The sequence below is a fragment of the Oncorhynchus tshawytscha genome, linkage group LG28 (genome assembly GCF_018296145.1).
Source record: "Oncorhynchus tshawytscha isolate Ot180627B linkage group LG28, Otsh_v2.0, whole genome shotgun sequence".
NCBI classification, from domain to species: Eukaryota; Metazoa; Chordata; class Actinopteri; order Salmoniformes; family Salmonidae; genus Oncorhynchus; species Oncorhynchus tshawytscha.
In genome coordinates, this window is record NC_056456.1 from 17,901,964 (window position 1) to 18,046,142 (window position 144,179).

At 43.1% G+C, this 144,179-nt stretch overlaps 1 protein-coding gene across 1 annotated transcript; it reads left to right on the forward strand.

Annotated features, from left to right (window-relative positions):
* The first annotated feature begins 27,593 nt into the window (after positions 1–27,593).
* On the forward strand, positions 27,594–109,918 carry LOC112226849 (cadherin-2). The gene is made up of 16 exons (XM_024391450.2): positions 27,594–27,882; positions 30,164–30,275; positions 73,393–73,613; positions 82,647–82,826; positions 86,935–87,090; positions 88,182–88,326; positions 88,707–88,879; positions 90,917–91,054; positions 91,888–92,073; positions 92,869–93,122; positions 93,336–93,478; positions 94,387–94,620; positions 96,814–97,047; positions 97,397–97,536; positions 102,135–102,299; positions 108,358–109,918. The coding sequence occupies exons 1-16, from the start codon at positions 27,826–27,828 to the stop codon at positions 108,562–108,564; spliced, it is 2,745 nt and encodes a 914-aa protein (XP_024247218.1). The 5' UTR covers positions 27,594–27,825; the 3' UTR covers positions 108,565–109,918.
* The last annotated feature ends 34,261 nt before the right edge of the window (positions 109,919–144,179 follow it).

The window sequence follows — 144,179 nt, forward strand, 5'->3', positions numbered from 1 at the left end:
TACCAGAAAAATTTGACCCAAGTTAAACAATTTAAAGGCAATGCTACCAAATACTAATTGAGTGTATGTAAACGTCTGACCGACTGGTTACGTGATAAAATAAATAAAAGCTGAAATAAATCATTCTCTCCTGTTATTCTGACATTTCACATTCTTAAAATAAAGTGGTGATCCTAACTGAACTAAGACAGGGAATTTTTCCTAGGATTAAATGTCAGGAATTGTGAAAAACTGAGTTTAAATGCATTTGGCTAAGGTGTATGTAAACTTCCGACTTCAACTGTACATCTTTTGTCTTGCCCATTCACCCTCTGAATGGCAGACACACACAATCCATATCTCAATTGTCTCAAGGCTGAAATATCCTTCAACTTGTCTCCTCCCCTTTATCTGCATTGATTGAAGTGGATTTAACAAGTGACATCTATAAGGGATCATAGCTTTCACCTGGATTCACCTGGTCAGTCCATGTCATGGAAATGCAGGTGTTCTTAATGTTTTGTACACTCAGTTAATCATCCTTAACTTAACCAGAGGTGGGACCAAGTCATTGTAAGTCTCAAGTCTTAGCACTCAAGTCCCAAGTCAAGACAGGGAAGTCCAAGTCAAGTCTCAAGTCCTAAATTTTGAGTTCCGAGTCCTAAACAAGTCATAATGTGCTCTTCACCAAATGTAATACCATTTCTCATTTTTTTCAAGAGTAATAGTGTATTACAATTACGCAAATCATGAATGCTTTCAAAAATATCTAAATATTTAATCCTTTCCAAATAAAACGTTATATTTCCATGGAAATACATGGGTAGCCATGAGAAAGACACACACCCAATAGTGATCGACTATCGAGGATTGCTATGTGGCGCAATCGGGCGATGTAGGCTTGTACACAATTGCCCAACCTTAACACACACATACACCCACTCCCTCTGTGTGGTTACAGTAGGCTAATGTATGTCAATGATTTTAGGAACAGCAGTAACATCACTGCCTAGCCAGTTGTAGCTCAAACTTGGGTGCAATGTTCACGTTCCCGCTCTGACTGACTGTGTGGAGGCTCATTGACTTAACATTACGTTAGCTTACATGATACACTTTAAAGTAATAAAATATATAGCTGCCGGCTATATTAGCCACTACTTACCGTTCTTTGTGCAGCTTCAAATGTCGAACAAATTTGGAAATTGATGCGCCTCCGTCTGCAATTTTCTTCCCGCATGTTTTGCAAGTTGCAATCCGTTTTTTGTTGTTACCGTGTCATCTTTATATCCAAAAATAATAATTTGGGGTATCATTTTTCCAAGGGCTCCATCTGAATTCGCCCGCCGATGTTCCTCTGCACTGCCACGCACAACTTTGTCTCAGCTGTTACAATTTGATTGGCTGCTGTCCGATTCAAACTGTAATCCATTATATGAAGAGTTGATGCATTTTTTAACATTTTTTAATAGCATCATTTTTAATATTTGAGATTGGGGAGGGTATCAAGTCAGGTCGAGTCATAAGGCTCAAGTCCAAGTCAAGTCACGAGTTATTGGTGTTAAAGTCAAAGTCGAGTTGCAAGTCATCATATTTGTGACTCGAGTCCAAGTCATGTGACTCGAATCCACACCTCTGCTAAATACTCTTTTGAAATGATGATTCAAAAGAACATCTTAAAAGCCACATAATGCATGAAACTGCAGTCTAACTTTTGTTCACACAAAACGAAGGGTGAATTAAATCTTAGCTTGATTTAATCTTTTTTTTCTCAATAATATCCCTGGTAAAGTTCTGAGGGGTAGTTAATCCACAATGACTCTGTCAAATGCTCTCCATCAGGTAAGTCACCTCCCGGAATTTGCCGTACCAAATCTAATTACACATGATCTGATATAAAGGATTATTTTATATTGTGGAGGTATTCATATCATGTGTCTGTTTGTTTTAGCAAATCACCAAATTATAAAAAAAATTGAATTAACAATTAATTATAAAAATCTAATTAACATTATGATGATATTGCGCGGGATATACATTTTCATGAAGACTACGGCATTCATTATTTTCGTCTGTGCATCGTATTTTCTAATGGTTATGATGAAACAAAACTCATGTGTCTGATGTGTTTGGTGAACAGAAGAGGCACGCTAATGCACAGAGCCCAGAGCAACTCCATGCGAGGAGGAGTGATGTCTTTTGGCAATCGATGTTAACATGTTACAAATCTTCAGCCTGAGTTTTCACTTCATTTGATCAAATGGGTTGGTGAAGGTTGGTGAATGACAATAAAGCTGTACAGCTGGTTGGAGTGAGAGAGCGGGTGAGAAAGAGAAAGAGAGAGAGAGAGAGAGAGGCGCTGACAGTGCACAAGACACCACTGAGTCTCTGCACGTCCATCTGGCACTTCAGGAACGCTCAAGCAAAAACTCAAAATATTTCTAAGATTTCAAGTAATATTTAAACACAGGTCTGGTTTAAGAGGCCCACATCACAAGATTTCAACAGAACATCATAACAAGGGCCTAAAATAATATTAGAAAGACTCAAAATATTAAATGGAATGTTTCACCTAAATTAATAGGCCCTCTGAGTAATGTGATTTTGTTTAAATACAGAATGGAGCCACGAAGCAGAGGATTTTCATTGTGGTCTCTGTTATTTTATCTGATATCTAATGTGACAAGCCATATGCCTAGGGGAGACTGGATGACAGGGGTTTGGTGCAAGTTCACAGTGGGGAACCTAAGCTTTGACAAACTGAAGAGCTTACAGCCCTTGATCCAATTGTTATTGCATGACTGGGCAGCACATGTACACTGTGTTGGTCTTGAATCATAGCTCATATATTTGTGAATGTGAACATCAAAATAAATCGAGGTGACGTGCATTCCCTAATAATATGACACACACACATCACACATTCTCAGTTTTGTGCACCCAGAGAACCTGACACACTCTGGGACTTACTGGGACTTTCCTATGGGAGACCGGCTTCACAAGTTGACTTGCCCTCTATGAAAGGAGACAAGGGTAAAACTATGACTCCGTCTGTCTGTTCTGAGGCTGAAAACCGACCAGACACCGTGCCAACTGCCAACCTCACCCCACCCCACTCCCCTCCCCTCCACCCCACTCCCCTCCCCTCCACGCCCCCCCTCCCTCTCAAATTTGACTATCTTGACACACTGTGTCTGTGAACAGCCTTGTACGCTGAAACCCTCCCCCTTCTCACTCCCCCTCCCTCTCTCTTTCTCTCCCCCTCTCCACCACGCTGCCACCTTGTTTTCCCTTAGCCGCCTATCTTTCCTGGACTAATGTGAGTCGACATTCTGTCACCAGAAACCTAAACTCAGCCGCTGTACAATATGTCACCACAGTCAGGAATGCATGATATTCACAAGAGCCTCTCTGTCACTATCTATTCTAGTCTTATTTTAAGACTTTTGGGATCTTAGCCTTTCATGCTTCCCCTCCCACAGATGCTAACTCACTCTTGTCTCTCTCCCCTGATCCCTCTTGTCTCTCTCCCCCATCCCAGATTACATGTAATTTATCATTCACTCATTTCGTGAACATGCACTCAACAGGGCAACAAATCGCTCACATTGCCAACCAACTCAGACATGTTTATATTTACTGTAGACTTTTGAGAACATTAGCCAACACTCTGCAAATGTTGAGTACAATTAGCACAATTTTGGATTTTAAAGTGCCATTTCAAACAGTGATATGATGGTAAATGCTTTCCAGTAGACATATTACAAATAGCAGAGAGATATACAATGACAATGGTGCAGAAGCACTGCTAAGAAATAATCAGCCATCTCCTATCAGAACAATTTGGTGCACAATGATGATTTTTCGGAATATTTCTAGATCATTTGGAATGCTCATTCAGATCGTTCAGCAGGCCCTGTTATATTTGAAGAAAACAGTCACCTGGAAACACATTCACCCTGCTGAGTGCACACCTTGTGCTGACGCTCCTTCGCCGAGACACCTTGCAGTGTGCAATCTCACATTCTCTTGACACCGTGAAAAGTCGAGCGAGAGAAGCTTTGTCTCTAGATTTTAAAAAGTTCTAAGGTTACAGCTCAGTCGCACCGTACTTTCATGTTCCCCTTGTTATGCTGATATTAACACATATTTGCAGGCATGTACCATTTTTCAACTAAATCCATTTTCTCCCAGAACTGTAGAGCTATGTGTTTTTTTTTTTATCCAAACGGTGTGGTGAAAGCCTTGTAACGGCACCCACCACCATCAAGAAGACTTGTTTCAGACGTTCAGCCCCTGAGGCAGACCTTGAATGGGAACTTAAATGATGCATTTATGAGAGGTCATTTTGGACTGCGAGTGAAAGTGATTTAATTAGTAAGGTACTAGGCCATTAACATTTGACGCTCTTAACCTGAACCGCCACTCCCTATAACGTCCACAGCATACTTTGTGTGTCAGGAGAAAGATGGGGATTAATGGTGGAAAGAAAGCCTTAGTTGAAGGTTGACGCAACCTTTACATGTGTAAGGTTGAGCAATCAGTCTTCATCTAAGAAAGGCCAATGATCTGTTAACCTACTCAGGTTAGACCTACGTCTAATAATCCATGCCTTTTCCGATCTCTCCTCCAGTGGAAAAACAGTCTGGGTAATGAAGTGAATGGGCAACCTAATTGAGAGTTGACTGGGTCTCTGGGTATGTTAAGAGGTCGGCAATCTGTCTCACTGTACAGAGGCCTTCTCGTTAAATTAACCTAGTCGGCTTGGATTATGACAAATATTAATGACGCATAAAGAACGCGCAGTGAAAAAAACAAAAAACGGGCCAGTGAAATCGATGTGGCTTGGTTTCTGTGGATGGATAATAGTCGTAACCACCTGTAGGTTTCTGCTTCCCACGACGAGGCCCGCCTGGGCTAGCTAGAGTGATTCATGTTTCTATTTTTAGATCATTTCCCCCGCTTTACTTTATTTCTTTTTTTTTCTAATTGAGAGAAGGCAAGGCAGACGGGCAACACTGCCAACAGAAATACTTTGTCAGCAACTTGATTGCATTTACATGGTAGAATGGGTCCAAAGCTGGAGCAAATTAAAGGGTCCTGAGCTGCAGGGCTCAGCAGAAACAACACAGACACTCTGAGAGACACACAGTGTGGTGAGCCTTTAACACCGTCACCATCAATATCATTATTAACTAAGCCCTCATATTATTACCAACAACCTTGATTGTTTAACCTCATCTATTTCCGCTCCTCGTTCTTCCTTTTACCACAGTGATCCTTCGGCCCTATATTTAGCATCAAAGGCCTTAATTGTTTTTCCGGTCTACGTCCATTATTCTCCATTCTATAATTCACCACAGTGCAGACACAAACCTGTTCTTCCATCCTTATTACATGTTGTTTTACAATCGCCAACTGGCGTTCACCTAAACCTTAAGATACTTTTCCTAAACACTTAACACAGCAGCACAGCTACATCACACAACTGGCCAGAGAGTTCATTTTCTGCTCAAAACCACATTTTGTTCATTAGATACCAACTCTACATTTCAAAATGCAAAAAAAAATAAACGTTCTTGGCATACACTAAACACAGCAAACCCGACTCAATGTCTAATCATTCTGTCATAACACTAGCACATGTTTTCTATCCAAGGGGAAAACATAGCACCATGACTTTCAAAATACTTGTTGATGGCATTACAAAAACTGCATTACATTTCATGTATCAGTTCTACCTGCATACAATAGACAATATGAAATCCATTGTTTTTATGATTCAGTTTCATTTTCCTGTCAACCACTCTACATTTTTTGGTTGAGTATCGAATGTGTGCATTTTGGCAACATAATATCAAAAGTGAATGAGTCCTCTTTACATTATAGAATGTACAGTAGAAACAAATAGTAAGTGACAGAATTGCTGCAGTAAAAGCTTTATTAGCAACATTAAATTGCTGCCAGTGATCAACAACACATCCAACATACATGGCCTTTGGTTCAACAACACATCCAACATACATGACCTTTGGTTCAACAACACATCCAACATACATTGCCATTGGTTCAACAACACATCCAACATACATGGCCTTTGGTTCAACAACACATCCAACATACATGGCCATTGGTTCAACAACACATCCAACATACATGGCCATTGGTTCAACAAACATCCAACATACATGGCCATTGGTTCAACAACACATCCAACATACATGGCCATTGGTTCAACAACACATCCAACATATGACCTTTGGCCATTGCCATTGGTTCAACAACACATCCAACATACATGGCCTTTGGTTCAACAACACATCCAACATACATGGCCATTGGTTCAACAACACATCCAACATACATGACCTTTGGTTCAACAACACATCCAACATACATTGCCATTGGTTTTCAACAACACATCCAACATACATGGCCATTGGTTCAAACATCCAACATACATGGCCATTGGTTCAACAACACATCCAACATACATGGCCATTGGTTCAACAACACATCCAACATACATGACCTTTGGTTCAACAACACATCCAACATACATTGCCATTGGTTCAACAACACATCCAACATACATGGCCTTTGGTTCAACAACACATCCAACATACATGGCCATTGGTTCAACAACACATCCAACATACATGACCTTTGGTTCAACAACACATCCAACATACATGACCTTTGGTTCAACAACACATCCAACATACATGGCCATTGGTTCAACAACACATCTAACATACATGACCTTTGGTTCAACAACACATCCAACATACATGGCCATTGGTTCAACAACACATCCAACATACATGGCCTTTGGTTCAACAACACATCCAACATACATGACCTTTGGTTCAACAACACATCCAACATACATGACCTTTGGTTCAACAACACATCCAACATACATGGCCTTCGATTCCAAATATGTAATAATAAACAATTACAGTAAAAAAAGATACAGAAGGGAAAAAACACAAAAATGCACAGTCCTGTTCTAATCTATACCATCTTCAGCATTTGGCCACAGGTTCTCGTCCACATCCCATCTTATGTCGTCTCTCGCTATGCACCTTGGATAGAAATGCTTAGCCTGCCTCATCCACCCCTGGCAGTCTTCAGCTGAGATGTCTCTGCAGCCGTTATCCATTGCATCCAGGAGGGACATTTGGTCATGTGACCGATGATCATACACTTTCCACCTCCAGGCAGAAAAAAATGTCCTCAATGGGGTTGAGGAAAGGTGAGTAGGGGGAGGAAAGGTGAGTAGGGGGAGGAAAGGTGAGTAGGGGGGGGAAAGGAAGGGGGAGGAAAGGTGAGTAGGGGGAGGAAAGGTGAGTAGGGGGGAGGAAAGGCGAGTAGGGGGAGGAAAGGTGAGTAGGGGGGAGGAAAGGTGAGTAGGGGGGTGAGTAGGGGGAGGAAAATTGGAAATCATTCTTGGATGGGCTGCAAACCAGTTTGTGATTCCATGTGAATGGTGGAAGACATTGTCCCATGGAACAAGAAATGTCAGGCAGATGTAGCTGGACCCACCTGCTGGACCAGTGGTAGGGAAAGTCTGGACCTGCAGGGACCAAACCAACACTTGAGACTGCAGCCAGGCATTGTGATAGTTGGACCTCCTAGCTGACCGGCACATCAACAGTGGACCCTTTTCCATTGCATTGTCAGCAATGACCAATCCAATGACATGCTCCAGTCTTCACTGACCAGGAGCTTTAGTTGGACCAGGACAAGGAGAAGGAGAGGTAGGGGAGAGCAGTAAGAATGTGTGGTGGTGTTCAAAGGAGAGTAAGAGCTGTTGTCACTGATGAAATAAGAGCCACCATCATAGACCATATGATAAACCATGGTATATCACTGAGGAGGCTGGTGAAAATACAGTATTTGCATTGGTCTATCACTGAGAGAGGCTGGTGAAAGGTCCAGCCTAATCTCAACAGTCAATGGTTTTTATCCAGATTTTTCAACAAACCAGGCAAGTAAGTTAGTGCAACAAGGGCTTATTTTCATTGACAGCCTAGGTTAGCCTAGTGGTTAACGTTGACTAGTAACCAGGTTGGGTTCAAACCCCGAGCTGACATTGTACAATCTGTCAGTTCTGGGTTTGAACACAGTTAACAACCTTAACCTAGGCTGTTGAAAATAAGTCCCATGTTTCCTCCCACCTGTTCCCGACCTCAGTGTTGTAGGGACCAATCTGGCATTTCTGCAGGACCAAACCAACACTTGAGACTGCAGCACACATTGTGATATTTCCTCCTCTCTGACTCGGCACATCAACAGTGGCCCTTTTCCATTGCATTGTCAGCAATGACCAATCCTACAATGACATGCTCTTAGTCTTCACTGAGGAGCTTTCCTCTTCCCCCAGAGGGAAGAAGACGTTGCATCCTTCAGAGGAACGAAAATACAGTATTTGCATTGGTGGCCTACAGTTACTGTGGGACATACCAACAGTAATGATTTTTTAAATATATTTTTTTATTTTACCAGGCAAGTCAGTTAAGAACAAATTCTTATTTTCAATCTTACTGCTCTCCCCTACCTCTCCTTCTCCTTGTCCTGGTCCAACTACTCCTCTGCCTGGTCCAGCTACTCCTCTGCCTGGTCCAGCTACTCCTCTGCCTGGTCCAGCTACTCCTCTGCTTGTTCCAGCTACTCCTCTTCCTGGTCCAGCTACTCCTCTCCCTGGTCCAGCTACTCCTCTCCTTGGTCCAACTACTCCTCTGCCTGGTCCAGCTACTCCTCTGCCTGGTCCAGCTACTCCTCTCCATGGTCCAACTATTCCTTTCCCTGGTCCAGCTACTCCTCTGCTTGGTCCAGCTACTCCTCTGCCTGGTCCAGCTACTCCTCTGCTTGTTCCAGCTACTCCTCTGCCTGGTCCACTCCTCTGCCTGGTCCAGCTACTCCTCTGCCTGGTCCAGCTACTCCTCTCCCTGGTCCAGCTACTCCTCTGCTTGTTCCAGCTACTCTTCTGCCTGGTCCAGCTACTCCTCTGCCTGGTCCAGCTACTCCTCTCCATGGTCCAACTATTCCTTTCCCTGGTCCAGCTACTCCTCTGCCTGGTCCAGCTACTCCTCTCCATGGTCCAACTATTCCTTTCCCTGGTCCAGCTACTCCTCTGCCTGGTCCAGCTACTCCTCTGCCTGGTCCAGCTACTCCTCTGCCTGGTCCAGCTACTCCTCTCCATGGTCCAACTATTCCTTTCCCTGGTCCAGCTACTCCTCTGCCTGGTCCAGCTACTCCTCTGCCTGGTCCAGCTACTCCTCTGCCTGGTCCAGCTACTCCTCTGCCTGGTCCAGCTCCTCCTCTGCCTGGTCCAGCTACTCCTCTGCCTGGTCCAGCTCCTCCTCTCCCTGGTCCAGCTCCTCCTCTCCCTTGTCCAGCTACTCCTCTCCATGGTCCAGCTACTCCTCTCCATGGTCCAACTATTCCTTTCCCTGGTCCAGCTACTCCTCTGCCTGGTCCAGCTACTCCTCTGCCTGGTCCAGCTACTCCTCTCCATGGTCCAACTATTCCTTTCCCTGGTCCAGCTACTCCTCTGCCTGGTCCAGCTACTCCTCTGCCTGGTCCAGCTACTCCTCTGCCTGGTCCAGCTCCTCCTCTGCCTGGTCCAGCTACTCCTCTGCCTGGTCCAGCTCCTCCTCTCCCTGGTCCAGCTCCTCCTCTCCCTTGTCCAGCTACTCCTCTCCATGGTCCAGCTACTCCTCTCCATGGTCCAACTATTCCTTTCCCTGGTCCAGCTACTCCTCTGCCTGGTCCAGCTACTCCTCTGCCTGGTCCAGCTACTCCTCTGCCTGGTCCAGCTACTCCTCTGCCTGGTCCAGCTACTCCTCTGCCTGGTCCAGCTACTCCTCTGCCTGGTCCAGCTACTCCTCTCCATGGTCCAACTATTCCTTTCCCTGGTCCAGCTACTCCTCTGCCTGGTCCAGCTACTCCTCTGCCTGGTCCAGCTACTCCTCTCCATGGTCCAACTATTCCTTTCCCTGGTCCAGCTACTCCTCTGCCTGGTCCAGCTACTCCTCTGCCTGGTCCAGCTACTCCTCTGCCTGGTCCAGCTACTCCTCTCCATGGTCCAACTATTCCTTTCCCTGGTCCAGCTACTCCTCTGCCTGGTCCAGCTACTCCTCTGCCTGGTCCAGCTACTCCTCTGCCTGGTCCAGCTACTCCTCTGCCTGGTCCAGCTACTCCTCTCCATGGTCCAACTATTCCTTTCCCTGGTCCAGACATAATTTTTCTCTCGCTGCTCCTCTGTGTTGTTCTGTATCCACATTGAATAAAATCAATCCAAAGAGTCCCCTTTTAACTGTGTGTGTCCATGTAATTGAAATAACTTCAACACCTGGCTTTCTCTCCAATTGAGATTGGAATCAGCTGTGGTTGGTCTATTTTACACAACTTACAGTAAATCAGCTATTTCTCAATGATCTGTTCATTCAAAGATGCTTATCAGCTGTTTCAATATAGCTTTTGAGCTGCTGTTGTTGCAGAAGTAGAGGTGTTATACTATATTTAAGGTTCTGAACATGAGGTCTTCATTTCTGGCATGCTGTGTGCAAGCATTTGTAAATAAGACAAGAAAGATCCATAGTATTGGTATTGGGTAAGCTTGTTTGTAAAGAAAATGTAATCATTTTTGTAACCTGTTAATTGACTGCATATTCTGTGAAAACAACATGGTCCACAACAGACGGATGTTGTGCTAATTGTGTTTAGAGTTTTGAAAATGTGACTACAGATTGGACAAAAGGATGTTAGCGACTGTCAAAAGAAAACCTGTAATACCAATAGCCTTGATTGTTTTCACATTCTAAATCCTTTCCTCTTCTTTCTCTCCTTTCACGAACCACAAATGGACACACATACGTATCCCTCCCTTTAAACTAAAAATAGTAGCCATAGGGAGGGGAGACAGCAGGAACAGATGCTCAGTGTTATGGTCTCACCAGTCTCAGTGAGGAGGCAGGCAGAGCCCCCCCGACAACCTACTGAAAAGACTCCTCTTTACCTGATGAGGCTGTCTCTCTCATTTGACTCTCTGACTGGCCAATGATCCCTCACATCACCTCACACCAAGCTTACACTGAGCGCCACCATACCTTTGTATTATAACTGAAATAATCTGTTCAAAGTTGTGGTGTGAGTTGAATGTGAATAATTAGCATATGTGAAGCAGGAAGTGAAGCAGGATATCCATGATGGGGTTATGGCTCTATGAACACCCCCTACATTGGTGTAAAACAGATCCACGTAGAAAGTGAACATCCCCTTTCTCTAGCCAATGTGTCCCGCTGACACAGCAGCTGTGTGTGTGTGTGTGTGTGTGTGTGTGTGTGTGTGTGTGTGTGTGTGTGTGTGTGTGTGTGTGTGTGTGTGTGTGTGTGTGTCGTGCCAACGCAGGTGGTTAGAGGGGGCTGCTATGCCTGTGAGCAGAACAACAAATCCGGTACAGTGTACACCTGAGGAGCTGTCATTGTCATCATCAGCCATTTATAATGCATGAGAGAGACTGAGAGAAAGAGAGAGAGACAGAGAGGGAGAAACAGGGAGGGAGAGAGAGTGACAGAGACACAGAGAGAGGGGGGGGGGATTTGGGGACAGACACCATATCAAAGTTCTAGGTGTGAATCTCCTTCAGATTATAACCCAGATCGCTCTCTCTCAGTCCTGAAGTCGCACTTGTCACGACCAGAAATCTCTCCTTCCACTCTACCCTCGTCCTCTCTCCCTCCCTCTTCACGCCCTGTCTGGCCCAGCTGGGTGTGTGTCCGGACACCTCCTCCAGAGAGCTCAAGGTGACACACATTTTAGTCAGGCTGCTTATGACTGGTTGTGGCCGTGTCCCCGGTCCTCACACAACGGGACAACAAGCCAACCTGGCCTCACGTCCTCCACCTACACCACCAAAGCTCTAAACAAGAGCCCCTGAACAGAAGGTAAGCTATAGTACAAACACCAACACCACCTACCAACCCCCTGAGCCCTTTCTGGTTCTCTCAGAGAGAGACACTAATCTCCATACTCTGTTGTGTGTTATGTGTGGGGCTACTGGGAGCTAGCAAGAGCGGCAGGCAGGTTGACGAGGTTCCAGCTCTCTGACACAATCATTCATGGCTCATTGTATATGGTGTGTTTGGGGAGTGGAGCAGAGCAGAGAGAGTGCTGTTAGACGGCAGGGTTGGTATTTTTCTGCAGGGTCAGCAGAGGCTGGTGCCAAGCCAGCGTCACAGCGGATAAATCAATGAAACCCAATTAGACTCAGAGAAAAGCCAAGGTGAGAGGGAAATTGAATGGCACTAAAATGCACAGAGTTAGACTAAAAGTGATCCTCAACCCCTTTCCCTCAGTGGCAACTTTGTGAAAACGCAGAGATTAAATCAAACTTTTTTGGGGTTCACTAACACTAACACTATAAAACTATCCACAACCTAGCGCCAGCGAGGTGTTGGCATTGACCGGTAAATTGAGATATAGTGCTAGAAAAAGCCCAATGCAGCTTGTGATGTTTGAGAGCACACTGACACTGTCATAGAGTTCCTAGAGACAGTGTGGCTTGTGTTTTGTGTCACATGTGGGTGCAATGGCACAGTGCAGTGAGTCTGTGGTACATGCATGTGGGAGGTTTACGTTTGCCGCGTTCCTGCATCATAATGGAGTGAAGGTGTCATACCTCCATGCATTTTCATGTTTTGCCTCTGGGAAATCAAGGCATACACGCCGAAAAGGTGGTTTAGAAAGAGACATAAAACAAACACTCATTAAGATATTAGCTAACAGAGGGATGCTGAGACTCATTTAAAAAGTGAGCAACCTCAGTCTCAGCATCACTCTGTTACAGTGGAATTGCCCAGAGAGTACATTTGGTGCTGTGTTCACACTGAGTCCAAGAGTAAAGCAATATGATGCAGTATGTTTAATGATCACCTCGTGAGCTGGCCAAATGAGGAAACCTTTGCTCCAAGCAACCTGCCACTAACATCTGCTGTGTTGGAAGCATATGCCTTTCTTCTTTATGCCAGAGTTACATCTGAAACCAGGCTGCCTCAACCTTACATTATAAACCATGTCCAAATAGACACACACACTCATGCACACAAACACGCACTCATACACACACACACACACACACACACACACACACACACACACACACACACACACACACACACACACACACACACACACACACACACACACACACACACACACAAACACACACACACCATGAGCGTTACGAACTCAATGTGATAGTTATCAGAAGATAATATCATAACACTACTGTAGTTGATATCCATCCTCTTTTGTGTTTGAAATGTTCAATCTTGTTGTGAGTAATGAGAGTCTACGTTATACTAATTGGAGAGAGTGAAGACAAGCCAATATCGGTGTTTCTGTGAAAGGTGGTTGGTAATGCCTGTCCCCGGGTACACTTCAAACAAGAGCACCGCAAAGAGCAACAATTCGCTATACACACAAAGTATGATACTCAGATAATGTAGCTCTGTTCTCAACGTACCCATAATTCAAGTGGAAAATATGGATGTGTTCTGAATTAATGAAAGAAAAACAGCATCGAAGCATATGTGATAACCTGCTGAGTATTCATGAAGCGTTTGAAATTGCTTGAAGATGTTATGCAGCAAATTGCAATTTCAAAGTATCTTAAAACATAAAAAAACAAAAACCCTGACATGCCATGGAAATGGCAGAATTGTCTGGATATGGGGTAGATTGGCCGTTACCTAACTCCCTCATTAAAAATGGCAACATGGTATGATCAAATCAACTGAATGTTGCGATGTAATGGAACCATTCTAATCAATAACCATGGTTTACATCCAATCTATCAATCCCTTATAGAATTTCACGTGAACTATCTATCCGTTCATCTCAACAATTGTCTTGTGTATTGGGAATGTGAGAGCTTTAATGGTTTTCATTAACCATACTTAGAAATTCTAGTCTCAAACTATGTCCTTTGAAAACAGGAGAAACAGGGGAAAACAAAGCCCTTTTTTAGTTTAATTTCTCATTTCTAATCCCATTACTTATGTGATTAAACTCCAGACCGTGTCTCATCAGTCCCAAAGTGTCTCCAGTCGAAAACCCTAAGCTCTGTCTCAGAGGAAGCCCAGTGAGACCGATGCAGCTGGGTGGACATCTTGGATCCGCCCAACACTCTGACTATGGTATAAATCCATCGCGGGGCTTTGTTGCTCAGACAGGCTTATGGTCCCATCCTAAATCAGAGAGTCCAGACTTGCAAGGGATGACAGTCTGTCTCTTCACAGATCAATAGCAATGAGAGGGAATGGATTTCAATCCTCAAGATTCGAGAACTGCTCAGGTTCCAGCCAGAGAGCGAGACAGGTCCACAAGTATCATGCATATTTGAATGGCAAATGGAATATTGCACCCCTTTAAGTGATGATGATGGCTTGGTCAATGTTGTTTATGCCCAATGAGACCTGTTGCAGAGAGGATCAGCGGGGACTAGCAGACCATGCATCACTTTGATAGAGGTGGCATTCCTATTGTATGCAAATGGTTTGGGACAGGAGGTGGATATTTAATTTAGATCCTCAAGGACTTTTCTGTGTTTGTGTGTGTATATATATATATGTGTGTGTGTGTGTGTGTGTGTGTGTGTGTGTGTGTGTGTGTGTGTGTGTGTGTGTGTGCGCGTGCATTTGTGAATGTGTGTTTGTTGTGCATGTGCGAGTGTACACATATAATTCAGTCAGAATCCCCTTCATAGGCATCATGCCGAAAGGATTAGTATATGAAATAAGAAAAACTAATGCTCCAATAGCATTAAGATGGTTTCATTGAATTTACTTGGCTATTCTATTTGACCTGCTGTGTGCTGGGAGATCATGCTCTGTAAAAATACATTCTTGTCTCACTCTAAGAACTCACAGCAAAATAGCAGAGCCATTACTACATTTTTTCATTTTGTGTTGGAGAGAGAAATAGAAACTTGTTCAAATGCTTTTCACTGCTCATGTCCTCTACTGTAGTGTAGAGCACAGTGTCAGTATATTCTGTCCTTGTGGACACTTTCAGACAGAAAAGTACAAATTGAATTCCTCCCAGATAGATTGTAGCCCTAAAAGATAAATCCTACCTTCAAACACCAAAGTGTCAATGAATGAATGGATGACTGGATGAACAGATGAACGGATTAATTAATGAATGAGCAAAGAAACAAACAAATCAATGTATGATTAAGTGAAAACTAAAGCATTCGACAGTCAACGCTTGGCTGGATTGACCTGAAGAAATGACGGTGATGAAATGAATGTATGAATGAGCAAACAAACAAGTCAACAAACACTTTTCCTGCCACACGGGCAACCATTTAAATCAATAGCCATGGCTTTCATCTCTTAAGGACAGACACTGCTCTCCCTTGGTCTCTCCTGAGTGGTCCTCCCTAATCAGCCAATCAATAGCTATTACACCCAAGTGCCATACGAGCACATAGCAGCAGGATTTGGCCCCACACACACAAACCCACACACACACACACACACACACACACACACACACACACACACACACACACACACACACACACACACACACACACACACACACACACACACACACACACACACACACACACACACACACGCACACACACACACACACACACACCAAAGCAACATCTTGACATTGTTTGTGGACAAGGCAATGCTCTGATGTGCTCACACTTCTTTTCACAAGGAATTACGATGAACACTTGGTCCTGAAGTTAGATATGTCATACAGCTGGGAAAAATATGGCCCTAAAATACTTTGTGATTTTAAATGCAATTATTGGTTTTATCTCAGGACACACTGTAGACCATAAAAACGAGCCACAAATCCATCATAACCGGGTGTAATCATTCAAATATTTTGGCGACTGAAACATGGGGTGACCAGTGGAGGCTCCTCAGACGAGGAAGGAGAGGACCATCCTACTCAGTGAATATCAGAAATATAAAAATACTCAAACATTGAAAAGTTATATTTTTTTTTAGAAAGAACTATACTAAATATATTCATGTCACCGAATAACTCATTACAGTTTTTTCCGATTGCTTACATACTAAACTTTTCCCACAATTACCAAACCTTACACTCAAGGAGCAAAACACAAGGCAAGATTTGCACAACTGTAAGCACATTGTCAGCTTCACACTATTTGCAAAACATTACACACAGTTATTTTCAAAACACTAAACACACTTGTATACATGAGACACAGAAGTATATCATGATGTCACTTCCTTGCAATTCCAAAGCACTGACTGTCAAATTACCACACCCATGAGCCAATCTGTTAAACACAGCCATCAGGTGCACAAACACATGATTGCTAAATTGTAGACACATCCAATCAGGTTTAATTAAGCACTATAAAAATGCAGCAGGTAGGTTCACCTGCCTTCAACCAAACTGGAAGGAGTCAGAAGAAGAGTGAGGATGAGAGGAGGAGTACACAGAGGAGGAGGAGGAGAAGGAGGAGAAGGAGGTAGAGGAGGTAGAGGAAGAGGCGGAGAAGGAGGTAGAGGCAGAGGCCGAGCCGGAGGTCAAGGAAGACCTGAAGCAGGAGGAGAACGTGCACAAAGAAGAGGACCAAACCTATCAAATGACATTCGTGCAACACTAGTGGACCATGTTGTGAACTACGGATTGACGCTGAGGGAGGCTGGACTGAGAGTTCAGCCAAATCTTAGCAGATATACAGTGGCATCTGTCATAAGGACTTTTCGACAGGAAAACAGGTAAAAGAAGATCTGTCTACAGTTACAGTAATCAGCTGCTTATTGTCTGCACCATATCAGCACTTGTGATACCCCTTCCTGTGACATTGTACAGTAAGTTACATGTATTATTCTCTACAGAGGATTGAGGGTCGGGACAAACAAGGAGGAAGGGGGCCCATATTCACGCAAGAACAAGAGAGAGATAATAAACATGGTTTTGGCCAATAATGCTATCAGGCTCAGAGAACTACAAGACAACATTATCGGTGACCATGCCATTTTCAATAATGTCCATCCGGTCTCTCAGTCAACACTGGCACGCATCCTGAAAAGACATCAGGTTCAAATGAAACAACTTTATCGAGTGCCTTTTGAGCGGAGTTCAGAGAGGGTCAAACTGCTGTGGCATGAGTATGTGGAGGTTTGTATTGTTCACTTTAGCACTGTGATGTTGCATACTGCACACATGACTTTTTTACATTGACTGTATACTAGACCTATCCTGAACTACACAATCTTGTCTTTCACTGTATTTCAGGGAGTTTTGCAGATGGATGCTGAGGAAATCCTGCATGAATTCATATATATTGATGAGGCCGGGTTAAACCTCACAAAAGCAAGAAGGAGAGGCAGAAATATCATTGGCCACAGGGCTATAATCAATGTCCCAGGGCAACGTGGGGGTAACATCAACCTTTGCGCTGGCTTTCACAGCATGGGGTTGTCCTCCGTCATGCCAAAATGGGCCCTTACAACCCACCTCACATTCTCGCATTTTTGGATCAATTGCACCACATCGTCACAGCAGGTAATGAAATGCACCAGATGCAATACACGGTCATCTGGGACAATGTGTCATTCCACCGCTCTGCTTTGGTCCAGAACTGGTTTCAACACCATTCACAGTTGACAGTACTATACCTTCCACCATACTCTCCGTTTCTAAACCCTATCGAAGAGTTTTTCTCTGCATGGCGGTGGAAGGTTTACGATCTCCAGCCCCAGGCTCAGGTACCCCTCATTCAGGCCATGGAGGACGCCTGTGACCAAGTCGACGTCGCAGCTGTGCAAGGATGCATTCGACATTCAAGACGGTTCTTCCCGTGTTGTCTTGCTAATGACGATATTGCTTGTGATGTTGATGAAATTCTCTGGCCAGATCCAGCTAGGCGACGAGATAATGTATAGTATGTTTACTGTAGTATTTTCTGTACAATATTGTCCGTTTTTTCCCCAGATTATTTTATGTTTGTTGTTATTTACTGTAATTGTAACCTGTACTGGATACAGTATTTTACGTTTGTCTGTTTGCTGAGCTAACAGTGTTATGCACACTACTGTAGTAGCATGAAAACTGGGACATGTTTTGTTGTGATTCTCCATGTTGACATGTTGACTGATTTGGGTATATGGAGAGAAATAAATGATATTTTCCTCAGTCTGCAGCATTGGTCTTGTGTATTGTTTGTGTAGTTGCACTTTCTCTGTGTACTTCATTTACAGTACTCTAATCACTGACAATTAGACTTGCTAAAAGTGCTTTAGGTTAGCAACAGCCATGTGTAACTGGTTCAAAAAGATTGAAGTCATATGAAATGTGTGTTTTGTATGGTAACAAAATGTTTGTTTTATGAAGTCGTGTATAGTTTTGACTAAAGTGTTCCATTTTGCAAATGATCTAAAGTGTTGTGCTACTTTGGTGTAGGGTTGTGCTAATTGTGTGTAGTGTTTTGACAAACCGGGCCCTGTTTTCAGAATTGTGCTTAAACAATTAAAAGAAACTGTAAAATACACTGTTTTGCGAAGGTCTCCAGTAGCATCAACCACACCCTCTAGGGTAGTGCCATGGTGTAGGCACTTTTTTCCCATCCTCCTCTGGGTACATTGCCTTCAACACAAAACCCTTGAGGCTCATGGTTCTCACCACCTTCCATAGACGTACACAGTAATTATGACGACTTCCGGAAGACGTCCTCCAACCTATCAGAGCTCTTACAGTATGAACCGACATGTTCAATCAAAGGATCCAATCAAAGGACCAGAGAACGAATCTAGTACTGAAAGCATAAGCTACAGCTAGCTAGCACTGCAGTACATCAAATGTGGTGAGTAGTTGACTCAAAAAGAAAGACAATATAGTTAAACAGTTTGGAACAAACAATTAAGGAGAAGCAGCAGAGAGCGAGAGCTAGCTATATTTTGTTATATATTCTTTACCTTTCACTTATTTAGCTAGCTAATGTATCCAATTTTGCCTACTCAGCAACCTGACTCAAACTGAGAGGAGTGCTATTTATGTTAGCCAGCTGGCTTAGGCTATCCAACACTGTGACTCTTCCAAGTCATGGTAAGATTTCAGTTTTAGGAATGAGAGCCCGTGGAGGCGGGAAAGAGTTATACCACGAGCAAAGTGATGACGCTGTATGTGGCTGTCATGAAATTGACCTGTGTGTGCGGGTGATCAGGGGTGTTTTCATGACTCCGATTCTGTTGCAAAACGTTTCTGAAACTGAAGCAAGTGGAACGAAGGGACCTACCTGAATAAGTCCAATAGAAACTCTTGTTTTAGTTGCAAAACTGAATGTTTTGCAACTGTTTGGACTAATGATTAATCCCCGGATCAGCTAGATGCGGGCAAGAGTATGCAATACAGTATTGAATGTGTCACTGTCACCTTGATTACTCCAATTTGTATCTCGACCTGTGCACCTACGTTATACATTTTCATTTGTAGTCTAGGTTGTAGCAACCTCACAATTTGTCCTCCCTGATAGTGGTGAAAACATTTGAAAACCACAATATCCCACCACTAAGACAGAACAGACAGACTATACAGCACAACTCTATTTGGCCCTATTGTTCAAATGGCATAAAAGATTGAAAGAGCGGATTTGGCAGCAGAAACAAATAATCACAGTGTTACTGTGGTCCTAAGAGGGCTCTATTGAATGCATAACAATGAAGCTTGATTGGAATTGATAGCTGCTTTGAATGCTTCGATGTTCCTCTCAGCTGACTCATTTGTTATAGGGCGACCTTTGACACGTCAGGGAATGCCATTGGCTAATGAGCTATTTAGCCAAAGTTAGAGAGGGGTCAAAAAAATGTGTGCTTTCTATCAAAAGGACTGGCATTCTGTTGAAGAGGTGGGCTATCGGAACACCATTAATCAAAAGCGTTTTTACTGCAGTGAGCTAAATCAGGGTCACAGAGAGTATCTTAGTAGTCTTAAACAAATCTACTTTGAAACAAAAGTATTCTGTTACGAGCTTAAAAAAAAGAAGACACCTGTACCATGTCAGATATAGAGTTGAAATGTATTCAATTTTGAGTTTGCATCTCAATATTACACTTTATATATCCCAAAAGGCTGAAATAGAACAAAACCATTTGACATAGAAACAAACAGATTTTCTACAAGTTTTTAGAAATAATGTTTATTCATGATTAAATTATGAAAAATATGAATACAATTCCACCCATGAGGCCACTAGAGAGCGATTTGGTAATTTGACTGCAGGAAAGGGGTGTTATGATAGCTATCTGTTCAAAGCAGTTGTCTGTTTTTACTCGTCTCGGCCACTTTACCGTAGCAATTAGCCTGGGGAAGAGGTTCGTTAATTATCTAAGGAGGCACTCATTCATGACTCATTATAATTTGTATTCAATAAAATGTCAACCTACACCGACAGAAACATCATAGAACAAGCACACATGGGGAAACTACATACTACTACTACGTACAGTTCCTAGTCTCTGTATCAACAAACATATAGTCAGCATGAAAAAAATGCAGAGGTGTGTAAGTGTTATAAAGGTGCTGCTGACCTCTGCCATTTTTTCTCCCTCGGAGCGATCAAGGCCACCGTGGAGAAATGGGCCTGGAGTCAAGGGCTTCCCCCCAGGCCACCAGCCCCCACCAGCCTCCCCCGGCCCCAAGTCACCAGACACCTGCACTTACAGGAGTCAACAGCAGTGTCAGCAGCATGGGCCACATGCCTCATACAGCAACCTTACAGCTGGCCTGAAAGCAGTGCTATTTCTCTTTACCCAGACACCTCTACATAACACAGGTCTAAGAACAACCTTCTCTAGTCTCCATCTGTAGGACACAACTCACCTCCTCTTCTGGCCCTATCTACTCTACACATCCAAGTCTCAGAATTGGAGCAGATTCCAATTCTGAATCAGAACAGCATATTGATAATAATATTCCACTTTAGACTGCATGCAGTTTTATATTATGTATTAGTATTAAATGTATTTTCATAAAAGGCAGCCCACAGTATAAATATGCTGCATACACAGTTCTCATAGGTACAAAGTGGCTTTATGAAATCTGAAATGTGATATAGCTTGATTGAATGCTCTGAGTCATAATTGGATTCCTCCTTTCCTCCCCCTCACCCCCTGACAGAAGATAACTGCGACAGCCTTAATCAAAGAGATGGAACATTTTGATCCCACTCTCGATTAGATTAGATTACATAAACTGAAGCAATTTGTACAAAATGCAAGGCGGATGATCAACAGGTCATTCAACTTGATCTCTGACCCAGTGTAGGCAGTTACACAGTAAACAATGTAAGGCATTGCACGGATCCGTTTGCTTCCTTAGGAAAATCCTTCAGTTGAAATTTCTAATCAATTTTACATTTAAGTTTCTCCCATACTGTGGAGTACATTGAATTGATTTAAAATATGTTTGTTGTAATTGTTTAATTCAATGTAAGTAAAAAGAGTAAGATAACTAATGTCAAATATACTGTGTCTGCAAAATGTATATTAGGTTCAGAACATTTGTGAAACAGCGCAGTTGAAAAAGACAGGGCAAGTATAAATCAAAACAGAAAGGTCTTCAGAGATAGATGGGAGGGATTGAGTATAGCTGAAGGATGGGACTAAAAACAAACAAGAGATAACTATTGTAAAAATGTACTGTGTCTGTAAATTGTATATACAGTTGAAGTCAGACGTTTACATACACAGGTTTGAGTCATTAAAACTCGTTTTTCAACTACTCCACAAATTTCTTGTTAACAAACTATAGTTTTGGCAAGTCAGTTACTTTGTGCATGACACAAGTCATTTTTCTAACATTTGTCCATAGACAGATTATTTCACTTATAATTCACTGTATCACAATTCCAGTGGGACAGAAGTTTACATACACTAAGTTGACTGTGCCTTTAAACAGTTTTGACAATTCTGATAGCTTCTGATATCTTCTGATAGCCTGACATAATTTGAGTCAATTGGAGGTGTACCTGTGGATGTATTTCAAGGCCTATCTTCAAACTCAGTGCCTCTTGGCTTGACATCATTGGAAAATCAAAAGAAATCAGCCAAGACCTCAGAAAAAAATGGTAGACCTCCACAAGTCTGGTTCATCCTTGGGAGCAATTTCCAAACGCCTGAAGGTACCACATTCATCTGTACAAACAATAGTATGCAAGTATAAACACCATGGGACCACGCAGCCGTCATATCAGGAAGGAGACGTCTTCTGTCTCCTAGAGATGAACGTACTTTGGTGTGAAAAGTGCAAATAAATCCCAGAACAACAGCAAAGGACCTTGTGAAGATGCTGGAGGAAACAGGTACAAAAGTATCTATATCCACAGTAAAACGAGTCCTATATCGACATAACCTGAGGCCGCTCAGCAAGGAAGAAGCCACTGCCCCAAAACTGCCATTAAAAAGTCAGACTACGGTTTGCAACTGCATATGGGGATAAAGATTTTACTTTTTGGAGAAATGTCCTCTGGTCTGATTAAACAAAAATAGAATTGTTTGGCAATAATGACCATTGTTATGTTTGGAGGAAAAGGGGGATGCTTGCAAGCCGAAGAACACCATCATGTTGTGGGGGTGCTTTGCTGCAGGAGGGACTGGTGCACTACACAAAATAGATGGCATCATGAGGCAGGACAATTATGTGGATATATTGAAGCAACATCTCAAGACATCAGTCAGGAAGTTAATACTTGGTCGCAAATGGGTCTTCCAAATGGACAAGGATCCCAAGCATACTTCCAAAATGGCTTAAGGACAACAAAATCACGTTATTGGAGTGGCCATCACAAAGCCCTGACCTCAATTCTATAGAAAATGTGTGGGCAGAACTGAAAAAGTGTGTGCGAGCAAGGAGGCCTACAAACCTGACTCAGTTACACCAGTTCTGTCAGGAGGAATGGGTCAAAATTCACTCAACTTGTGGGAAGCTTGTGGAAGGCTTCCAGAAAAGTTTGATCCAAGTTAAACTATTTAAAGGCAACACTACCAAATACTAATTGAGTGTATGTAAACTTCTGACCCACTGGGAATGTGATGAAAGAAATAAAAGCTTAAATAAATCATTCTCTCTACTCTTATTCTGACATTTTGCATTCTGATAATAAAGTGGTGATCCTAACTGACTTAAAACAGCGAATTTTTACTAGGATTAAAGGTCAGGAATTGTGAGAAATTGTGAGTTTAAATGTATTTGGCTAAGGTGTATGTAAACTTCCGACTTCAACTGTGATATGTATAAGCTTGAATTAGAAGCCTAAAGGGCTGTTGTCCATCCGTTTACTCCAATTAGGGGAGGTGTGGTAGGGTTAGGGGATAATAATAAAGGAAAATACATATTTTTAATATATATGGGGGACTGGAAATGATGCAGACAATTAAATTCATGGAAACCACAATCTATCTGTAATATTAAAGCTGATCTACCCCCCCACCCCCCAAAAAACTAGAACATAAAAAGGTTATAAATAAAAAACATACCTACAAAAAGTTTCTTAAGAAATTACAAAAAAATATATATATTTGTAAATAAATTATATAGTAAGTACTGTAGTACTCCATGGTAAACTGTAGTATTATTACACGTGGGTGTGTCATTCATTTGGATAAAGATCAATATCATAATTTCTGCATAATATAAAAAAATAATGCAAGATTAAGGGCATAGAGTACTGGGAGGTAGCCGGATAGTAATATTGACTAGGGTTCAGCGCAGGGTACTGGGCAGAGACTGGCTAGTGGTGACTGTTTAACAGTCTGATGGCCTGAAGATAGAAGCTGTTTATCAGTCTCTTGGTCCCAGCTCTGATGCACCTGTACTGTCTCCTCCTTCTAGATGGTAGTAAGGTGAGCAGGCCATGGCTCGGGTGACTGAGGTACTTGATGATCTTATTGGCCCTCCTGTGACACCGGGTGCTGTAGCTGTACTGAAGGGCAGGCAACGTGCCCCCGATTATGTAGATGACCCCTCCACCCTCTGGAGAGCCCTGCAGTTGCGAACTGTGCAATTTCCGTACCCGGCGGTGATACAGCCTGACAGGATGCTCTTAATGGTGCATCTGTAGAGGTGTGTGAAGGTTTTAGGGGTTTTAGAGACCGCCTGTCTGCAGTGTGGCCCATAGTAAAGGAACATATGGAGAAGGCACAAAGGACCCAAGGCCGGGCCTTTGATAAGTCCGCGACCCCCTGTGAGTTCACCGTGGGAGAGAAAGGGATGGTGCTCGTGCCCACGGCTGAACACTGCTTGCTGGCACAGTGGAGGGGGCCCTACGAGGTAATGAAAAGGGTCTCACCGGTCAATTACCTCATCAAGCAACCTGACAGGAGGAAGAAGGTCCAACTCTATCACATAAACCTGTTGAAGACGTACCACGGAAGAGAGGAGGAAGTGGCTTTGATGGCCCTGAAGGGCAAAGGAAAAGAGGAGGCTCTACCACAGGTGCCCCCGTGGCCAAACTCTCCTGCCGGAGCAGTCAAGACAGCTAGACAAGCTGATTATGAACTTCGGTCGAATATTCTCTCCATTCCCATGACAAACAGATGTCCTGTTCCACCATATCCACACTGAACCTGGCAAGAAGGTGCAAATCCGCCCTTACAGGATTCCTGAGGCTCGCCGAGTCATCGCTAAGAATGAGGTAAGGGAGATGTTGAGGATGGGTGTGATCGAGCCATCGACGAGTGCGTGGTCCAGTCCCATAGTCCTGGTCCCCAAATCCGATGGTAGTATGAGACTCTGCAACGACTTTAGAGGCGTGAATGCCATCTCTACATTCGATGCGTATCCCATGCCCACGCTTAGGAAAAGACAAGTTCAGCACCACCCTGGATTTGATGAAGGGATATTGGCAAGTGTCGGTGGCTCCAGAGGATCGCCCAAAGACTGCCTTCGGCACCCCAGAGGGGCTTTTCCAGTACGTGAGGATGCCCTTCGGACTGCATGGTGCCGCTGCAACTTTCCAACGCCTCATGGATGCCATTCTACGGCCCCATCAAGAGTATGCAGTGGCGTACATAGACGATGTGGTCATCCACAGCGAGGACTGGGATAGTCACCTCCTACGATTACGGGCGGTGCTCATGAGTTTGGAAGCCACAGGGTTGACGGCCAATCCAAATAAATGCTGCCTGGGCCTGTCCGATGCGGAACACCTGGGGTACACCGTGGGGAATGGGAAAATATGCCAACAGAAAGAGAAGACCAGGGCAATTAGGGACTGGCCTCGACCCCGGACCAAGCGGGATGTTCGGTCCTTCTTAGGGATAACGGGATATTATCGCCGTTTTATCCCGGGATATGCAACCATTGCCAACACCCTCACAAACCTCATCAAGAAAAACTTGCCAAACCAGGTAGAGTGGAAAGACGAGACGGAAGAGGCCTTTCAATTGCTAAAAGATGGCCTGTGTTCTGATCCCGTCCTACAGGCTCCGGACTTCTCACAAGAGTTCATTGTGCAGGTCAACGCCTCGGATACGGGGCTCGGGGCCGTAGTAGCTCAGGGTAAAGACGAAGCAGAGAAGCTGATTTTCTTCATAAGTAGGAAGCTCAGCGATCGGGAACAGAGATATGCTACCGTAGAGAAAGAGGCCTTAGCTATTAAGTGGGCCCTTGATTATCTCCGGTACTACCTACTGGGTCAGAGGTTTGCATTAGTTACTGACCATGCGCCCCTCACGTGGATGGCTTGTAAGAGAAACAATAACAACAGAATAGCCAGATGGTTTTTGTCTTTACAACCGTTCTCTTTCCATGTCATCCACAGGGCCAGATCGAGGAACGGGATGGCAGACGCACTACCCCGACACGACCAAGACTGGCACCCGACGCTCTGGTTCGGTCCTGAGGGGGAAGGTATGTGGAAGGACCACCAGAGGTCAGGCTGGGCTCACGGATAGTAGCCCAACAAGGCATGGGAGACAAGGTAACCAGAAGCAATTAAGCACAGCTGACGGTACTAATGACATATTCTCCTTCCCCTATAAGAGAGAGTAGGGAACCAGCAGACAAGGGGGAAAAACTATCTCTGGAAGATGGCCACCGAGACAGAGGAGCTATCCATGAAGAACCACTAAGACGGTGACAATCCCGAGACATTTGTTTTAGTTTAAAGATAATCATATTGTGTTCCTGTTTGATCTGGAGAAGAAGATGTATGTTTTGTCCTTGGGAGATTTTCATTGATTATGTTGGAGTGTTTGTGTTGACCAAATGCCCTCAATAGAGAACTGTGTTCAAGCAAGAAAACCTACTCCTGACTCGTTTATTCCACCTTTCCGCTTTAGAATGACGCCCAATTACTTGGTCCGCTCACACCATCTACAATAAATGCGGCCCCAGGATATGCGGTTTCCAATTTGCACATAGTTCATTGTAGTTCCTTGAGAGCCATCTGGGGTTCGTCTTGTAGGGGAATATACACGGCAGTGAAGATAACTGCGGTCAGTGAGGTACTCCAGATTGGGAGAACAAAGGACTTGAGTTCCTGTACGTTACCACAATCACACCATGAGTTGTTAGTCATGAAACAAACCCCTCTGCTTTTTTACCCCAGAAAGTTCTTCTTGTCTCCTCGATGGATGGAGAACCCCGCGGGCTCAATTGACGGGGACAATATATCCGGAGAGATCCACGATTCTGTAAAACAGAGTATCCCCGATGTCTCTCTGGAAGGAGATCCTCACCCTGAGCTTGTCTACTTTATTGTCCAGGGACTGAACGTTAGTGAGCAATATACTCAGAAGTGGTGGATGGTATGCACGCCTGAGTCTGACTAGGGCCCCACTTATTCTTCCTCTTCTCCAGCATTGGCGTGTTGGTGCAGCCACTGGGATGAATAGAGCTCCCTTAGGGAAGTTCAAACAAAGGATCCAGATAAGGGAAGTAGAATTTCTGCTTGAATGTCTGGTAAGTGACTGCCATTCTAATGTCCTATAGTTATTTTTGGCTGTTGGTAATAATACTAGAAAGTTGCAAATTGGCTAAGGGCTGGAAACAGGGTGACTGTGTCTGTCAGTGCCATCTTAAAATATTTTGCTTGGGAGATAGAATGATGGTGCCGGACCTTTAAAGGGCCAATCAGCAGTTGAAACAACAGGTAAAAAGCACAGGAATGGGGCTTGAGAAATTTAACCAGAATCAAACTAATAGACATGGATACAAGCTGACCATCAATGATATCAAAATTATATTTTTAACCATCTTTTGAGTCGATATAGTGTTTGTTTACAGTAACATTGTTTACATACAATGGAGTAAACCAAGCTTTTGGGGGGGGTTATAATGGGGTACAAGAGTTAAACCAAGCTCGTGAGGTATTTAAAAGTTCTATTCTTCATGAATCAATGGGTACATATCATTCATTAGAAGTATTAAAAGAAAAGCAATCGCAGATATTCCATTTTTATTTTTTAGAAAGGAGGAGTATCGAGTGGAAGGAGCGAGTCTCGAGGAGCCAAAATGTGTTTAGTGAAATTGGCGAATTGACCAGTAGGGAGAGACAATGAGAGACCCTGTCCTGGCACAGCGACAGCGTCTTTCCTGTTCTGTTGGAGGGACTGCATGCATGGGAGGGAGTAGCAGCCTCAGTACCAGGCGGTGATCTCAGATCGGAGCACGGAGTGGATAGGGGAGGCTGCTAGGCTACATGCTGCTGCCGCTGCCACCTTTGTTGTAAGCAGGGAACGTTTGATTTCACCACTACATCCATACTGCAGCAGACATAGCCTACGGATATTTATCACGGATTGCAAGGGGAAATACATTACAACCGGCATACCCATGTACTTTTACGAGGGCAGAGGACTGCTTCTCCTCACGCTCTTGGCCGCTTTGCAGGTAATGTGTCTGCTGAACGGTTTTGTTGAGTTGGAACAGGACAGTTCTAGGACTAGTGCTTGTTTCAGTGACGATGCTTCTGCTGTGATCTGTCGGGTAACGTGCCCGCTTGTCCATTATGGCTCGCCTCTCCACTATGAAAAAAAGGCTACATGGGCATGTTTTGAATGGTTGCTAGATATAATGCAGTATTGGGAACTTGCATATGTGACGCGTCAACAAATAATGGCAATATGTAGTAGATTGATATTGCATGAAGATCAACCCTGGGTTATTGTAGCCGACACCGCTAGGGTCTATTTCAACGATGGGATTTGCCATTTAAAAAGCTACCCTTCTTCAAAATATGATTTTGTGTTGGCTTCAATGTATCAAGAGTAAATTAATTCAAATAAATCTAACCCACATAATATATTAAACATAGTATTATCTATTAGGGTATTCCGTCCATATGGTGATCAAGCAATACATTGTTTCTTCTTAAGTATTTTAAAAAAAAACTTGCTTAGATGATGATAGCCTATACATGCATGTTTGTTGGATACATGTAACCTTTTCACGAGAAAACATTATATGGTTACAAAGTTAACGTCTGCCAACTACTTGAATCATTTCACCGGACCGCGGGGTTACAAAAACCTACCATTATTTATTCCTAACGGACACGGAATGAGGCTCGAGGCAATGGCCCATTCCGTCTTGTAAATAGGCTATCGGTGCAAACAACAGCTACACACACCGGTGCACTTATCGTATCTAGAGTTTCACTAGGTTAGTGGAATCCACAAACTCTGCCTGGAACAATGCTGAGTTAATGTTTGATTTCCGACCAACAAATCGCCTTCAAGTCAGCTGCTTATTGTGCCTAGGCAGAATTTAAAGTATCAGCGTAGCCTATTCCAGGTTTCTATGCTATTTATCATATTTTATAGCTAATTCTGCATATTAAGGTTTCTTCGCAATTATTTGTTTTAATTACTAATTTAGTCCTAACTTACTTATTTGAGTTATAACATTATAATTAAGGAACTTTTTCTTTTAATGGTCAAAATAGTAAAATGATTCAGCTCTAATATGAGAAACAGTCTAATAATATATATAGGCCTATTTATGTTTTCCCCAAAACGAGATATCATTTTAGAAGAACTAGTGTGTGAACAATGCTGTTATATGCATCCTGGTGTGCTCTGCCTGATAATGTAGTGAGAGAAAGGCAGCCCTACACCTCCCCCTCCTGCCCCAGCATATTCCAGTCAAATTCCGCTGATTAATAGCAAGTGTCACTGATACACACAATGCTTTTTTTTCTGCTGAACTCTTCTCCTTTCACATTATTTTCAGGTCCGGTCTTTCTAAAGAAATAGGATTAAGTGTATTTGGAAAGATGGGGTCGACTGGTGCCCACCCAATATGTATGATCAGATTTGAACATGCTTGAACACAATCAGGGAATCTATTTAGACTCAACTCTGAATGGCTTAGGCCTACTTATTCTTTTTTTGGCGATGTTTATTTGAAATGTTTTATAAATGTGATTTCCGTGATGTGGTATTAATACATTGTGTTATTTTGTTATAGACTAGACCCACTCACACTTGATGAGATAAGTGTCAAACTCTATATCTATCTAAAAATCCATGTTGTCTTCAATTGAATTTGTGTCAATGAATGTTTGTTTCTTTTCGGAAAGAAGGTGGAGATAAATCATTTGGCAGGTGATCCTTTATTTTTCTAACAATGGCAGAAATATAATGTATCCGAAACAACATGACTGTTTTTAAATCTGAGATAGAGCGAGGCAGGGGGAGGAGAAAAAGGAACAGATGATGATGATGTAGTGTTTGAGTAGACACAGGAATTCACACACAGAGACGTTCGCCCCTACTGTTTAGTAGGAGTGTTAGGAGTTGTAGCCTAGTTTCACCGTTCCTGAATTTTAAAGCATCTTGTTAAACCAGACCAGAGTATTATAAGGGGGCCAACCAGCGTTCAACCATTTCCTGGGCTTGGGCCTCCCTCTCTCTCCTCACAGAGACAAATGGGGCCTGTTCCTACCTAGCCATGCTCCTTGGCTAATGCTTAACCCTTTTGGCCTCATTATCCTAATTGCAGTCCCCGCTATAAAAACAACAGATGCTTTGTAGAATTGTGGTGGAGGGTTCAGAACGTGACCAAGACTTTTCGGGGGGTAGTCAGAGAAGTGCATTTTGGAGGAGGGGGGGGGGGATTGTGACTCTTGACTCATTCTCTCCCCTCCCACCCCCCGGTCCTATCCCTGCAGATCGCAACTGAGAGCAGAGGCACCCTTCCTCTGTGCCGGCCGGGGTTCTCTGAAGATGTGTATGTCGCCGTGGTGCCAGAGAGTGCAGAGAAGGGACAGCCCCTTTTCAATGGTAAGCGCTGAATTGGGTAGATTCTTTCTATGTCGCTCTTCGCTGGCTGTTTATAGTATGTTTGTTCACATGTGCTTCAGTGTTTTTATGTGCGTGTGTCTGCGCCTGCCCATGTCTATATATAGATACTGCTGCACTGTCGGAACTAGAAGCACAAGCCTTTCGCTACACTCGGAATAACATATGCTAACCATGTGTACGTGACAAATACAATTTGATTTGATTTACTGTTGTTTCGCTCAACACGTGTATGATGCTGAGTGCGGTGGGAGGGTGACAACAAGCATTAAACGTATTTCAACAATTAGCGTTGCTGTTATGTGGGCCCAGAACCCCATGTTGTTTGGCTTGTAAAGCCAATGAAATCTCAGTCTGAATCAATTTAGCCCTGCTTCTAGTCATTTGCTTACACAGGCCTTTTTTGAAGAACAGAGCACAATGCAACAACAAAAAAATAATATTACCGCAGTGTTGCTGAAATTCCAATGCATTATCACTGGGGCAATCTGTTCCTGTGATGTGACTCCACTTTATTTGCATTTAAAAATAGTTTTTAAAGGCAATTGAAAGAATTAGAAACATGTTAAACCGTTTGGAAATTAGATTACTTTATACAGTCGCCTTTATGAAAAATGCATATTTATTTATTTACATTTTACTTTTATTTAACTAGGCAAGCCAGTTAAGAACAAATTCTTATTTACAATGACGGCCTAGGAAAAGCGGGTTAACTGCCTTGTTAAGGGGCAGAACGACAGATTTCTACCTTGTCGTCTCGGGGATTCGATCTCGCAACCTTTCGTTTACTAGTCCAACACTCTAACCACTATATGCTTGCATAAGTCACAGAAAGTCTCATTCTGAATAGGAAATGAAAAATCTAACTTCTTTCTTCGTCTTGAAATGGAACCGTGGCAGTTGTAATTCTAAAAGTGAAAACATTGGATGCACTTTGCATAGCACAGTCATGTAATAGACCTGTTGCTTGTGCCTCACACCTTCTATGTCTTGTTTCTATGTTTCTGTATTTTCTCCCATTTCCTATTACACATATGCTAACCCAAGTGGCATGCGGATCAAATGATCCAAGCTTTTATATCATGTGTGCTATTTGCTGCTTTAGGCAATAATTATTATGCGAGTAAATAAGTATGTGGTTATTATTTAAACAGAGCTTCAAGAAAATGCACAAATCTTGCAAGGACTTGGTAGAAACATATATTCAAGGAAATAAGTGGTCAGTGGCCATGCTGTTTTATAGTCCCAACCCCACTCCATGGCTGTCATTTCCTTGTGACACAGCTTTAAGTATCAGTGTTGCATTTTGTACGTCAACTGTTCTGTTGGAAATCCAAACATTGGAATAGCATCATGACTTGCTCGATCCAACCAGCCTTTTATCGGTTTCATTTGTGTCTGTTTCATATAACTTCGAAAACATATCATTCAGAAAATCACAGAAAACAAGGGAATGGTTTGTCATGTTTATTTTTTTTCAATCATTATAATGCAATGGAAACTGTAATTACAATGTATAATAGAAAATATGACCAATGTATTATTTGCGAGGAATCAGTCCCAAAGTGAAAATGCTGCCACACAAACAAACACAATTGCTATAGTGACAGCCACCAATAGCACCTCTGACCAGTGCTGAGACAGACGATAAAACAGGAATATACCACCAATGTGCTATCCAAGGGCTTGGGGCCTTGAGGTCATCTGAACCAGAAAACAGCTCCAGTGGCGTTGGATTTCACAGTGTGTGCCTAGAAGTCACAGTCAGCCGAGGTTGTGAGTCAGAAAGATGGAGGGGGGCGAGTAGGAATGAGGGAGAAGAGAGAGAGGGAAAAGAAGGGAGAAGGGGAAGGGAGAAAGAGACAGAGAAAGAGAGAGCGAGTAAAAGAGGGGTGGATGGAAAAGAAAGAAATAGCTTTTACACAGCCCAACCTCCAGTTTGATCCTCCAAGTGATAGTTTTGCCTCTCAGTTGGTTTGTGGATGGGCCGTGACCAGAGGTAATCGGGTTCCCATTTGTCAGCCACCCTTCATCCCTTCCCTCACCTTCTTCTCTCCTCTCCTCTCTATTTACCCTCCCTCACCTCCTCCTCTCTCCTCTATCTTAGCCCTCCCCCCAGCCCTCCAACCTCTATGGAGAGAGAGAGATTCCCTGACAGGGAGAGAGACACAGCACTTCTGTGTCATTGTAATGTGCTGGCCTGGAGCTGGGGCTGCATGGGGCTCAGTAGCTCAGTGGTGTGGGATGATGCTAATGAATGCGCCAGTCGCTAATGAAAGTCTCCTGTGGCATGTTTTGAAAGACAAAGCTTCCATGGTGTGGAGGGAGTGTTAAGCCCCCCTCATGTTTTCTAACTCCACTTTCACCATGCTGCTTGTGAATATTGTTTTTACCAGGAAGCTGGGAAACAGAGGATTTTCAAGAAGCACCTAGCCACATGAGGTGTGGTGTGGAGCCTAATGCCATGACACCTTTCTATTTTGGTCTTTCTGTGAGAATGCCTGCCTCCTGTGCATTTCATTACGTTTCTTAATTGCACCCTTAGGCCCTAAATAATGAATGAATGGAGACAGTGAATCTTGTAGCAGTCATTCTCCTCAACCATACCTCAGTGTTAATGCTCATTGTAATAGAAAATCCTTCCTTGTTATGTCAGAAATAATCTAGCAGCCTCATTGTAATATGCATGGACCTGTCCTCATTTAGAAAAGCTATTAGGGAGCGTAGATATACTAAGCTCTTTCTCGAGCCGGGACAGTTTATTTCCTCCAAGTTTGCCAAGAGGAATAGTTGTGAATATGACTGTAAACCTATCAGTATACAGTATTAGGTAACAGTAATACGATCACGTTGTTCTTGCTGCAGTTGACCCCGTGGAGAGTGGAGACCGTAGGAGAAGGGATAGGTTGTGAAGACGTTTCATTCCAACTCGCTGTCTCTGAAGGTGATTCTATTCGAGTAATTGATTACCAGAATACACACCATGAGAAGATCATAGCGAACAGCAGCATTCACATGCAAATGTTACGGAATAAATAACAAAGTAAAAAGTTTCCCGGCCCAAAACACATTCAGTTCTGCTTGGGTATTCTCTACAATGGCAATTCCTCCACAATACACCAGGTGATTGTTGAATTGTGAAGACGTAATGATTTGTTAGGTGATGCAGATCAGAGATTAACTATTGGTTGGCACCAAGCGAACGCTCCATCAGTTTTCAATAGAATCGTTCAGGTGTATCTGGACAACATTGGTTAGCAGAGCAGCAGAGGGGAAAGCGAGGGTGGACAATTATTTATCTGAGGTCTCCTCTCTCCTCTCTATCCGATGATGTGGATTTGAGCTTTTTGTTTGTGAACGTAAAGCTGCGCCAGGCTTAGGAAGTTTCCCACTGTCGGCCCCAAGGGGCCTCTCATGACCTTGCCTAAAGCAGGGAGCTATTTGTTTATGACTGATACTTAGTCACTCAGTGGAGAGAAAAGAACAAACATGGCCTATACATCAATTCCCCTCACTGTACTCATCACTAGTCACCACCACAGCTAAGCTAACACGGTGTCACCAGCAGGGAGTGTTCCCATAGAAAGGACGTTTTAACATTCATGTCAGGTTCGTTTCCTGTTCGATGGAAATTACTTAACTTTTGAAATCAGCAGGTAAAATGGCCATTATGGCTGGCGACGGTAGTATGGCCTGGGTCTGGGAGCTGCTGGATAATGGAATACTGGCTATAGAGAGCAGACTTGTACACTGAGTGTACAAAACATTAGGAACACCTTCCAAATATTGCATTGCAACCCATTTTGCCCTCAGAACAGCCTCAATATGTTGGGGGGAATGGACTCTACAAGGTGTCAAACGTTCCACAGGGTTGCTGGCCCATGTGAAAAACCCAGCAGCGTTGCAGTTCTTGACTCAAACCAGTGTGTCTGGCACCTACTACCACAACCCGTTCAAAGCCACTTCAATCTTTTGTTTTGCCCATTCACCCTCTGAATGGCACACATACAACACCCATATTTCAATTGTCTTAAGGCTTTGACCTGTCTCCTCCCCTTCATCTACACTGATTGAAGTGGATCAAGCAAGTGACATCAATAAGGGATCATAGCTTTCACCTGGATTCAGCTGGTCAGTCTATGTCATGGGAGGCTTTTTAAGCAGGAATGTAAAGTGAGTCACTCACAGCAGCATTATTCAGCAGAGGCTTTCCTCTCCAAAACTGGGTTAATGAAAAAGCCCAAAAGACTAATTGAACTTGAAACACTCTCCTCTCGCTTGCAGTCACCCTGCCTCCCCAACCCCATCACCTATGTTACACTATTTTCAAATTAGTACATTTTTACACCTCCCCCCAAGCCATTTAGTTTCAGATTTTTTTTCCCAATTAAGTGTTCTGGGCCGATGAAAATGCTTATAGTCTCCTACTTCAACTTCTGTTCAAGTGCTTTTAACGGCAGTTCGTCGACCGTGTCCACTGAGCCGTCTGTACATGGCTCCACTGACTGGGGGTTCAAACCCCAAGCCGGCCTGGGGAGACACAGTTGACCGATTTCATGATGTGGTTTGCACAAGCAGTACCAACACTAGCAGAGAGAGAGAGAAAGAGAGAGAGAGAGAGAGAGAGAGAGAGACTCACTTTGGATTTACAACCTCAACTCTCTTTCTGTCTAATGAAATGTAAACTGGATGGAAAGACCTCATGGGCAGAAGAAATAACATCACTTTTCATTACTTTGTCTTTTAGTATAATTACCTTTCCCTGGTCTGTTTGATTAAGACAAACATCTTAAACCAACAAAGAACCAGTCCCGTTTGACGGAAAGAAAACATTCAGAAAAATAAATGATAAACCTTCTTTTGTGGCTTTTGGCGTTTTTTAAGGGTGGAGATTGCGTTTGCGTGGTGTTGTTGTTCTGGTTCTCTGCACTCTTTCAAGGTGATGGCCCCTGGTATAGGGTACATTTGGGGCAGCTCTCAGAAGTGTTAGAGAGGCCGTGTGTTTGATCAGACGTGACCCTGGTCGATCCCGTCCTGTAAATTGGGGCCGGTGCTCAGCAACCAACTCAACCTCTTAAGACCCCAGGAGGGAGGAGGTGGGGATGCGTGTGTGTGTGTGGAGGGGGGTGGTGGCATGGTATTCTAGCGATCTCACACTGAAAGGAGAGACCGGTGAATGGAGGTCATGACCCTCACAGTGGCGGCCCCATGTACACGACACCTCTCAGTGCATGTTGTCCTGACCTGTCTAAATGAACATCTATCACCGGGAAAAGGAGAGGCGGGGAGGAGGAGCGTTCCGACGGAGCACCATTCGGTTGGGTGGATCTCTGCGGATGTTTCCACCGTACATGATAAATGGTAATGAATTAGCGTGACATTCGCAGCCTAATCAAAGGCATCTGTATTAGTTATGAGGGGCTGCTGTGGAAACACTGACGGAACATGATTCTCTTATGAAACATTATAGCAAAGATACACATTCCTTTCGTGAATAATGTGTGTCTGAAGGTTAGCCGGAGTCAGTGTCATCGCACAGCACATCATGGCCGTAGATAAGAGAATGTGTGTAACAGCGTAGTGCAATGAAATCTCCCCTCGGGCCGCCTTGCTGCAGTTGAGGTGGTGTAGTAGACCACTGTCTGAAGCACTGATGTCTGTGCCAATCCTGAATTATTCAATAGTCAAACAAGGCTTCTTTAATATTCTAATCCCCTGGTGAGATGAGATCCATAACTACAGAAGAGCCATCATCCTTCCATTCATCAGTCAGATGAGAAGAGGAGAGGAAGAGGGAATCAGCAGGAGGCATCCAACAGCTCAGCCAAGCCCTTACTTTTGTTTTCTCGTTACGATGATCGCTGAGTGTTACACAAGTTCCTCTTAACTCTTGTTTTTTATTTTTTTTAATAGTTGGACATCAACTGCAACCCCACGACCGGACCTCTCTCCCCATCTCATTTGATGGGGGCTCTAAATCCCAATCCCCCGCTTCCCTTGTTTTAAGTCGAAACAGCACTTCCTTCTTTCAGGGTGATCCTGTTTGCAGCACCAGTCCATTGCTCTCTTTCTCATTCCCCCCTCTTCCTCTTTTCCCCCCACCAAGCGGATCAATAGATCCAGGGTCTTTGTTTGGCTTGATCAATATGTTGTAATGAAGGCTGTGCTCCAATTCCCAGCTAAAGCATTGCTGCCTGTCTGCCTGCTGGGTTTTTTGGAGGAATCTGCTTTTCTCTTTATTGTTATGAGACCCCATGCATTTTCATTGTCCGCCTGTCGGTGTTGGTTTTTCCCCGTGCCACGCCCCCATGGCCTAGATAACTGCCACATATCATGTCGGCTGATTGGATCTCAGTGGTATATGGCTTCAATACCCCTGACCTCTGATGCAATTTTGCCTACGATATAACATGGAAGTTGTGTTAGTGTTGTGTTAATCCAGCAGTGAGAGGCGGGGGCTGAGGACACTATATACTGAACCTTTTCACGTGATCCCGGGTCCATGGCCCTCCAAAGGCCATATCATAACCATGAAACGGTAATGTTGTTAATGTATTAAAGCAAGTGCACCCATCTGCGGCTAATTTGCTCAGAGGTAGGGGAGGCTGGCTGTGCCATTTAGGGCTATGATGCTTGGTGGTATGACTGGAGAGGGCATCTTTTATTTATGGCTGACCTTTTTTCTCTCCAGTGGCTCCTTATCTAACAGCTAGTCTGCTCAGCATCTCCGCACGTTTTGGGGGCAGACAGGGACTTGTGAAAAGCCTGAATGCAGATAAAGGGATTTTTTTGTGTGGAGAGTGGTTGGTGGAGGGTTGACATTGGGGTTAACTCTTTAGTCTGGCTCACGTCTCAGCGCTCCTGTTCATATCGTTCATATCAGCGGCTAGCCCTGCCCTCTTGTTAGAGTGTGTAACACTCTGCCTCTTGTTAGAGTGTGTAACACTGACACAGGGCAGCAGTTAAGGTGCCTCTCCATTGCGCCGGTGTGTGCATGTGTGTGTGTCACAGTGAGTGTGTGTGTGTGTGTGGGTGTTTGTCCTTGGCATATAATTAGCCTTTTCAACCCAGAAGGCCCTGAGAGCCGGTGGGGCTCCTCTCCCTCTCCACCAGTCAGGAGAGTTCCCGGAAACCACAGCTGTTGCTAAGGGCCTTGACTTGTCGTCAGTCACATGACCCACCTATCATTCAAATATCTCAACTTACATTCAGGAGCATCCAATATGCTTTCTGTAAGGGTTAACGTCATCCACCTAGATGGGGTTCTTTTAAGTGTTGTTTCTAACCACATTTTTCAAATAATAATTGTGTTGACTGGGTTACCATGGGGATTGGATATGGAAACAAAGGTTTCAAACAATTGGTGCACGGATCCGTCCTCAGTCATGTGAAGGTTATGTCCTTTTATTTGTTATTTGCTTCTGAATCACACCAGGGCCCCTCCAGCCTTGAACCACTCTGGCTTGGGTTTCTGAAATTGATGTGTGTTCTTCAATCTAAACGACTGTCAGAAGGCAAAGATGCATTTATTTTTCTAAAACAATCCTTTCCTGTAAGCACTCTGTCATGAGGTGAGGTGAGACTGGGGGATGGTTCCTTTCTGAATCTGGGCGACCACGAATTCGGATGTGTGTGTTTTATTTAACATGAAAGACATCTGGAAAGTGCAGAACATGACCATTCCATGTAACGAGGTTGGGGTATAATTAGCTGTATTGGCCTCGCTTTCCACATAATATGCTTCCCTATATGTAGGCTAGTGTTATTTTTAACTAGTAAAACTCCAGACCCAGTCTTTCGCTTGGCAGACAACAGGTCAACACAGTGGAGGGAACTGTTTACTTTACTTAAGGATCTTGTGGTTTTCACTCGTTTTTTTTTTCTTTCTTCAGGAGGCAGGCCTCTTTAGTTTGGGCAGCAGCACAGCGAACAACTCCATATCTCTCCTGCTAGATTCCAGCTTCACAAAGAGAGCCCTGTTCACAGTGTTGGCCCAGCAGTCGATCGAGCAGTATTCAAAGAAACCTTTTTATTGTACCCTCCTCCCATTCGTCCATTCCCTCTCTCGGTGTTGTGTGCTTGTTTCTCTCATTATGCGGCTAAATAGCTGAGTGGGTGGAGGCTAGCCATCACCTTTTCCACCACATCCCACCATTCAGGCATCACTTAAGCATAAAGGAGGAAAATAACAAATATCCCTCGTACCACAGGAGCAAACTGCCTCCCCCCCCCAGTGAACTTTTGTTTGCTTTAGATACATGTAAATCCGTAACTACCGTTTTGTTGGCACTAGGGTGTGGCCTTGACAGCACAAGTATCTGAACCTCTGACACTACCTATATCAAATCAAATGTATTTGTCACATGCTTTGTTAACAACAGGTGTAGACTGACAGTGAAATGCTTACAATCACTTATCCTTCGAACAAGAAGCGTTCGAAAGGCAATAAAAAATAGCAGTGAGAAATGCCCAGAACCATCTCGTCTTTAGGGTCATAGAGTTAAATGATATTATGAATGATATATACATTTATGAGACAACTTGACTGAACTGCGAGCAGCTCTTTTTCTATTGAAACAGTGTGTGTATTTAAAGCATTTTTCTTTTGTTCTTGTCAAATGTTAAGCTCAGCCCAAGGTTTTAAGCCCCATGCTCAGCTAGAGAGGCAACAGGAATTGACACACCATTATTTCACTGACAACAAAAGGGGACATTTGAGGCAGGGAGACATAAATTGACCCAGATACTATAACCATGTTCCACAAAGGCCAATATCCTGCCTGGGAAGAGATCGAGACGACAGGCAGCCTCCCTCCCTCCTCTTCTCCCTCCCCCACCGCCTGTCGCATGCGTCACCAACTATTGTGTTCCGGACAGGGCTTCTGTTTCAACGTACCGGCGCTTCTTTGGACGCTACTCTTTGATAATTTGCCAGGTCCTGTCCTGTGACATCGCTCCCTGACGCATTCTCTTCTCTTCTCCCACTCATCCCTTTCCCCTCCATCTATCATCCCTCCTTCTACTACTCTATCACTCCCTCCCCATCCCCTTCTAAGCACTAAGCAGAGGTGTGATGGATGAGCCCCCATATCCTCCATAGGATGATTGATGTGCTTTAATTGAGTAATGCACTGATTCTACTGAAGCGTTCTGTTTAGCATTATACAGCGTCAAAACCAACCCCAGGTTTCGTTCCTTATGGCGACCTTGACAACCTCATGGGTGTTAGTCTTTAGCTGGGCACATAAAGCACTGTTAAAGTTGTGCTGGTAATGTTTTTGACGAATGGCCTGGCCCGGTGTTGTTTTGTGGAGGTTGGTGTTTTTTTATATTTCCCAGAGGTCTCTCTGTTTCAGCTGAAGAGGCCTCTGTGTCTGTCTGAAGTGCGCTGGAGGGAAGGAGAAAGAGAGAAGCAGAGGATGAGGCAGGAAATGAGTAACGATATCCACTACTCACTTATCATATCAAGCCAGGTCACCTCCGAAGGGACGGGTATTGATATGTGGCAACGAATTACGTTGATTTATATCAGTTTAATCTTGGGCATCTGGTGATTGGGAACACTGAGGCGACAGTTCCTCTTTGTTTCCCTTCGCCTGCCGTCTCCCACCAAAACTGTTTACCTCATCAGATGAGCGGATGTGTCTGCCTGTATTACTGTCCCGCTCAAAGTGATATACCGTTACCGGGCCGCGTTGACGCCGCCCGCCGTCGAGCTGCGGAAGTTATGATTGACCTGCGGTAAATTCTAGTTACCGTCTGAGGCGGGCGTGTAGGGGATGCTGCATCACAGAGCTACACCATTCAGTCAATCAATCAATCAAATGTATTTATAAAACCCTTTTTACATCAGCAGATGTCACAAAGTGCTACACAGAAACTCAGCCTAAAACCCCAAACAGCAAGCAATGCAGATGTATTTGTATTTATTATGGTCATGGGGTCCAGCAAAATTAAGGCAGTTGATACAATTTAAAAAAACATGCATTACACTCACCGATTTCACAACACACTGTGTGCCCTCAGGCCCCTACTACACCACTACCACCTATCTACAGTACTACATCCATGTGTATGCATATTATCCTGTGTGTGTGTGTATATGCATGTGTCTGTGCCAATGTTTGTGTTGCTTCACAGTCCCTGCTGTTCCATAAGGTGTTTTTTAATCTGTTTTTTTAAATCTAATTTGATACTTGCGTCAGTTACTTGATGTGGAATAGAGTACCATGTAGTCATGGCTCTATGTAGTACTGTGAGCCTCCAATAGTCTGTTCTGGACTTGGGGACTGTGAAGAGACCTCTTGTGGGGTATGCATGGGTGTCCGAGCTGTGTGCCAGTAGTTTAGACAGACAGCTCGGTGCATTCGACATGTCAATACCTCTCATAAGTAAAAGTAGTGATGAAGTCAATCTCTCCTCCACTTTCAGCCAGGATGTCGAAGCACGATGGCTAGGAAGAAACCTAGAGAGGAACACGCCCTTCTCCCCTCCCCCGTTAGCCTGTGTTATTTCACCCTGTGTCGATATTTACCGAGGCGTTAAAAAGCATGCAGTGTGCCACCACATTATTTGCTGTAATAGTGTGGGCTCAGCAAGATATGGGCTGGAAGGGGGTGGATGTACACTACTGGGAGCTCATAGGCCTGGGATGGTTGCTCCTTGCACCATGTAGCCTGTATACTGTGTGTTGGTCCTGGGCTGCAGTGCAGTATATGATTTGAGCCCTGTACATTAAATGAACCATTGAGGTGTATTTGAGAAAGGCTCAATAAATAGATTTGAGATTTGATTCTTTTTCAACTATGCACACAACGCCTGAGCAGTTTTTGTGCTGACCACTCAACCAGCCACCTTAGCAACATGTGCTGTGTTTGCTTCTCGCAAACTGATCAATCAACATGAACCAACATGTTATTTCAACGAACACATGTATTATTTGTTATTCAAGCTATAAGTAGATATATCAAGTTAGATAGGCCTAGGAAATGTGTTTTACAGGGCGCCAGACATTGTCTGTGTTAACTCACTCACTAACTTACTAGCATTACATTCCAGGTGCATTGCTTTCCAGGTAAACATTCCACCTCCAGCCTCCCACTGTATCCCACTAGAAAGCAACACACTCAATCTTCTATAGACCCTGTGTCACTCTTTCACTCTCCCCAAAAAGTGTTCTAAGCACTGTGACCTTTTGCCAAAGATAAGCTTCCGTCGGCTGACTTTAAGAGTTTAAAATAATAGCATCAGCCATGAGTCTATGACGTTGTTAACCATATGAGAGCTATGAGCCAAGGTTATTGACCTTTCATGCCTGTCACTAGTGATAGAGGGACTTGGGCCTGGGAGGTGAATATATTTGCCTTATTAAGGACCAGAGATTGGAATCAAAGACCTAGGGGGCAAATTTATCCTCCAATTTTCCCTCTCAGTGGACATTTAAACGTCTTTGTTGTACACTATTTGAACAATGCCCTTCTGCTAGAATAGAAAGTGATGGTGCCAGTAGTGTTTAGGCCTGGTGTGAAAGTCACACAGAATCATAATGTCTCGACTCAATCATAATGCATAGTGCAAGACAAGGGTTAAATGCAGGGGCTGATTGTAGGATTAACACTTGCGGTCCTGACTTACTTACCAGATCTTAATCTTGAACGGAGGTCATTATTACGGTATGTGATGAAGGATTTGCGGGGGGATTTGAAAGGCTGGTGTTTCAAGGATTTTATTCATAAGGGATTTAATGCTAGAGTTGCTGCAATGTTTTATTTTCAATCACAATCTTTTCTCTTTCTCCCTGCTGGGTCTTTGTACTGTGTGTGATTGATTTGGTATGTTTATAGCTGGAAAACAATACAACTGAGTGGAGGGCAAGAGAGGCAGATTTTAATGAACTATGTAAGGAATGTCGGCTGGAAGGACGGAAGGGTCAGGGAGATGCCGGCAAGAGAGACGTGGGTTGAGGAGACTGACCACATGTTATTAAGTATGAATGTCTTAGTGGGAGGTGAGGGAGGCATGCAGCCCTGTTATTGGGTTCTTATTCTATTCTCTTCTCTATGATTCTTTTTTTCTTTCTTCTAGCTGTCTGTATCGAACCACTTCTGTGTTTGTAGTCACACGCCACCCATCTCTCATTGGGTCCAACTAAACTTTGGAATCATTTCAATGTCTAGTTTTGATATTTGGTTGAGCTGTCAACTAACGTGAATTCAATGTGAAATCAACAAAAAATGTCACCGTGTTATTGGATTTCCCTTACGTTGATGGCGTTTTGCAAATCCAATCAGTTATCCACGTTGATACAACGTCATCACATTGAATTATTTTGTTGAAATGACGATTCAACCCGTTTTTGCTGAGTGGGTTATCTGTGAGGACCCACCAAGCTTTGTTTAGTGAATCCTGGATGTACATTATTACATATACATATTAACACAGGACCGCTGTCTCTCCCCATTAGAAATAAAATGCAAAAATATTTTTTTAATAAAATGGGTGTAGCCAACATCATGTTTGTGTGTTTGTTATTGCCAAGTGTCCCTAGTGGGGTCCATCTGAAAGCACATTTTTAATAACGCTGTCTTTTGTTTAGTGATTCGTAAATGTACAAATGAACCCAGGACCCTAACTATAGTCTGGTGTTTAGATTAGCCTGTTGAATTCGTCAAGTTTATAGAAAGATAGCCAAAGTATGTGGTAGAAGGATGGATGCATAAGGATGGTTTCAGTGTTTGTTTGTGTGTGTGCTCACATCTACACGTGTTTGTAGAGTGGGGATTTGGATTAGTTTCATACGTGGTATTTATAGGCAAAACACAGCCAATCTAGAGAATATGTTAGTTTCCAGTGGGGGTATGCAGGGGGGCTCAGTTTATTTTGGGCATTCAGGGCCTCTATATCATGCAGTCCTCTCCTGGCAGGAGGTGTGGGGAAGTGGGTGTCAGTTGATGGGATAAGATAAACAAAGATAAAGTCCCCGCTTCTGGCTCTTCAAGTTCATGTATGTTGTGGATGAGGTGCCAGGAGCATAAACCAAACGACTGATATGATTCATTTAATTGTTTGTTTTTAGAGCCGCAAATGAGGAATAGTTAGGGGAAAGGGTGCACCCCTGTGTAGTCCCCAATAAAGTGGACCTTGTTGGATGAGCAGAAAAAACAAGACAACTGTTGATTGGGAGGCCATTTGAATGTGAAGGGCTTGTTTTCGCTCTACTGCGTCCCACAGAGAATGCGTTGTCTAGGAGTGCTAAGGTCACAGTCACACAAACAAGGCCATTGTGTTGGGTGAATCAGCAGTGCATTTACCAGCGCTGTTCTATTCTGCTGTTGATCTCCCCCAACCACTAATGGCCATTGTTAGGGCTCTTTTATATGGTCGCTGAAGGATTCTTTTGTGAATAGAGATTTGATTGAAATGACGTTGGCATTGACAACTGTTGTGTATGAGACACCATATTAGGGAGTTACTGGATAAGCGATTTGCCTTACGTGTGTGTTGAATAGTACCGATATTGACGTTTATTACTTTTTTATATTCATGCACATACTAAAAGTATGTAGAGTAGAGTTGGGATTTTAAACTGTGGATTGATTGTGTGATTTCAAATGAAGGGTGAAGACACCAAACAGCAGAATGTGTTTGATATATTATAAAACAATGTACCATGGATTTGAATGCATACAGGCATGCGAGCAGGCACTTTGTCATGCCTGCAGCTGTGTGTGCACACTACCTATGATTCATGAACTTGAATCATACCGACCAATGACAGCAGCAGCACAGGCTGGTACTAAAGTAGCGCTGCCTGGGAGAATAACCTGTGTGGCGTGATAACTCTACAAGAACACCTCACCACTGTGACCAGCCATGCTGGCCACAAGCTCACCTGCCACACCACAGGTATCACCATAACGTCACAGCCAAACAATGTTGCCTTCTGCTTTCATAGCCAAGACAAAAACAAGAGTCTGTCGTTATTCTGTTGCGGCGGCAGCTCCCCCCTCTTCCTCACACCAGAACCATCCGCGGTCCCTTCAGAGCTGGGCTAGTACAGCCGTTAAGGCTGTGTGGTGTGTGGAGTATTAGGTGCTGCCTGGCTGCTGTTGACAGCTGGAACAGAATTCAATGCCACTTGGACACAGCTGAGGCAGTGTCTAGCCCTCCTCTCCTCACCCAATCCCCTCCTGTCTGGGCCCTGTGATTATCCCTGGCCTTTATTTATTATTCTGCCTATCGCCGGCACAGCGCAGGACGCCTAGAAAATGTGATTGCACCACCATCGATTTGTGCCTGTTTGAAATGAGGTGGGCCAGACAGAAATACACACACTTATGTGGGAGTAAGTCCTCCCCCTTTCTCTCTCTCTCTGTCTCTCTGTCTCTCTCTCTCTCTCACTCTCTGTCTCTCTCTCTCCCTTTCACCTCTGTGATTGTGACTACTTCCTGAGCCTGCTGTGCTGTGTGAGTGGCTGTGGCTCCTTAGTCTCTTGTTGTGCCTTGTCCGCCTGACTACTGAGGCGTCTGAGCATGTGTGTCTGTTTGGGCAGCTGTGCCCCACTGGTAAGTGCCGTTCCGTGGGGGATAAGTGGGGATAGGCATGCGCTCTGCTCTACCCGTCAAGAGTTTTTCATCTGCTTGCGAAACGCGACAGCTGGACTGAGCTTTGGACAGCGCTAAAGTCTCTTCTACTGCACTCCTCTACTCTTCCTGATCAGAGAGGGCCATCGAGAGAGAGACTTCGACAGTCTCTTTGCCTTTCTACAGTCTCTTTGCTTTCTTCTTGTTCTGGTTGAAAGCAAAGCTCTGCAAAATGAGAGCATGTGTTAAGAATTAGCACCGACAAAACTGTTTTAAGAGCGGCTTAACAATTGAAAGATGGGCTGTGGCCGGCTCCTTTGGTCTCCTCCTACGTTCTTGTGGTGAAAACACTGAGCGGTAATACGAGGAAGGGTTTTATGTGTGGAGGAGAAGAGAAGGCCAAGATGAGCCCTCCCCTTGGGGATTAATGGAACTCTTTGTCGCTGTTCATAGGAAATAGGAACGGCTCTTTGTTAATGGAGGGGACTCGACGGTCGCTGCAAGCAAATAACCACCCCTGTCATATCCCAAATCCCCCACAACCTCTAAATTAATTGCCTTGACTGACTCTCATCCTTCAACCTGATTTCCCCCCCCACACACACACACACTTTAAGCCTGTTTTTTCTGTCAAAGTCGCTCATTTATGATTCTGCTGCAGTGCACTGTGTGTGCTGGGGTAGTTTGGAGCGGCTTCTGAGACACTAAGGCTCACACTGTTAGTATTCACTGTCACTTCTATGGTTAAGGCCGTTGTCGAAGCGGAGACAGCCAAATAGTGGCACGCAGACCCTGATTCATGGCCTTGCCTGTGATTCCATGTTTAGTATTATCTGCCTGCTCTGATCTATTTTTCTGCAGCTCAACAACTTGTGGGCCTACCTCACAGTTAAGTGAACGGCTAGTTTTTTAATACTGCCAGCCAGTAAATAATTGTTTCTTCCTGACTGGTTGGACAGTGTTGTACAGATGTAGGATCTTCATTTAAGACAGTTTGCTAAAGCAGGAAAATAATTCTGCTGCAACAGGAAATGTGAATGTGGAAAATAATGAATTAACATTTATGTAGGGGTTGGTATTAATACATAGTTCTCCAAAGAAAATCAAGTGGAAATGACAAACTTCATAAGTATATTTAAACCTCAAATACACTACAAGTTTTAAATGCCCTGCATTGCAGGAACGTTCTCCTGCAACAGGTCCTACATCTGTTTTTTTGTGTGTTTTTTTTGTTTTTGTGCAGAGCCCCAGTCGTCGGAGAGGCTAGACGTTAAGAGATCTTAAACATTCCTTGCCGGGCAAGGCCAGATAAACGGTGGCCTATCTATCAGTATGGGTGGAAATGAGAATTTGGCACTTCACTGGTGTGTCTTTCATCTAGTCACACCTTGTCACATATCACACCTGGGGTCCAGTCGGGAAGAGAAGGTGAAAGGTTGATCCGCGGTGTCAATCGAGGTGTTAGTCTGTTTGAACGACTCAGCCTAAAACAACAATAGGATTCATAAAAAGCATATTTTCTTTTACTCCCTCTATCTAAGCACCCATGGTCGTCGTGAGCATAATTGTTTTACAGTGTCTGCAAGGCTGAATATATTTCCCTGTTTTTTTGGGGGTACTTTAAGCGAAGGATTAAAATGTGTCAGATGCTATTGTTTTGTTCGTCCCTGCCTGCATTGCACAGGAATTTGGTCTGCGCTCAGTCTGTTAAGCACTTCAATACAGTACACAGATTAACGTGTCTATACAAAATCCTCTTTTCAGTGGCTCTGAGCTTACCAGGACTACTCCAGAAGAGTTTCATTCTATCTCGACATGTCTGGCTTTTCTTTTAGACATGGAGGCTATAGGCCTTTTAGCATCCTCAACCACAGTTTATTTGGTTTGGAGGAGAGAAAGAAGGAAATAACAGTGTTCTCGGATATAAACATGTCACCTCTGACATATGGAAAACGGTGTACGTGTGAAACCACATTCACATGTTACATATGGGATGCGCGCAATATCTTTACTGGTGCAAGCAATGTATTATAGACGTTTATGTGGCAAAGAGCCATGTCTTCTGTATCTTGAATAACCTTTGCCGTACTGATTTGCAAAGCAATCCTGAAAAGTTTAGGCCGTACACAGAATATGTCACATATTTGACTAAATGTAGTTTATAAGATACAGATTTGAGGTTTCTGTTTTGAAGCCGGTTGTTGCTCACCCTCCTCCCTCTTGTCTGTCTAGCCTAGAGGTGTAGAGCAAGTGACTCAGTGGAGGGAGACAATCTATTGGCTCCATGTTGACTTCCCCAGGCCGTCACCAATGGATTTGACAAAGGTAACACTGTGTTTGTAATGAAAGGGGGAGGGGAGCTAATAAAGGAGGCGAACCCCAGCCGGAGAAAAGATTACGTCAAAGGAAAAGAAGAGAAAAACTCAGATGCAGAGGGACTCAAAATGTGCAAAAGCTTTGAGTTTTCCATTGCTTTCTGACACCTGTTTTACTCTCCCATTTTCTTCCCACATCCCCACCGAGTAGAGTTCTAGACTGCAGGGGGAGTTCCTGGCAGAATATGAACCAGGATTTAAAAGGCTGAAGCAAAATACACAAGACGTACATGCATTCCATGCCATGCTAACTTCATAAATGTTTTTGAATTCAGTTGGCTCTGATGCATGGACTAAGGTCTTTGCTCCTATAATGAGGTTTCATTGTTTTTTCCCCCCGACTAATTTTTTGCTGTTGCTAGTTTAATTGTAATAGTGAGGAAGCATTCATTTGTTTAATTCACTGGACTGGGAGTTGATGTCTGGCATGGCATGGTAGGAGGGAGGCCAGTTTAATGGCCATCCTCTGGAAAGGATAAGCCTGATTAGGTCTGATGTGCCTCCTGTCTCCTATAACCTAATGTGGGAGTGATCGACGGAGCAGGGGATTCTGGGACGGGAGGCAATGGATACAGTGGAACTATAAATCGGGACCATGTTCCTGTTCCCTGGCCCTTGAGTTTGTAATTGGCCATTAGGCCTGGTATATATACGGTGGAGGAGGCTGGAGATGGAGAGGCCAGATGTCGTTGGTCGTCGATGTGGCTGGGTTCAACAGTGGGCCGTTAGTGAGGGGGAAGGCTGTGGCAGTAAAGAGGGGGACGTGGGCTGGACACTGTCCCTCATTAAGGGGGGGCTGGACTGGTGGGCCCCATAAAGACCCCTTTAATGATCTGACCAGGAGGAGCTCCAACAGTTTGCCCACAGTCGTAAAAACGGTCCGATATCCCCAAGATACTCCGCTGTGATTTGGTCATAGCTCTCGGCACCAGCTGTCCTAGCCTGTTTAAATCTAACACGTGGGCGCCGGCCCCCTCCAGTTACGGTGTATGCCATATGTACAGCAACATTGATCTGAAACTGAACTGGACAGCTCCCACTGGTCTGCTTCAAACTGTTTCTCCACGTCTCCCCCTGGATGATTGAATGGAACATATGCAAGGACAAACATTAAGGATTCCAGTATTTGGTGTAATATCATATGGCCCTGTTGGTCATATCATCGCGATTGATTTATGATGCCATTTGGGTTTCTCACATTACCACTTTGTATGCTTTGCCCTCATTCTTTCATTCCCCATTCAATGAAACCAAATACGGCCTTGCTTTTTATATTCAACTAAACTAGTCCAAGAAAATATTTCCTTTTTAAAAATAGAGATTTGATTTACACTTGATGGCCTGAAGGGGTTGAGGTGTCACAGAGCCAAGGCGTGGCAGCAGCCACAAGCACCTCTCACTCTATCTCTTGTTTATCTAGTCCTTAACTCCACACACAGCTGTTGTGTTGGGCTGTGGGCTGGGGGTCTGTGGAATGGTGATGAGCTCCTAATGTGGATTCCAGTGAGGCAGAAAGGCAAATGTTAGTTGTCCAGGTTCCTCCTGGTATCCCGGCATCGCTGCAGCTGCCCCCCCCCACACACACACACACACACACACACACACACACACACACACACACAGACATGCACATCCACATACTGTACACACACACACCCCGCCTTGGCGCCCACCCAGAATGCAACACAATATCCGCCAGCATCCCAGCTGCAGACGCTTTAAGATATCCTCTGTTGCTAATATTCCATTCTGTTCAGCGGCAGAAGCCTGCATACTTAATCATTAGGGATTTCAGCACAATGGTCCTCTTCTTTGAGACCAAAGTCCTCCACTGGAAAAAACAACAACTGATTTGAAGATTTGGAGAACAAATCTGATTTAATGCTTGGTTTAATGTTGTATTGTCCTCCTACTGGTGTTAAGTGAACTTTGCATAAACCGAGCATCCAGATACATTTCTAATTAAAATGGTGTTTGGATAAGGTGTCCTCTCCACTCTGTTGCCTTTGGTTATGGCACACACACACACAAAAATCTCCCCTTACTCTCTCTCTCTCTTTAAACACCATTGTTTCCAGGACTTTAGTAGAATGTTATGGTTCTTCTTTGGCTGTGGCTGTTTTAGAGGGTCTGTTTTGGAGGGTTTTTGGCTCTTTGCGGTGGAACTGCTCCTTGGCCAGGCAGTATAGATCACAATGGAGGGCTCTGTATCTGACAGATCAGTCACTTTTAAAGAGACATATGAATACAGACCCATGGTTTTCCCATTGCATTGCACTGGGATGTTACTTTACAGGAAGGCTATGAACAGTGCAAAGCTTTTGCTCTTTTTACCCCCTTCTTCCTGTCTTTTGTTTTTTAAGAGGCAGTTTGTGTGTCTCAGCACTTTCGTTCCATCTATGCCTCCCTTTCTTTCCATCTCTCTCCAGCGTTTCCCCTTTATTCATTTAGCAGCGGTGGGATGCCACTGCTTAATCCTTGCTGCCATTTCCCCCAAATATATATATACAGTACCTGTCAAACTTTTGGACACACCTACTCATTCAAGGGCTTTTCTTTATTTTTACTATTTTCTACATTGTAGAATAATAGTGAAGACATCAAAACTATTGTCACGATTGTTATAATGAGTGGAACAAAGCTCAGCGTGATCTGGCTTCCACATCCCTTTATTACTAGGTGAAACTCACAGCAAAACAAAAACAATAAATCTCAAAACGAACCGTGAAGCTAACAATAGTGCTAGCAGGCAACTATACAGAGTCAAGATCCCACAAAGCACAAAGGGGAAATGGCTGCCTAAATATGATCCCCAATCAGAGACAATGACAAACAGCTGCCTCTGATTGGGAACCATACCTGGCCAACAGAACATAATCACCTAGATGACCCACCCTAGTCACACCCCGACCTAACCAACATAGAGAATAAAAAGCTCTCCATGGTCAGGGTGTGACAACTATAAAATAACACATCATGTAGTAATAACCAAGAAAGTCTTAAACAAATCAAAATATATTATATATTTCAGATTCTTCAATGTTGCCACCCTTTGCCTTGATGACAGTTTTGCACACTTTTGGCATTCTCTCAACCAGCTTCATGAGGTAGTCACCTGGAATGCATTTCAGTTAACAGGTGTGCCTTGTTAAAAGTTAATTTGTCAAATTTCTCTCCATCTTAATGAGTTTGAGCCAATCAGTTGTCTTGTTAGAAGGTAGGGGTGGTATACGGAAGATAGCCCCATTTGGTAAAAGACCAAATCCATATTATGGCAAGAAAAGCTAAAATAAGCAAAGAGAAATGACAGTCCATCATTACTTTCAGACTCGAAGGTCAGTCAATCCGAGAATATTTGAACGTTTCTTAAAGTACTGTCGCAAAAACCATCAAGTGCTATGATGAAACTGGCTCTCATGAGGACCACCACAGGAAAGGAATACCTAGAGTTACCTCTGCTGCAGAGGAGTTCATTAGAGTTCATTAGAGTTACCAGCCTCAGAAATCGCAGCCCAAATAAATGCTTCACAGAGTAACAGACACATCTCACCTTCAACTGTTCAGAGGAGACTCAGTGAGTCAGGCCTTCATGGTCGAATTGCTGCAAAGAAACCACTGGTAAAGGACAACAATACGAATAAAAGACTTGCTTGGGCCAAGAATGGACATTAGACTGGTGGAAATATTTCATTTGGTCTGATGAGTCCAAATTTGAGATTTTTGGTTCCAACCGCCATGTCTTTGTGAGACGCAGAGTGAGTGAACGGATCATCTCTGCATGTGTGGTTCCCACTGTGAAGCATGGAGGAGGAGGTGTGATGGTGAGGGGGTGCTTTGCTGGTGACACTGTTAGTAATTTATTTAGAATTCAAGGCGCTCTTAACCAGCATGGCTACAACAGTATTCTACAACGATACACCATCCCATCATCTGGTTTGCGCTTAGTGGAACTATCATTTGTTTTTCAACAGGACAATGACCCAAAACACACCTCCAGGCTGTGTAAGGGTTATTTGACCAAGAAGGAGAGTGATGGAGTGCTGCATCAGATGACTTGGCCTCCACAATCACCCGACCTCAACCCAATTGGGTTGAGTTGGACCGCAGAGTGAACGAGAAGAAGCTAACAAGTGCTCAGCATATGTGGGAGCTCCTTCAAGACTGTTGAAAAAGCATTCCAGCTGAATCTGGTTGAGAGAATGCTAAGAGTGTGCAACATTTTCATCAAGGCAATGGGTGGCTACTTAAAAGAATCTCAAATATAAAATATATTTTGATTTGTTTAACACATTTTGGGTTATTACATGATTTCATATTGGCTATTTCATAGTGACTAAACTAGATAAAAAGTATGTAGAAAAGATAATGGCTATATATATTTTTTTTTTGAGAACTAACAATCACCACAATAACAACTAGACAGTCAAGGATAATGTAAAGTTTCCAAAATGTCATGGCATGGGGCCCCCATTGATTTTGTTATAATGATTGAGTTACTAAGATAACATAAGAACACGGCAAAAGCAATGGGAAAATGTGCAGAATTGCAGGAAATTAGCTTTAAAACTGCAAATGATCTTATCCCCATTGCAAAATGTGTAGAATTTTATAAAACTTACATTAGAACTGATTTTTTTTCTCTTAGCCCCATGACAAATTTGTAGAATTGCAGGAAATTGACTGTTCTCTCTGCTCCATGGCAAAAACTATAGAATTGTAGGAAATTTGCATTAAAACAGCTCAATGTAGTCTCTGGCCCAAGAGGAGGGCCTCTATAATTTCTGTCAAAAACAGCGCCCTTGGCCACACCCACTTCTCTACCCCCCCACATGCTAACTTTGCCACCGCTGCTGAAAATGATCCTAGCGGAAACACTGCTCTCTTTTACTTGAGAACCGATATCCAAAAGACTGCTTCAGGTTACAGTGCTGGCTCACAGATACTTTTCGAAAGGGGAACACAGTGATTTCGCAGTGGTGGGTGGGGAGGGAGGGAGCGAGGGTGGGAGGGAACACAGCCCAGTAGGAGCTACTCTCCTCTGCCAGCTATGCTGAAGGCATTCAGCTACTGCCCATTGTGAGTCGTTTCAAAGGGATTGGTTGGTGATGGGGATGACATTTGCCCTCTCACTCCCACATTATGTAAATGAGAGCACAAAGGAGAGGGATGATTCAAACATTTTTCTACACACACACACACACGTCTTTTTGGTTACGCATGTATGTGTGAGTGTGTGTTTGTGTTTGAGATCGGCTCCATCTGTGTGTGCTTGTGTTTGTGTGTGTTATGCATTAACATTTCCGTGCCCCGAGGAACCTAAACAACATGTTGTTTCCTGGAGAAAGACACCACCCGGCTAAACTGGTTGTCATGTAACTGAACTCGCCCACCAACCCCACCGTGCTGCCTGGTTTTGGTAGAGTAGAGAGGGTAACTAGAGATCCCTCACCAGACCTCCAGGCTCCCCTCCTAAACTCTTTCATTGTCCCCAATACATAAAGGGAGGGGGATATGTAACAGAATTTGGGCCAACTTGCTTTCGAGGTTCACGGACAACGGCCTTTCCCAGAGTCTCTCTTTCTTGCTCGCAGTGACCATCACTGGTTGTAGCGGTTTTAGTAGTCTCTTCTGAGAAACCTAATACGACTGAACTGCCGCCCGCCCCCGTGAAACCACGTTTACATTCATTTATTAGATGTTCCCTCGCTGTCTCTAACCAGAGCCTAAAAAACATGTTTTCCCACTCCCTTGGTACGTATTAAATATTGGGGTTCTAGTCCTGCAGAGGAGTCTGGTGTGAGGAGCTATAGGAGGACGGGCTAATTGCAATGGCTGGAATGGAATATATTTAAAAAATTGCATAGCTGGTCCACAAAAAAGAAGATTCAAGATGTATTTTTAGTCTTTTTTTAAATTTAGGGGTAGGTAGATGTTTTCGGCCTCGTCATTTGGTCAACATATCTGTTCTGAGTGCAATGGTCACACGGACTTTCATGGAATAAATGGAGCGGTATTAAACATGTGGAAACAACAATATTGAGTCCGTTCCATTGATTCCATTCCAGCTATTACAATGAGCCCGTCCTCCTATAGCTCCTTCCACCAGCCTCCACTGTAAGTCCAGCTGGTACTTTTTGACACGTCACTCATGGAGAGAAGCACATGTGGACTTATTTGAATTTCTGTACTCACTGTTTTCTTTTGTGTTTTTCTCTCTTCCCTTTTGCTCTCATGTGGTTGGCTCTGAACAGGCCAATAAGGGAATTTTAAATGGATGTATACAGAGAGAAATGCCTTTCAAAATCAATGTGACTTCAAAAAAGTTAAGTGTTTTTTGTTGTTGTTGACGAGTGGTGTCTGTATTCGCGTTTTTAGTTGCAGGAAACTTATCACATTGCACACAATTGTTTGGCAGTACAATTTCATAATATTTCTGACAGAAGACAGCAATTGTCAAATGTTTCGAATCGGTGCAAGTGTTATAGCTTGACCACTTACTTTCGCACACAACAATCCTTTGAAGTCAGGTGAAAAATCATAGCGTTCCTATTGTATCAATCGCTCAGCATGGATTCGTACTGTAGTGTGATTTTGAAAATCACAGTGCTGTTGCAGTTGTCACGGTCCTCGTTTCCAAAAATCACTCTGACATCTGCTGGAAGGCAACTGATGGGGAAATAAATATCAAATAAAACAGCTGATGGATTAATCAGCTGCTTGCTGCTGCAATCGCTGTACATGTTAGATTCAACCTCTGTCTCCATCTGTTTTTTCAACAGAGGCCACATAAGTCAATAACTAGGTCAATAATTCAAGATTTTCAGAGCCCATGATCTGATATGTTATTCAATTAATTTAACGGGACACTGGTTCAGTGTTTTTTTTTTTGCTCATATGTTGAGGCCCTTTTCTCATCTCCCAAAAAATCTGCATGGCTTTGGAAACAACATTATTCTAACCATCTGTTTCGAAGGGTTTAGAGGGTGAGCAGCGTAACATCAACAGACCAGGCTTGGATTGTGTTCTTGTTTGACCTGCCATCACCATGTGCCATGCAAATGCTCTGTTCTAATGCTGAAGCCACAGTGTTGGTAGTGATGATGACTCGATGCCATTGCCTGCCGATGCCAGGCCGAGCCGTCACGTGAGCAGCCAGCGCCAACCTTCACAAATGATCAACGTCATATTTTCCCGCGGAACGATTAGAGATGGCGAAGCAGACCGTGTTAAGACGTTTAGAGGGTTTTCAGGAGGCACAATGCTGACATCATAGAATTGGTAAGACTGTAAAAGTGTCTGCTTTATGGGTTGTTTATTGCAGCTATACACCCCTATAGTGTTGAACTGTATAATGTGAGAAATACAGTGTGGTGTGGCCGTGGCTTGCTGTGTATTATGGATAGTGAATTACTGCCTCTCAGGCCTTCCAGGCACACCACTGAAAATTCTAACACACTGTGATATTAAAGTTAGTTTTCCTACCCTATTAACAACCATGGAGGGCTACGCATTCTTCAATATCTGTCTGAGCGAGCTTTTCCTAGAAAATAGAGAAGACCGAGGGAATCATTTCCCTTTCGTAACATCATGGCGTTATGTTGAGGAATAGAAATGAAAACAGAAACACGCACACCAAAACATAATAGGATTACTTTTAGAATGCACAGCAAGAGTTTTATCATCCAATAAAGACGATGATGAACTTTGACTAGTTGAATGCACAAGCTCACTCTAAACAGAGTCAGAGGCCCGTGGACTACTGTAAGACAGGCAGACCTGCCCTGGAGCCCTGAGCCTGCCTCTGAAGAGGCCCTGATCAGTAATCTGGCTAACAGGACTAGCCACAGTCTAGGCTCCTGGTCGGCTGCTATTCACATGTTCAGAAGAATAGGTTCAATCCCAGTCTCCAGAATTGCTACTCTTGTACCTGGAGGCCTGACAGGGGACTGTTGAAGAAAATGGGACGCCACCTGGCACAGTTTAATCCTCCAACTTTTTCCAACCCGGAGGCAAAGCGGCAACAGCCTTGTACCCAGTCAGTCTATGTTGTAGCTAGAGGGCCAGCCGTTGCCAAGTTTAGATTTCCCCGCCTTTAGTCTTACCCCAAGAATGAGAACAGCGTACTCAGTATCAATCAGGATTTAAAGTATCACATCCGAGGCAAGGGGATACTTGCAAGTGCAAGCGTATTTCATTCAAGTGTCTTCCCACAAAACAACAACACTAAAAGCTTATCTAGTATCACACTTCCTTAAATGATATAAACAAATATCACAATCAACATTGTGGCAAATGAGATGAGTCATATAATATAGTCTGCGTCATGTCGCGAAGTCTTTGCGTCTTTCTATCTGGGCCTGCGTCCACCTCCTGTGGCAAATAATCAGGACAAAGCACTACCACATAGGGAACTGGCCAGTGGATTAGTCTACGACAGACCATGTGGTTTGTTGTTTAATCTCACTCACCGTGTGTGAGCTGTTCAAAGGGAGAAGAAAGGGCTACTCTGTAAACACAGACAGAGGAGCTCTAATGGCAGTGGAATGTCTTCCTGATCAAGCTCTTTTCCACAGTGCCCATGACACGCTGTGAACCACAGTCTGTCTGTTTGCCATAGAGGTAGGGACTGGTGAGGCGGGATGGAAGGATGACGAAGCTAGCCAGACCAAACATAGCACATCTCTTTCTCTTTCCACTCTCTTGCCTTGTCTTCTGTCTCTATGTCCTTCTGTCTCTGGTCTCTCCCCCCTGGTCCCGCTCTCGCTCACTCTCCGCTCTCTCTCGCTCTCCGTCTCACTCACTCTCTCAGGGTCTTAAGTCTTCAGAGTGACTCAGGTGGAGGCATCGTGCTTACCTACACTCCTGTAGCTCTATAACCCAGTTAACGTCTGGGTAAAATGCATCGCCATGCCTGCTCTAAAAGCATTGTCTAATTAGCAAATAATTATCGTGTTCAATTTACTCTAATAAGCATCTAAATTGGAACGTAGTGGCAGTACCGTAACATACTATATACATGGCGTCAGAGCTTTGGCTGTCTGTGTTTTATTTAAAAAAATGTTTTACTCCCTATTGGTAGTTACAGTCTTGTCCCATTGCTGCAACTCCCATACAGGCGAAGGTCGAGAGCCATGCGTCCTCCAAAACATGACCCTGCCAAGCCACATTGCTTCTTTACACACTGCTCGCTTAACCCGGAAGCCAGCCGCACCAAAGTCTCGGGGGAAACATTGTACAACTGGCGACCAAAGTCAGCCACAAGGAGTTGCTAGAGTGCGATGGGACAAGGACATTTCAGCTCGCCGGCCAAACCCTCCCCTAACCTGACGACGCTGGGCCAATTGTGCACCGCCTCATGGGTCTCCCGTTCGCGGCCAGCTGCGGCACAGCCTGGGATTAGAACCCGGGTCTGTAGTGATGCCTCTAGCACTGCGATGCCGTGGACCGACCCTGTGTGGGTTTTTTAACCGACAGACATTCTGAACTTGAGCACTGCCTGCGACAAGAAGTTGCCCCCATCCCACCTGGTATTTGGACAACTTTTTAACATTTTTTGTTGTCTGAGTGAGTAAAATGCTGTCAATTAACATGACTCGATGTATTTTGATCACTATGTTTGATGTACAATTACAGGATGACATGGGATCATACACTGGGTTGTTCTGAACAGAATGAGCCTGTTTGTCTGTTGTAAATCAAATGTACCATGGCACACGCACCTGAATGCACTCATGATGCCTTTCTATGCCCATCAAAATTACGATCTGTTTCCCTGAATTGCCTTGTAAAAAACACTATAATATCATATTTTATAACCTAGCTAGTCATGTTGGCAATAGAACCCGCTTTCAAATCATGCCCGGCTGACCCAGATTGTGTTTTACAATGAATCATTTTTGGATTGCGTAAAGAAAAACTGTAATTGTGTGATGGCGAGGGTGCAGGCTTGTGTTCCGAACTTAACAACTACAAGTGTGCTTGCTCTAGATCCTCAACGGCACAGCTAGCAGAGATCAAAAAAGTAACTTAATGTTGAATACTCTTATTTTTGTCATAAAGGTACATTGAAATTGCTTAAGAACTCTGCACACTTTTCCTCTCACTCAAAATGTTGTTGTCTTATGTTGCACCGAACCCACATTTTCCAGGAATAGTCTTATCATGTCACTGAATGTATACAGAATATTTTCAGATTTTGTTATTAACAAATGTCAGATCGAACACTAATGCCATTGCGACTTTACCCACAACAAAAGACACGGTCAGTACAGAAAACACAACATTGAGACAGCAGTTTTTCGTCTTTAGAAACAAACTGTTTTCCATTAAGGTCATAATCAGAGAGACAGAGGCATCGGTGATATCCTCTCTGGGGCTTATCGTGCATATTTAGAGCTTGTGTATAGCAGTGCATATACATACATCATCGTCTTGATTAGTTAGAACATGATGACTTGTTTGTAGCTCCACACGGCTCCACGCGGCGTGCGGAAGTCATTGTTAACTTGCTATCAACTTCCATGCAACAGACTGTTCCTAGGAGCCACAGTCAGTGTAAAAAACCAACCCAAGGTCTGAGAACGTTCTCACAGACTTGCCTGCTTGTCGTGTCTCTACAAGTGGAGACAGATTTGTACATGGTCATGCTTGCGGTTTGGTGTTGGAGCCCGAGACAAACCAAGGACAGATGTGTTTGGAGTCATTTCCCCCTCCCCCGTTCTCCCCAGTTCTCCCCTTCCCAGATCCCCTAATCTGGTCTTCATTGTGTCTAATAAAGCACAGCTGTAGGCCTACATATCCTGGGCTGAACCCGCTCAGTTCAGCTGATTAAACCAGGCTAAGAGGGCTATCCATATGGAACAGAGCCAGACAGACATACAGCTTTACAGACATACCAATACATATGGATTGATATACAGTACCAGTCAAACGTTTGGACACACCACCTCAAGGGTTTTTCTTTCTGTTTTACTATTTTCTACATTGAACAATAATAGTGAAGACATCAAATCTATGAAATAACACATATGGAATCATGTAGTCATCAAAAAAGTGTTTAACAAATCAAAATATATTTGAACATTTAAATCAAAATATATTTACTCTTAACAAGGCACACCTGTTAATTGAAATGCATTCCAGGTGAAGCTGGTTGAGAGAATGCCAAGAGTGTGCAAAGATGTCATCGAGGCAATGGGTGGCTACTTTGAAGAATCTCAAATCTCACTTTTTTGGATACTACATGATACCTCGGACTGGTTCTGTACGTACTGCCGGTGTCACTATTAGGTCTATGACTGAACCATACAGCCAACCAACCATACAGTCATACCCAAATATATGGAGGTATACATATTCCCCATACCAGTGTTACCATATTGGTCTATTGCAGCCATACATACTGATATACAAATCCCCCTACAACATGCCTGTTGTAGGGAGATTTAAACCACTTTACATACTGAAACCAAAACCTGCAGGCTAGTCACATACAGCTTTAGCCATACATTTATACCCCAATGTACCAATGCATCTATACTCACACCATCATAGCCGTATGTAAAAGCATGGTTTTATCATATCTATCCTCGTTGGTAAAGCTATAACGTGCTCTCCTATACAATCAGGGCAATCGTATACATTAACATATCTGTGGCATTGACAAATATGTGTGACATTCTTATTTGTATGACACATTTTTATTTTCCAACAAATATCTTTGAAAGGGGATAAAATAGGATCTACTTCACAGTCTGTTTGATAAGAGCCTTTTAGAAAAGGTCTCTGTGCGTCCTAAATTACCAGTGTCTGGTTCTGTGTTTAGGTTAAGCCATGACTCACTCTGCAACATTACAGTGCGCCAATTTGTAGGTTGGAGATGCTTCTGCTGCCACGTAAAAAAAGGAAGTCATGCATTTGAAAGTGAGAAACAGGCCTTAATGGAAAGATGCGATGCCTTCGTCTCTCACAAATGAATGCTACATCTGCCCTTCAGAGGTTTTATGGGAGGAAGAGATGGCACCAACAAAGATCTATAACCACCTCATCCGGTCTGTACATGAGATAACGTCTTGTTTCATTTCCACTGACCTGCAGTGTGTTTTCCTTCCTCTTGTATATTTACATTTGAGTCATTTAGCAGACGCTCTTATCCAGAGTGACTTACAGCAGCAATTAGGGTTAAGTGCCTTGCTCAAGGGCACATCAACAGATTTTTCACCTAGTCAACTCAGGGATACAAACCAGCGACCTTTCGGTTACTTGCCCAACACACTTAACCGCTAGGCTAACAGAGGCTACTGTTATAGATTACCATGCATACTGTACATCACCGTCAACACCGTGTACAGGATATCTCATATAGCTTCCTGTATATTGTATATGCGGGATTTATTTGTTTATTTGCTTTAACAGCGAGGAGACCGACCATCAGTGCTATTACAGAAGTCTGTGCCATCCATTTGAAAGTGTGATTCAACCAGCCTGCAGATACAGACATTATTGCTTGCACAGATGGATGATCCCGCTAACCCCCATACTCCATCCCCTCCAGTCTCACTTCCCCTCCTCCCCCCTCTCAATTTCATTACACTCAGTTGGTTGATCTCTTTTGAGCCACTAAGTTTATGCGGTGGATGAAGGGGGGTGGGGGAGTGGAATCTAGTATCTAGCAGGTCGAAGTAGGTTAGTAGTGAGATGAGATGCCATGTCTGTTATGGTGTGTTATGTATCCTAGTTATTGTCGCTTGATATCTTTAGGAAACCCACACAGCAGCACAAAGGGCTCAGTGGAGTTGACAGACACATTGAGAAGGTGTTTGGATATTCATACAGATGCATGCTTTGCTTTCCTCCCTGCTCTGCTCTCCTCTGCTTTCTTCAACTTGAGCAGGCGCATAACAAGCTGTCATGTGTCTGAAAAGCCTGTATAGGTGTTGAATTTGAACGATTTTGAGAGGAACATTGTGCACATCCTTTAATCTTCCCTGAGTGTATTTTTCCTTATTTTTCTTTGGCGGCACACTAATTGTGTTTCAAGCGGCATTTGACACGTATTGATTCAAATGTGTGGTGGCTGGCGAATGCACACCCAGCCTACTCTCTGTATTGGCAGCTGCACTAATCCTCCTGCCTTTTTCTTTGAAAAACCCTCGGCCCCTTTCTGTCTTTTGCCAGTGCCATTGTTTTGAGTAAGTTACCCCCCCCTCTTTAACTAAGCAGGTTTTCGTTTTTCTGCCAAGCCCCTCAGAAGACTAGGGTTTATTTTTTCACTGTTTTAAAAACAAACAAACGTTGTTGTTTTTTGTCCTGTGCAGTGCCTCGTTGTTTGTGGTACAGGGGACAACGGGTTGGTGGTGTTAATGGGGGTGGGAAGCTAGGTGGAGTGAGGGAGATACTGCCTGTTTAATTTTTTGATCACGAGAAATGCTCTGGCCGTCATAAAGTGGTGCAAAACTGTCTCTTTGGGAACACATGGAAATGTCAAATACAAGTAGGCTGTGTCAATATCGCATTTTTATTGATCATGTATTTGAATTACATTCCAAGCAGCAGCTGGATATTCTTTTGGATGGGATTCAATGTTCATCTCCTGTCCCTCGTATGGTTTTATGTTGGAGAACAGCTTGTCCATCTGTGTTATACTGATTAGACCTATACATTTGCTGTTAACAGCAATGCTAGACAACTTAATTTACGTTCCATCAAGTATGCATTTATTTCAGGTTTCAGATAAGACTCAAGTGCAAACTGTGTAGAAGTAACAATGTTTATTGTACCAACAGGGGCAGACAAGCGACAGGTCAAGGCAGGCAGGGGTCGATAATCCAGAGCAGTGGGGCCAAGGTACAGGGCGGCAGGCAGGCCCAGGGTCAGGTCAGGCAGAGGTTGGTAAATCCAGAGTAGGGGCCAAGGTACAGGGCGGCAGGCAGGCCCAGGGTCAGGCAGAGGTTGGTAAATCCAGAGTAGGGGCCAAGGTACAGGGCGGCAGGCAGGCCCAGGGTCAGGTCAGGCAGAGGTTGGTAATCCAGAGTAGGGGCCAAGGTACAGGGCGGCAGGCAGGCCCAGGGTCAGGTCAGGCAGAGGTTGGTAATCCAGAGTAGGGGCCAAGGTACAGGGCGGCAGGCAGGCCCAGGTTCTGGTCAGGCAGAGGTTGGTAATCCAGAGTAGGGGCAAAGGTACAGGATGGCAGGCAGGCTCAGGGTCAGGCAGAGTGGTCAGGCAGGCGGGTCCGGACAGGCAGGGGTCAAAACCAGGAGGGCGAGAAACAAAACACTTGGTTGGCTTGAACAAACAAGACGAACTGGCACAGACAGACAGAAAACACAGGTAAAAATACCCAGGGCATAAGTGCGGAAAATGGGGGACACCTGGGGGGGTGGAGACAAGCACAAGCACATCAAGAGAGAGGAGCATACTATGAAGACTATTAGTTATCTTATTCTGGTCTTCTCCAGACCCACTGGGCCCAGACGTCAATTCAACGTCTATTCCTTGTTTGTTCAACGTAATTTCACTGGGCACAATTTCAGTCTCAGTTTTCTTTTCTTTTCTTTTTGGGCACATTGTTAAAGGTAGCCGAAATGCACTTGCCTGGCTACAAATCAACTTCGCTCTGGCCAAACGCCACGCCTACTTACGTTTCTTCTCCAAGATGAGTCTGGATTTGATTTCCTCCCCAACAACTTCTCCTATGTGAACACATTCAAACCATTTTGATTGGTGCCAGAAACCGATGGGTAAAGCAGCATTTTGGATATAGCCATTTGGTTTAATACTCTGGTTAGAGACCATCCATTCGCGGATGACTTGTTTTGTACAACCCCCCTAACTTTGACGTCAGCAGAAACTACTTCTACGATGCCAGTCCCAGACTGAATGTATGTAGCGATAAGTAGAGCAGTCAAAATTCAATTCAGTATGTCGTCGGGCAATAAATACACCACTCTAAAGACATGAAGCATGTTCTTTTTATTTTCTCTTACTATGGACAAGTTAGGTTTAGGTGGAATCTCATTTATGACATAGAACAGCACCCAACATAGTATTGATTGGATTTGTAATATTTCCTACAAGATCTTAATTTGATCACTCTGTTGTATGAGAACTTGTCTGCAATGGAGGAAATGTACACTTGTAGTGTATTTGAGGTTTAAAAAGGCTTCTGACGTTTCCACTTAACCATTTCAGATTGGATCCCCCCCCCCCAACCCCTACAAAAATGTCCATTAATTATAATCCACATGATAATTCACATTTCCTGTTGCTGCAGGATCATTTTTATTCTGTAGCAAACTCTCAAATTAAGATCCTACATCTGTAGTCTGTTTGTTAAATCCAAGGGGTTATATCCAAGGGACAGACTGCCTTGACATCTGAAGACTTGTCTGCAAATGACAAGTTGAACAGATAGTGGGTACTAGTGCATGTAATTGGGAATATTCATTGTGTTCTGTCCGAGCGCCTTGATCCTCATGCTACTGTATAGGCTAACAGGGAGAGGCAGTCTGTCTGTGTCGTTACTCAACACCGAGGTCGGACTGGGGGACTGAAATGTGTTTTTCTATGTAATGAGATACTATTACAGGATTATAAGACACTTATAATAAGAATTAACACTTGTAGACAGTGCAATTCACAGGCCCACGGATTCATCTGGCTGTGTTAGGCCTGTGGGGTGTAGATATGCGCGGGCGTGTCATGTGTGTGATTACGGGGCCACCAAACGCGTGGTCCCTCTGTCATGCGTGACGCTTATTATTTGTGGTGGATGGAGCTGGCTGACTGGCTGACTGGCTGGCTCCGAGACTGCGTTGTTTAATGAACTGTATGTCGAGCACAAGCGCAGGAGGTTGGACAATTTGTCGGAATTTAATCACGCCCAAATGTACAGGAGTCTTAATTTTATCCGAATTGATAACGTACAAATGGCTCCCTCTCTCTCTCTCTCTCTCTTTCTCTTTCTCTTTCTCTCTCTCTCTGGCTCTATCACGGAGCTCCTGGGAAATCTCCTTTGTCTTCTTACTCTTTACTTTCGAATCGGAAGGCCTTTGTCCCTAACTAATCAGAGTTGTATTGCTCTCTATGATTTGGGATCTTTATCCTGCATTGTCACGGTGCTGCTTTGTGCTAGCTTTTTCTCCCATTGACTTAATACGTAGTCATCTAAATACATAGAGGTATTCATTATTTGATCATCACAAGCTCTCAATCACTTTATGATGACTATTCAAATGATGTCACATTTTTCTAGTCAAGAGCTTCTCTCTCTTGTTAGCTTTGCTAAACCTCTGAAGTAGTTGGGTATGTTTTATATTCACCACTCTGTTTTATAAGTGGTGTAAATCCCACTCCAAACCACCACAGAAATGATGGCAAGTCCAGTTTGATTTAATTCAACACTCTAAAGGCTTTCAAACATAAATGACTTGACAAACAGTTAATTGCCCCCTTCCCATCCTTAACGATTTCATTGTCAAGTGAAGCTCAGTAGCTCACCCAAGCAGCTGAGAGGCGTAGTGCCTGAAACTTGGCAGAGACGCGGCAATACTTGGGGATGGGTTTTTGGCTGGAATGAGTGAAAAGGCACATTGTTTGACAATTTACACACTCACTGAATGGACTTTCTGAAACGCCAGTCTGTCCGTTTCCACACCCCAACAGAATATCTCCCAACAAGCTGCTGTGCTGAGAGGTCATTTGAATTGGGTGGCGATGCAAATCATGTCTGTTTGAGCGTGCAGATGCCTCCGCCGAACCCTAATGCTATGTTCTACTTCTGCCACGGCAGTGTTAGCTATACTTTCTGACAGCAGCTATACCATTGTCTTTCTACATGTCTCTCAGGGTGTTATTTATGACAATGTTACCCCTCAATCAGAAGACCTGAACCTTTGAGTGGGTTCAACGTATTGATCAGTGTTCGTTTCAGCCACATGCCACTCTGTCGATAGTGAATCAAAACAATTGAATTGAGCAGTTGATTTTTGTGTGTGTCATTTTAGCTGAGGCTAGCCAGCCAGCCAGCCTGGTCCTGCTGGGAGGAACAACCCGACAACAGCCACCTTTCCGTTGCGCTGGAGGGATAATTAAAACATCTTATGAGTCTCCATGAACATGCCCACAGTGGAGACCTACCAACTCACTCTATCATTGGGTTTTTCTCTCTCTGACACAGAGTTTTTTTATTTTTATAACAAAGGCATTCTGACAGAAATGATCAAGGGGGTAAAATGAATGGCTTTGAAGCCCTCAGTTTCAGATCAAAAGCCCCGGCTAATGCCCCATTACAGGTTGCACTCAGGCACTTTAATGGTCAGCCCCCTCGTGATCCAGCCATGTAGCCAACAGAAATATGTTCCCTCTCTCTGACTGGCTCCATTTCTAGCCCTTGACCCAGCCTTCCTCACCGGGGTTCAAAATGATTGGCTGATGATGACAAGGTTGATGGCTGCCCTTCTCCTTTCAAGGTTTTCTTTATTCTCCGAATCTCGTCCAAATGGAAATGTGAGAGCCCCATGTTCTGAGTGGATGATGCAGTTGTAGTACTCGGTACATTAAAGTAAGGTCTTATACAGGTATATGACATGTTTGGCCTGCTTTTACCATGTTGCTCAAACTGAGTGGACTCAGTAATTACCCTTCTACTGTGCCAGAGTGGTTTTCAAGAGGTGTTTTCCGGTATTTCAGTACAGTGTTAAGAGTGAAAGCATTTCACTTACATGTTTTTGAAAATTGGATGTCACTGGTGCAGTGTGTCTGTGACTATGAGAGATACAGTTGGCTCTATTTCTGCTGTGTGAGTCTGTATGTTTGTTTTGAAATGTTTTGTGATATAATATCATCATATTATGTTGACAGTGAATCTAAAAAAGTTCATATCACATGCATTACTTTAGGCAAAATTGTATTTATATTGTATATGATGGCACAGTATTTCTTGCATTGTTCCCACCCTTCTATTCCAGAGCTGGCATGTGTCAAATGATCAGAAGTTCTGTAATGGCACAGCCCATTTGAAATGGATGCAGAAAGCAGTGTAACATTGGGCAAATGTGTTTTCCCCCACTGTAAGGTCAGTGGGAAATGGCCTCTGTTATACACGATGCTGCAGTACAGTGCAATGAATGTCGTCATGGAAAGTGGCTTATTATTCACAATCAGATTTTGAAAAGGCATCTTAGGAGCTGCCCCTCTGGCATCTAACCGCACATTGGATATCTTTTCACTGCCCTCCCTCCCTCCCTTGGAAGGCGGACAGTGGCGATTGGGCAGAGTGAGCAATGTTCAGCAGTTAAAATTGAACAAGGGAAGCACAATTAAAATTGAATGACCTTTATGAGAGGGGGAAGGCAAGGTTAAAGGAATCAATTATAGACACAAAGTTCAATGGTTTTATTTCTAATAACTTTGATTTAATGTTGTCTAGAGGTGTCTGGGCATTGTCGGCCCAGCCAGCTACAGTCAGATGCCAACGGGAGAAGGAGAGGTTGTAACGGTTTTCCTCCTCTTCTGAGGAGGAGGAGTAGGAAGGATCGGACCAATATGCAGCGTGGTAAGTGTTCGTCATTTTATTCAACTGAACTGAACACTACAATATAAAGTAAACAAAAAGAACAACCGAAACAGTTCCGTCTGGTAACTAATACATAGACAGAAAACAACTACCCACAAATCATAGTGGGAAAACAGGCTGCCTAAGTGGTTCTCAATCAGAGACAACGATAAACATCTGCCTCTGGTTGGGAACCATACTAGGCCAAACACAGAATACAAAACATAGAGTGCCCACCCCAACTCACGTCCTGACCAAACTAACACAGAGACATACAAAAGGAACTAAGATCAGGACGTGACAGGTTTTATATGGACACACACACTGACCCTTCCGTTATCCTCGTCACGGTTTTACAGTTAAAACGACCATTTTAATTCTTCAAAGAAATAGGTTTTCATTATCTCCCTTTGATCCCAGAGAATGTGAAGGAGGTGTAAAATATGCTCGAGGTTATGTGATGCTGCTGGTGATCTCCTTCAAAGGAGTGGGTATTTTTCCTTCAACACATGATCTGACCGTTTCACACGGTCAGAAGAAACTCAGGACACTACTATGCAGAGTGAAACAGTGTTAAGAAGTGTTAGCTTCCTAGCAGGTCAAATATCATATTTGCATGTTGATCTGAGACTCCATTCACCTGTATGTATTACCATGGAGTTAGCTACTAGCTAGCCATGTTAAAGTCTTCATAAAGAGCTGTTGAGAGCTATTTGACACCCTTTTAATAATGTGGTCAGTTTAATACCCTCCTTTAAGCCTGAAACGCTGTATCAAGCGGCAGTCCTGATCGCTCTGCTCGCAGAACCCAAATCCCAGTAGCTATGTTGCTGATAAGTAAAGAAGGATGTAGCTTAGCCATTATCAGCTCTTGGCTCCGATGACACAGTAATCCAGCTAGACGCTAGGCTAGGCTCCTGTGACACCAAAAAACACACTAGAATCATCTCATTTACCAAACAAAGACTGTTGAACATCTGAATACGTGATATCTCTTTTCACACTAACCCGTTTACTTTCAAATCATTTTCCCTCTAGCAGCAGCTAACAGACAGCATTTCATTCAGTGACTAAAATATCTTCAAAAGCTCTTCAGCCTTCATAATAAGAGGTCCTCATATGATGATGAACCTAACAAGGAGATGACTATGGCTAATTTCTACATTCTAGCTGTAGAACATAGCAATTAGAACACAACAGCGAACGTCCTTCTGATTCCGTACAGAAAAACACCCCCAGTCAATGAGAATGAAATGAGAATTAAAGGCCCTTATTTGACGATGGTATCCCAATGGAGATAGCTAAGGCTAATTTTCCAGGTTCGACCAAACAACACAGGGACTTTGTACTTTAATGGGCCCGATCCAGAGAGGCGATCTACATCTCCTGCTCTGTGAAGGAAATGGAGGTGACTGTTGGGCACTGGCGTGGAGTCGATCGTCTTACCTTGTTATTGTCCTCCCAATACATTCACTGTCAGACAAGTCCGCTGGCTCCCGGGAGAGCCAGTGGTCATGTGCTGGCGTGAGAGAAATGCTAAGTGTTAAGAGAAAGGAGAACAGGAGAGAACCTCATTTATGGAACAGGGCTGTTTTATTCCCTCAGGGCAAGGGGTCTGTTTAGCATATCCAGAGAGCCCATAGGTCAGTTTATCTGAGATTGAAAAGGACCTGCATGGGATATCGCTGCTAGCTGCTATGATAATGCTGCTTGTGCTGGTTGTGTCTCCGAGTGTGTTTGTGCCAGTGTGGGCGTGCATGGTAAAGAAAGGTGGTATCAATGCAATTTGGTAGTGTGTTTTCAGCCTTTAACTGAAGCCTCGGTTTCAGGAGGTGTGCTACGTCTTCTGCAATAACACATCATTGTCGTGGGAGTTGGTCACCATAAGAAAGTACGGGTGCTGCCTATGGCATAGCCCGTATGACTTTGATAGCCTTTTCCCTTTTCACACGTTTATTTTGCAGAAAGACATTAGTGGGGCAAGTCGACATTTCTCCATGTTTCTCTGTTTGCGAATCCTGTACATATTTTAGGCAGAGCCTTTAACACACGGTTCTCTGTGACGTTTGAAGTTCTCTGCATTAGCAATACCGCTTCAAGCAGGGCCCCTGTCTGGCAAAGACCAGCCTTGTCATTCCAACATCCAGACATCAACTGTAAACTGTTTACTTTCCCTCAAGAGTTCCCTGCTACTCATCGCAAGGACATTGCTGTTCGAGCCTCATGTCCACAGAATGAATGGGTTTAAGATTCTTAAGATGGGAAAAAAAGCTTTGACATAAAAAGCCAAAGGCTAACCAGCTAAAATGGCATATTACCCTTGAGGGTATAGAACATGTATTCAGAGGAAAAGCTTAAACACCAAATGGGAACGAAGTACACAGGCATGCATACGTATGGGTAGTATCAAGCTATGATACTTCAAAAGCATCAGTATGGTGTTACTTTCACTTTTTTATATAATAATTGGACAATTATAGGACAGAATATTGTGAAGGGCGCAATAGCAGAAAGTCCTAATTTCATGCTAAATGTTTCAGAAAAGAAATGTTTTGTGGCCTCAAACTTGATGCCAAATTGCCGTTTAATCATTTAGCCACTATTTCATTTTCCTGTAGAGTGTCTTTCTTAGCACTTTGATTTTAATTGAGGCACCGGTATGTGACCTAGCCAAGTCCCAAGTCCCACCATCTTGTAAACAATGGACATTCCTCCTGAGCACAGTTCATTTAGAGCCTATGTGATATATGGCATTGTCTCATCTCCAGTGCAGCCATCTAGGCCCAGCGTTATGAGCATGAACTCGATTTGGTGATCTGTGTTCATGAAAATGCATTTGTATCAGTGGCGTCCTGGCATTTGCCCACTGGGATCATCTCTGGAGCATTCGCCGGGCTCTGCATTTCTGCCAGGCGACCTCACCTATGCTGAGTATTTTACGCCTGTCAGTGACATCACCAGCTGGAGATGAATGATGGTAATATCAGGACGAACTACATGACGAGGTGCTCAGTCAATTTTTTTTTTTTTTTTTTGTGTTTTTTGTTGTTGTTGATTTCCCCCCCAATTTCGTGGTATCCAATTGTTTAATAGCTACTATCTTGTCTCACCGTACGGGCTCGGGAGAGACGAAGGTTGAAAGTCATGCGTCCTCCGATACACAACCCAACCAAGCCGCACTGCTTCTTAACACAGCGCGCATCCAATCCGGAAGCCAGCCGCACCAATGTGTCGAGGGAAACACTTGGTTAGCGCGCACTGCGCCCGGCCCGCCACAGAAGTCATTGGTGCGCGATGAGACAAGGATATCCCTACTGGTCAACCCCTCCCTAACCCGGGCGACGCTAGGCCAATTGTGCGTCGCCCCACGGACCTCCCGGTCGCGGCCGGGTAGCGGAGCCTGGGCGCAAACCCAGAGTCTCTGGTGGCACAGAGTCTCTGGTGGCACAGCTGGCACTGCAGTACAGCGCCCTTAACCACTGCGCCACCCGGGAGGCCGCGAGGTAATCAGTCTTGCCACATTTACAGCACATTACAGGGACCAGCTTTTTACTAACTTAGTGCCACTATATTGGATTGGCAGACAGGCATAAAAAGGTAAAGACTATGAAACATTTTATGTACTGTCTCGACGTTAGGCTACGAACGACGACCTCTTTATGTGCTCCCATTGTGAGGTAGGCTGCATGAGAATGAGATACTGTATTTTAGGTCTTTAAAAAAACTGCTGTCCCGTGTGACAGTTCTCTAGAACGCTGCAAATTAAGAAAATGTAGAATCTCTCTGTCTCTCTCTCTCTCTCTCTCTCTCTCTCTCTCTCTCTCTCTCTCTCTCTCTCTCTCTCTCTCTCTCTCTCTCTCTCTCCCCCTCTATCTGCTCTCTGTAGTTGTGCTTGTCTGTTAGTGACACCAAAGGATGGAGACAGACAAAAGAGTGGCACTTTGGGGAGGTTAGCTGTTTTATTTTTTTTGTGTTGCTAGTCAGCTGCGGGGGTTTCTATAAGCCTGTGAATGGGCTTGTTGAGTCGGAGGTAATTCTGTGCCCCGGCAAGGGGCATTAGTTGGACTGGCCTTTCTGCTGACTGGCCTGTGTTCTTCCCCCCTAACAGCAGCAGTATATACCCCTCTCTCTGCTGCATCGGCGTTTCTGTCCAAACCAAAGACCTTTATTTCCCTGGCCCTGTGGCCATGACGACATGTCTAATAGGGTGTGGTGATGGTGGTGGTGGTGGTGTCAGCAAGGATCTCTTTAAGTTTCGTTATACCTTGGGGAGACGATAAATCTAGATATAGATAAACTGGAACATCCAGGGTTAGTAAATGCTGCTCCTGTCTTCTATAGGCTATGGGAGTTTCGGGCTGATAAATGAATAGACACACGATGGACATCCCCATTCATTATTATTGGAATGTGTGCTGCCTGCTGAGAATTTGCACAGCGATTGCCATGGCGCCTGGCTGCTGAAGGGCCTCCCAGAGGTGTTCACATGGCCAAATCTCAGACTGAGCTAGAGAACTGGAACTCAGCATTCCAACAACAGGCCTCAGTGCCACAAAGGCTCACAGGGAAACCACTGCAATCAAATACAGGCTAACCCAGAGTTTCCAAAACTCGGTCCTCGGGGCCCAACGTTTTGTTTTTTGTCTTAGTAATACACAGCTTACTCAAATAATCAACTAATCATCAAGCTTTAGGGAGAACAACTAAATGTGCACCCCTTGGGGTCCCCAGGACCGAGTTTGGGAAACACCGGGCTAACCCATGGTATTGCACACACCCAGACACACACTGTACATCCTCAAACACACAGGGAGCAACATTGTAGCCTTGTTTGTAATTAAATTGGGAGCGACCAACCAGGCTCAGCTCAGCAGCTAGCCAGGACTAGACCCATAAATGACCATTAAGATGAAGCAATATTAACACTAATCAGGTTCTTATCATCTCTTTGATACTATAGGCCACAACAAACAGAGTGTTTCGGCCAGCCAATCAATATACCTCATTAGCAATAGAGCGTGTGAATTAGATTGTATCACCTCTCCCTTTAATGATACGGTCTCATCCACCCAGTAGACCTTTGAGAAGCTGTCATTGTGAGCTGAGCCGTTCTGACACTTCTCTCTGTATTCTGCCTATGTGTCTGAGCATCAGCCGGACTACTGCTGTTGAGTTGATTGCCTGAAGGCTTTGAATTTACAGACGGGTGGCTGGAAGGAAACACCTTCAGCTAACCAAGGTCATTTAGCGCTCTGAAGTCTGCTTTTCCAGGTTCAAAGACAAAAAAATGACTAATTGGATGAGGTTGCTTGAAAAACATCTCTGTGCAGTGTGCAGATGGTCAATATACAGGCCTGTGGTGTGTTTGGTTCCAGTATAGATTCTCCTCCCGTTGTATCTTGTATATCTTCATTACATAGAGTGTTTACTCTTTGCTTTTTCCCCCACAATGCCGAGCCACTCTCTGAGACACCTTTGTGTGCTTTTCATCAATATTTAGATGAATGGCAATTCCTCAGGAGCAGCAGACCAGTGTACCATGCTGTGGCTTTGTTGGCAGATGTGATGCTTTATCTGTCTAGCACAATGTAATGGGTTGCATCCAGGGCCCTTTCAACTGTTTCTCCCAACAGGGCTCAGTCCTTGTATAGTATTTATTAATTATAACCTTCTTTATTTTCTCTCTTCTCTTGACTTATCTGTAGGTCTCTCTCTCCTCTCCTCTGTTTTCAGGTTTTTGAAAATTATGTGAACATTATGTCCTTTAAACAAAAAAGGCCTGTATTTCTGTGTGCTTTTGGTGAGGACATGGAGGTTAATTCGGTAAGGTACACTCCACTGGACACCTTTGTGTCCACTGTGAAAATCAACAGTCTGACTAAGCAAATGTTTTTTCCCCTCTCTTTATGCTTTGCCCAATTTTCAGAATTTCACAATTCTTTGTCATTGGTAAAATTGCTCTATCTCCTGCTGTGGTGGTTTAGCCATTGTGCTTTATGTTCCGGAATAGAAAGGAACTGGTACATTTAGTGTATTATGTTGAGTGCCGGAAGCAAGCGAACACAAAAGGCTTTCTCTTTAGTTCAACTAGCACGACAGTGTTAATTCTCTATGTCACAGAAAGGTTATTAGTAGGTAGTGAATTGTATTTCGGTATGTGTGTGTGTGTGTACTGTATGTGTGTGTGTGTGTGTGTTTGTGCGAGTCTGCAAAATAAAAATAGTAGCTCCTATTTTAGCTTTTTTCACCAACATCCTTGCTCAGCACCCAGGCAATAGGGCCTGGGGTTAAACCTTAGCTCCTGTTCAGAGCCAGGGCTCAGCATCCCTCCCTCCACATATAATGCACTACCTCACACTGCTGTGCCTCCAATGTAAAGACCCTCTGAAGTCACAGCTCTCGATAGAGCTCTCTGGTCCTTAAGGTTACACAAGAATGGGAGATTAGATACCCTTCCTCAACACTTAAAAAAAAGTCATTCCACATCTGGTTTAATAATTCAAAATGGCATCAGCGCAGCCTCCACAATCTCTTTAGCTTGAAGGAGTTTCAGTATTATCTGTATACTGGGTTCTGTTCTCTATCACCGCTACAGAAAACAGAGCTGTCAGGGAAATCTTTACACACAGGAGGCACTGAACAAGCCCGGGAATATTGAAGTGTTTATGTATGTGTGCATGTGCGTGTGCATAGGTTTTTGTGTACCTGAGTCTGTGTGTGTGGATGTGTGTGTGTGTGTGTGTGTGTGTGTGTGTGCAGGTGGGGTGTTTGAGATGCACTGTCACTCACTTGTAACATGAACCGATGTCAGACCACTGCCACTGAAGCGCTCTGGGACTGTGTACTAGAGCTCCCAGGAGCCATGTGTGTCACTGCAGCTGTGTGTGTACGTGTGCATGTGTACTCACTTATGAAATAAACATCACACACTTCTCACTCCCTGAGAGTTGGGATCGCTAGCCGACCACGGCGAAGCATCCGCGTTTGTCATTGGGGAGAAAGCTACTGTGCAACGACTTGAGCTAAAATAAATAATAATGAAATCAATTATTATTATTTTATTTATTGAAGTTGATGCTTCTATTTACCCAGACCCAACAGTTCATTTAGCCAAAGTCTAATTAGCACATCAGTTTTAAAGTGCAATGTTTTGGTATTTTAGCTTTCTTTCTTTCTTTTCTCCTTTTTTCCTGTTAATATTAAAACAAACAATCTTTACATTCAGTCATCGAACAGACTCCCATTTTAGCTTTCAAAGTTGTATTCAGCAAGTGCCCTTCAGGGGTGCACATCTCCCCTTTTGCTTTCTATCCCTTTCTCTTTTTTCTCTCTCTTTTTCCTTCTCTCTCTCTCTCTACCGCACCTGTTTAGAACAATACCTTTGTGGTGCAGCTTGACATAAATTATTTATGAGTTTTAGGAGGAATTGGAGAACCTTTGTGGACTATACCACACAGTCTGTGAGTGGTGTGGGAGTAGTCTGGATGTCCGTCTGTCTGTTTGAGTGTATTCGCTGTCTTTCTGTCTCTCGCTCCCAGGTTGCCTCAGCTTCAATCTCATGTTCTGTTTCCCCTCTCCTTCTCTTACAGTGAAGTTTGTGAACTGCGGCCGAGGTGGACTGGTGCGGTTCGAGTGCAGTAACCCGTTCGACTTCCGGATAGAGGCTGACGGGGTCGTCTACGCCCTCAGGCCTTTGACCTTGTCCACCCTCCCTACAGTGCCCCTAGTTATCATAGCCAGGGACAAGACCAATCAGCAGCAATGGCAGACCCAAGTGAGACTGACGCCCCCTGTAGGCCAGGACCAGCAGGTACGTCCAACACCTCCACATGCATCCTCTCTCCTACCCCCTCTCTCTCTAATAGTTGTTGTTTATTTGTGACTTTGAGTAGCATTGTGGAACGTGGAATGTTCCAATTCGGATTCCGCCGTTGCATCCAATTCCGCTTATTAGCCTCGTAGGAGCATAAACAGATGATTTGTTCCCTAAATTGTAGCAGATGTTCCGCGATACTGAATGGAGGCTCGTTATTTAAAACTTAATGTTTTGGTACAGTCCATACGTAGCTTGTTTTTGGTCGCAGGTTAAGGAACGGCTGAAGAATTGCAACATTTACCTGGAGTTAACTCTGCAAATAGCACTGCCGGGTGATATGAAAAGTCATAGTCAATCAATCAATAAAATAATAATGCTCTTAGCAAAAATGTTTATCTTTAATTTACAATCCATAGAAACCATGAGAATAGAAAGGTTCAGAACTTCTGTGAAACATCACAGCACAGTTGTAATATATATGGCAAATAGAAATCAAAACTGGACGGTCTTGGAAGTGCATTTGAAAAGTATTCAGACCCCTTCCCTTTTTCCACACTTTGTTACGTTACAGCCTTATTCTAAAATTGATTAAATGACAAAAACTGAAATACCTTATTTACATTGCCTTGCAAAAGTGTTCATCCCCCTTGGCGTTTTTCCTATTTTGTTGCATTACAACCTGTAATTTAAATGGATTTTTATTTGGATTTCACGTAATGGACATACACAAAATAGTCCAAATTGGTGAAGTGAAATTTAAAATAATAGCTTGTTGTAAAAAAATTGACAAAATAAAAAACGGTAAAGTGGTGTGTGCATATGTATTCACCCTCCTTGTTATGAAGCCCCTAAATAAGATCTGGTGCAACCAATTACCTCCAGAAGTCACATAATTAGTTAAATAAAGTCCACCTGTGTGCAACCTAAGTGCCACATGATCTCAGTAAAAATACACCTGTCTGAAAGGTCCCAGAGAATGAAACACCACTAAGCAAGGGGCACCACCAAGCAATCAGCACCATGAAGACCAAGGAGCTCTCCAAACAGGTCAGGGACAAAGTTGTGGAGATGTACAGATCAGGGTTGGGTTATAAAAAAAATAGCCGAAACTTTGAACATCCCACGGAGCACCATTAAATCCATTATTAAAAAATGGAAAGAATATGGCACCACAACAAACCTGCTAAGAGAGGGCTGCCCACCAAAACTCATGGACCAGGCATGGAGGGCATTCATCACAAAGGCAACAAAGAGACCAAACATAACCCTGAATGAGCTGCAAATCTCCACAGTGGAGATCGGAGTATCTGTCCATAGGACCACCTTAAGCCGTACACTCCACAGAGCTGGGCTTTACAGAAGAGTGGCCAGAAAAAAGCCATTTCTTAAAGAAAAAAATAAGCGAACACATTTGGTGTTCACCAAAAGGCATGTGGGAGACTCCACGAACATATGGAAGAAGGTACTCTGGTCAGATGAGACTAAAATGTAGCTTTCTGGCTATCAAGGAAAATGCTATGTCTGGCGCAAACCCAACACCTCTCATCACCCCGAGAACACCATCTCCACAGTGAAGCATGGTGGTGGCAGCAGCATGCTGTGGGGATGTTTTTCATTGTCAGGGACTGGGAACCTGGTCAGAATTGAAGGAGTGATGTATGCTGCTAAATACAGGGAAATTCTTGAGGGAAATCTATTTCAGTCTTTCAGAGATTTGAGACTGGGATGTAGGTTCACCTTCCAGCAGGACAATGACCCTAAGCATTACTGCTAAAGCAACACTCGAGTGGTTTAAGGGGAAAGATTTAAATGTCTAGGAATGGCCTAGTCAAAGCCCAGACCTCAATCCAATTGAGAATCTCTGGTATGACTTAAAGATTGCTGTACACAAGCAGAACCAATCCAACTTGAAGGAGCTGTAGCAGTTTTGCCCTGAAGAATGGGCAAAAATCCCAGTGGCTAGATGTGCCAAGCTTATAGAGACATACCCAAGAGACTTGCAGCTGTAATTGCTGTAAAAGGTGGCTCTACAAACTATTGACTTTGTGGGGGGGGGTGAATAGTTATGCATAGTTGTCTTATTTCTCATTCTTGAGCCCCGAGACAGGATTGTGTCAAATCATAGATCTGGGGAAGGGTACCAAAAAAAATTCTGCAGCATTGAAGGTCAACAAGAGCACACTGCCTCCATCATTATTAAATGGAAGAAGTTTGGAACCACCAAAATTCTTCCAAGAGCTGGCCACCCAGGCAAACTGAGCAATCGGGGGAGAAGGGCCTTGGTCAGGCAGGTGACCAAGAACCCAATGGTCACTGACAGAGCTCCAGAGTTTCTATGTGGAGATGGGAGAACCTTCCAGGAGGACTACCATCTCTGCAGGACTCCACCAATTAGGCCTTTATGGTAGAGTGGCCAGCCAGATGCCCCTCAGTAAAAGGCACATGACAGCCCGCTTGGAGTTTGCGAGTGTGCCAAAGGCACCTAAAGAAGTCTTAGAACATGAGAAACAAGAATCTCTGGTCTGATGAAACCTAGATTGAACTCTTTGCCTGATTGTCAAGCATCATGTCTGGAGGAAACCTGGAAACATCCCTATGGTGGTGGTGGCAGCATCATGCTTTGGGGATGTTTTTCAACGACAGGGACTGGCAGTCTAGTCAGGATCGAGGGAAAGATGAATGGAGCAAAGTACAGACAGATCCTTGATGAAAACCTGCTCCAGAGCGCTCTGGACTTCAGACTGGGTGAAGGTTCACCTTCCAACTGGACAAACACCTAAAGCACACAGCCAAGACACCGTAGGAGTTGCTTCAGTACAAGTCTCTGAATGTCTTTGAGTAGCCCAGCCAGAGCCCGGACTGGAACCCGATCGAACATCTATGGAGAGACCTGAAAATAGCTGTGCAGCGACGCTAACGTAACAAAATGTGGAAAAAGTGAATGGGTATGAATACTTTCTGATGGCACTGTATATATATTTAAAATAATGTACACTTCTGTTCAAAAGTTTTGGGTCACTTAGAAATGTCCTTGTTTTTGAAAGAAAATTTAAAAAATTGTCCATTAAAATAACATAAAATTGATCAGAAATACAGTGTAGACATTGATAATGAAATAAATTACAAATTGTAGCTGCCCCTCCTCAGTAAAAGGGGCAGATTTTTCATGGAATATCTACATAGGTGTACAGAGGCCCATTATCAGCAACCATCACTCGTGTTCCAATGGCACATTGCATTAGCTAATCCAAGTGTATTATTTTAAAAGGCTAATTGATCATCAGAAAACCCTTTTGCAACTATGTTAGCACAGCTGAAAACTTTGTACTGATTAAAAAAGCAATAAAACTGGCCTTCGTTAGACTAGTTGAGTATCTGTAGCATGCGCTCCAGCAGGCATATCTCTCTGGTCACCCCCAAAACCAATTCTTACTTTGGGTGCCTCTCCTTCCAGTTCTCTGCTGCCATTGACTGGAACGAACTACAAAAATCTCTGAAACTGGAAACACTTATCTCCCTCACTAGCTTTAAGCACCAGCTGTCAGAGCAGCTCACAGATTACTGCATCTGTACATAGCCTATCTATAAGTTAGCCCAAACAACTACCTCTTTCCCTACTGTATTTATTTATTTATTTATTTTGCTCCTTTGCACCCCATTGTTTCTATTTCTACTTCACACATTCTTCCACTGTAAATCTACCATTACAGTGTTTTATTTGCTATATTGTATTTACTTTGCCACCATGGCCTTTTTTTTTTTTTTTTGCCTTTACCTCCCTTATCTCACCTCATTTGCTCACATCGTATATAGACTTATTTTTCTACTGTATTATTGACTGTATGTTTGTTTATCTCTGTGTTGTTGTATGTGTCGAACTGCTTTGCTTTTTCTTGGCCAGGTCGCAATTGTAAATGAGAACTTGTTCTCAACTTGCCTACCTGGTTAAATAAAGGTGGAATAAAAAAAAATTAAAATCTGGAGCATCAGCATTTGTGGGGTGGATTACTGGCTCGTCACTCTATTCTTGTTCTGAGATTTGAAGGCTATTCCATGCGAGACATTGTCAAGAAACTGAAGATGGTACAAAGCTGTGTACTACTCCCATCACAGAACAGCATAAACTGGCTCTAACCAGAATAGAAAGAGGAGTGGGAGGCCCCGGTGCACAACTGAGCAAGAGGACAAGTACATTAGAGTGTCTAGTTTGTGAAACAGACGCCTCACAGGTCCTCAACTGGCAGCTTCATTAAATTGTACCTGCAAAACACCAGTCTCAACATTAACAGTGGAAACGACTCCGGGATGCTGGTGCTCTGGGTAGAGTTGAAAAAGAAAGCCATATCTCAGACTGGCCAATAAAAATAAAAGATTACGATGGGCAAAAAGAACACAGACACTGGACAGAGGAACTCTGCCTAGAAGGCCAGCATTACGGAGTCGCCTCTTCACTGTTGACGTTGAGACTGGTGTTTTATGGGTACCTTTAAGTGTTCACTTAATGGGGAGCACAAACATATACTCAGCCTGATCAGTGGGTAGCAGCGCTGCACACAACTGATGCAGAATACCTCCTCATAAAGACTGATTTCAATCAGCCTTTTTGTGGCGGGTTATGGAGGTATGTTCATCATCCAACCAGAGGGGATCACTAGTGGTGATTCAAACAACAGACAACATCTGTCTCTAGGCTTTAAAGAGCCAAAGAGCCGCCGCTCAGTCAGTGTTCCTCTGGGCTTGACAGATATTGCTAAATCTTGACCATGTGCTCATCAGTCAACATTGTGATTGGCTGTAGATGAGAATGGCCATGTGATGTAATGAAGTGAGAGAGAGAGAGAGAGAGAGAACAGGGAAAGGAGGAGAAACAAGACTCAAACGGCTGGGTTTGTATTTCTCTCCTCATACTCAGTATTCGATTATGTGTTCCTGTTCAATTGAACGGCCATAATCTGTGACAGTTTTTCTTTCTCACTCTGTTGAATGGTGTTAATTGGCAAGACAGCACAGACTCTCATTTAAGCTCTTTGGGAGGCTTTCTCTCTCTCACTCTTGCTCTCTCTCTCTCTTCCAGCCTTTTCTCTGTAGCTCGTTCTCAGCCCTTTCTCTCTCTTTCAACCCAATTTGCACCGGTGTGAGTGAGCTGTTTTAGGTTGAATTATTGAAGTCAGCGTTGTCTGATCTTACGTTGTGGACTTTCATTGTTAATGAATGCCTCTAAGTACAGTACAATGAGCCTCTTTGTTCGACAAAGACACAGCCTGAAAATACATTGTCTCTTCCTCCAGTCATATACAGGACAAATTAGTTACCCAAGCAGTACATTTCAAAAGCACCTCTCCGAAACCACTGCATAAAAGGCACTTGCCTTTTATAAGCCTCCAGATTAAAACCGTTGAGAGTTATGTCTAGTTAGTATGAGTGCAGCAGTGGAGGTTTAAAATTCTACAGGGGATGATTTAGTGATAGTTTTGAAAACAGCATCGTTAGCTGCTGACGCTCATTTACCATTGTGACTCCTGCAGGTATGTGATTCTAATGACATCATTAGTCACCCGTGTCGGTCATTTAAAGAGAAATGCACACATGTTCAGGGCAGATAAACAAGGGACCCAAATGAGTAAGCACGTACTTTTTTTAGGAGGGTGGGCCTAGTCTAGACTGATTGACAATTGATGTCAATGTCAGTGCTGTGTGTCAATGTGATTGACTTAACAGTATTGACAGTGGTGGCTTTGGACTGGATGACATGGTAGTAACCAAATCTTTGATTGACTTCAGAGCCCTCCACTATATATCTCACCAGTTTATTGGGCCGTGTGTGGTTATCTGGTTATCAGCAATGGCTGTCATGAATCATCATCATGCGATCCTTAATCACATCAGCAATTAGATGCTATATTAGCGAGCGCTGAGAACGCATCGGCCCTGGGGAATGTTTTAGCACTAGAACCGCTGGGCCTTGATGAATCCCCTTCAAGCTAACTAGCTGTAATTCTGACTGAAACATTCTAACAGTGTAATTAATACACTTCATATATGCTATCACTAAAATATTTATTTGGTTGTGTTCATGAAGGTATGTGTAACATTAAAAAATATATTTTTCTCTCCCATTTCAAATAACAAAATAGCATTTTCATTAGTTTATATTACTCTAGGCTGGAGTGCCTTTGTTACAATTTATGAAACAGAAAACATTTGTTCCACGTTACTAGGCGTAAATCGCGCATCACTACTTCACAGGAGCACCATTTGAATGTAAACATACTTATTTTTCTATAAATAAATTCTGGAACATGTGCCTTAATAACAAACTTATATGCCATCTGTAAATAGAAATACACCTGTTAAATTACGAGCCTAGTTCGTTTAGCCAAGAAAAATGACTGTAACCTTCCCGCTAGCCATGATTGGCTGAGATAATGAGTGGGCTGGACATGCCGAGAGATGAGTTCAGATTGGTCTGCCATGTAGCACCTTCCGTCTATAATATGAGCTGGTCAGTATGTGTAGGTAATCCATTCTAATGCTGCTTTAAAAATATATATATATCAGGTCGTAGAACTGCAGAAATGTTTCTCCCCACTTTCTGGAGGACCGAGTTTATAAAATCAGTGGAATTAGAGTATAATAATTAAGGAGATTGAGAAAATTCTGCCGTTTGATTGCAAATATGCAGACAGAGTCGAAAAGGGAACACACAAGGCTGTTGTATATTACATCTTCAAACTAAGGGCAACCATGGCATTTGTGACAGAGAGGGAGAAGCGCCTATCCATATATATGGGTAAGGGAGTCTAGCTAGCTACATGTAGGCCTCCATTGTAAATAAGAATTTGTTCTTAACTGACTTGCCTAGTTAAAATAAAGGAAACAGCTAACATTGGACCTTTGGTTAGCTACCTGCAGATTCACACAAGGTTGGGAGTATGGTTCATTGTTTAGCTGAGGTTCCGAATCAGAAGAATAATAGAGATGTCATGATTTGATTTCTTCCCCAAGATTTTGAGATTATAATTATAATATACGAATAGAATAGAATGGCCCACCCTGTTATTCATTCAGAATAAGTTATTATGCATGATCCTCTTCCCCTCGCTCTGCAACTCACCCATGCTCCCCCTTTCGACCCCATCATACTTTATTTAATGTCGTTTTGGTTTAGTTTAGGTTCCGTTTTAGAAGCAATTATCGGGGTGATTATCAACTGGCCTCTGCAACTTCCATGTCGGATGAATGAGCAGCGCAGGTCCTACTGGTGAGAGAAGGAGGGGAAAATGGGAAAAACATTCAAATTATGACATGCCCTCCTAAAAACGTCTATGACTCCAGTTCTGTTTGTGTTATTTCGATTCTAACAGCGGCAGTGGGTTAAATAGACTTATTTTAGGACGGGTCGAGGACGGATGGGGGCATGACATTAAAAATCATGCCCCCACCAGAGTAATAAAATGAATAAAGTCATGAGCTGTCAAAATGACTGCTTTGCTGGTCCTAGTGTTAATCAATTGGCTCGTTAACATCAAAGTGACCTCCCCTGCTTAAAGCCATCCACATCAACAAAAGAGTCTAGGCCTTAGAGAGGGTGATTTTGTACTTGTCTATAACAACACATACACACACAGTCAGAGGATGGAGGTAGACTCCAACAAGGTGCAGAGAGACATGCCGTACACTCCAGAGATAGATAGATGTGTGTTGGGGCTAAGGCTTCTAAGCAAACCCTCCACACCATTCATCATTCCAGACGCCAGGTCACAAATAATTACCGCTCTCACTTTCTCCTCCAGTTTAATAGGGTAATAGATATTTCTGAAGCATGTTCCCCGCTATCTGTCCGCTTGCCTCTCTGCATTTCAAATGTGTGAAAGCAGCATAATCGGATTTCAAACATGATTAGTGGAGACGCTCCAACAGCTCCGTAGATCGTCAGGGAGGGGTGGCATGCGTGCCGAGGCGGCATAAGATGGGGCTCGTTTTGTAAGGCAAAACAGTCATTAATTTTGTTGTTTGCACAGAGAACTTTCTGCTAGTTTCAGTACTTGGGATACTGTGCAACGAATTGGCGATCAGTAATTACAGACGGAGGAGAGAGTAAATAAAGGACTTTCTGAGGCATGACTGTTCTGCAGCAGGGAAATTGCATCTGTCATTCACTGACTTTGACTACCTAAGTTTGCCGGCGTCTTGTTTTCATTTTTACCATGGCGCGTTCAAGGTTATTGTGACTTTTCTGGCGCTGCTTCAGCATCTCTCCCAACAGTCTCTCTCTGTGGAACAGCATAGGCAGTTGGAGCCATCTGGGTATTTAGAGTCTGGCTTGCAGGTACCATCCTCCTTTGTTTCAAATCACATTCATTACAGCCATGGGAGGATGGCACATCAATTTTAAAAGCCTGTGTGTGTGTGTGTGTGTGTGTGTGTGTGTGTGTCTGTGTCTGTGTGTGTGTCTGTGTGTGTGTGTGTGTGTGTGTGTGTGTGTGTGTGTGTGTGTGTGTGTGTGTGTGTGTGTGCTTTTATCAGGACATGAGAGGAGGTCTGTGATTTAAAGCTAACTGGGGGCTGCAGTACTATCCCCGACAAAGCACCTCAAACACTACTCTCATTCCCAGCCTTGTTTCTCACTGAAAGCCTGGAAAGAGAGGCTGTTCAAACACATCATCACATATATGGAGGCTATGTTAACCTTCACTGAATTCTCAAAGTCAAAATGGATCCTAAAATATAACGTGGCCACAAAAAGCCTCCTACAAGCTCCCACATTTGGTCATCTAGTGGGTATAATTGAATGATATTGGGAAAACAGTTTTAGGTCAGGCAGGAATGTACATTCTCTTGAATTCCTTCCATCACATCATTGGTAGTTAAAGACAATTGGTCTTGTGGCTACTGTATAAACAGTCTACCTCAAGTCATTAGTTTCTAGATGTGACCGCTTTAGTTGTTTTCAATGTCTATCTGAAGTTTCCATTGTTTTTTTTAGACGTGTCAAGTTAGTAACCTGATGTTATTTCTCTCCTTCAGGCCCAGGACATCCAAGCTCCCCCAGCTCGGTCCCAGGGTCTCCAGGAGATATGGTTCCCATCACGGCAGACAGACAGCAGCTCCATCGGCCAGCTCAAACGCATGAAGAGAGACTGGGTCATCCCCCCAATCAACGTTCCCGAGAACTCCAGAGGAGAGTTCCCCCAGGACCTGGTCCGGGTAAGATGTCACACACACACACACACACACACACACACACACACAAACACCAGATATCCACAATCTCAAAGGAAACGGTATTGCTCTGATGTGAGCTTCATGGTTCTATGAAGCAGCAGCAGATTTTGGACCGGCCATTCCCATTCTACCACCATTACCACAACACTCAATCCACCGCCATATTTACTACATGTCCCGAAAGGTCAAGTGCCTGTGCCATTATATCTGATTTCCCTCTCCCAGTCAGGCAGGTCATCGATATGAATGTAACCTGGTATGATGTAGCGTTAGAGAACACAGTGAATTTTACAAAAGAGCCCTCCATTGGCCTGTTTCCCTGTTGAGATACTATCTTCGCTTTATCATGGGCTCAAGGACACTCCCAGCCCATCCATTTACCTTACACACACACACACACACACACACACACACACACACACACACACACACACACACACACACACACACACACACACACCATAGCAGTGGGTGGGTGGATGTGAATGAAGGACTGGCAATCTTTCTCATGTCAGTTAAGAAGTAGATCCTTTCTCAATGTAAGCTTTCTGGTTCCTGACTGAGTGCTAAGTCCAATATACGACATCTGTATGTATTACATTTAATCCAAGGGCATTAGAGGTGGGGATTTTACTGAGTTGAATCAATGACATAAGGGTGTGGCACCAGGCACCATGCAGACACACTATGGATACCCAGGCTTATGGGTAGAGATAGATAGACCAGTGAAGACACGGAGACTCAAATATATCACACTCACATAGCCTTGCAAAAGTATTCAGGCCCCTTGGATTTCTTCACCTTTTATTGTGTTACAAAGTGGGATTCAAATGTATTTACTTGTCATTTTTTTGTCAACAATGTACACGACATATTCAATGTACACAACATATTCAATGTACACAACATATTCAATGTACACAACATATTCAATGTACATGACATATTCAATGTACACAACATATTCAATGTACACGACATATTCAATGTACACGACATATTCAATGTACATGACATATTCAATGTACACGACATATTCAATGTACACAACATATTCAATGTACATGACATATTCAATGTACACGACATATTCAATGTACACGACATATTCAATGTACACAACATATTCAATGTACACGACATATTCAATGTACATGACATATTCAATGTACACGACATATTCAATGTACATGACATATTCAATGTACACAACATATTCAATGTACACGACATATTCAATGTACATGACATATTCAATGTACACGACATATTCTGTAATGTCGAAGTGGAAGAAAAAAAATCATTTTTTTTTAAAGGTGAATAGATATTGAATAACTAAAGCATAGTTGTTGCATAGTTTTCATCTCCTTGAGTCAATACATGTTAGAAACACATTTGGCATCAATTACAGATGTGAGTCTTCTTGGGCAAGTCTATAAGAGCTTTGCACACCTGGATTGTGCAATATTTGCCCTTTATTATTTTAAAAGTCTTCAAGCGCTGTCAAGATGTTGAGGATCATGGCTAGACTGCAGTTTTTAAGTATTCCCATCGATTTTTTAAAGCAGATTTATGTCAAAACTTGGCAAGCAACTCCAGCTTACAATTGGCCTGGTTATTGACCTGCTGAAAGGTGAATTCCTCCCTCAGATTCCCTCCCTTTGACTTTGCTTAGCTCTATCCCATTTCTTTTTATCCTGAAAAACTCCCCAGCATTTGCCGATGTCAAGCACACCTATAACATGATGCAGCCACAACCATGCATGAAAATAAGGAGGCAGTTACTCAGTGATATGTTGTGTTGGATTTGCCTCAAACATAAGGCTCTACATTTAGGACAAAAAGTGTATTCCTTTGCTGTGTTTTTGTGGTATATTTGTATATCTTTTTAATTATGTCATTTAGGTCATTATTGTGACGTTGTTGATCCATCCTCAGTTTTCTACCATCACAGACATTGAACTGTTTCAATATCACCAATGGCCTCAAGGTTACATCCCTTAGCAGTTTAATTTCTGTCTTGCAGCTCTGTACAGATGACTGTATCTTTAATGTGTCTGGGTGGTTTAATATATAATCCACAGCATAATTATTAACTTGATCATGCTTAAAGAGATATACAATGTCTGATTTTATATTGTTACCCATCTCCTAATCACTGTCTTTCTTTAAGAGGTTTTTGAAAAGCTCCCTGGTCTTTGTTGTTGAATCTGTGCTTGAAATTCAATACTTAACTGAGTTGTCTGTATGGGGACAGAGGTATACTTAGTCGTCAAAAAACAATATTGTGATATTGTCAGAATTATACGATACTATATATATAATATTCATATATGTAACTATATACATTTTCCCCCCATCACCAGTACACGCGCACACACACCCGCACACACAGGCACAAACGCACACACACATGCGCACACACACACACGCACACACACACCCACACACGCACACACACACACGCAAGGGAGGAAGATCTGTTTGTACCACTCACCAATGGGACTCCAGGGCGGGGCAACACACGCACCTATACATACCCCCGCCACCACATTATTATTTTTAAGTACAATTCTGAACATTACATACACCTTAGCCAAATACATTTAAGCTCAGTTTTTCACAATTCCTGACATTTAAACCAAGTAAAAATTCCCTGTCTTAGGTCAGTTAGGATCACCACTTTATTTTAAGAATGTGAAATGTCAGAATAAGAGTAGAGAGAATGATTTCTTTCAGCTTTTATTTCTTTCATCACATTCCCAGTGGGTCAGAAGTTTACAGACACTCAATTAGTATTTGGTAGCATTGCCTTTAAATTGTTTCGGGTCGCCTTCCACAAGCTTCCCACAATAAGTTGGGTGAATTTTGGCCCATTCCTCCTGACAGAGCTGGTGTAACTGAGTCAGGTTTGTAGGCTACCTTGCTCGTGCACGCTTTTTCAGTTCTGCCCACACATTTTTGATAGGATTGAGGTCAGGGCTTTGTGATGACTCCAATACCTTGACCTTGTTGTCCTTAAGCCATTTTGCCACAATTTTGGAAGTATGCCTGGGGTCATTTTCCATTTGGAAGACCCATTTGCGGTCAAGCTTTAACTTCCTGACTGATGTCTTGAGATGTTGCTTCAATATATCCACATAATTTTTTCTTCCTCATGATGCCATCTATTTTGTGAAGTGCACCAGTCCCTCCTGCAGCAAAGCACCCCCACAACATGATGCTGCCACCCCCGTGCTTCACGGTTGGAATGGTGTTCCTCGGCTTGCAAGCATCCCCCTTTTTCCTCCAAACATAACAATGGTCATTATGGCCAAACAGTTCTATTTTTGTTTCATCAGACCAGAGGACATTTCTCCAAAAAGTATGATCTTTGTTCCCATGTGCTGTTGCAAACCGTAGTCTGGCTTTTTTATGGCGTTTTTTTATGGCGGTTTTATGGCTTCTTTCTTGCTGAGTCAGTATAGGACTCGTTTTACTGTGGATATACTTCTGTACCTGTTTCCTCCAGCATCTTCACAAGGTCCTTTGCTGTTGTTCTGGGATTGATTTGCACTTTTCGCACTAAAGTACATTCATCTCTAGGAGACAGAACGCATCTCCTTCCTGAGCGGTATGACGGCTTTTTGGTCTCATGGTGTTTATACTTGCGTACTATTGTTTGTACAGATGAACGTGGTACCTTCAGGCATTTGGAAATACAACTTTTTTTCCTGAGGTCTTGGCTGATTTCTTTTGATTTTCCCATGATGTCAAGCAAAGAGGCACAGAATTTGAAGGTTGGCCTTGAAATACATCCACAGGTACACATCCAATTGACTCAAATGATGTCAATTAGCCTATCAGAAGCTTCTAAAGCCATGACATCATTTTCTGGAATTTTCCAAGCTTTTTAAAGCACAGTCAACTTAGTGTATGTAAACTTCTGACCCACTGGATTTGTGATACAGCGAATTATAAGTGATTGAAAACGAGTTTTAATGACTCCAACCTAAGTGTATGTAAACTTCCGACTTCAACCGTATATATATATACCTACAATTGAGTATTGATCATCATTTAACCAACCTACCTTTGTGTTCTGAAACAGATCCGGTCGGACAATGACAAGAACCGATCCCTGAGGTACAGTGTGACCGGACCCGGAGCTGACCAGCCACCCACCGGCATCTTCATAATTCACCCCATCTCTGGAGAGCTGTCTGTCATGAAACCCCTGGACAGGGAACACATATCCAACTTCCACGTAAGTCTCTCTCACACACACACACACACACACACACACACACACACACACACACACACAGGCCTACGTGATAGAGAGCAGATGACTAGGACCACGCGCACTGGCAAAGTCTAGATCCACTTTGGTTCGAAACATTGTTCTTTTCTAGCCAAATAATGGTATGGTGGAGTAATAGTGTGTGCAGGTCCTATTAATCTCAAGCCTTCCTTGGCCCAGCTTGACCTGAAGTGATGTGAGTTTGACTGTATTGACTTTTCTCCATGATGGAGAAAGCACCTTGGCCTTGCAACCGGTACAGTGAATAAGAGCAACGAAGCAGATATTCCAAACGTTTACAGTGAAAGTACCAAGTATTAATCTTTATTGAGATGTACAGTATGTCCTCTTTGGCTTATACATGCAGTCTGTACATTCCAGGAGGCTGGCTGGCATGTGCTCAAGGTCCCTTGGTAGTCAAACACTCCTCAATAGTGTACACTGGAGAGGGGTGGGGGGTTTTGGGAGGCATTCCGGAACTGACTTATCCGTCTGAGAATTTGAAAGAGTCAATGAATTTGTAAAATTTTTTAAAATAAAATCTAACTTCTAGCGATACATGACCCACTCATAACTATGAATTAAATGGCAGTGGTCATTGTTTGGGAGTTGTGATATGTCTAGCAACCAATGCTATTGATTTGATTCAGGGTGAGACATGTATTAGACTGGGGGCAGACAGTAAAATCAGTAAATTACATGTTTGTAATGAAAGGTACAATGGGGAGGGCCATCGCTGGAAGCGCTGCACGGTGAAGAAGCAAACATTAACAGTATTGAAAGGCACATTCCCGGGCTCATTATTTTTGTCTGAGAGAAATGGAAATAGGTAAGGGAGAGAGTCATCACAATGCCAAGGTTCTGCATAGGCAAAGTGGAGTGTGTCAGCTGTATGTTTATCGTGTGGGTCCTACATTGCTTTGACTTTTGTATATTTTCTGTCTTCTGGTTATGTGTATGCCTGGATGAATAAGTGTGTGCGTGCATGTGTGCATACGTATATATGTGTGTACACCACAACCAGCTGAGTGCTCTCCCTGGTGTCTCACCTACAGCTGAGAGCTCATGCTGTGGATCTGAACGGTAACCAGGTAGAGAGCCCCATCGACATTGTAATCAATGTGATTGACATGAACGACAACCGGCCAGAGTTCATTCATCAGATCTGGAACGGCTCCGTCCCTGAGGGCTCCAAACCAGGTAGGAGCCCAGACTAACCTTCCCAGCCTCTGGCCCACTGTGCCACTAGACTATTACCACATCAAACGGCATTGATGAATCACACAGGGTAGTCATTTTGTTCATTTGGCTGTGGTTCGATATGGATAAGATCTCTGCCAATAGCAAGTATTCTCTTGTGGAAGTGCTTTGTCAACATTTCAGACGAAGCCAAAGCTTTTATTTGGGCTATGTTTCGACTGTGCTCCATGTTAGTCAACGGATCCTCATAGTATGGAAGTAACGTCAGTGTAATGACTGTCTTAGGTCGATTCAATGGAGTATTGAAATAAAACAAGGTTCTACCTTTTTAAAAGTTAAATCCCCTATTTGCATCTTCTGTCTCTCTTGTCATTCATCAGGGACCTTCGTTATGACGGTAACGTCTGTTGACAAAGACGACCCCAAAACAGCCAATGGGATGCTGCGCTACAAGATCGGATCCCAGAATCCCGAGAGCCCGACATCCAACATGTTCACCATTAACAACAAGACAGGAGACATCATTACCGTCGCGGCTGGCCTGGACAGAGAGGTACGCAATACAACAGTTTGTGTGCGCGTGCGTGCGCGCTCGCGTGCTCTCTTATTAAACCCCATTGCAGTAGCAGTAACAGTCCCGTCATCACATTCATTCGTATATGTGCTCCTCCTTCGCTGCTCGGTATTCCTCTAACTCGTATACATCAAGATATCTTTTCCTTTGTTTACCTAAGTGAGCTGTAGATAGCAGACGAACAGTTTTGAGTTGTTTTTGCTGCTGATAATCTTTAGTGTGTCTCAAAACTAATGAAGTTAGCTAAGTATGCCCCATTACCATTTTTCCAACGAAGACCAGAAATTGACTCATCACACTCTTCGGGAATTATTTACTCTAACATGGAGGCAATATGCATCATTGAGCAGCTAAATGTTTTTCTCCTCGTTGCTGTTAACACTCCTATTTAATTGCATGGCCATGGACTTGCTTTTACTGGAAGGAAGGAGAGGAAAAAATAACGGAATAAATATAAAAAGTCAAAGGGAAAAAACAAAGCCAATTGCTGTAATTCTGGCCAGGGCAATCTGGATAGTTGGCCCACTCAATCAAGTTTGCCCCAGGGCTGCTGTTATATATACGGCATTTGCCACCCTGAAAGTAATTTCCCCGATTCTCATTACCTAGCAACTGGTCCGTCGCCTGAGTAGCTTTTAATGTGAAGGGAGTCATTTGTTACAGTGGGATTACCCATCGTGCACCATACTGCTACACAGAGTGGAAGCGTTGCACTCCCACAGCAAGCCGACTTCTAGAGTTCCTTTCTCTCTCCACAGGGAATTGATGTAGACTTGATCATTGTGAGAATAACTCGGATTCCTCGTTGGGGTTTATGTAAGACCCCCGTTTCTACTGAACACACGGCTCAAGGCTTTACCTTTTATTTAACTAGGCAAGTCAGTTAAGCACAAATTCTTATTTACAATGACGGCCGACCGAAATGCAAAAGGCCTCCTGCGTGTTGTATGTGGAGACGGTGGGCTGCAGTAGGTATCTCCGATAGGAGGGGGGGGGGAGTGAGGCCTGAGAGGGTTTTATAAATAAGCATCAGCTAGTGTGTCTTGCGACGGATATACAGAGATGACCTGTTTACAGAGAAGTATAAAGTACAGCGATGTGTCCTATAAGGAGCATTTGGTGGCAAATCTGATGGCCGAATGGTAAAGAACATCTAGCCACTCGAGAGCACCCTTACCTGCCAATCTATAAATTACGTCACCGTAATCTAGTATGGGTAGGATGGTTAGTTTGGCAGCTGGGGTAAAAGAGGAGTGATTCCAATCGAGGAAACCGAATCTAGATTTAACCTTAGCTTGCAGCTTTGATATGTGCTGAGAGAAGGACAGTGTACCATCTAGCCATACTCCAAAGTATTGTATGAGGGGACTACCTCAAGCTCTAAACCCTCAGAGGTAGTAATCACACTGGTGGGGAGAGGAGCATTATTCTTACCAAACCACATGCCATTTGTTTTGGAGGTGTTCAGAACAAGGTTAAGGCCAGAGGAAGCTTGTTGGACACTAAGAAAGTTTTGTTGTAGAGTATAAGACTGTGTCATATGCATATAAATGGATGAGAGAGTGTCCTACTGCCTGAGCTATGTTGTTGATGTAAATTGAGAAGAGCGTGGGGCCTAGGATCGAGCCTTGGGATACTCCCTTGACGACAGGCAGTGGCCGAGACAGCAGATGTTCTGACTTTATACACTGCACTCTTTGAGAGAGGTAGTTAGTAAACCAGGCCAAAGACACCCTCAGAGACACCAATACTTCTTAGCGGGCCCACAATAATGGAATGTTCTACCATATCGAAAGGTTTGGCTAAGTCCTATAAGGTTGCAGTGACACATCCATAACATGAGCTGAAAATAGATTGCATACCAGAGAGAATACTATAGACATCAAGAAAGCCAGTCAGTTGATTATTGACAAGTTTTTCCAACACTTTTGATAGACAAGGCAAACTAGAAATGGGCCTCATGTTGTCCATGATATAGAGAGTGGATTCTTTTTCAACTTCTTTTTTTTCACGCAGAAAGTGCCTCAGTACACGTTGATCATCCAGGCCACAGACATGGAGGGCAACCCCATGTACGGCCTGTCCAACACTGCCACGGCCGTTATCAGGGTGACCGACATCAACGACAACCCACCAGAGTTCACTGCCGAGATGGTAAGAAAGAACAAAGCTTCACATCTATGCATTACACCACACTGTGTGATTCACTCTGTTCCCAGTCATAGCACTGTAAAGACCCAGGCAGAGCCATGTTGTGTCTCAACCGATGACGGGCACAACCACGTAAAACTCAGATGATGTAAAACAGGGTCTCGCTACAGAATGTGCAAAATAAATAAATACATCGCAGTTTACAATGTTTTAGATCATTTATGTTAAATTTACATCCTTTTTATTCCCAATTCTTTGTCCCGAGAAATGATAAAATAGTTGTACAACCCTGTTTATACGTTTTTAAAATGATATCAAACTCAACCGTTTATCTTTTCCAGTGATGAAGGACTGGATGTCTCATGATAGGGTGGGATATGCAAACCGGTTCAATTTTTCAGCACATCTATTGCCTAAATGTTTTGGCATTCAGTTCCAAAAAGTTACTTTCTGACCACTTCTACTATGGGCAAATATGTATAGAAAGGTTTGTTCAAATCAAAAGGGGTGCATCCAAAAAGTGATTGATATAAAATGGAACAACCCACGTGTAAGTACTGACACTGTGAGTACATCAGGCAGGCAAGAGAGAGCAGAGCAGAGACAGGTGCTTGATGTATTTGTTACCGATACATTGGCCCTTGTGTAATGTAATGGTATTGTTTTGCTATCAGGCCGAGATGGCGATGATAACATGATAAATTGCCGTGGACATTTATTTACTTGAAATTGGGTGTTGGGTGTGTAGAGCTGGAGCACGGAGCCTGTGTTTTTCCGCTGGCGCAGCAGTATGTGTAACTGCTCTCTGTCCCATCCTCCATCTTTTATTCATTTAGTTCTTTGGAGAGGTGCCTGAGAACCGGGTGAATGTCATCGTGGCCAACCTGACGGTGACGGACAAAGACCAGCCCAACACGCTAGCGTGGAAGGCCGTCTACAAGATCACTGGAGGTGACCCCACTGGCAGGTTCTCCGTGCCAACCGACCCCACCACTAACGAGGGCCTGGTAACCGTCGTCAAGGTGAGGCAGACTGCAACACCCTCAGACTTAATCCATTACCCCAATCCCCTTCCCTCCACTCCTGTATCTCCCAGGGGAGCCACTTATTTTAATAGCTAATTCTATTTTATTATTTTATTTATTTAACTTTTATTTAACTAGGCAATTCAGTTAAGAACAAATTCTTATTTACAATGAAGGACTACTAAAAGGCCTCCTGCGGGGACGGGGCCTGGGATTAAAAATAAAATAAAAATATAGGACAAAACACACATCACGATAAGAGAGGCACCACAACACTACATAAAGAGAGACCCAAGACAACAACATCGCAAGGCAGCAACACATGAAAACACACCATGGTAGCAACACAACATGGTAGCATTATGGTACAAACATTATTGGGCACAGACAACAGCAAAAAGCTAGAGACAACAATACATCACGCAAAGCAGCCACAACTGTCAGTAAGAGTGTCCATGATTGAATCTTTGTATGAAGAGAAAACGGTCCTGTTTGAGTGTTTTTTTGCAGCTCGTTCCAGTCGCTAGCTGCAGCGAATTGAAAAGAGGAGCGACCCAGGGATGTGTGTGTGCTTTGGCGACCTTTAACAGACTGTGACTGGCTAAGACAGCTCAGCAGTAGTAGTACAACTAACTAAAGTAGCCCCGAGCTGACTTTTTCTGGGATCTTTGCCTCATTGCATTAGAAGAAGAAGACTACTTTATTGACAAAAAAAATAACCGAATATATACTTTATTGATCCCTTACCGTCCAGGGAGCATACTTACGCACTTTTGCGTTTCCTCCCTCCAGCCAATCGATTATGAGATCAGCAGGACGTACATGTTGACGGTGGTAGCGGTGAACGAGGTGTCTCTCGCCCGGGGCATCCACTCCCCTCGCCAGTCCACCGCCACGGTCTCCATCAGGGTCATTGACGTCAACGAGAGCCCCTACTTCGACCCCAACCCCAAACTCATCAAACTGGAGGAGGGGATGTTAGCAGAATCCACACTGACCACCTTCACAGCACAAGACCCTGATAGATTCATGCAGCAAAGCATTAGGTAATAATGATACTAAATAGCTGTATTCATACAGAGCTTTTCATGCAGTTTCTTCAATCACTGATTGTCAATAAAAACACTCCCATTCTCCGTAAGAAATGTATCTTTCTTTTGTAGAACATTCACCACCTTTAGCCTTGAATGTATAGCTTGTAAGGTTTGAATGAACGTCTTTATGTATCTTCTTTCAATCTCCGTCCTCTGTGTTCTCAGATACACCAGGCTCTCAGACCCAGCCAACTGGCTGAGAATTGATGCTAACACCGGGCGCATCACAACCATCGCCGTCCTGGACCGCGAGTCGCCCTACGTGAAGGACAACATGTACAGCGCCACCTTCTTGGCCTCTGACAATGGTACTTAGCCTAGTCGCCGGGCGCTAATATCTGCTTCCATCTGTATAGCCAAGTAGACTAGGGGAATATTGTTTGTAGCAGGCAAAAATCTCACACACAGCTGCCTTTTTCAAGGTTATAATTGTGCCAGACACCAATGTAGCAACCGCCACCCTGTTGAAAGTTAACGTTTCAGAGCGAGCACAGACCTAGCAGCCACACTGTGGACGTATTCACCTCTTTCCTCTCTCCTTCCCTGACTGGATTTACCTCTGTTCAGGTTTAGCCTGTTCCACAGAGCACAGCGTAGGCCAATAGGCTTAGAAACTCTCTCAATAAAGAGGTTTCTCAGCATTAATAGGTCAGGATTAGATGAGTGGCTCATTTGAGCGTGGCCTGAATGGCAAAAAAGACTCTTAGCCCCATGAATACATAGAGGGGCTGAGGCTCTGGGTCTCCCGGGCTAAGGCAGCGACAGTGTGCTCTTCTCTGTCTGTCTGGTTTAGTATTCTCACCCTGTGGCCTCCCCCTTCGTCAGGAATACACACTCTCTTTAGATAACACACACACATGCACAGCCTCTCTGCGCCTCCCTCCATTCCCCAAACGTTGCGCTATATCCCCCACCCTCACCCGTGGAGAGAGAGGAGCTCTGCTCCTCAGATCAGTATGCAGTCTGGAGGGGTCCTGTCCCTGCAGACTGGCTGCTGCTGCTCCTCTCTGCCTTACTTTTACACCAAGAACCAGGTTCAGGATAACAACGTTATGTATTAGCAAACATGCAGCGAGACATCATGCATGAGGATCACTTCAATGGTATACTTCCCCTTATCGTTATTATGTGTTATGTCAAGTCTGTATTCTAAGACATTTGTGCGTGTGACATTGTGTGTGCATCCGTCCCTGTCTGTGTGTGTTGTCCCGTCCAGGCGTCCCACCAGCGAGCGGTACAGGCACCCTGCAGATCTCCCTGCTGGACATCAACGACAACGCGCCCCACGTCTACCCCCAGGAGACTGAGATGTGCAAGAAGCCCGAGCCTAACGGCATCAACATCACAGCGCTGGACGGAGACCTCAACCCCAACGCCGGACCCTTCGCGTTCGAGCTGGCCAACAGGCCCTCAGATGTCAGAAGAAACTGGACCATCACACGGCTCAGTGGTAAGACACAACAACAACAACAACAACAATAGCAAACAATCAAACAAACAAAAACACTGTAGATCAGGGCTATTCAATATATCTATCGGGGCCTCTAGGTCGGCAATACTGCTGGTTTTCATTCTTCCAATGTAATCAGAGACTGATTTAGACCTGGGTCACCAGGTGACCATTCTGGCCAATAGCTGACATTCATCAATCAACTTCCAGTGTTTTTACAACCGCCAGTGAGAATGGAGAACCACCTGGTCATTTGGATGGTGATAAATAACCCTATAGGTTTGGCACTGGCTTCGGGGAAGTACAGTATGGCCATCATGTCCATGAGGTTTCTGGCTCTCCATAGGGCCAAGAGCAGTGACCGACACTCTTAGAAAAAAGGTCCTATCTAGAACCTAAAAAGGTTCTTTCCACAGAGGGTTTTACCTGGAACCAAAAAGGGTTATCCTATGGGGACAGCCAAAGAACCATTTTGGAACCCTTTTTTTCTACGAGCGTATGACAGTAGACAATGCTCCCAGTGTGCGTGCCTCACGAGGCCTATGTTAAGACACTATATTATAAAAGAGATTAGTAACAGCTCACTAATTGATTATGCTAATTATACAAACAACATATTGGCGGAATTACTCATTTGTTGTGCGTTGATAGCGAATCGATGCGAGTGTAAACCGCAGTAAATGAATAACTATCTTAATAGGATAACAGCCATATGGATTATAGAATCTGGGGGGGTTTAGCCTAAGCGGCATTATCAAAAAGGTCTTCAGTGGGTTTATAAGCTCAAAATCTAAATCCTGACCATATTTTGGATTAGATAAGCTGACACAATTTCCAGGTATTGGAATTCATGCTGTTCAAAAGTATGTGGACACTCCTTCAAATTCATGGATTCAGCTATTTCAGCGACACACCTATTGCTGACAGGTGTATAAAATCGAGCACACAGCCATGCAATCTCTATAGACAAACATTGGCAGTAGAATGGCCCGTACTGAGGAGCTCAGTGACTTTCAACGTGTCACCGTCATAGGATGCCACTTTTCCAACAAGTCAGTTTGTCAAATGTCTGCACTGCTACAGCTACCCCTGTCAACTGTAAGTGCTTTTATTGTGAAGTGGAAACGTCTAGGAGCAACAACGGCTCAGCCGCAAAGTGGTAGGCCACACAAACTCACAGAATGGGACCTCCAAGTGATGAAGCGTGTAGCGCGTAAAAATCATTTGTCCTCGGTTGCAACACTCACTATCAAGTTCCAACCTGCCTCTGGAAGCAACATCAGCACAAGAACTGTTCCTCGGGAGCTTCATGAAATCTGTTTTCATGGCTGAGCAGCCACACACAAACCTAAGATAATCATGCAGAATGACAAATGTCGGCTGGAGTGGTATAATGCTCACCACTATTGGACTCTGGAACAGTGGAAATGCGTTCTCTGTAGTGATGAATCCTGCTTCACCATCTGGCAGTCCGACAGACAAATCTAGGTTTGGTGGATCCCAAGAGAACGCTACCTGCCCGAATGCATAGTGCCAACTGTAACGTTTGGTGGCCCCTTAGTTCCAGTGAAGGGAATCTTAACGCTACAGGATACAATTACATTCTAGATGATTCTGTGCTTCCAACTTTGTGGCAACAGTTTGGGGAAGGCCCTATCCTGTTTCAGCATGATAATGCGCCCGTGCACAAAGCGAGGTCCATACAGAAATGTTATGTAGAGATCGGTGTGGAAGAACTTGACTAGCCTGCGCAGAGCCCTGACCTGAACCCCATTGAACACCTTTGGGACAAATTGGAATGCCGACTGCAAGCCAGGCCTAATCGGCCAACATTAGTGCCCAACATCACTATTGCGCTTGTGGCTGAATGGAAGCAAGTCCCCACAGAAATGTTCCAACATCTATTAGAAATCCTTCCCAGAAGAGTGGAGGCATATGGACGAGCTCCATATTAATGCCCATGATTTTGGAACAAAATGTTCGACATGCAGGTGTCCACATACTATTGGCCAGGTAGTGTATTTATTTTCCCAGTAGTTACACTCTGGAACATTTTAAGTAGAGTGTTGTTTTGTTTTATTTAGGGATTAGTAATTGAGTTGCTTATTTATCTTTCTTCCTTCACTTTCCCTTCCTTTACGTCTCTTTCCCTCCCTCCCTCTCCCCCCTCTTTCCTTCTCCCCGGTCTCCCAGGTGATTATGCCCAGTTGAACCTGAAGATTGGCTTCCTGGAAAGCGGCATCTACGAGATCCCCATCATCATCACTGACTCTGGCAACCTGCCCATGTCCAACACATCCTACCTGCGGGTCAAGGTGTGCCAGTGTGACCACAACGGGGACTGCACCGACCAGCAGCACATCATCGCCGCAGGGCTGGGCACGGGAGCCATCATCGCCATCCTGCTCTGCATCATCATCCTCCTCAGTGAGTGCAGCCCTGCCCTCTCGCATGCTCGCGCGTGCACACACTCTCACAGTCACACACACACACACACCAGTGTCCCCACCACCCCACCCGCCACACACAAACAAGATCAAATGCCATCCCCAAACACTGCCACAGGAATTATGGAGGGAGCTAAACGTCATGCCCAAGAGACACCAGTAGATTATTTCAGGATTACCCAAAAGATATCCCTGATCAGGCTCGAGGCAAGCTCTAAATTCTGGATTGGATTACATGTGTATGCAAAATATGTCCGTTATTATGTCTTGTAATATGGGATCTCTCTCTCTCTCTTACGCTTTCCCTTCCTCCCTCCCTCCTTCTGTAGTTCTGGTGTTGTTGTTTGTGGTGTGGATGAAGCGTCGTGATAAGGAGCGTCAGGCCAAGCAGCTTCTCATTGACCCGGAGGACGACGTCAGAGACAACATCCTGAAGTACGATGAGGAGGGAGGTGGAGAGGAGGACCAGGTGGAGTAACACACATGCGCAGACAGACACACACACATACACATTGAAACATACACTCACATACACGCAGACACACACAAGACATCCTCAGATATACTGTACGCAGAAAACCGCACTTGTTATAATGAACTTCAGTTAATACAGGGGAATCATTTTGTAAATGTCTGTTAATATCTTCCACAAATGGAGTGTGTTCAAGCCACGGGCCCATTCTGTGAGGGACTCCACACACTGGCCTAGGTAGTGTAGACTAGAGATGAGTGTGGGGTAGTAGCAGTCTTCAGTCCTAAATTGGCTTCTGAGGCTAGTAATTGCAGGGATAATGTAATTTGGAGAGATACATCTGCTACTGTGTAGTAATTAAGCTCCATCTAAAGGTAACGATATGACTGGGAAGCCATTACACATCTGCCAGCGATTGGGCAGGAGGGAGACACGCACACAAACACACACACACACACACACACGCACACACACATGCACGGTGATTTCTGAAGACACTGTGATATAACGCTCCTCAAAGACTGTAGAAGCGGGGGGGGTAACTGAATTCAGATTTATCGAAGGAATACATCCATTTTGAGCTGAGTGGAGGAGGGGGGCTGGACGTCAGAAGGAAATGGTCTTGTCTTTGGAATCTGGAAGTCAGTCAGTCGGTGGTGTGTGTTGGGTAAAAAAATGAACCTGACTGTCCCTGTGATGTGGACTATATAATGCCTCACCTCTGTTCTCCCTATCTCTCCCGCTGTGGAGGAAATTGAAGTGTCAGACCATTGGCCACTCTGTGCTCTCTGAGTATTTTCTTTGAGTTTCTGACTGCCATTGCCTGGGTTTTTATTAGTCCGTGGGGCACTCATTCTACCAAGAGGAGACAGCTGATCAGCCCCCTTCTCACTGGCTGTGTGGGAAGTGAAGAATAATGTGGTGTGGAAAGAATATCCAATTCCAGAAACTTCTGTGGAAGTTAAAGTTTTGTAACTTGATGGAGAAACTCCATTGTAATGAGTGTTTTCTAGCCTGTTCATCAATGCAGTCGCAAACTGAAACACGTCTTTGCCAAGTTTTTCAAAGGGCCACAGAGGAAAGCTGTGTATGATATCGTTTTTCCAAATTACAGATGGAAATGCTTATTTTTCAAGGCCACACAAACAAAATAGCTTAAAGATACTTCCTTTCATTAAATTACCAACAGACTATTTTGTCTTGACAGAACAAACCTGTGTATGCAACCGCAGCAGGTGTCCTAATTTCTCATTCAGTTGTGAAAAGAAAAAAAGAGTGGAAAGAGTGGAAAAACAACCTCTTGTTAAAGTCTCACTCTAGGAGGAAGGGCACAGAGTCAGTCAATAGGTGCAGACCAGGGCCATCGTCAGTCAATCTTTTGCTTCAAGCAGAATATTAAATAGATATTTGAAGTGGAAATATGGCCAAACAAATTCCTCCCCTTACATGAGGAGTTTGTGTGTCTGATATTGTTTACTGTCCAGCTTTACCCGTTGTAGGAGTGGAGGCCTTTGCTTTGGAATGTCCAGTCACAATGTGGGTGATTCAATGTGTTGTCCGGGCGTGGCAGGGGAAATGATATGTTAGTGTGTTGGTGCTTGGAGCTGTAATGTGTGAAGAATGGTGCCCTTGAGTGCTTAGAGTCTCGTCATTATCCAGTTGTGGCTACGTGACTGTAATGATATGCTGCAGTTCCCTGTCACTAAGCTCTGCCCTCTGGGATGACCCCGCGGTAGGTCCTAGGAGGGTCACAGGGTGGTGGGCTGGGAGGAGGGAGGTGGGCTGGAGGGGACACATGGCATCCTGCTCTGGGATGTATGACGGCCATTGTCCCCTTCCAGACAGACCCTTTCAGTCAACCGGAGGGGACATGGGGATATTATTTTTACACACACTGTCAATCTGTCTGTTTAGATGATCCATTTGTTTATTTCCAGATTAACATGATACATGTGTAGGCCTATGTTCCACAAGGAATAGAAAGGACTAAGTAAGTTAGATACATGTGTTCATATGAACACCATCATTTTTTAGGAGTAGGGAGTGTCTGGACTGTAGTGTCTGGACTGTAGTGTCTGGACTGTAGTGTCTGGGCTGTAGTGTCTGGACTGTAGTGTCTGGACTGTAGTGTCTGGACTGTAGTGTCCGGACTGGAGTGTCCGGACTGTAGTGTCTGGACTGTAGTGTCTGGACTGTAGTGTCTGGGCTGTAGTGTCTGGACTGTAGTGTCTGGACTGTAGTGTCTGGACTGTAGTGTCCGGACTGGAGTGTCCGGACTGGAGTGTCCGGACTGGAGTGTCCGGACTGGAGTGTCCGGACTGGAGTGTCCGGACTGGAGTGTCCGGACTGTAGTGTCCGGACTGTAGTGTCCGGACTGTAGTGTCCGGACTGGAGTGTCCGGACTGGAGTGTCCGGACTGGATTGTCTGGACTGGAGTGTCCGGACTGGAGTGTCCGGACTGGAGTGTCCGGACTGGAGTGTCCGGACTGGAGTGTCGACGTGTGTAGTTGTGTCTGTGTTTGTGTTTCTAAAATATGTTTGTATTTTAGTCATCTACAGTATGTATTCATTTGTCCATCTTTAGACATGCATACACACTCAGGATTTGTGTGTCCGCGAGTGTGTGTGAGCTTAGTTACATGCATAGTTATATGTGCAAGCGAGCAGGGACAATATTGAAGGGGGATATTAGAGATGGATGGATTACTGAAAATCTGCTAAAGAGGGACACTCCATCATTCACGCTTATTAAGCACACAACTCTTCTCCCATGGCATTCCCTCCATCATATCCTCTCTGATAGCATATCAGTCCACCTCCTCGCTGCTGTCTTCTCATCCACATCACAACGCACCACGGCTCTCCAAATCTCTTTCTCTCTCATTCTCGGTCTTGTTCTCTCCATCTCTCTGTTTCTCTCTCTCTCTCCATTTCTCTCTCTCTTTCAATTTCTCTCTGCAGCTCTGTCCACTCCTTCTCTCTCCTCCTGTGACACTGCACAAACCAAACGGCGAGCCAGTCAGGTTGCCTTGGCAATGTTAATAGGATTAGTAATGGCTTATGCATATCCACCATTCCGTGTCTGGGGCCTGATTAGAGCAGAACAGTTTCCTGCACACTCTTCCAGAAGAACACTGCTCTATTGCAAGTGGGTTGAAGACTGATGCTCGGTTCCTTAGCCTTGACCCCGAAGCTGGATATTGTTAAATGCAGCTAACTGTCCAAGTGGTAGTACTTCAACCAACAGTCTAAAGTCCACCCATTGATAGGATTTGTAGCTCTGATGATACAGGGTAGTAACAGTAACAACAATATACAAATATGTAGACACTGCCACCCCCCTCATATATATATATATATATTTTAGCTCTGCATATTCTTTTTCTAGAATTTCATGATTTGGCCCTTTTTATTTCAGTGTGTCCCAGTCTCGGGTAGATCATGTGGCCTATGTGTGTGTTTTGGTTTAGGTAGAGAGATCTGCCCATGTGTGTATCAGCGTAGGTAGGGAATTCTGTCCATGTGTGATTAGTCTAGCTGGATCTTATTCTGTTCTGGCCATGTGTGTATTGGTCTAGGTAGGAAGTTCTGCCCGTGTGTGTATTGGTCTAGGTAGGGAGATCTGCCCGTGTGTGTATTGGTCTAGGTAGGGAGTTCTGCCCGTGTGTGTATTGGTCTAGGTAGGAGTTCTGCCCGTGTGTGTATTGGTCTAGGTAGGAAGTTCTGCCCGTGTGTGTATTGGTCTAGGTAGGGAGATCTGCCCGTGTGTGTATTGGTCTAGGTAGGGAGTTCTGCCCGTGTGTGTATTGGTCTAGGTAGGGAGTTCTGCCCGTGTGTGTATTGGTCTAGGTAGGGAGTTCTCGTGTGTGTATTGGTCTAGGTAGGAAGTTCTGCCCGTGTGTGTGTGTATTGGTCTAGGTAGGGAGTTCTGCCCGTGTGTGTATTGGTCTAGGTAGGGAGTTCTGCCCGTGTGTGTATTGGTCTAGGTAGGGAGTTCTGCCCGTGTGTGTATTGGTCGAGGTAGGAAGTTCTGGCCGTGTGTGTATTGGTCTAGGTAGGGAGTTCTGCCCGTGTGTGTATTGGTCGAGGTAGGAAGTTCTGGCCGTGTGTGTATTGGTCTAGGTAGGGAGTTCTGCCCATGGCTCCTGAATGGCGCAGCGGTCTAAGGCACTGCATCTCAGTGCTAGAGGCATCACTGCAGACCCTGGTTTGATTCCAGGCTGTATCACAACTGGCTGTGATTGGGAGTTCCATAGGGTGGTACACAATTGTTCCAGCATCGTCAGGATTAGGGTTTGGCAGGGGTAGACCATCATTGTAAGTATGAATTTGTTCTTAACTGACTTTCCTAGTTAAATAAAGATGAAATACTTTTTTATGTGTGTGTTGGCCTAGGTAGGGAGGTCTGCCCATGTGTGTATTGGTCTAGATAGAGAGCTCTGCCCATGTGTGTATTGGTCTAGGTAGGGAGGTCTGCCCATGTGTGTATGGATCAGGGTCTAGGTCTTGGTGGGGACTCTGCTCTGTGTGGATCTCCACTTGTCTCTGGCTTCTTGCTGACTCCCATCTGTCCCTCCTCTCCCTCTCCCCTCCAGGATTATGACCTGAGCCAGCTTCAGCAGCCCGACACGATAGAGCCGGACACCATCAAGCCCGTGGGGATCCGGCGTATGGACGAGAGGCCGCTGCACCCTGAGCCCCAGTACCCCATAAGGTCAGCAGCCCCGCACCCCGGGGACATCGGAGACTTCATCAACGAGGTAAACAAATAAACAATAAACAAACACACTAATCTTCTCACGGTTAAACATCTGCATCTAGAATAATGCCACAGGAGATGGCTTCGTCATTCTCTAAATCAGGAATATTTAGAGAATGATTTCATAAACACTCATGGTTAGGGGTAGAGGTATAAATATTTAATTTAATGAAGTGAATACTTCAAAATAAAGGAAAGCAGCTGAAGCAGATGATGCAGGCTTCACATTTGAAGGTTTATTTAGCTAATCTCTCTCCCTGTACTCATGCAAGTATTGATTGAAACAGAACAGACGCACACAGACATGAAAGGTTAATGGGAAATTAAATTCATGAATTAATTTTCCCTTTTGCATTTACAACTGCCTGTATAGTGTTTCCTTAGGGACAGATCGAAATTTTCTTTTTTTGTGCTTTTGTGTGTTTTTTATTGGACACAGGGGAGGGTAGTGCGTTTTTTCCCTGATTTACATTCGGTGTTCTGCTTGTATTTTCCCTATGAACAATGGCTTTACTTACTTTTGATATTTCCCTAATAAAGTTTAGAAATGTTAGTGAAGGTTTGGTATGGTGTGGCTATTATTAAGCTTTAGCTGCTGCAGGCCTATGATATGAAGGCAGTGTGCCCTGGCGCTCCAACTGACTCCCACAGTTGAACATGAGGTGAGGACGACTGCCTACCAAAGTTACTCCTATAATCTAACAATATAATGCGTATCTTTATACAAAAATATTATGATAGAAAATTGAAAAATTATATAAAAATTATAAGTTTTAGAACACCTACTCATTCAAGAGTTTTTCTTTATTTTTACTATTTTCTGCAATGTAGGATAATTTTAAAGGCATCACAACTATGAAATAACACATATGGAATCATGTAGTAACCACAAAAGTATTTAAAAAATCTAAATATATTTTAGATTTTTCAATGTAGCCACCCTTTGCCTTGATGACAGCTTTGCACACTCTTGGCATTATCTCAACTAGCTTCACCTGGACTGCTTTTCCAACAGTCTTGAAGGAGTTCCCACATATGCTGAGCACTTGTTGTCTGCTTTTTCTTCACTCTGCGGTCCAACTCATCCCAAACCAAACCATCTCAATTGGTTTGAGGTTGGGTGATTGTGGAGGCCAGGTCATCTGATGCAGAACTCCATCACTCTCCTTGTTGGTCAAATAGCCCTTTCACAGCCTGGAAGTGTGTTGGGTCATTGTTGATAAACAAACGATAGTCCCACTAAGTGCAAACCAGATGGGATGGCGTATCGCTGCAGAACGCTGTGGCAGCCATGCTGGTTCAGTGTGCCTTGAATTCTAAATAAATCACAGACAGTGTTTATTTATGTCGTTGGCTGTACTAGGTTGGATCTGAATGCATATGGATGTCCATAAAACTTCTCAAATGTCCCTGTATGTTGTCCAGCACCAAATTCTCCAAATGGAAACTATGAAATGCCATATTGTTTTTATGGGGATATTAGAATATTTGCATGAAAGTCTGTCACCAATTGGATGGAACCTAGCTATATACACCCTAAAGACTCAAGTGCACTAGTCCAGTGAATGTAATTGTAAATGTATTTATGTAAAAAAAAGTGACCACAATGGAAATATTTCCCCAATTTTATGGTGCAATCCTGGTCACTTTAAAAGTCTTTGACTACACAGTCGGAGTCGGAAGTTTACATACACCTTAGCCAAATACATTTCAACTCAGTTTTACGCAATTCCTGACATTTAATCGTAGTAAAAAATCCCTGTCTTAGGTCAGTTAGGATCACCACTTTCTTTTAAGAATGTGAAATGTCAGAATAATATTAGAGAGAATGATTTATTTCAGCTTCTATTTCTTTCATCACATTCCCAGTGGGTCAGAAGTTTACATACACTCAATTAGTATTTGGTAGCATTGCCTTTAAATTGTTTAACTTGGGTCAAACGTTTCAGGTAGCCTTCCACAAGCTTCCCACAATAAGTTGGGTGAATTTTGGCCCATTCCTCCTGACAGAGCCGGTGTAACTGAGTCAGGTTTGTAGTACTCCTTGCTCGCACACGTTTTTTCAGGTCTGCCCACACATTTTCTATGGGATTGAGGTCAGGGCGTTGTGATGGCCACTTAAATACCTTGACTTTAATGTCCTGAAACCATTTTGTCACAACTTTGGAAGTATGCTTGGGGTCATTGTCCATTTGGAAGACACATTTGTGACCAAGCTTTAACTTCCTGATGTCTTGAGATGTTGCTTCAATATATCCACATAATTTTCCTACATCATGATGCCATCTATTTTGTGAAGTGCACCATTCCCTCCTGCAGCAAAGCACCCCCACAACATGATGCTGCCACCCCTGTGCTTCACGGTTGGGATGGTGTTCTTCGGCTTGCAAGCCTCCCCCTTTTTCCTCCAAACATAACAATGGTCATTATGGTGAAACAGTTCTATTTTTATTTCATCAGACCAGAGAACATTTCTCCAAGAAGTACGATCTCTGTCCCCGTGTGCATTTGCAAACCGTAGTCTGGCTTTTTTATGGCGGTTTTGGAGCAGTGGCTTCTTCCTTGCTGAGCGGCCTTTCAGGTTGTGTCATGCACAAAGTAGATGTCCTAACCGACTTGTCAAAACGATAGTTTGTGAATTAACAAGACATTTGTGGAGTGGTTGAAAAACGAGTTTTAATGACTCCAACCTAAGTGTATGTAAACTTCCAACTTCAACTGTATGTCTTTTTTTCACTGACAAATAAAATCAATCAACCAAACTGTGATGAATGGAAAAAGACATCTGTTACAAATCGCCAAAAGTTTCATGACATACGGAGATTGTCAAGACTTCGATACTCGGTCAGCCTACAAGGTAGGAAGGGATGTATTTTCTGTTCGTCAAGATTGACATAGTCTATTAATTGTGGTGTTGACAATACAACCATTATATTGAAGTGCCTGATGTCGGTATGCTTTGTCTATTGGTTGTGTGGTGCATTGGTACAGAAACCTGTTGGCGGAAAATTGGTTGCATATATTTTATATAATTATAAATATGGCATGAAAATGTTCAAAGTCTGACTTTGCCCTGATCAATGTCTGCAGCCGGCTCTGATCGTGGCGAACCCTCAACCTTCTGGCCCTTAGCTCTGTGTGGCATCGACTGTGCCACAAAAACATGCTTAAGTGGCAAAGTCTATATCCACGTTTATAAACACAGGGTCGCTACAGTTATTGTTATTTGTGGTCGTAAACATCATTTTGAGTTAGTTCTATGAGGGGGGAGGGTGTTCAATTTATTTTACAATACAAGGGGAGGGTCATGTGAACATACATTTCTTATGTTGGGGAGGGGGGTGCATTTTATTTTATGACACCTTGAGTTGGACCAGCCCCTCCCCCCAAGTCAATTTGTATCTGTCCCTTATGGAAATCGTCCACGAATCGGAGATAATCGCTTTTTTGGTTTTCTGACAAAAATACAGTATTTATAATGTGTACAATTTATAATATTATTCACTTGGAGATAAATGTGTTTCTCTTAGCTGTGCAGAAGAATCGGATGGGGTAATAGTTTTAGACGTCTCTCTGTAGAGATCCAGTGGGATGAGACAGAGAACAGCACATTGCCTTTTCCATAGAGGTGCCCTGTTCTGTTCCTTCATGGCCTCGCTTGCCTCAGGGCACCATTGACTCCAGTGTTGAAGGGTGGATGTAAAATGAAAAGAACGGTCATGTATTTTTCACCAGCTCCAACAGACAAGACTTTCACTGTATCCAAAATGGAGTTCTCTCTTTCTCTCTCTCCCCCAGTTGTTGGCCTATTCCCATGTTTTTAGATTAGAACTCCCTTACTCGCGCTATTTCTCTCCCACTCCCCCTCCCTCGCTCTCAGAAAAATTCCTGAAAACACTTAATGCTCTTGTCCGCTCAGTTTATATTGAGTGAGTTTGAGTGTTTTGTCCAGTGCGTAAAAAAAACTGCAATACTTATTGGAGCAGAGACAGGGCTGCTGTTTTACGTATTGTTTCTGTACAAGGACAGCAGGATGTTGTGGGCCAGAGCATCCTGACCCAGACATCCACATTGCAGGCAGTACATGTCAGCCTGTTTCCCATCACATGCACATGCACACGCACACGCACGCTCACACTCATCCGCACACACAAACACACACAGGTGGTCCTCGTAGATTCTATCTACTGCCCCCTGCCGGCAGCTGGTTTATGCCCTGTCTTCATTGGGGTTGGAATCTGACCTGGTTGCTCAGGGAGAAGGGGTGGGGCTGGGGTGATGTGTCTGGGCTCAAAGTCTGGAGTGCACACACAACCCCATGCCCACAGAGCCTTTGACAGTTAATACAAAAAATGGGCAGGTAAGCAAATCCACCCAAGAATTTAGCCTCCCAGAGTGGCCAAACAATAGCCTATTATCCAGCTTTTAGTCTGTTCCCTCTCCGGGAGGTAATGTTTGGGAAATCAGCCTCACCTTACATAACCTTTTGTTGGCCACAGGTGCTGGACAAAAAGTTCACACAGATTAAAGATTCAAAAAAAGTGTTATTGGGGGCAAAAAGTTTTTCAAGTCAACATTTCCACACTTTGTTACACTCTGAACCCCCATATTCACAGTGACAATACTACAGTTTGTTTCTAAACAGGGGAAATAAACAGAGAAACTTACCCCGCAAATCTCTGAATAGGATGTTGTTAAATTCAATATGAGACCTGTTTTGTGAGCAGTGGATCAGAGGGTGAAGTCAGGGGAGGACAGGGCATCACAATGTTTTTACGAGGGTGAAGCTCTGTGATTGGCTAACCTTGTCACACTCCCAGTGGACTGGTGGTTGTGCCGGATGGGGCTCTATCCATCAGAGCAGTGATGGCTGTAATTGTAATGAACAATCCATCTGTCATATTTCCCACCAAATGATCAGCACCACAGCCCTGAGCAAACATTTAACAAAGGCTAACAAGTGGAAAATAATCACTAAGCATCTGGGCACTTTGTTTCAATCTATCCTTTTTTTGAGAGAGAGAACTACAAAATGGAGTTCAAATATATCTCTGACATGTATCCAATGAGCCTAGTGGCTCGTTTGTTTCTTCGTGTTGTGCTCTGTTTCTTTTCATTCAGTTCTCATTTGTTAGATGTTCTCACTCGCAATGAGAAGATGTTGAATTCGGGACTGGGCCCAATGCTCTTCATGTCCAAAGCACATCTCCTGTGCTAGATTAGCAATCCATCAAGTCTCTAGAGTACCGTTAAGGAATGGGTTTGGAAATCAATAGCAATCCATAAGGACCTCTCACACTGCTACGAGAGCTTCTGGGAATGTTAAGCACAATCTTCAAAATGGAAACCCCCCCATTGCACCCCACACTCTGAAACACACACACACACACACACACACACACACACACACACACACACACACACACACACACACACACACACACACACACACACACCCCAGGGCTCATTCCTAGTTTTGGGGAGCAATACTTTAACACATGAAATGGAGTGGGCATGTAGTACTGTACCAGGGACCAGAGTGTGGTGGTGAAAGCTGGCATATTGTCAGTGCCACTACAGCAATCTCCTCCTCTCAGCCCTCCAAGCCCCTCAGGCAGCGCCCGTGGACATTGGAGTGATGGGGGTTTGAGGAGGGGGAGGGCCAGGCTAAGTCATCAATGAGCTGAGGCATTTGGTCAGGCGGTCATGCTAAATCTCAGCTTTTGATAAAGTCCTGGATAATCCTGCATGCCAAAAATATCAGGGAGAATCAAAGCCAAAACGCTTCGCTGCAGATGGACACTCAGTGGGAAATTAGAGCCGGTCTTAATCCATGAAAAGGGCCTGATTTCCTAAACATGTAGAAGGGAGGAAAACATTAGGAAATGCTAGCCTGTTAATATTAGCCTATTTAGGTGGCAGTATGGGATAAGAACATGTCTGTGAATGTGAATGGTGTCTGGTAGCTATTGTCAGACAGGGTTTGGTCATGTTGGACTGGCTGGCCTTAATCTCCTCACTCATCTAACTGTGTTTTTTTTTTCCTCCCATCCATCCAGGGACTTAAGGCAGCAGACAACGACCCCACAGCCCCGCCCTACGACTCCCTGCTGGTGTTCGACTATGAAGGCAGTGGCTCCACAGCCGGCTCCCTAAGCTCTCTCAACTCCTCCAGCAGCGGAGGGGACCAGGACTACGATTACCTCAACGATTGGGGCCCTCGCTTCAGAAAACTCGCAGACATGTACGGAGGGAGCGACGACTAGGACACAGGATGTGCAAGACGTAAAAAAACAAGACGACAAAGAATGGTGAACCCAGGAAAAGAGAAAATATATTTTGTTTTCCTCTCAATGGATGTGGACAGCTTCCGATTACCGATATTCCCCTGAAAGAGTGGTGACAGGAACAATGACAGAAAAGTTCAAAAAAATGTAAACTTACTTCAGAAATATTTTCAAAAAACAACCAATCTAGGCTTATTGTTGTAGTCTACGCATACATATGCTTGTTGAAGGCTTAGGCATACGCTGAAGTGCAGTCCAGTTTTGGAGAAGGGGAGGGAACATTGGTGAACTGTCACTGTTTGGATCGTTGATATTGAGCGCGCTCAGTTACACTTGAATTTCACAGTACAGAAGCACTGGGATATAATGTGCCTTTTTGTACATTTTTGGGATCTGAATGATTAGTTTTATGTTCAAGGCTTTAATGGTACTGACTTTTGGAGTGATTTCAAAACATAAGAAAGTATGTTAAACTATGGTATGCTTCTACATGCTTTTTTTGGTTACACAATACGGCTGTTTGTTGAACAAGGATTATTTAAGTGAATTACAAAGATGAATAACTTAGATGATGAAGGATCCTTATTAGCTTGGATGGGGAGAATCAACTGAGAACAGCACTGTACAGTACTCTAGAAATGTAGAATGTTTTCACAAAAAAATTAAACTTATTCAGCTGGTTGCAACTAAAGGGAGTCGTAAGTAATACTTTTGTAGCAGAATATGTTTGTTTTCCTTTATTTCTGAAGTGGTGTAGTATTTTATAAAAACAACAACTGTTTATTTTGTTCTAATCCGTGTACACTTCATTTGCCTTAGTCATCATCTGGTACGTTCAACTTTTACTTCACGGTAAAGAAAATGTGTGTACATATATTATTTTCTTCTTCTGTAGTCTATGAAGAAGTGCAAAAAGTTCTGAACTTGTAAATGTATCATTTGGACTACAAATTAATGTTTTTGCATGTTTTTATCTTTTCACGACAACAAAAATTATGAAAAAAGTTATTTCCAAAATGTATTTACAAAGCAAAAAAATTAAAACCGTGTGACATTAAATGTGTAGAAGTGAAGTCTTTTGTATAAAATGAAGAAAAACAGCAAAAAAATAATAATAAAAAAATTGCAATCTTGTCAGCACAACTGTTTGAATTTGTACCAAAAAGGGGGTGGGTGGGATGTTGGTGGCACCATTGGCACTAATTACTGAATCAGCTTTAAGACTGGAAAAGGTTTTTGTCTGAAGCTTTGTGGATAATCATATGTACTGGAAAACAAATTATACATCTCTGACCCACCAACCATCCGAATAAAATGCCAATTTTTGAGCTAACGACTGTCTCTTTATTCATTGATAAACGTTTGTTTACAGTAAATACGAGTAGCCATGCATGAGTGTACTTGAGTGAACTTGAGTTTTCTGTTTGAAATATAGAGATGCAATATCTAGAATAGCCCATATGCACTCAGTGGCCAGATTATTAGTTACTCCCATCTAGTACCGGGACGGACCCCCCTTTGCCTCCAAAACAGCCCAAATTCTCTGGGGCAGGGATTTTACAAGGTGTCGGAAACGTTGCACAGGGATGTTGGTCCATGCTGATGCGATTATTGACCGATGCTGCAGATTGACTGGCAAAACATACATGCTGCGACCACAGCCCATTCCATCTCATTCCAAAGATGCTCAATTAGGTTTGGTCAGCAACAATGTTCAGATATGCTGTGGCGTTCAATCGTTGCTCATTTAGTATCCAGACACCTAATGTGTGCCAGGAAAACATTTCCCAACCTGTACTGTTGACATCAGGCAGGATTGGTCTCATGCGGCTTTCGCCAAGTCTTGGCTCTGCCATCAGAACGACGCAACAGGAACTGGGATTCGTCGGACCAGGCAATGATTTTCCATTCCTCAAATGTCCGATGTTGGTGATCGCGTGCACACTGGAACCACTTCTTCTTGTTTTTAGCTGATAGGAGTGGAACCCGGTGTGGTCGTCTGCTGCAATAGCCCATCTATGACAAGGATCGACGAGTTGTGCGTTCCGAGATGTCGTTCTGCACACCACTGTTGTAGTGAGTCGTTATTTGTCTGTTCGTGGCCCGCCTGTTAGCTTGCACGATTGTTGCCATTCTCCTTCGACCTCTCTCATCATCGAGCTGTTTTCACCCACAGGGCTGCCACTGGCTGGATGCTTTTTGTTTGTCACATAATTCTCAATAAACCCTAGACAAGGTTATGTCTGAAAAGCCCAGGACGGAAATACTGAGATAGTGGATCCGGCTCGCTTTGCACCGACGATCATACCACGCTCAAAGTTGCTGAGGTCAATTGTTTTCCCCATTCTAATGTTCAATCGAACAGTAACTGAATGCCTCGATGACTGTCTGCCAGCTTTATATAGCGAGCCACGTGACTCACTGTCTGTTGGAGCATTCCATTTTCGTGAACGGACTGGTGTACCTAATTAATTTGCCCCTGAGTGTATATTTAAATACGTATACAGTATATACTGTAGGTGCAATAGTCAGAGGGCATAAAACAGATATTCAGTGTATTTCTTCCTATGTCTTTGGAGCTTTTTCGAGGTCATCAAGGCCATATCGATCAGCTACTCCCAGCTGTTTTCTGCCTGGTTCTGGAATTCACAACAGTCCAGAGAGGATCAAGCTCTCTGACTTAGTGTTAGGAAGGACACTCTACCGAGCAGGGCTCTCTCTCCCCTCAGGGGATGTGCATGTATGCTGGTCTCCTGGGACTGTGGGAAATGGGGTGAGAAAAAAAGAGATAGAGAGAAGGAGAGACAGAAGGTTGTCATACTAACTACTGTTCTGAAATGTCAGTCAATCATCTAGCCTTCCTCTCAATACTACCCTTGCTCTCTCCCCTCCGCTTTGCTCCACTGGGACTTGTAGTTCAGGGAGTGGATTATGCTCAGCCAATCAGAGGTGGACTGGACATACCTCATTACTTCATTACTTCAACAGTAGTTGGTTTGGAAGACTTGCTATGGAATACAATGAAATAATATCATAATTGGTGGTCTTTTGAACCTTAGTTGGCTTTTGTTATTCAGCAGAGGTAATTATTCCCTGTCTTTTAACTGGTAATCAACTGCTCTGTGTTTGCTTACATGTCTTATATCAGATATACTGTATTACTTGCTACAACTGTATTGTTCCTCTATGACACAGGTTTTCTAATGTCACTAGCTAACTCCACATGAACCGACTCAGTTTATTGTTATTTCTAAACTGCATGGTGCACATATCACATATTCAGTAATGTACTCTTATACTCCCACATTTCCTTGGAGTACGTTCCCACTGGGTGCCAACTCGTTAAATCAATGTTTTTCTAAGTATTGTGAAGTGGATTCTACATGTGAAAATACATTGGATCAGAAAAAAGGGTAAAATATTTACCACATGATTACGTCATCATGGGAACCAAAATTCCACATAGACAAACCTTGTATAAAATATGTTGACTTTGTACATTTAAAACAGTGTTAGATCTTCAACATTGTATCCACAATCAGAATGAAGAAAACAATTGTCTGGGCAGCACCTCCTAGTGGAGAATTGATTTATCTACAGCTACCTTTTGTTCTCCCATCCAGGGTTTTAACCAAGCCCAGCTTTGATATTTGTCACTGACTGTAACCAATGTTCTATGGTGAAAATGATTGTTTGGGAATCTCCACTAAAAGGGATTTTGGCAATGAGGCCTATATTTACTTCCCCAGAGTCAGATGAACTCATGGACCCATTTGTATGCCTCTGTGTCCAGTAGTGTAAGCATAGACTTCCAGTCAATTAGCAATTGCGCTAAGCACTAGTTAGTAACTTCCTTCAAACTCCAAGCAGAGATATAAAATGGTATCCACGAGTTCATCTGACTCTGGGGAAGTAGATAAAGAGCCTCATTGCCAAAATCTCAAAGTATTGCTTTATTAGATTCAATGTTGCTATCGAAGTCATTCCAAAGGGTAGGTTTAACAGAGCAAATTAAATGTGACCATAATTTATCTTTCATATATCATCAATGATACTATTTAGGACTATATAATCATCAACAACTATCTTAAATTCAACCCAGGATTCAACAAGAAATAGACAAAACAATAGGCCTAGAGTTTCAAGCTCTGGTTGATTTCAAAATGTAATGATATTTACTGATACTGAATTGCGTTTGGTTATCAACCCAACCAAATATCAAGATTTGAAGGAGATGTATCTCCTGCTTAGACTGTTCCATCTGTGCCACTGACTTAGTCTGGCTTTAATTCCAGTTTGTTTTCAAATTAATAATTTATATTTTGGATCAAGTCTCCAGTTCAACCAAAAATCTAAGTAAAAATAATAGGACTAAATCAAATGAAACTTTACTTGAAGTGGACTTAAAGTTTGATTTGATTTAATTTCGTCCTACTTAGATTTTTGGTTGAGATGGAGCCTTGAATCCAACATATTAATTATTAATTTGTAGACAAACTGGAATTAATGTCAGACAGTGGCACAGATGGAAGGAACTATCCAATCAGAAGATAAAGCGCCTTCAAATGTTGATATTTGGTTACGCTGACAACTAAACACAATTGAGTATCACTTTTGAAATAGAATAAATAACCTATGAAGTTGGCAACAAGATAACAAATAATATGTTGGATTCACGTCATTATTTTTCTAACAAATGGCTTTGCTCAGATTCAACCTTAAAAACAGTAACATGGCTACATTTTGAGGTTACTGTTACTATACATTGATATTATGTAATCATATAACGTGTGAGTGTTCTAGATAGCATACATAGGTCATCGCAGGTCTGTAGAGATCTGCGCAGAATCTCAATTGGCATGGATCACTTTCATGTACTCCATGTACTTTTAATGTCATCTCAATTGCAATCCAGGTAATTTGGTTCTGTTATGAGATGAAAGACAGCGATAAGTAACACATGAATCTGTTGTATAAATAAATCAAATATCTGACATTGTATTCCCATTTGTCCTTTACTGTACTTTTAAATGGTTGATATCACAGAGATACACATCATGGGAATTTGGTTAGGCTTTCAGATGGTTGAAAGCATTTTGATAACACATTGGGAATTCAACTAGCTTTTGGCTGTCTTTTTGAGTGGGTGAATATAGCTTGTAATCTCATTGATCAAAGTCTCAACCGAATACTACCCAATTATCCACATTGAAATGATGTGGTGTGACCAGGGGGTTATTTTCTATTCCCTAGGAAGTAGGAGTAAAGTTCTTAGCTAGAGCTGAGTCAGATTTGGTTCACCATACAGTAGGTCACTTCCTTTAACATTGAGGTTTTCAGACAGGTTGGGGTTTTCATGTGGTTCCTTTTTTTGTGTTAACATTCAGATTTAACCTCTAATTTATGCCAGCTCAGAGCTCCTTTCCTCACCGCTGTGCTAAGAATCGTCTGGCCCCTGCAGGAGTGGATGTGGTTGATAGTGACTCACTGGGCTAATGGAAAGAGTTTTCTAATGCCCAGGGCTTTATCAAACAATGGAGGCTGATGCCAAAAGCAGACTGACACACTTTGGCTAGCTAGTCGCTGTTGATATGATATAAGCTTTCTGCTTAAAATCAGCTTGATCTGAGTTGATAGTTCACATCCTCCTCTCATGCCATTAGTGAAGGTACATAGTGTTCTGTTCCATATGTTCCAGTATAGGTACATGGTACAACCCCCTACCCCTTTCACCTTTTAACTGCTGTGCTGTAAATGTACCAGTACAGGAAACCGTTGAGGATGTCTTCTCCATCGCTCCTCTCATTTACAGGCACACCTCCTCTTCCGCCCATCGTCTTGATGTACAAATCGTGTTCACTGTTTAACCCCCACGGGGGGGAGGGAGGGAATCATTTATGTTCCGATGCTGCACTTCAATTTCATAACATGGATTATCCCCAGAGGAATGCAGGGCAATCTCAACCAGAGAAGCCTGAGACATGTGAAAGCTGCTCCTTCACTGCTTCCACAGGCACTCCCTCCATCATACTATACTGGTACAGCCATGGGAGCATTACAACAGGGCCACGCCTTGCAGTCAAGCTAAATCCAATTGACCACGCAACAAATAGGATATTACTCTGGTTATTTTGTATGTGATGATATTGAGTGAGTAGCCTGGTTACACCTTGTGCTAACATGTGGGTTTTGTGATTTGATCAATATGATCCAATCACTATCTAATTGAGGCTTGTCATGTCTACACATGGTGCTAAAATGTGTCTCTTATCCATCCATTGTGCCCACATTGTGACCAGATTTCCTGGTGCCTCCCTGTATGCAGATGTTTTTACAGATATTCTTTCAAAATAATATTTATTTATTTATTTTAAGACAATTATTGTTGCCATTTAATTCAATGATGCTTCCTGTCAATGATTTTAGAGACCAGTGTAATGATTATTTAAATGGCTTGACCATCCAGATCTGTTTACACTTGAATTAAATCCAGATACAATGGGTCCCTGACTACCTCCGGAGGTGGTCAGGATGATCTGATTACGATCAGACAACGATGCGTTTTTTAATCGTGTATGTACCTGTCTTAAAAATGTGGGCACAATCAAATTGTGGACAAGATCAGGACAAGGGATGTGTGTCAGCACCAGTTGTAAACGGGGTTAGTGACACCTAATGTAAGAGTTCGGTAGTAGGGATTTGTTTGAGGGGAAAAATAATTTTTCAGAAATAGGGAATAGTTATGGGTAATGTTTTGGCAATGCAGTTTAAGAAGCAGCAATGGGTAATGTAAGTTCGGCATTTGTTTCTTTTCGGACATGCAAGTTAATTGTATATGAAGGAATATTTCATTTGCACATCGTAGCTGACATTAAATGGATGAAAATAGCAATATCGTTAAATGCACATACCTCTGTAGATCATTATTTGCAAGAACAATTAACGTTAAGTGGGATGACACTGATGTCTTGAACATCTGACATGTTGTGCAGACATGAAAAGGACAAATTAAAGATGCGCAACACTATAAATATATAGTTGTTTATTCGCTGCTATTTCGAGCTGTAGTTAAATCCTGACTAAACCTGGCTTCATGTAAATAATAGCTATTTTTCATTTATGAATGTGACAGAGAAGATCTGCCAGCACTATTCACTGTGTTGTCTTTGCATATTAGATACAATATCTACATTGTTACATGTCAAGGGATTTATGTATAAGTTCAGTTATTTGGGACAAGCACTAGCTCCAAATACACAGGGAAACGCTGCATGCACTCATTCCCCGTACTCTCCAAAGACCATCATAGAGATAGGGAGAGACAGAGAGAGAGAGCTACCCTGGCTCTAGCTTTGGCTCCCTGTCTGTCTGGATGGCTGAACAAGTGTTGCAGCCATAGTCACAGTGTTGTGGGTCCCAGCCTCAGCATGGGGAATCAGATGCAAACCAGCTGCTAAACTATGCAGCCTGTGACCTTTGGTGGACCCGGGAAGATGGATGCTTCCAGAACTATTGACATAAAATCCAGGCCCCACAAGCAGAGAGCAAATTTCTTACACATCCCACGCCCTGCGGACGCCATAAAATGAATAAGCAAGTGTGTTATAGTTCACTGTTCAGAGCTAACGCGGAGGGTGAGATACATGTACATTCTTTAATTTGTCTCTGTATCAACCCATTCGTTTATGAGGTGTCAATCCCATAGCCATAGATTTTTAATTGTTAATTCTGTATGAGTCGTCAGAAGACTGGTAGCTGTGTGAAAACAGCTGAGGATGCTAGCCCAATGGAATAATAGAGAGAGAGAATACAAATAAGAAGATAGTCAAATGCTTTCATTTGTGTGTACCTATTGGTTTGCTACCGCCGAGTCATGCTGCAGGACCAATAGCTGTGAGTGCTAACCCCACGGAGTATAATAATTATCCCCAGAGAGATAAAGAGACCTGTTCCATTAAAGTCAAAGACTATAGAGCAGTGATCAAACAAACAACAGCCATCCTTGATCTACAATCTACAGCCTCGATTGTCTCCACACAGATAAGTACAGAACAGCAACAGAATGGCCTGCCCTCTCTTCTGTTCCAACAGAGCTGTTCCGCCTCTCTCCCTGTGCCTGCTATGTTGTTGATTTATCAGCTCTCATTTATCAGGTCCCATCCCCAGTATTATTATTATTCAGCGCACAACCGTGTCACCGTGGTCGCGGAAGGGGGTGCACTGAGATGAAAATGATGAACGATATTTCTTTCATAAGATGCATATCAGCCTGAGCATGTGATTTTCGGGCTTGTGTGTAGCTATTTGAACATATTCATTCAATGTCACTTTCTGCCAAGACCGGCTAGGATTATTTCTCATCCCTGCTGTGGGTATTTTCGCATGAACGGTCGACATGTTTCAAATAGGACATGTAATCATAGGACACAGACATACACACATAAATGCATGCATGGAGGCTTACACGCAGACAGTGGATCAGGTCTTTTTATGACCCTCTTGCTTAAAGTTCTTGTTTTTTTCAGGAAAATATTAAGTTAAAAAAAAAACAGGCTTTCGTCCTGTTTGTGGCCTAAAAAGGACAAGATGGCCAAGTAACAGTAACAGTATTGAATGAACAATCATGTGAAATATGACCATTATGACCCAACTGTTTGTTTTCCTATGCAATCATGGAAGTGTTGTGTCTACAGTATGTTCTGCACTACATGGTTATGCAGTGTGGATTTATATGTGCAATGAAACAGTTAATAAACACTTGCCATTCCATCAACATTGCATCATTAAGGTTTTATTTCCTTCTGGCTACATCCATACAATGGCTGAAGAAAAATCTCTCTCTGTCTCGATGAGAAAAGTATTTTTCAAAGTGTTCATTATAGTCTTGTCCTGTCAAGTGTGTGACGTTGTTGGGAGGCTAATACATTTGCTACAGGCTAGACGGCCATGGATCAATGTGCTGCTGATTATACAATGGGACTCTTGTATTATTGTCTCTAGCTATGGAGAGAAAAGAGGCCACTGGGTAGGCTTCCTGTCTGTTGGATCTATTGTAGCCAGCCATTCATATGGATCGCTGTGTGGTAGAGTGACAAGCTGACAGCCACACAGGAGCATAACTCAACACCACATTCCAATGCCATTCAACCATGGTCATGCTTTGAATGTGTAGTATCATAGAGAATAGACATTGTGGTGCATATTGAAGCAGCATAACAAACCAGATTATGGGTGTAATACTAGATGACTACTTTGATTTGTGGGTGTTCATTACAAGTTGTGTTTCATACTTTTCTTTCAATACATATAATGTTATAGTTGTAGGATAAATGCTTTAGTTGAGTGGTCAAACTCAGCTCCAAAGTATAAACTGAATTGACATCAAACGCTGTATATAATGGAACAGACAATTAGTGAGGCTGTGCCAAGATGGACAGACAGTGGCCTGACTCAATAAACCACTAAAACTTGCATTTCAGGCTGATCTGATGTTGCCCCGGTGATCATGAGGTGTAAAAACAGATTTCCACGGTGGCTGGATGACGTTAAATTAGTTTTCACTCTCAGCGGACTAATCTTTCTCTAGGCCATAGTTTTTAATTCCTCAATTCTAAGTGCAGATTGGCTTCAAATTTGTAGCTCTTTGCAAGTGTCGACAACACTCTCTGCAGCTGGAACTTTACAAGCCATGTCCTTTTGAAGTTGAAAGTTAAATGAATAAAAAATGTGACTTGTTTAAGGGGGCATTTCAGTAGGGGGATGCACTGGAGCTTGGTTCATTTGAATTATTTCTTAATAAATAAATAAATCTCCCTTATTATGTCGAGATCACAACTTAACTCGTGATCGCTACATATTTAAAGTTGTTTTGTCGAGATCACAAGATAATACCTGACAGGATGACATCATCCATTCATTTGTTCAGATGAACCATTACCTACATGACCATTAGTATGTGGACACCTGCTTGTACCGCCCCCAAGACCACAGAACATATCATTCCAAAATCACAGTATGAGATCTCCATTCCTGACAGGCTGATCAGATTCAATTTCAACCTCCAAGGCTGATAAGTCAGGATGATACCTACATGACCATTAGTATGTGGACACCTGCTTGTCGAACATATCATTCCAAAATCACGGGCAATAATATGGAGTTGGTACCCACTGTGCTGCTATAACAGTCTCCACTCTTCTGGGAAGGGTTTCCACTAGATATTGGAACATTGCTGTGGGGACTTGCTTCCATTCAGCCACAAGAGCATTAGCAAGGTCAGGCACTGACGTTGGCCAATTAGGCCTGACTTGCGGTCAGCGTTTAAATTCGTCCCAAAGGTGTTCGATGGGGTTCAGGTCAGGGCTCTGTGCAGGCCAGTTAAGTTCTTTAACACTGATCTCGACAAACCATTTCTGTATGGACGTCGCATTGTGCACGGGGACATTGTCATGCAGAAACAGGAAAGGGCCTTCCCCAAACTGTTGCCACAAAGTTGGAAGCACAGAATCATCTAGAATATCAACGTATGCTGTAACATTAAGATTTCCCTGCACTGGAACTAAGGGGCCTAACCTGAACGATGAAAAACATCCCAGACCATTATTCCTCAGACTGCCAGATGGTGAAGTGACTCATCACTCCAGAGAACATGATTCCACTGCTCCAGAGTCCAATGGCAGCGAGCTTTACACCACTCCAGCCGATGCTTGGCATTGCTCATAGTGATCTTAGACTTGTGTACGGCTGCTCGGTCATGGAAACCCATTTTATGAAGCTTCCGACGAACAGCTTGTGTGCTAACGTTGCTTCCAGAGGCAGTTTGAAACTCGGTAGTGAGTGTTGCAACCAAGGACAGGCGATTTTTACGTGCATCATCGCTCGGCGGTCCCGTTCTGTGAGCTTGTGTTGCATAACACTTCGCGACTGAGCCGTTGTTTCTCCTAGATTTTTTCACTTCACAATAATAGCACTTACAGTTGACCGGGACAGCTCTAGCAGGGCAGAAATTTGATGAACTGACTTGTTGGAAAGGTGGCATTCTATGACGGTGCCACGTTGAAAGTCACTGAGCTCTTCCGTAAGGCCATTCTACTACCAATATTTGTCAATCGAGATTGCATGGCTGTGTGCTCGATTTTATAGACCTGTCAGCAATGGGTGTGGCTTAAATAGCTGAATCCACTTATTTGAAAGGGTGTCCACATACTTTTGTTTATAGTGTAGAAGCCTTAAATACTCCAGCAATAGAATATATTTAAATGAACTACTTACTGATTCATTTGTAGCCTAGTGGTTAGAGCGTTTGGCCAATAACCGACTCCCTGAGCCGACAAGGTGAGAAATATGTTGACTTGTCCTTGACCAAGACACTTAACCATAGTCGCTCTGGATAAGAATGTCTGCTAAATGACTAAATTTGTGCTTGAAAAAAATACTTTGAAAAAAATATTTTGAATTAAATCTACAATAAAGTTAAGCTTAATGTTTTAAAGTTAACGTACTTATCACGTTTCAGGTAAGACCCAGATGCAGACAGTGTCAAAGTAACAAAAGTATATTACTATTACAGGGGCAGGCAAAATGACAGGTCAAGGGTAGGCAGAGGTCAGTAATCCAAATAGGGTGCAAAAGGTCAATAAACTGGAGACAAAGGGCTGTGAGACATGGGTTTAATTCTGTAAACATGTATACAGATGTATACTGAGTGTACAGGCCAACAGAAGATGAACAGCAGAAGGGCTAATGACCTTGGAGTTTCGGAAAGAGACGATAACCGGGGAGAGAGTTTGTGGAATTCCATTCGCTCCTACCGGTGAGCAAAGACCAGTAGTCCCACAATACAGGGAACTCTAAGTATGAAGCTTGTATAGCCGTTCAGCTGGAAATAGCCTAGCTTTGCCTAGTTGCATAGGCCCGGGAAGAGGTGAATCTGCAGTCTTTGGAGACTTTCAGGGGAAGTTGAGTAGCCTCCGGTTCTCTCGGGAATGGAGCCGTTGGGTACTTCCGGGATGCCTCAGAGGTGAGGTGGAATCCTTGGACGGGCGAGTGAAATCAAATCTATTCTTTGTTCCCGTAGTTGCCCATCGATCTGAATGGTCAAGGCGATGAGCGAGTCGAGATACATCGGTAGTTCCCGGGCTACAAACTCGTCCTTTACTTCCTCTGATAGTCATGCAGGAACATGTTGAACAGCGCTTCCATGTTCGCGGCACTCTCAGCTGCCAACGTGAGGAAATCCACCACATAGTGTGCCACACTGCGGGAGTCTTGCCGAAGCTGGAGTAACATCCGGGCAGCCTCTCGCCAAACAATGGAGCAAAAACCTTCTTTACCTCACAAACCCAGGCGAGAGCCCTCCCAGACATCAGCGTGATATGGTATGCTATCTTAGAGCGGTTAGAGGGGGAAGGAGGAGGGCTGCAGCATGATGAGGAGGAAATATTGAGCGAGAAATGCCCAACAGATGCCCGCCTCTCCATTGAAGCGTTCTGGGTGAGGTAAGCGGGGTTCCCGGGAAACTGGGGTGACCGGGGAAGTGGTGCTGCTAAAAGCCGTGTTACTAAGGGGTGGGAGGTTATCGTCGTGGTAGGCTGCCTAACAAACAACCTGCGGAATTGCTCCAGCAACGTGTTCAAAGCTTGGTCGCTTGGTTCGGCCAAGGTCTGGAACCCTTCCATAAGACCATGAAGAAACTCCTCGTGCCTTCCAATGGTGGCTACTTTGGAGGAGATGGCATTGTGGAGCTGGTCTTTGTCTGCTGGGTCAGTCAAACAAATCTAAATATATTTTAGATCTTGGATATTCGAAGTAGCCATCCTTTGCATTGATGACAGCTTTGCACACTCTTGACATTCTCTCAACAAGTTTCATGAGGTAGTCACTTGGAATGCATTTCAATTAACAGATGTGCCTTGTTAAAAGATAACTTGTGAAATGTCTTTCCTTCTTCATGCGTTTGAGCCAATCAGTTGTGTTGTGACAAGGTAGGGGCGGTATACAGAAGATTGCCCTATTTGGTAAAAGACCAAGTCCATATTATGGCAAGAACAGCTACATTTTTTGTTTTTATTTTAATTTAACCTTTATTTAACTAGGCAAGTCAGTTAACAACAAATTCTTATTTTCAATGACGGCCGACCAAAAGGCAAAAGGCCTCAGGTGGGTACGGGGACGGGGGCTGGGACGGGGACTGGGACGGGGACGGGGGCTGGGGCGAGGAATGGGATGGGGGCTGGGATGGGGACGGGGACGGGGAAGGGGACGGGGCCTGGGGACGGGGGCTGGGACGGGGACGGGGGCCGGGACGGGGCTGGGACGGGGACGGGGACTGGGACGGGGGCTGGGACGGGGACAGGGACGGGGGCTGGGACGGAGATGGGGACGGGGGCTGGGACGGGGGCGGGGCGGGGGCTGGGATGGGGGCTGGGACGGGGACGGGGGCTGGGACGGGGAGGGGGCTGGGACGGGGACGGGGGCGGGGGCTGGGACGGGGACGGGGGCTGGGATGGGGACGGGGACTGGGACGGGGACGGGGGCTGGGATTAAAAATAGAAAAATAAATGAAATATAAATAAAGGACGAAACACACATCACGACAAGAGAGACAACACAACACTACATAAAGAGAGACCTACGACAACAACATAGCAAGGCAGCAACACATGATGACACAGCATGTTAACAACACAACATGGTAGAAGCACAAAACATGGTACAAAACATTATTGGGCAATACATTCACCTACTCTGCGTCCCACAAAGACACTGCGGTTGGAAAACAAAAAAATAAGCAAATGAAACGACAGTCCATCATTACTTTAAGACATGAAGGTCAATCCGGAAAGTTTTAAGAACTTTGAAAAACCATCAAGCACTATGACGAAACTGGCTCTCATGAGGAACGCAACAGGAAAGGAAGGCCCAGAGTTTCCTCTGCTGCAGAGGATAAGTTCATTAGAGTTCAAGTAAATACTTCACAGAGTTCAAGTAACAGACACATCTCAACATCAACTGTTCAGAGGAGACAGCGTGAATCAGGCCTTCATGGTCGAATTGCTGCAAAGAAACCCCTACTAACGGACAACAATAATAATAAGAGTTTTGCTTGGGCCAAGGAACACGAGCAATGGACATTAGACCGGTAGAAATCTGTCCTTTGGTCTGATGAGTCCAAATTTGAGATTTTTGGTTCAAACCGTGTCTTTGTAATATGCAGAGTAGGTGAACAGATTTTCTCTGCATGTGTGGTTCCCACCGTGAAGCATGGAGGAGGAGGTGTGATGGTGTGGGGGTGCTTTGCTGGTGACACTGTCAGTGATTTCTTTGGAATCCAAGGCACACATAACCAGCATGGCTACCACAGCATTCTTCAGCGATGCGCCATCCCATCTGGTTTGTGCTTAGTGGGACAATCATTTGTTTTTCAACAGGACAATGACCCAACGTACCAAGAAGGAGAGTGATGGGAGTGCTGCATCAGATGACCTGGCCTCCACAATCACCCGACCTCAACCCAATTGAGATGGTTTGGGATGAGTGTGCAAAGGTTTCATCAAGGCAAAGGGTGGCTATTTTGAATAATCTAAAATCTAAAATATCTTTTGATTTGTTTAACACTTTTTTGTTACTACATGATTCCATACGTTTTATTTCATAGTTTTGATGTCTTCACTATTATTCTGCAATGTAGAAACTAATAAAAATAATGGAAAATCTTTGAATGAGTAGGTGTGTCCAAAAATTTGACCGGTGCTGTATGATGTGTATGTTTATAATTGCATGATGTTTCCCATACTGTATTTTGGCTACCAAGGTGTTTTAAAGGCCTCAATAAAAACACGTCAAGAACGAGGCAACCCTGTGACTGAGACGTCAATCGCACGCGATGCCAAGGGATCAATAATATATTTGATATTACACGACGCAGCTTGTGATCTATTACTGACCATTGGCGACTTAATCAGGACATATAGCTCTATCATTAATACACAGTGCTGTTGATGATGGAACCAACAAAATACACAGCTTTAAAAATACACATTTACCTCAAGATCAATAGTAGATATATCTAAACATGTGATATGATGTAAACTGACATATGTTATGAAGTTTTAATGACTTGTAATTAATTACAAGCAAATCCTAAATAGACAACATAATCAACATATAGGCCCTCTTCCGCAAATATCCATTCACATTATAGAATTCCCCATTTAATGGGTGGTGATGGCTTTCAGGTGGATGCATAGCCTACAACTATCAATTTCTGTGTAAGTAGAAATTTGATCGAGGATAGAGCAGGACTGAAGCCCACACTGGTGCCCACGAGGTGTAGAGCCACATAACAGCCATGGTGGTGGTGGTGGTGACGATGATGGCTCAGGCTTGTTAACCATGATGTTCCTTGATACTAATTCAACGCCACAATTGGCACGATTGCCTAATTGTAGCCTAACTAATCTCACCTTACAATGAGAGACACGAACCCCTCTCTCTCCTATCTTTATATATGTCTCACTCTCCCTTCATCTCTCTCTCCCATCCGGTTACTGTTATCTACTTCTTGACACTTGATTAGTTTTGTTATATAGTTGTGGGTTTGGGTGCAAATGATGGACCGTGTTCCTGTTTCTTCAGCTTCTCATTCCACACTGGCTCATTATGGTGATGCTGGTGTCATTTTCAGACAGTTACCAGCCAGTCATTTGACTACTCAGTCAGAGAGCAGCAACATGTCACACCACGTCAGATGTTTTGTGTCAGCGGTGTGGGTGGAAGGTGAGGCCCATGTCAAATCAAATTCAATACATTGGCCACTGGTGTCAAATGAGACATAGTAATTCCTGTAGCCAGGGGCGCCACTTTGGTTTTAGAAGTGGGGGGTGGGGTGGGGGGCATAACCTGGCGGGGGGTCTGGGGGTTCTACCCCAGGATATGCCATCTCTATTTAGAACAAAAAGTAGGCAAAAATGCCCACAGTCATCAAGCTAGGTAAGATATCATTATTACAGATGTTAAAGAGAGTAGAGTGTATATCAAAGGTATTCAATAATACACATTGTGTTGCAAACCTTAACCAATGAACAACTCTTGAAAAAATACAAAGACTTTTGTCTTTATTAAGATATGCCCTATATCAAATTTCAGAGGCGCCTGCACGCCCGAACCCCACCAGTCTAGTCAATAAATAAACTTTTGTAATGAACACGAGGGGAGACAGAGAGCTGGTTTCAAGCGCAGGGCGCAGAATGTGTTTATTGCAAAAGACCACAGGAGGAGATAGGTAGCTGGGTCCAGGCAGAAGATCATAAACAGGGGGTACAAAAGGGCAACAATACAGGCAGGGAAAAGGCTAGTAACGCAGTCCAGGAGATCAGGCAATATATAGATAACAGGAAATCCTATAGGCTAGAGTACAGGCAGGAAATAGGCAAAAAGGCGTCGTTAGTGAGGCAGGCAAAAACTACCATACACGGGAGGAGTAACTCACATGAACCCAGCGCTCTGAAAGACATGTGTCACAAAACAAACAATACCTCACAGTGATGGGGTGCAAAGAACTGAAGTAAATAGTGTGTGATAATGACATACAGGTGTGTGAACATGTGATTAGAATAAAGGTCATTGTGATCTGGGGAGTGAGCTGCGTTCAGGGGATCTACGTGTTTGAGGATGTGAGTTGGAAGCAGACGTTGCAACTCTCTCCGAGAGTACTTCTACACCTGCATTGCTTGCTGTTTGGGGTTTTAGGCTGGGTTTCTGTACAGCACTTTGAGATATCAGCTGATGTACGAAGGGCTATATAAATAAATTTGATTTGATTTGATTTAGACCCCCAGGGCCAGGACTCAGCATCCCAGTAGCTAGGGATTGCCTAAATAGGTATCTCCCCTGATGTGGGCATGTTTTCAATACAGACTCCTTTAGAAGTACTGTAGTCCATACAGTATAAGGCATCCAGACCTTATTAAAGTTGCCCAGCATACCCTTAATTTGGTAATAAATCAAAGCTAGTGATACATGACTTGACATTGTGGGAGGATAACCAAACTTCCAATTAATGGCAATGCATTTCTTAGCCGCTATAAATGCTTTGCACTGCACTGCACTGAAAAAACATCACAATATTGATCTTCAATCATTTGGCCGATGGTTTCATCGTTTAATTCAGGTCAAGTGTGACTGAGGCAAAAATAATAGCTAAAATTTGCCACTTTTGGCCAGCTCTCTCTCTCTAAGTGTACATCAAAAAAGCTCACCAAGTTAATTTACTTCTGTTGAAATGGGACTAAAGAAAGGCTACAAAATATGCCCATTGAAACAACAGCTGTTAGATAGTAATAATAGTCACCTCATATCGCTATCCGACAGATAGCTAGAGGCTAGTGCTGACCTGGCTGTTGTAAAACTCATTTTTCAACCACTCAAATTTCTTTATTTCATGTATAATTCACTGTATCACAAGTTTCCATACAATAAGTTGACTGTGCCTTTAAACAGCTTGGAAACTTCCAGAAAATAATGTCATGGCTTTAGAAGCTTCTGATAGGCTAATTGACATAATTTTAGTCAATTGGAGGTGTATCTGTGAATGTATTTAAAGGCCTACCTTAAAACTACTTAGGGCTGCAATCCCGTCAACGGGATCGATATGACAACAGCCAGTGAAAGTGCAGGGCGGAAAATTCAAAACAACAGAAATCTCATAATTAAAATTCCTCAAACATACATGTATCTTATACCATTTTAAAGGTAAACTTGTTGTTAATCCAACCACAGTGTCTGCTTTCAAATAGGCTTTACAGCGAAAGCACCACAAACGATTATGTTAGGTCACCACCAAGCCACAGGAAAACACAGCCATTTTTCCAGCCAAAGATAGGAGTCACAAAAAGCACAAATAGAGATAAAAATTAATCACTAACCTTTGATGATCTTCATCAGATGACACTCATACGACATCATGTTACACAAGACATGTATGTTTTGTTTGATAAAGTTCATTTTTATATATAAAAAAAAATCTGAGTTTAATTTGGCGCGTTACGTTCACTAGTTCCAAAAACATCCAGTGATTTTGCATAGCCACATCAATTTTACAATGTTGATGAAAATACAAGTGTTACACATGGAATTATAGATATACCTCTCCTTAATGCAACCGCTGTGTCCGACTTCAAAAAAAACTTTACGGAAAAATCAAACCATGCAATAATCTGAGAACGGCGCTCAGAAAGAAAAATGTATCCGCCATGTTGGAGTCAACAGAAATCAGAAATAACAGTATAAATATTCCCTTACCTTTGACGATCTTCATCAGAATGCACTCCCAGGAATCCTAGTTCCACAATAAATGTTTGATTTGTTCGATAATTATTTATGTCCAAGTAGCTACTTTTGTTAGGGCGTTTAGTACACAAATCCAAACACTCGTGCAGGTCCAGCCGAACGTCGGACGAAAACTTCCAAAAGTTATATTACAGGTCGTAGAAACATTTCAAACTAAGTATAGAATCAATCTTGAGGATGTTTTTATCATAAATCTTCAATAACGTTCCAAACGGAGAATTCCATTGTCTGTAGAAAAGCCATGGAACGCAGTTCGCTCTCATGTGAAATGTACGTGACCCTGACCTGGCTCTCTGCCAGACCACTGACTCAAAGAGCTCTCATCCAGCCCCACATCACAGTAGAAGCCTCATTCAAGTTTCTAGAGACGGTTGACATATAGTGGAAGCCCTAGGAAGTGCAACATAACCAATATCCCACTGTGTATTCAATGGGGCTGAGTTCAAAAACTAGAAACCTCAGATTTCCCTCCTCCCGTTTGGAATTTTTCTCAGGTTTTTGCCTGCCATATGAGTTCTGTTATACTCACAGTCATCATTCACAGTGTTAGAAACTTCAGAGTGTTTTCTATGCAAATGTACTAATAATATGCATATATTAGCAACTGGGAATGAGGAGCAGGCCGTTTACTCTGGGCACTTCTGGGTTTCTTATTCATCCAAGCTACTTAATACTGCCCCTGCAGCCATAAGAAGTTTTTAAAGCTTAGTGCCTGTTTGCTTGACATCATGGGAAAATCAAAAGAAATCAGCCAAGACCTCAGGCAAACAATTGTAGACATCCACAAGTCTGGTTCATCCTTGGGAGCAATTTCCAAATGCTTGAAGGTACCATGTTCATCTGGACAAACAATAGTACGCAAGTATAAACACCATGGCACCACGCAGCCATCATACCGCTCAGGAAGGAGACACATTCTTTCTCCTAGAGATGCACATACTTTGGTGCGAAAATTGCAAATCAATCCCAGAACAACAGCAAAGGACCTTGTGAAGATGCTGGAGGAAACAGGTACAAAAGTATCTATATCCACAGTAAAACGAGTCCTATATCGACATAACCTGAAAGGCCACTCAGCAAGGAGAAGCCACTGCTCCAAAACCTCCATAAAAAAGCCTGACTACAGTTTGCAACTGCACATGGGGACAAAGATCTTACTTTTTGGGGAAATGTCCGCTCTTCTGATGAAACAAAATAAGCCATAATGACCATTGTTATGTTTGGAGGAAAAAGGGGGAGGCTTGCAAGCCGAAGAACACCATCCCAACCGTGAAGCACTGGGGTGGCAGCATCATGTTTTGGGTGTGCTTTACTGCAGGAGGGACTGGCGCACTTCACAAAATAGATGGTATCACGATGAAGGACAATTATGTGGATATATTGAAACAACATTTCAAGACATCAGCCAGGATGCTAAAGCTTGGTTGCAAATGGGTCTTCCAAATGGACAATGATCCCAAGCATACTTCCAAAGATGTGGCAAAATGGCCTAAGGACAACAAAGTCAAGGTAATGGAGTGGCCATCACAAAGCCCTGACCTCAATCCTATAGAAACTTTGTGGGAAGAACTGAAAAAGCGTGTGTGAGTAAGGAGGCCTACAAACCTGACTCAGTTACATCAGCTCTGTCAGGAGCAATGGGCTAAAATTCACCCAACTTGTTGTGGGAAGCTTCTGGAAGGCTACCTGAAATGTTTAAGCCAAGTTAAACCATTTAAAGGCAATGCTACCAAATAGTAATTGAGTGTATGTAAACTTCTGACCCACTGGGAATGTGACAAAAGAAATCAAATCTGAAATAAATCATTCTCTCTACTATTATTCTGACATTTCACATTCTTAAAATAAAGTGGTGATCCCAACCCGACCTAATACATGGATTTGTTACTAGGATTAAATGTCAGGAATTGTGAAAAACTGAGTTTAAATGTATTTGGCTGAGGTGTATGTAAACTTCTGACTTCAACTGTATGTAAGAAGGGTTCCTGGACATCTCCGAAATAAAATTGGATGGCCTTCCCTTCAGCAAAAAAATATTTTACATAAAAAACAATACCTATACCCCAAATAATAATTAAAACAAAGTGGATAGCAGAGAACGTGTCTACCATTGACCATAACTTATTGGACAGACCAGAGCCTTAGATATGCAGTTTTAGAAACTGTTCTTCATCCTGTTCGCATTACATGCCAACACAGGAATTTTGATAGCACACAGGGCTGCAGGCCAGAATGATATGGGTTCGAAGACCACCGTAGACAACAGTATGGTTGGAAAGATCTTTAGAGTAAAAGATTGCATGAATCTGTCATTGTATTGGGGGCCAAAGCGCTGATATAGATCACTTTAGATGATTGGATCTGTTTTATTTTCTACAAACTCTTAAAACTTCTAGCGGAACCCCTCGACAACATTCTGCTGAAAAGGCAACAGCGAAATTCAAAAATATTTTTTAGTAATATGTAACTTTCATACATTCACAAGTGCAATACACCAAATTAAAGCTGAACTTCTTCAGCAAAAGAAAGATAAACTTCTTGTTAACCTACCCATCGTGTCCGATTTCAAAAATGCTTTACAGCGAATGCACAACATATGATTATGTTAGGTCAGAGCCTAGTCACAAAAACACATACATTCATTTTCCAGCCAAAGAGAGGAGTCATAAAAAGCAGAAATAGAGATAAAAGGAATCACTAACCTTTGATGATCTTCATCAGATGACACTCATAGGACTTCGTGTTACACAATACATATATGTTTTGTTCGATAAAGTGCATATTTATATCCAAAAATCTCAGTTTACATTGGCGCATTACATTCAGTAATGTTTTGCATCCAAAACATCCTGTGATTTTGCAGAGAGCCATTTCAATTTACAGAAATAGTCATCATAAACTTTAATATAAGATACAAGTGTTATGCACAGAATTAGAGATATACTTCTCCTTAATGCAACCGCTTTGTCAGATTTCAAAAAAACTTTACAAAAAAAGCTAACCATGCAATAATCTGAGTACGGTGCTCAGACAATAAATCAAGCCATACAGATATCCGACATGTTGGAGTCAACAGAAGTCAGAAATAGCGTTATAAATATTCACTTACCTTTGATAATCTTCATCAAAATGCACTCCCAGGAATCACAGTTCCACAATAAATGTTTGATTTGTTCGATAAAGTCCATCATTTATGTCCAAATACCTCCTTTTGTTAGCGCGTTCAGTTCACAAATCCAAATTCACAATGCACGGGCAGGTCCAGGATAAAATTCAGAAGAAAAGCCATATTACAGTTCGTAGAAACATGTCAAATGGTGTATAGAATCAATCTTTAGGATGTTTTTATCATAAATCTTCAATAATGTTCCAACCGGAGAATTCCTTTGTCTTCAGAAATGCAATGGAATGGAATGCAAGCTAACTCTCACGTGAACACGCGTGACCGGCTCATGCCACTCTGACAGACCACTGACTCATTCGCTCCCATTCCCCCCTCCTTCACAGTAGAACCATCAAACAAGGTTCTAAACACTGTTGACACCTAGTGGAAGCCTTAGGCAGTGCAATTTGACCCCATAGACACTGTAAATTTGATAGGAAATGAGTTGAAAAACTATAAACCTCAGATTTCCCACTTCCTGGTTGGATTTTTCTCAGGTTTTCGCCTGCCATATGAGTTCTGTTATACTCACAGACAACATTCAAACAGTTTTAGAAACTCAGAGTATTTTCTATCCGAATCTACTAATAATATGCATATATTAGGAACTGGGCCTGAGTAGTAGTAGTTTACTCTGGATACGCTTTTCATCCAAACGTGAAAATGCTGCCCCCTATCCCAAACAGGTTAAGCTAACAAGGGGTAGGCCTGTGCTTTTTGCCACTTTCTTTAATAAAAGTTAGGCCTATGGCATACTCTCTTACAACCCCTCAATTTGAGTGTTGGTTTTAACTTAACGGCCCTTCACTGACATGGAGGTAGGCTATTTAAAGAGTGCATAGTGGGTGGAGGAATTGACTGGCAAATCTATGGATATTGCAGCTTGTAGCCTAATTTCATCTGTCAAACAGGGAGGGCTACCTCTTATTCCTTAAATAGGAAGAAATAAGGTCCAACACTGTAAGGGGGTGCGTACTGGCGGCAGAGAAGTCAGACGCAGGAGAGAAAACTGGGGAAAAAACTCACAAACATAACAAATTGTTACAATACCCTACGCACTCCAGGACAAACGTGCACAAACACTTACAAATAACAATCACCGACTAACACATAAGGGGGAACAGAGGGTTAAATACACAACATGTAATTGATGGGATTGAAACCAGGTGTGATACAAGACAAGACAAAACCAAAGGAAAATGAAAAGAGGATCAGCGATGGCTAGAAAGTCGGTGACTTCGACCGTCGAACGAACAAGGAGTGGGACCAACTTTGGTGGAAGTCGCGACAAACACAAAGGCCTCTTGTTGTTAATAAAGTCTAATTAAAATGAAGACGGTTGAAATTAATTACATTTCTCTTTTCTTGGAGGCTCTGTCGTTTATGCAAGAATAACTTGGTTTACTGTACCCGGAGGCAGGTGGAAGGAACATATGTTTAGTGTTGTTGGTATGATGAGAGAGGAATCAACACAGTAATAATCAAAGATAATTTTGTAGGCAAATCGAGATACAAAATAAATACTTGTATGCACCATTATCAATCCATCTGTCTTTTTCAGATGATAATTAGATCCTACCAAACAAATACAACGTCAGTAAGGGTGTGTGTGTTGTGGTGTAACTATATTGACTGTTAGTCCTCATGTTGCCAGCAGACTGGGTAGAGAGAGAGACTGTGGGAGCAGAATTAATATACCACTGAATGAAAAGCAATAAGTTGGATACAAGATGAGTGTTGAATATCAGGGTGGATCCTAGGACATTTATCATCATTGGTGTCCATGTTTACACATTATGTGAATTATTATTATTATACATACTCAATATATAAGTATCTGTCAGATACTTATACTGCCTTCTTAAATGATATCAATGGGGAATCATTATATAGTCATAAAACAGTTGCATAAAGGATAGTGTTTTGAAAAATTCTCTGTTGCAATTTCTTTATCTTTGCAAAAGCACAGTCATTGAATGTCAGTTTATTGTCTATTTCGATTCCCAGGTAATTATATGTGGTCACTCTATCGACTGATTCCCCATTGATCTTCGTATGGCGTAGTGGAGTTTTGTTTCTTCTGAAATCAATTTCTATCTCTTTGGTTTTCTTAACGTTTATTTCAAGAAAGTTATCTGCACACCAATGGATGAATTTTGTGGTCAAAACCTTGGAGAGGCTTGGTCTGGGTGGAGGAAACCCACAACAGTGGTGTCATCTGCATATTTAAAAAATCTGTGAGCTGAGTCAGAGGCCTGACAATCGTTTATGTACAGTGTGTACAGTATCCGTTAGAGTATGCAACCTTGAGGGGCTCCCGTATTCACCATTCTAGATGTAGAGGTGGTGGAGTTGAACTTCACTTGTGGAGTACAATTCACAAGGACACTATTAATTCACTTGGTCAGTAGAGAGTTGACACCCAAAGTCACCAGCTTATCCACCAGTAGGTGGGGTTGGATGGTGTTAAACACGCTACTGAAGTCAATTAATACAATTTTCACTAGGCTATTTGCATTTTCTAAATGTTGATAGATATTGTTCAGCGTGACCAGTAGCGCATCATAAGCACCTTGGAGGCATGGTAGGTCAATTGGTTTAAGTCTAATAGGGATGAGAGACCAGAGATCATTTGTTCTTGGAGGATTTTTCTAAACGTTTCATAGGTACAGATGTCAGGGCTACATGGCATAAATCATTATTTTCTTTAGACCTGCTGTTTTGGCTGTGTATTGGGAACCAACCACCAACCAGTGGGAGTGACAGCTTATATGATTCAGTGGGTCAGCTGATGGTTGTAGGGAGCAGTAATTCTGTTTGGAGACTCTGTTGGTAACTCCGTTGGGAGAGGGTCTGAGTGAACTGGAGTTGCCCACCATTCAGCTTAACAGGGTTGTGTGTGAGGGAGAAATCTGCAGGCAGGGGAGAGATGCTATGTGATTTAATTGGCTCGGATTAGGCATTCTATGCATAGCCCCTTGCAGTAATTCAGGCCATATCGCAAAGCACTGGGCAATTGGCCATCCCATGCCCCGGCAGGCATATTAGTGGGACACACGTACCTGCATGGCAATGCTGCAAGGGAAATGTCTTCACATACAAAGGTCCAACTGGTTTAGAGACATCAAACATTTCAACTGTAAACAATATGTCAAAAGGCAGCCTCGCTGGATATTCAATGGGAAACATGTAATTACCCAAGTAAAATGTATGGCATCTGCTACATTGGAGTACATACAGTGCATTCAGAAAGTATTCAGACCCCTTGACTTTTTCCACATTTTGTGACAGCCTTATTCTAAAAAATTTTTTTTTTTTAAATCCTCATCAATCTACACACAATACCCCATAATGGCTAAAACAGGTTTAGATTTTTTGGCAAAATAATAAAAATAAAAATAATAGAAATCCTGTTTCCATTGATCATCCATGAGATGTTTCTACAACTTGATTGGAGTCCACCTGTGATAAATTCAACTAATTGGATATGATTTGGAAAGGCACACACCTGTCTATAAAAGGTCCCAGGATTGACACAGGATTGTGTCGAGGCACAAATCTGGGGAAGGGTACCAAACAATTTCTGCAACATTGAAGGTCCCCAAGAACACAGTGGCCTCCATCATTCCTAAATGGAAGAAGTTTAGAACCACCAAGACCCTTCCTAGAGCTTGCTGCCTGGCCAAACTGAGCAATCGGGGTAGAAGAACCCGATGGTCACTCTGACAGAGCTCTAGAGTTCCTCTGTGGAGATGGGAGAACCTTCCAGAGGGACAACCATCTCTGCAGCACTCCACCAGGCGTTTATTGTAGAGGGGCCAGACGGAAGCCACTCCTCTGTAAAAGGAACGACAGCCTGCTTGGAGTTTGCCAAAAGGCACTTAAAGACTCTCAGACCATGGGAAACAAGAGTCTCTTGTCTAATGATACCAAGATTGAACTCTTTGGCCTGAATGCCAAGAGTCACGTCTGGAGGAATCCTGGCACCATCCCTATGGTGAAGCAAGGTGGTGGCAGCATTATGCTGGCATGGACTGGGAGATTAGTCAGGATCGAGGGAAAGATGAACGGAGTAAAGTACAGCGAGATCCTTGATGCAAACCTGTTCCGAACCTAAGCACACAGCCAAGACAACGCATGAGTGTCTTTGAGACAAGTCTCTGAATGTCCTTGAGTGGCCCAGCTAGAGCCAAGAATTTAAACATCTCTGGAGAGACCTGAAAAAAGCTGTACAGAAATGCTCTGCATCCAACCTGACAGAGCCTTAGAGGATCTGCAGAGAAGAATGGGAGAAACTCCCCAAATACAGGTGTACCAAGCTTGTAGTGTCATACCCAAGATACCTCGAGGCTGTGATCGCTGCCAAAGGTGCTTCAACAAAGTACTGAGTAAAGCGTATGAATACTTATGTAAATGTGATATTTCGGTTTTTTTTATTTTATACAATCGCAAGATAGTAAAATAATAACGTTTTTTAAGGGGTATTGCATGTAGAAAACAATTAAATCCACTTTATAATAAGGCTGTAATGTAACAAAATATGGAAAAGGGCAAGGGGTCTGATTACTTTACGAATGCAGTGCATGTGCAGTGCACTCCCTAGAGACGTTAGGTCCATGTCTTCAACATGTTTCTGTAGGTTTAATGCATGCTGTAAAACACCAGGTTTCCAACATAATCATACAGGAACCACTTACTAGCCTATAATGACTAGGAGGACTTCCCAGGTCCAGCACATCCCCGGTAACAAAATATGAATATGAATTTACTGCCAGGAAGATCATCTCTGCTTTATAGAGGCATTAGTATTGCAGGTCTCTGGGCTGCTGCTAAAGCTCCAGCTGTTAGACAATAAGAAACAATGAGATCCTTTCCAATCCAGCCAGGGACTGTGTCCAAAATGGCACCCTATTCTCTATATTGTGCACTACTTTTGACCAGAGCCCGATGTTCCATTTCGTATGCACCCCCGGAGCAGGCAGAGGCAGGGATGACCATCCCTCCCAGACCTGTGTGGGTATGTATATATTATTCATATGGATATTATCACTGGGCTGCAGTGGGTGGAATATGGACATAGATTAATGTCAATATCTTGACAAGCGAAATGTCTTTAGTTAAAATGGTTGGCCAATTTCTGCTCCTGTTCTATCTGACTGAAACACTTTCAGATAGGAAAAGACAAAAAGTGGAGGTGATTAGTTCAGGCCCATTGGACTCTGGGCTTGGAAACAATTGAGTAATGCTTTCCACACCCTCCTGTCCCACCCACGAAGTGGTACGAGCGATTACAGCGCCATTAGCTGAGCACAAGGGAGGTTCAGTGTTGGCCTGAACTAGATTTATGGTGGCGGGGGCCCACGCACTACTGACTGACCCTCTTCAAGCTGCCCCTTTGTGAGCTTGCACCATATTTACACTTAATGGACGAGCACAATGCTGCTCAATGGCCATGCGATGATGTATCTGGGGCATTACGGAAAAGCACTTCTGTAGAGACAAACCGAATAGTTCAGAGGCCTGGCCTGATCCTCCAGCTCAAGAACTGGAGAGGTGTGGGAGGGGTAGAGGGAAGCTATGCCAGGACATTGCTCCCGGAAAATTGGGGTTAATAATTGGAGCCGGGTACAGTTGCCACGCATTCCTGAGCGGCCCTTTAAATTTAACATGAAAAGATTGGGAAGGGAAGTGAGTTGCTTTTAATCCGAGCGCGGGACTGACCCAGACGTGTTCAGAGCATATCAGCTGCACCCACCCCTTCATACACAGTATATATGCACGCACGCACACACACACACACACATTGTCATAGAGATTGTCGCATTTCAACAAAGACAATAGATTAAATGGACTACTGTAGCCTAGTGTAGATTAATAACCACAATGGCAGTAGCGTTGTTGAACTGAGTAGCCTGTAATGACAGTAGTGTTGTGGCTCGGTGCACCACTAGAGGGGATTCAGAGTGGTTACATAATGAGTTTGAGCTCAGAATCATAGAATCAAATCAATTAGAGATGAAAAGGGTGACGTGTCAGCTGATGTGATTTGTATTTTTTTTTTTACAGCTTTGACATTCTCAAGCACGTTGGAAACCCTTGCGGCTTTGTTAACGGCCTCCATTTCATTACTGCCCCTCTCCTCCACATCTCTCTATATCTATATCTGTCCCTCTCTTTCTCTCTCTCTCTCTCTCTCCCTCATTCTCCCTCTCATCCCTATTAAAAACCATTATGCCTAAAAACAGAGCTGATTTCCTGAACTTTGCCTTCACTCAGAATCTAATGACAGTACTTGGCTAGTGTGGGTGTCAGAGATCTCCCCCCCCCCATCCTCTCTCTCTCTCTCTCTCTCTCTCTCTCTCTCTCTCTCCTCCACATAGATGGGTTTCTAGCTCCCGCTGGCGGGGCGGGGAATAAGACATGTAATGTTGTAATTACGTAAGTAGACAGATTGGCCCCACGAATATGATACAGAAGGGATAGTTGTTAACTTGTCACGGAGATTACAGTGGTGCAATGAGGGCTATCCCCTAACGTTCTGACAGATGGATTCATTTCACTACTGTACTTGACCTCTGTGAAAGGATGCAACATGTTTGTTGGTGTGTTTTTCAGATGAGATAATTGCATGCAAGCAGTCTACCATAGCTGTTATTTTTTTGACACTGTAGATGATGCTTAAAGCATCTAAAAAAAGTTTGACATATACCAGATTATAGGCATAACTATACAAGTTGCCAATCTTGGATTTGTTAAGTAGATGACATGCATTTATCAAAGCCACGTGTGGTCATCAGTCAATATGACCATTCCTGTGCAAGTAGACATACCACAACAGTATCAGACCATGGCATGTCATTCTGGACCTCCACACAAGTCTTGACAAACATCATTAGCGAAATAAATAAAGTACCTAAATTACCAAAATTAATTGGATAGCTATTACACTTCAACACCACCAACAATACCAAATGAACATTTTGTTTCAAAACTTTTCCTGTCTGTCCCCTCCCCTCCAACACGCACAGTGTCCTATTCACTCTGCACCGTTGATCATCATGTTCAGTTTTTTTTTTAAATCATGCCCATCTCTCCAGCCATCCCACAGTATCCTAATGAACTCCGATGCCACTGTGCAGAGACTGGCTGGCACGCATTCCGCTTCTGCTGGGAAGCTGACAATGGCTCCAATAATCCCTGTTCTGAATCCACTACTTGGTTCAGGACATAGACTCGTACAACCATGTGATGTTTTTTGTTTTACCTTCATACTTCTGATAATGAACAACACTGGCTCTGTGATGATGACTGAGGCCACAGATTCTGACCATTTGGAAGTGATTCCAAATGAATGGATTCATCTTCAATTGAACGGAAGTTTACATGCAACCAAATTTTAAAAATCCTGAATAATTATACATCCATAAAGTATAAATATGTTTTCATAATAAAAACATTATTTTTGTTTACAGTTTTTATTGTTAAGGGAGATTGGGCAATTTAAGTAGCGGTGGCAATTTGTTCCTCGGAAGAATCCTCTACATTTTCAGTCGATGGCACCGCATCAAATAAATAGCTTCCTAACGCGTTAATTGCCGTTTGTCCTCATATAGCTCTGCAGCCGGTGCAGCCGCTGCCAGGAACGCTCTCTGACCTTCCATACCGCCAGCTCACGGTCATCTGGGACTCAAAGTTGAGACTCACGCTATCAGGACAAGAGCTAAAACTAAGGTTAGGAACATCAGTTAGGGACATCAGTTGGGGGAAGAATGATTGACAGGGGTCACATTCCATCCCCAGCTAATCTCAAGCCAAGAGGAAATTATAATAGAGAACAAGGTCCTTCAAAGTACATGAGCTCCATAAATCGACTCCGGTGCTTCACATTTTAATATGCTGATACAATGGCAACCCTCACACCAAAACATCCTGTTTTGTCCTATCAGGTAAATCTCCCAAATTAGCTGTGTGCTTGAGCATGGTGAGGCTTGTCTATCACAGATTCCTCTTCTCATTACTGTTGGAGTAGAACTGATCTGAGAGCAGATAATACACTTCAAAGGAATGCACTTATTGACAGCGGGTGTCAAGCAATCTGTTTATCATACAGCACAGAACCCCTGTACACGTAACCAACACATCTGAACACTATGCAGTGTAGGTTATAGCTGCTTTACGTCTGTACAATCACTTACAGCTTGAAACTGTGCATTGAGCTGGACCATGCTTGATATGGTGGTTAAAGTGATTTATGGACCTTGAACTGTTCACCGATTTCTGCGGTGAATGACATGAGAATAGTGAATATAAGAATTGTTACACTTGGCTCGATATACTGGAACATTTCCTAGTAGAGGAAAATGGCACGTCGCCTTTCTACATGAAATGGCTCCTTCATTCTCTCAAGGCTCTGTCCTCTCTTTTCAATCTTTGTTAGCATATGGAATTGCTAAGAGATTATTTATGTAGAATGTCTCTTTAACACAAAGGAACAAGGATTCAAGTTGAAGTTGACAATTCAAGTTGACAATAAAAGCCAACTTTTCGGTGGGTGTGTCTGCACGTGCTTGTGTGTGTGTGTGTGTGTGTGTGTGTGTGTGTGTGTGTGTGTGTGTGTGTGTGTGCATCTGCACATGTCTGTGTGCATGCCTGTGTGAAAAGTCTGTCACTTAACATATGGTTGCCTGCCCATTCTCACTTTCACAGTTTGGTAGGTGCCAGCCAGGACAGTCTGTCTGGCAGTCTGACATTCAAAAAAGCCTGTACGCATTTCCATTGTTTCCCATTTTCAGCCCACAAACAAAAAATAATGGAGAAAATATGACAAGGGGGATATTGTGGAAGATTGCTCTGATATCATTTGTCCATCATCTTTTGAGTCCATTTTCTCTCGTGGCAGGCAGCTTAGATTGCACATAGGGATGTGCTGTGCTGTGAGAGTGCATTATTCAGTCCTTCATCTCTCTATGTCTATCTGTTCGACAGCAGTGTACTGTAGTGTAGTGCTGACCTGATGCTTCTCTCTCTACTCTGTCACAGCATAGAGTACCAGCAGAAATAAACAGCAATTCACTTCCAGTTGACTGGGACTTGGCTGAAATTAAACAGCTAATGTTTAATAGAATGAAGGAAACTCTTACCTCAAAGTTTTTCTCCTGTCAGAATGGTTGCATTTCTTTGATTGATTCCACACATGCGTGTATGTGTGTGTGTGTGTGTGTGTGTGTGTGTGTGTGTTGCCTGCAAGTGTACCTTGTAAAAAGTGGAACGACACTGCTGTTCATCTGAAGTGCTTTTTCTGATTGATCAAAACTACGCTTTAGATCGTTCAACCAATTCTATAAAATTTGTCGGAAATCAAATAACGAACTTGAAAGATAAATGTGATTTTTTAAATGTAATGCTAGTTTCTAAATTGCTTTCAACACCTCATGGGCATTCACAGCCCAGTAAGAGCCTCAAAGTCTCATCCTGTCCCTTATGCAGATATCCTTTAATATTCAGTGCTGGCACTGAACATGTAACAATCCCCCCAAAAATAGAACACAATACCTGGAGTGCCATTCACTCTCACAGGTGGCCAAAAAGAACAAACTGAAAACCACAACCCCAATATGCCACACCTCCAACTCTTCTGATAGACTGCTGCCGCTACATTGCACCCACCGCAATGCAATGCGAATGCCAACATGATATCATATGACATCTTCATTCTGTCACATTTTTGCAAAAAGGATCATGTCAATACATTGCATTCAATGGGGAAACAATTGTGTGACTGGGTTGATGTTTTTGTCAATGCATTGCATTCAATAGGGAAATTATGAGTGTCAGATGGTTAACATTTTTGACAATACATTGCAACCTATGGGAAAATATAAGCTTCACGTGGTTTACTTTTTTGTCAATGCATTGAATGCAATGGGAAAAAATGAGTTGACGTCACATGGTTGAATGGTTGACACCCTTCCATTGGCGGCTGAATCACATCACATGTGCGCTTACTGCACTACAGAAACCCCAATAACCGAACAACAGTGCAGGGCATGCTCACTGAATTAAAAGAAAACTAAACTCAAAAATCTACGTTTCTTCGATTTTTTTCCGGACCTCAAAAGTCATGCCCTGATGTTGTTAACGCATTGTTGTGGACACAGAAAATATTTTTTGTTTTTCTATTAGAAATGTGTGAAAAAACTGGGGTAAAGCAGAAAAAATGGGGGAAATCTGAAACCTGGAAGAACCAAATTTAGGAAAAAGTAAGTAGGCAAAAATGTTTAAATGGATTTTAAAAGGCCATACCAAGGTTTAGTGTGTGTCATCCTGTAGCACAGCATTTTGGGGGAAGTTGAGGTCAGGTTCAATATTGACTATGCACCCAAAAGCGAAAAAGTTTGGGCCATCCTAGAAATGTTTTAATCAAACATAATATAATATATAACATTTAGCAGATGTGTTTTTCCAAAGTGACTTATAAGTGAATACATTTTTATGTATGGGTGGTCCCGGGAATTTAACCCAACATCCTTGCAATGCTCTACTAAGATGCAAGGCAGCGTTATAAATGCTTTCTGAAGCCTCATTTTAATATTTATAATTTAATATGATTTATAAAGAGTGGCATATGCTTATGCCACCCTTTATAAAGCACAGGTTTATGTCATATTTGACATAGTGGGTTATGTCACATTTGACATTGGTGGTTGTCACACAGTTATGCCACCTTTATGAACCCTTTATAAAGCATGCCATACGGTTATAGATTATTTGTAACAATGTATGTAGTGTTTTTGAAGTCTTAATGAAGGCTTTATGAAGCCTTTATAAGCTGCAAGTCATTTAAAGTGGGACCCAAAATTGTAACCAGTTAATGTGAAAATATCATGTAAAGAAAGTGTTTGGAGTCATTAGGTCATGTTATGGAACCAGCTTAACATATTGATTAACAGGAAATGTATCTAACTGCTTGAAAACCTAACTCATTTACTTCTAACCAGTTGACACAATTTAAAAAATATATTTTTTTACAGTGTATGTGTGTGTGTGTGTGTGTGTGTGTGCGTAAGCGACTGCGTATGTTTGTAGTGCAGCACAATATATATAGACTTTTTTTCATCGTGAAATTAGATTCTGCAAATGTATCTCCACAGCGTCCTATGGGAAACACGAGGCAAGACATTATAGGAGCCGCAGCAGTGTAGTTTTACATTAGCAGAACATGGAAATAGTTTGCATATATTCATATTGGATTCCATCCACTTCTATGCTGGTGGAATGGAGCTAGCTCTATGCCAAACTGACTGATCAATGTGCTGGGTTTGTTGACCCTGCCAATCGTCACCATTCACCTGTAATTGTCTATTAATGCTACGTTACCTTCAGAAAGTGTCCACACCCCTTGACTTTTTCCACAATTTTTCTGTCACAGCTTGGATTTAAAATTGATTAAATAGAGATTTGGTGTCACTGGCCTACACACAATACCCCATAATGTCATGTCATAATGTTTTTTTTGCAAATTCATTAAAGATTTAAAGCTCAAATGTCTTGAGTCAGTAAGTATTCAACCCCTTTGTCATGGCAAGCCTAAACAAGTTCAGAAGTACAAACTTGCTTCACAAGTCACATAATAAGTTCGATGGACTCACTCTGTGTGCAATAATAGTGGTTAATATTATTTTTTAATGACTACATCATTTCTGTACCCCACACATACAATTATCTGTAAGTTCCCTCAGTGGAGTAGTACATTTCAAACACAGATTCAACCACAAAGTCCAGGGAGGTTTTCCAATGCCTTGTAAAGAAGGGCACCTATTTAACATTTTCAAAAGCAGACACTGAATATCCCGTTGATATTTATATTTTCACACTTATGGTGAAGTTATTCATTACACTTTGGATTATGTATCAATACACCCAGTCACTACAAAGATACAGGAGAGGAAGGAAACCACTCAGGGATATCCCCACGAGGCCAATGGTGACTTTAAAACAGCTACAGTTTATTGGCTGTGATAGAAGAAAACTGAGGATGGATCAACAACATTGTAGTTACTCCACAATACTAACTTAATTGACAGAGTGAAAAGAAGTTTGGGGCAAGTCCAATACAGTACATTACTGAGTAATACCCTCTATATTTTCAAGCACAGTGGTGGTTGCATCATGTTATGGGTATGCTTGTAATCGTTAAGGATTGGGAGGTTTTACAGGATAAAAAATTAATGGAATGGAGCTAGGCACGGGCTAAATCCTAGAGGAAAACCTGTCTCAGACTGCTTTTGGCTAAAGATTGGTTATATGTAAGATACCAGTCAAAAGTTTGGACACACCTACTTATTCAAGGGTTTATCTTTCTTTTTTACTATTTTCTGCATTGTAGAATAATAGCGAAGACATCAAAACTATGAAATAACATATATGGAATCATTTAGTAACAAAAAAAGTGTTTAACACACACTTGGCATTCTCTCAACCAGCTTTATGAGGTGTGCCTTGTTGAAAGTTTGTTCAATTTCTTTCCTTTTTAATGCATTTGAAACAATCAGTTGTGTTGTGACAAGGTAGGAATGGTATACAGAAGAGAGCCCTATTTGGTAAAAGTCCAAGTCCATATTATGGCAAGAACAGCTCAAATAAGCAAAGACAAATGACAGTGCCTCATTACTTTAAAACATGAAGGTCAGTCAATGCAGAAAATATTCAAGAACTTTTAAAGTTTCTACAAGTGCAGTCGCAAAAAACTTCAAGCGCTATGATGAAACTGGCTCTCGTGAAGACTTCCACAGGAAAGGAAGACCCAGAGTTACCTCTGATGATAAGTTCATTAGAGTTAAATGCACCTCAGATTGCAGCCCAAATAAGTGCTTCAAGTGTCACGGCTGTTGAAAGAAGAGGAACAAGGTGCTGCGTGGTCAGTGTACATTTTCTCATTATTTGAAAAGAAGTGCTCAGTGAGGATGGATCAACAACATTGTAGTTACTCCACAATACTAACTTAATTGACAAGTGCTCAGCATATGTGGGAACTCCTTCAAGACTGTTGGAAAAGCATTCCAGGTGAAGCTGGTTGAGAGAATGCCAAGAGTGTGCAAAGCTGTCATCATGGCAAAGGGTAGCTATTTGAAGATTCTTAAATATAAAATATATTAAACACTTTTGGTTATTACATGATTCCATATGTCCTTGAACATTGGGTGAGACAATAGGCCCTTTTAATTTTGTCTGGCTTGCCATTCCAAATTAAATTGAATATTTTTTTCTCATATAATTTAGACAGTTCGCTCTCCGCCTGACTCTCTGCCAATGCCACCTGGCAACCAACTAAAAAAACAGCATCTACCTTGGTATTCCATTTCCAGCGAGAGTATGGTTCACTGATGGTGAAGATGAGCGATCGGGAAAGGCCATCTGGAATCTGCCTGCTGCAAAACCAGTTCGGATTTTAGTATAACTTTTGTATGACTGACGCCTTTAGTGAGAGGTCTAATGCTTGAATATTTAATCATTTCTGCCCTCAGAATTCATATTCATTATATAAATAGGCCCATGTGCACCTTCATCACATGTCAGCTAAAGTGATTTAATTCATGAATGCATAAAATCAACCAATGTCAGTCTTTAAATGCTTTATTATCCAAATACAGTGCCTTGCGAAAGTATTCGGCCCCCTTAAACTTTGCGACCTTTTGCCACATTTCAGGCTTCAAACATAAAGATATAAAACTGTATTTTTTTGTGAAGAATCAACAACAAGTGGGACACAATCATGAAGTGGAACGACATTTATTGGATATTTCAAAAAATTTTAACAAATCAAAAACTGAAAAATTGGGCGTGCAAAATTATTCAGCCCCTTTACTTTCAGTGCAGCAAACTCTCTCCAGAAGTTCAGTGAGGATCTCTGAATGATCCAATGTTGACCTAAATGACTAATGATGATAAATACAATCCACCTGTGTGTAATCAAGTCACCGTATAAATGCACCTGCACTGTGATAGTCTCAGAGGTCCGTTAAAAGCGCAGAGAGCATCATGAAGAACAAGGAACACACCAGGCAGGTCCGAGATACTGTTGTGA

Excerpts from the sequence above, each read along its gene's own strand:
- LOC112226849 (XM_024391450.2), top strand. The coding sequence starts at position 27,826 with ATGTACTTTTACGAGGGCAGAGGACTGCTTCTCCTCACGCTCTTGGCC. Across the intron at positions 88,327-88,706 it reads CCCTGAGGGCTCCAAACCAG|GGACCTTCGTTATGACGGTA; the intron begins GTAGGAGCCCAG and ends GTCATTCATCAG. Across the intron at positions 88,880-90,916 it reads CGGCTGGCCTGGACAGAGAG|AAAGTGCCTCAGTACACGTT; the intron begins GTACGCAATACA and ends TTTTTCACGCAG.